The 144,179-nt window shown below is 45.3% G+C and overlaps 1 protein-coding gene and 2 pseudogenes across 1 annotated transcript; all 3 read left to right on the top strand.

The window, feature by feature from the left end:
* The first annotated feature begins 202 nt into the window (after window positions 1–202).
* On the top strand, window positions 203–41,184 carry LOC133381636 (zinc finger protein 208-like; annotated as a pseudogene).
* A 15,376-nt stretch (window positions 41,185–56,560) lies between these two features.
* Window positions 56,561–61,283, top strand: LOC133381608 (zinc finger protein 91-like; the record flags this gene model as incomplete). The annotated part of the gene is made up of 4 exons (XM_061620949.1): window positions 56,561–56,799; window positions 58,934–60,106; window positions 60,356–60,691; window positions 60,860–61,283. Coding segments are annotated over 4 exons (2,172 nt in total), but the record flags the coding sequence as incomplete, so codon positions are not given.
* Window positions 61,284–80,148: 18,865 nt separating this feature from the next.
* LOC133381561 (zinc finger protein 208-like) lies at window positions 80,149–111,011 on the top strand (annotated as a pseudogene).
* The last annotated feature ends 33,168 nt before the right edge of the window (window positions 111,012–144,179 follow it).

Below are 144,179 nucleotides of genomic sequence, written 5' to 3' on the forward strand. Positions count from 1 at the left end.
CCTTTTTAAAAACGTGCATGGCATTTTTATTGTTATTATGGAGAAGGGTCACCGGCCAGAAAGGGGCTTCCCGCCTCCCCTCCCTCTCCGCGTGAAGCAGCCGAGGAGCTTCAGCCACTTTGCTCTTGAAGGGTTAACAAACGACAAGAGAGCTGAAGGAAAGAGCGCAAAGGAGGGACTTCCTTTTCCTGCCCCGCCTCTCTGCGAGAAATACAGGCTGGAAGCGCCGGAGGAGCCCCTCTTCGTGCTCAGCGATGATGGCGAGTGGGGTTGCGCGGGGGGAGCCTCGAAAGGAAGGTATGCAATGGGGCCGGAGGGGAGGATGGAAGGGGCGAGGACCCCCTTAAGCGCCCCCTCCCCGCAGACCCTCCCGATCGGAGGCTGCAGCTCTGCCCCGTCCTCTCTGCCTCTCCCCTGAGCTGGGCTGGCTGAGTTGGGGCCGGATCGAAGCATCCCTCGGGAACGTCACGCGGCTGAAGTTGGTTCCCAGTTCCTTATTTGCTCGAAAGCTCAAAACACTAAAAAAGAAGAAAAGTTGACAGCTACAGCAACTTCAAGCCAAAGTTAACAGGTCTGAACCCCAAAATATATGTTGGGGTGCCCAGTATGATATGTCGCTGTGATTGGGGGACTCTCCCCGTCCAGAATAACAATATATTTATGCAATCAGAATCACCAGGCTTCTGATATTATCATAAATACATAATGATGTCATAAAATCATAAAAAATAAGTAACTGGGGTGCCCACCCCAAATCTGCTCTGGACCAGGACAAATCATACCTCCCAGGAAAGGGGAGGGTGTCTTCTCTAACATACCAGTGTATATAAAAAAATAAGGAACTGGGTGTCCACAAGAAAAACCATTCCAGGCAGGATGCAGTGGCATCTCCCAGAGGACACTATCCACTTTGCTCAAGTGATTGATTTTTCATAGCCCACAGCAGATTTTGGAGTGGTCACCACAAATTACATATTTCCCCCTATTTCCTCTTCATTATTTTAGCTGGGAACGACTTGCATCTCATAGAATACACCCTCCCTTTTCCTGGGGTGTATGATTTGTCAAATGTCCACACAGCCATGAAGCTCCCTGGGTGACCTTGGGCCAGTCGCTGCCTTTCAGCCTCAGAGGAAGGCAATGGGAAACCACCTCTGAATACCATTTACCATGAAAACCCTATTCATGGGGTCGCCATAAGTCGGAATCGACTTCAAGGCAGTCCATTTGCATTTCATTAGAACTATAAGTGGGCAGTTTTATTTCCCAGCTGTGGGTAATCAGAGGCCCACCCTAACACCACCTTACCAGTAGAAGCCAGGCTCCATCAAGGTCGTAAAGTCTGGGAAGTTTTAGGGAGGATGTTTCATTTGGCCAGTGATTGATGGGCCCTTTTTTCATGAAGAAATTTCCCAATTCGTTAATTGGATCCGGCCTGTTGCTGGGGAGTTTGCCATAAATATGGCGCTCAAACCTTAGCTTTCGTTCCTCTCCTGGGTCCCATCATGCCTCTCTGACGTTGCCTGCTGAGGTTCCATTTTGCATCAACTCTCCTGCCTGTTCCTCTCTCTGCAACTGTCTACCTGGGTGTCAGTATAGACTAGGCTAGATAGCTTTCTTCTTTTCTGTTGTGACTGAACTCCCTATGTTTTACCTTGCCCCTTTTGGGTGCTGATATTAAGGAACTATTTTGCTGCTGTAACTGCGCACCTTTTTTATTCTTTAATACAGTTATTTCTATTTACCAGTGTGTGTTCATTCAGGAGAGGGTTGGGTCTGAACTGGTACCTTAGCCACTGACCACAACTGCTGTGTGAATTGGGTATTTTGCCTAAAGGCCCCCCTCCATCACACAAAGTATGATAACCTCAGTTTCATCATTTTAGCTTCTAGTGATAGTTCTGGGTTTAATTTGTTCTATCACCCGGTTATTTGTCTTTTTCACTATCCGTGGATCCCGCAAAGCTATCCTCCAGCACCACATTTCAAATGAGTTGATTTTACTTTTCACTGTCCAACTTTCACATCCATACGTAGAGATAGAGAATACCATGGTGTGAAAGATCTTAACTTTGGTATTCTGTGATACATCTTTGCATTTGAGGATCTTTTCTCAAAGCTACACTCCCCAGTTCAAGACTTCTTCTGATTATTATCTCTAGTTTGGTTAATGATTGTGCCAAGGTATTGATAATCCTTGACAAGTTTAGTGTCCTCGTTACCAACTTTGAAGTTAAATAAATCTTATATTGTCATTACTTTAGTCTTCTTGACGTTCATCTGTAGTCCTGCTTTTGTGCTTTCCTCTTTAACTTTCATCAGCATTCGTTTCAAATCATTGCTGGTTTCTGCTAGTAGTATGGTATCGTCTGTATATTTTCAATTATTGATATTTCTCCCTCCAATTTTCACACCTCCTTCATCTTGGTCCAAGGCCCACTTTCCGCATAAATTCTGCATATAGATTAAAGAAATATGGTGATAAAATACACTCCTGTCTCACACCCTTTCCGACGAGGAACCAATTGGTTCCTCCATATTCTGTCCTTGCAATAGCCTCTCGTTCAGAGTATAGGTTGTGCATGAGGACAATTGGATGCTGTGGCTGTTGACCATTGAACCGCACTGTCACTGAGTCTGTTTTCCATCAAGTCTGCAAAACTGTAACTAGGGGGAGTTATGTCTTTGCCCAGTCTGGGAACGGACTGCCAAGGCTGTTGCTATGGTAACCATCGCGATAGACTGGGAAAAGTTCTAGCAGCTCTCTGTGTTAAGCTGTGTCTTCTGCATCATGCCTCTGAACTGAGAGGCTGTCTTAACTTTGCTTTTGGAGAGAGAAGAAGGGGGGTTGAAACTCTACATGTATTTACTCTTAAGCCTTTGGCCATAATGTCTTAATAAAGACTCTTAACATGATCTAATGCTCTGAAGAAGTTTCTTGCTCAACTTAACTCCAACGTAATGTGTGCTGTTTCACGCAACAACGCACACACGTCAACAGTGGCACCCCCATTTGTTTTAAAACATTCCATCGTTTTTCATAATCTACACAGTCAAAGCCTTTGCTATAGTCTATAAAGCACAGTGTGATTACCTTCTGAAATTCCTTGCTCCGTTCCATTATCCAGCGTATGTTTGCAATACGATCTGTGGTACCTCTTCCCTTTCTAAAACCAGCTTGGACATCTGGCACTTCTCGCTCCATACATGATGAGAGCCTTTGTTATAGAATCTTGAGCATTACTTTACTTGGGATATTAAGGCAATCATTCGATAACTACTGCATTCTCTGGGATCCCCTTTCTTTGCAGTTGGGATGTATATTGAACGCTTCCAGTCTGTGGACTATTTTTTTCCCCATATTTGTTGACAAAGTTTTGTCAAACTTTGGACAGATTCAGTCTCAGTAGCTTGTAGGAACTCTATTGGTATGCCATCTATTCCTGGTGATTTCTTTCTTCTAAGTATTTTAAGAGCAGCGTTCACCTCACATTCTAAAATTTCTGGTTTTCATCATAGGGTTCCTCCATGAATGAATCTGTCATCCTTGCATCTCTTTTACAGTGTTCTTCATTGTATTGCTTCCTTTTATTTTATCTCAGTCAGTCAGTGTGTTCCCCTGTTGCGTATTCAACATCCCTACTTTTGGTCTAAATTTCCCTTTAATTTCTTCCTGACGGCTGCATAAGATCTCTCAATTTGCTCTTCTTCTGTGTTTGCTCTTGGAGCCTAGACTTAGGTGATGGTTATGTTGATAGGTTTCCCATTAAATCTCCCTGATATCACTCACTCAGACTTTGCATTATAGCTCCTAATGGCTTCTCCTACGTCACTTCCCACTATTAAAGCAACCCGGTTTCTTTTTAATTTATCATTTCCTGCTTAAAATATTTTTTACTTGTCTGAAAATGTCCCATTCCCATCCATTTTATTTCATTCCACTTCACTTTATTTCACAACCAATTATTGTAATGTTGATGCGTTCAATTTCTTGCTTGATAATTTCTAACTTTCCCTGGTTCATGCTTCTTACATTCCATGTTCCTATTATGTACATCGTGCAACTCTGGATACTCCTTTCACATCTGTGCGCATCAGCCTCTGGGCTTCCTTTTGGCTTTGACCCAGCTGCATCATTAGTCACAGCACTACTCGTACTTGTCCGTTGTTCTTCCCCAGTAGCTTGCAGAGTGCCAGCTGTCCTGGGTGTCTCATCTTCCAGCACTATCTCATGTTGCATGCAACAGAGGACTAACATTTTGGCTGGGAGGGAGGGGACGTGAGCTGCCCTCTGGGCAGTGCAAAGGGCCATTTCCCTTTTTGACAGGATCCATTCTAGGTTTGTAAATTCCAGCAGTGCATAAGTACTGGGCTGTCCACCTTAAATGGAGGGACAAGAGAGCAGATTTTTGCTACAATTGTCTCTCTCTGCATCTCTTTTCACAACCTGTTACCAAGCACCTATTGCTAAACTAACTCCATACAAGGCCTCAAGCTTTGGCATTTAAACTCTGATATCAATAGAGGTCCCAGAAATACATTTTCAAAGTACAAATCATAATATATTCACAGGATTTCTTCACAGCGTTTTCTCACCTTTCCTTGTCATTCCATCAGGATACATCTGGGGGGCCAAGGCTGAGGGAGAACCATCTGAAGTATCACTGGAAAATGCTGAGGAGCAGGTGCAGAAGCAGAAACTGAAGAGTCAAGATGGAGCAAAGAGACAAGAGGGGAGACAAACTCACACAGGAGACAAATCTTATAAATGCTTGGAGTGTGGAAAGAGCTTCAGTCGGAGTAGCCACCTTACTTCGCATCAAAGAACTCACACAGGGGAGAAACCTTATCAATGCTTGGAGTGTGGAAAGAGCTTTAGTCAGAGTAGCTCCCTTACTTTGCATGAAAGAACTCACACAGGAGACAAACCTTATCAATGCTTGGAGTGTGGAAAGAGCTTTAGTCAGAGTAGCTCCCTTACTTCGCATCAAAGAACTCACACAGGGGAGAAACCTTATCAATGCTTTGAGTGTGGAAATACCTTCAGTCGGAGTAGCAACCTTACTTTGCATCGCAGAACTCATACAGGGGAGAAATCTTATGAATGCTTGGAGTGTGGAAAGAGCTTTAGTCAGAGTAGCACCCTTATTTCGCATCAAAGAACTCACTCAGGAGACAAACCTTATAAATGTTTGGAGTGTGGAAAGAGCTTCAGTCAGAGTAGCACCCTTATTTCGCATCAAAGAACTCACTCAGGAGACAAACCTTATAAATGCTTGGAGTGTGGAAAGAGCTTCAGTCAGAGTAGCACCCTTATTTCGCATCAAAGAACTCACTCAGGAGACAAACCTTATAAATGCTTGGAGTGTGGAAAGAGCTTCAGTCAGAGTAGCACCCTTATTTCGCATCAAAGAATTCACTCAGGAGACAAACCTTATAAATGTTTGGAGTGTGGAAAGAGCTTCAGGTGGCATAGCCACCTTTCTTTGCATCACAGAACTCATACAGGGGAGAGACATTATAAATGCTTGGAGTGTGGAAAGAGCTACAGGTGGAGTACCAACCTTTCTTTGCATCAAAGAACTCATATGGGGGAGAAACCTTATAAATGATGGCGCAAGTCCCTCTGTCCGTTGCGAGTAAACCATCCAGTGCTCTTTTGGAGAACCGTTTTCCTTTTTTGGGTTTGGGTTGCGGATAGGGTCTTTATAGCCTTAGAGGCCACAGGAAGAGCTTTTTGATCTCATTTGCAAGACTTTCCACTACAGATTGAAGCCTCAATACTCCAGAACCTAGAGCGGCCGTGCCAACCAAGGGCAGGAAAGACCACCCTATTACTGAGCCTATCATTAAAGGTCTGCAGTTTTCTGTGTCTCATTGTGCACAAAGGGGAGCAGATTTTGATTTCTCTCTTTTTTCTCTGATTGGTGAGCCTGACTTATTCCTGATTCTTCCAACTGGGAGTACCTGAGTGACTCTGACAGCTGGTATAATGCAGGCAACATAGCAGGAGCCAATCCAATATTTTGGTAATACTTTATAGGCTTCATGTCCAGAACAATAATGTTCTAATAGAGCTTCCCATGGGCCTTTGTGGAAGGGGGAAGACCATGTTTTCCATGGTTGAAATTACTACCTTTGGTAGTAGGGGCTCGTTATTCCCCGCCAAGGGACACCACCACCTGGATCATGAGGGTTGGTATTCCCGTTCCGAAAACACGCTCCCCAGTTGTTCAGGTATGTACAGTCCCATGCCTGATGACCACCAGAATTGGTAAAGGCAGAACAATGCATCGTGTTATCAATAGAATAGTTACAGGAAGCATGAAAATCATGATAATGTCGGCAGAAAGTGGGATTCTGGGTGTGGTTTTTTCTCCAGTCCCCTTCAAGGGTGAAATGATGTTTGCATTTACTTGCACCAATCTCTATGCCTTTCTTTCCTTTGGTCTGGTTTCCCAAAAGACAGAACTCATCCAATTTTGGCAGGACATACTAAACCCCATGTTGTTGGGCCATAGATGCTATGTCCCAGGTAGAATTTGCGCTTTACCATTTCCATTCCAAAGGCATAAAATTGGAATTGCTTTTTAATATGTTGTTAAACCTTTTGAAAAATGTTTTTAATCTTAGATTTTTTTCAAAGCTTTTTTAAGAAACATTTTTAAAGATGTTTTGCTTTAGTGTATTTTAGGGTCTGTTTTATGATGTTTTAGAGTTTTTGGTGCTTTTGTTTGCTGCCCTGGGCTCCTGCTGGGAGGAAGGGTGGGATATAAATCAAATAAATGAATATTTAAATAAAAATGGGGTCCCGTCAGTGATGTTCTCTTCAGTCAAAGGGATTGGTACAAGGGGAATGCCTCCCTCCCCATGGACAGTGAGTAGGGAGCCAGGACACGTGCCCTCCCACATCCCCCACCTACCTGTCTCCTGTCTTTTACCATTGCCCTTAACGAAGATGGCGGCCATGGTGGGGAAAACCACGGCCGCCATCTTTGTTAAGGGCAATGGTAAAAGATAGGAGACTGGTAGGGAGGTTGGGGGCACAGATCGTGGAAGGAGAGCAGAGGGGCAGCTGAGGGCCCCACTGTAACTCCAGGGGCCCTTGGGTCAGTGCCTCACCTGGCCGCCCTTTAGAACTAGCCCTGTAGGGAGCATGTCCAACAGTTACTCACATTATAGATGGAAGCAATTCTGCGATGTTCCCTCCAACTAGTATTGGGGATAACTCTATTTTTCCTTACCATGATGGAACTTCCTTAAAGGGTGGGGTTATTTACTTCTTCCTCCTCCTTTGTTCGGGGATATTGATGCCTTTTGCATATTCTCTATAAACCTTTAGCAGAGGGAACAGGCAGATGTTCCTTCCAGGAGCATCCTCAATAATGACTGAAAATGGACTGAGACTACAGATTATTTTCTATCTAAGCTAGAGCCTATGTTTTCTTAAACATATGAAGGTCATGAGTAAATACCCTTTATTCTTTTTACCTAAGAAAATTGTCTCTGTGACTTATTTGATTAACTAGTGTGCATGGGAGGAAGGTATGGGACTGGATCGTATTAAGAGTGCTATTCCGTGCGTTGTGGACACAGTGAGCGAGCCAGAGGCGGCCAGTGGTGCACTGGTGGTGTGGGATCAGTTCCAGCTTCTTCCTTCTGATGAAGTGGACAAGGTGCTTTCAACCTTAAAGCCAACCACTTGCTTACTCGACCCTTGCGCATCGTGGCTCATTATGAGCTGCAAGGATAGACTGGGCAAGGGGATAAGGCGGTGGTAAATACGTCCCTGGAAGAGGGAGTAATGCCATCAGCGCTCAAGGAGGCAGTAATAAAACCAATTCTAAAGAAGCCCTCCTTGGATCCCCAAGATCTGAACAACTTTCGCCCAGTCTCAAATTTGCCGTTCTTAGGCAAGGCGGTTGAGCGGGTGGTGGCAAAGCAGTTGCAAGCGCACTTGGAGGAAGCGGATTATCTGGATCCATTTCAATCGGGCTTCAGGCCTGGACATGGGACTGAAACGGCCTTGGTCGCCTTGGTAGATGATATGAGGAGGGCGTGGGATAGGGGCGAATGCACCTTCCTTGTCCTCCTTGATCTCTCAGCGGCTTTTGATACCGTTGACCACGTTATCCTCCTGGACCGCCTGAAGAGGTTAGGCATGGGGGGCACTGTATTGCAGTGGTTCCATTCCTTCCTCTCTGGTCGGTACCAAAGAGTGGCATTGGAGGATGAGGTTTTCGATCCTTGGCTTCTCACTTGTGGGGTGCCGCAGGGTTCCATCCTCTCCCCGATGCTGTTCAACATCTATATAGAGCCGCTGGGGGCAATCATCAGGAGATTTGGGCTGCAATGTCATCAGTATGCGGATGACACGCAGCTCTATCTCTCATTTAAATCTTCACTGAGGTTGGCTGTAGGAACCCTGTCCAAGTGCCTGGAGTCGGTGAGTGGCTGGATGGGAAGGAATAAGCTGAAGCTGAACCCTGACAAAACTGAGGTACTGTTTGTGGGAGACAAGGGAAGGCTGGGGGATGTTGACCTGGTGCTCAATGGGGTACAATTGCCCCTGAAAGACCAGGTCCACAGCCTGGGGGTCATTCTTGACTCCCAGCTGTCCATGGAGGCCCAAGTCTTGGCTGTGAGCCAGGCGGCACTGTATCAACTCCATCTGATATGGAGGCTGCGCCCTTACCTTCCCAACCATCTGCTCCCACCGGTGCTACATGCCCTGGTCACCTCTCGCCTAGACTACTGTAATGCGCTCTACATGGGGTTACCCTTGAAAACGGTCTTGAAGCTGCAACTGGTACAGAATGCGGCGGCTCGTCTGATTAAAGGTTTCCACCGGCAAGATCACATCACTCCTGTGCTGAAGGAATTGCACTGGCTACCGGTTGCTTTCCGGGCCCAATTCAAGGTGTTGGTTTTGACCTTTAAAACCCTGTACGGTTTTAGCCCAGTCTATCTGAAGGAGCACCTCCAGCATTGTCAGGGATGCCGCTCAACAAGATCAGCCTCAGAAGACCTTCTCTCGATCCTACCAATTAAAACAGCTAAACTGGTGAGGACTAGAGAAAGGGCCTTTTCAATAGTGGCCCCCACCCTGTGGAATTCTCTCCCAAATGATATCTGCCATGCCTCTTCTATGATGAGCTTCCGCCGGGCCCTGAAGACCTGGCTCTTCAGGCAGGCTTTTGGGATGGGTTAGGTTTTTATTGTTAGGTTTTTAAATTTTAACATTTAATGTATTGTTTTTATCTTGTACGTCGCCCAGAGTGGCTGGACAACCAGCCAGATGGTCGAGTAATAAATTTAATAAATAAATAAAATAAATGCTTGGAGTGTGGAAAGAGCTTCAGGTGGAGTAGCCACCTTTCTTTGCATCACAGAACTCATACAGGGGAGAAATCTTGTAAATGCTTGAAGTGTGGAAAGAGCTTCAGTCACAGTAGCACCCTTACTTCGCATCAAAGAACTCACACAGGAGACAAACCTTATCAATGCTTGGAGTAGAAGGGACCTAGTGTCATCGATTATATCATTGGAATGCCTACCATCATCCCCTTCATCCAAAGAATGACCTTAGAGGACAGGATAGAAAGTGATCACTTCCCGTTAAAACTTCAACTTTATACGCAAAACTTCCGCTCCACCGTAAAAGCAGACCTCCATATGCCTGGACATCTACAGGGGATTAGACGTCTTAAATGGTCCCAGGAAATAGGTACTAATTTGGATCAGATGTTGCAGTCGGATAAATTTCTCCATCTCCGTTCTATGGCAGCCGAATCCCCCAGGCACATTTTCCAGATCTACCAGGACATAATCAGTGAAATCAGACCTATTGTCACCTCAAATTTAGTTAGTAAAACTCCATGTAGACCCCGATCTTGGTATGATTGTGAATGCAGAGCCAAGAAAAGGGAACTTCGCCATCTATCTAGAGTGCCAGCCTGTACTGGCTCCATATCTCTTTTCCAATGTTGTCGGAGAGAATATAAATCTCTAATTGGGGGGGGGAAGGGCCTTTCATGCCGACAACTGGAAAGCCCTGGCCCTTGCACTGAGTGAAAGGAATGAGCCTAAATTTTGGGATTTGATTCAAGCTGGACTTACATGTTTCAATTACTGGGTAGCTCTACCAATTCCGTCTGAAACATGGGTTTCTCACTTTTCCAGCATCTTTGGAGGCAATATAAGTTCTCTGTAGCTCCAGGGAATATCTCCACCCTGCCATCTTGGCCACCTGTCACCAACTCCGAAATTTTGGATTTAATTTCCCAGCTCCACCCTGGCAAGGCCCCAGGTGAGGATATGATTCCCCCTGAGGTATTCTTATCAGACACCAACTGGTGGGCACCAGTATTGGCATCTTTATTTACCTATATTAATGTGACTGGTGTTATTCCCTCAGGTTGGCGCTCCAGCTTAGTTGTTCCTATATTCAAGAAGGGAGAGGCCTCGGACCCGAGGAATTACAGAGCTATCAGCCTTCTCGATGTCACCTCTAAATTATATGGATGATATTTATTAAATAAGCTCCTCGTCTGGGAAACTAATAATTCCATCTTTCATGAGGAGCAAGTGGGATTCAGGAAAGGCAAGACCACCATCGATCAGGCATTTGTTTTGCAGCATGTAATTTTAAGTCCATCAGGGGCCCCAAACAAATCCCTGTATGTAGCTTTCGTAGACCTCACTTCTGCATTCGACCTTATAGATAGGGAGCTATTATGACAAAAAATGCCCCAGACCAATATTGATAAGAGACTGCTTCATCTTATTCGGTCTCTCCACCAAGCCAATTCCTTGCAAGTGCATCTGTGCCTGCAGGGTACTCTCTCTCGAGCGATTCAGATCAAAAGAGGAGTGAAGCAGGGTTGCATTTTGGCCCCTTTTTTATTTAATTTTTTCATAAATGACATTGTTCCTGCAATGACCTCTCCCTCTTTCCCCCCCCTTCCATCAGCAACCGTAAAATCTCCCTCCTGCTCTATGCTGATGATCTGGCTTTGTTATCTCTAAATAAAATCGGCCTTAAAAGAATGTTAACCCGGCTTGGCACTTATTGTTCAGAGCACCATTTGACCATTAATTACACCAAAACTAAGATTAGTTAGTTAGGTGGATAGCCACTTCAGGTATGCTTGGAGTTGGATTCCTGCATTGAGCAGGGGGTTGGACTCAATGGCCTTATAGGCCCCTTCCAATTCTACGATTCTATGATTCTATGATAATGACCTTTGGTAAGAAGAGGACAATTGCAAACTGGGTCCTCAATGTTCACCCCCTCGAACAGGTTCACCTATTTAAATATCTGGGCATTTGTTTCACTGAGAACCTTTCCTGGAAGTCCCACCTAAGGTCAAGTAAATTTGTTGGTGCCAGATCCTCAGCACAACTCAGGAGGTTTTTTTTACGTCAGAGGGGGCCAACTGGTCAGCCCAATGATTAAGGTCTTCGTTGCAAAAATTTTAGCCTCCATATTATATGGAGCGGAACTCTGGGAGGAACTTGTAAAGCGGGAGATAGAAATCTTGCAAAACAAGTTCCTGAGACAGACCTTAGGGCTACCTGCAGGAACCCCTGCTGTGCATCTCAGAGCGGAGCTCGGCCTACCCTCACTGGCAGCCAGAATAGATTTGGCTTTCTTCGGATACTGGCGCAGATTATATAGGACCCCCGCCTCTTCCCTTAGCAAACAGTGCTGGGAGGAGCAATTGAAAGACAGGGGATGGGCCTCTCACTACCAAAAAATGCTGGAGCGGTACAATCTCCCCTTGGGGGAGTTGTTGACTCTTAGTCAACGTGCCCTTAGGGGTTGGGTTTTCAACCAGGATGCGGCCCGACACCAGGTGTCTATCTTAATAGCTTCCTTTTCCCCATGGTACCCCCAACTCAAACTTAATCATGTTAAGTCACAGTACCTGGAGGTCTTACCACACGCTCCATTACGTAGAGCCTTCTCGGAACTTCGATTCCAACAGATGCCTATTTAGATGGGAGATACCTAGGAATCCCACTAGAGAAACAGAGTTGTATTTTTGGATATAACTCTGTAGAAGACATCGCCCATTATTTGTTGCACTGTCCGCTGTATGACAACCCCAGACGGAAATTCCTGGCCCCTCTCATTCATCTTTCGCCAGGCAAATGCCCCCAGGAGCTGATAGTGGAGTTATTGAGCGATAATGTTAAACAGGTGACAGTCTCCGTGGCCAACTTGGCATTGGCCGTAGAAAGCCGCGCAGGATCCATATCCAAGATTTTAAAGCCTTTTAATGTTTTGTAAATGGTTTTAGCTGTGTTTATCTGATGCTGTTTTATAATTGCTGCATTTTGTGATGGCCTATGGCTTAAAGCAATAATAAATTACTACTACTTACTAAATGCTTGGAGTGTGGAAAGAGCTTCAGGGGGAGTAGCCACCTTTCTTTGCATCACAGAACTCATACAGGGGAAAAACCTTACCAATGCTTGGAGTGTGGAAAGACCTTCAGTGACAGTAGCTCCCTTACTTCACATCAAAACGGCAGATATAAATCTCCCTGCCACATTATTATGTAGCCACGAGAGTGGCTGTGTACTATAGCCAGCATGGAGTTTTCGCATTCTGCAATGTTAAATTGAAAATACCCCCATGCCATTCCGATGTTTCCCATAAGCTCATTTCAAAACAAAACTGGACAAAACTGACAGTCCTGAACTCAGAAACTCTTGCTTAACAAGCCTCTAAATTTTCATGGCGATAAACAAAGCAGTCTGAGAGAACAGAGAGTTCAAAGTCTAAAAAGAGAAAAAAAACCCAGAGCCATTTTGGACTTTTTATAATCTGTTGAAATTCATTAAAAATCAGCCATGTTCACAGAGTACCTGTAATCCTATTACTGACCTTGCCCCATACTCTGACCTTCATCTGCAGTTTAAAAGTTAAAAAAATGCCTGGCTGATTTTTAATTAATTAAAGAACGTTTGCATTGAACTGAAAGATAAAGTTGTGCATGCTCAGTAAGAACCAACTGTCAGTGTTCTAAAACCCAGACTCACAGCTGGTGGGCTTGGCTAATCGGGGCCACACCCACACCAGAACTTGATTTCACATGAGACAGTCATGGCTTTCCCCAAAGAATCCTGGGAAGTGTAGTTTGTGAATGGTCCTGAGAGGAGACTCCTATTCCACTGACAGAACTTTAGTGGCCAGACTGGTTTAATGGTCAGCCACTCTGATTGAAGGTCTGTGAGGGGAACAGGGTGTCTCCTAGCAACTCTCAGCACCCTTCACTAACTACACTTCCCAGGATTCTTTGAGAGAAGCCATGACGGTTCAAAGTGAAATAAAGGCCTGGTGTGGATGTGGCCAGGGACAGCTTTGGTTTAAATTTGGGTGGGAGGCTACAAGTGCCTGCTGTAGAATAAAAAGGTGGGGGAAATGCTGAAAAGGAATGATACTGTTCACAGTGTTTTCCTTTTGGAAAGGAAAGGGGCTTCCCCTCTGCCCAGAGCCTGGCCACCCAATCTCCTTCCCTCCCATTCCTGCCCTCTTTCTCCTCCCACAGGTCAGTTTCATCTATCCTAAGCATGATTGCACAGGAGTACATAAGAATGTAAGAAGAGCCTGCTGGATCAGGCCAGTGGCCCATCTAGTCCAGCATCCTGTTCTCACAGTGGCCAACCAGGTGCCTGGGGGAAGCCCACAAGCAGGACCCGAGTGCAGGAACACTCTCCCCTCCTGAGGCTTCTGGCAACTGGTTTTCAGAAGCATGCTGCCTCTGACTAGGGTGGCAGAGCACAGCCACACGGCCAGTAGCCATTGATAGCCCTGTTCTCCATGAATTTGTCCAATCTTATTTTAAAGCCATCCAAGCTGGTGGCCATTAGTGTATCGTGTGGGAGCAAATTCCATAGTTTAACTATGCGCAGAGTAAAGAAGTACTTCCTTTTGTCTGTCCTGAATCTTCCAACATTCAGCTTCTTTGAATGTCCACGAGTTCTCATACTGTGAGAGAGGGAGAAAAACTTTTCTCTATCCCCTTTTCAATACCACTCCACTGTAAATCCCACTTAACTCAAAGAGCATGCATATGATCACACCTGCCTCCTCCTCCCCTCCCCCTCCTGCCTGCTCCCATCCCCTTCCTTCCCCTTCCTCCTCCCCTACCCCTGCCCTTCCTCCTCCTCCCCTCCCCATCCCCTGTAGTCAGTTTCACCTACACTAAGCATGATTGCAGGGGAGGAAATCCGGTAAGCATACAAATGATCAATCCATTCTCAGGAAACTTGCACAGGATCCCATTTCTTACCTCCTAGATTAAAACAGAGAGATTCACTAATAGGTAAAAAATCCTTGCGGTTTAAGAACATACCTATAGCCCACAGATATTTCTATCAACCTTTATAAAGCAGGGAAATTGGGCAGCTATAGTGAATGTACCAGTTGAGCAGGAGACCTGACCCCCTCTCTGAGATACTGTAGCGCCCTATAAATTTGTAAAAATTTAAACACAATTTGGGTTGGTCTTTCACAGTCCACTCCACTTCCTGTGCAGCTTGGAAGAATTTGGTAACGTGTGCCTCTCAGCATATGGTGAGTGGTGGCCTATTAGTGAATACTGTCTACAGTTCTGGTTGCCTGTCTGCAAAAATAGCATTCTAGAGGTGGAAGAGGTAGAGAAATGGGCAATCAAAATGCTCAAGTGTTGCAACATTTGGGGATTTTTGCTGTAGAAAAAAGCTAAGAGGAGACATGATAGAAATGCATGATCGCACCAGACCTTTAAAGCACATTCAACACAAATGTAAACCACATGGCTTCCCCCAACGAATCCTGGATGATGCCTGCCTCTGAGCATATGATAAGGGCTACTTCATTCTGGCCCTCAGGACATGTCAGAGTCATCGGTGGCCCGCTGTGATGAGTTTGCTGGACACTTCCAAAATAATATCTCATGCATCCGTCGGGACTTAGACTCCCAGTTTATAGCAGTTGATCCAAATGAGGTGTCTGGAGCACAGTCTTGTCATGTTTTATTGGATGAGTTTCAGTTCGTTCAGCTCGAGGACGTGGACAAGGTGCTTGGACAGGTATGTGCAACCACTTCGATACTGGATCCTTGCCCCTCTTGGCTAATAAAAACTAGCAGGGATGGAACAGCTAGTTGGGCCAGGGAGGTGATAAACGCCTCTTTACGAGAGGGAGTGGTCCCTGGCCCTCTGAAAGAGGTGGCAGTGAGACCACTTCTGAAAAAACCTTCCTTGGACCCAGATAATTTCAACAGCTACAGACCAGTAGCGCATGTTCCATTCCTGGGGAAGATCTTGGAACGAGTGGTTGCTGGCCAGCTCCAGGCACTGTTGGATGAAACCGATTATCTAGATCCATTTCAATCGAGTTTCAGGCCTGGTTTTGGCACTGAGACAGCCTTGGTCGCCCTGTATGATGACCTATGTCGGAAGAGAGACAGAGGGAGTGTAACTCTGTTGATTCTCCTTGATCTTTCAGCGGCTTTTGATACCATCGACCATGGTATCCTTCTGGAGAGGCTCGCGGAGTTGGGAGTTGGTGGTACTGCCTGGCAGTGGTTCCTCTCCTACTTGGCGGGTCGTCTCCAGAAGGTAGTGCTTGGGGAACATTGTTCGACACCGTGGGTTCTCCAATGTGGAGTCCCGCAGGGGTCGGTCTTGTCTCCAATGCTTTTCAACATCTACATGAAACCGTTGGGTGCGGTCATCAGGAGTTTCGGAGTGCGTGGTCATCAGTATGCTGATGACACGCAACTCTACTTCTCCTTTTCATCCTCCTCAGGTGAGGCTGTTGATGTGCTGAACCGTTGCCTGGCCTCGATAATGGACTGGATGAGAGCTAACAAACTGAGACTCAATCCAGACAAGACTGAGATGCTGTTGGTGAGGGATTTCTCTGATCAGATGGTGGATATATACCCTGTCCTGGATGGGGTTACACTCCCCCTAAAGGAGCGGGTTCGTAGTTTGGGAGTTCTTTTAGATCCTTCCTTGTCACTGGAGGCTCAAGTAGCCTCGGTGGCACGGAATGTGTTCTACCATCTTCGGTTGGTAGCCCAGCTATGTCCCTATCTGAGCAGGGAGGACCTTACATCAGTGGTACATGCTCTGGTAACCTCGCGACTGGACTACTGCAATGCGCTCTACGTAGGGCTGCCTTTGAAGACAGTTCGGAAGCTACAGCTAGTGCAAAATGCGGCCGCCAGATTGATAACAAGGACTAAGCGGTCCGAACACATAACACCTGTTCTGGCCCGCTTGGACTGGCTTCCAATTTGCTTCCGGGCCAAATTCAAAGTGCTGGTTTTGACCTATAAAGCCATATACGGTGCGGGACCACAATACCTGTTGGAACGCCTCTCCCAATATGGACCCGCCCGTACACTGCGTTCTTCATCGAAGGCCCTCTTCCGAGCTCCAACCCACAGGGAGGCTCGGAGGGTGGTAACAAGAACTAGGGCCTTCTCTGTGGTGGCCCCCGGACTGTGGAACAGTCTGTCCGATGAGGTGCACCTGGTGCCGATGCTGCTGTCCTTTCGGCGCCAGGTTAAAACCTTCCTCTTTTCCAGGGCTTTTAATCTAACTTAATTCTGTTTTAAAATGTATTGTAATTGTTTTTAGATCTCCCATTCTCTGTACTTTGCTGTATGTTTTATTGGATTTTATTGTATTTTGTATTGATTTGCTGTTCACCGCCCAGAGAGCTATGCTAGTCGGGCGGTATAAAAAATTAATAAATAATAAAATAATAATAAATAATAATAAGTGGTGGCAACACCTACCATCTCCAAAGATGGAGAACTATTTTTGTATGTTTGTTGGTGTTCTTCTTACTTTATTATTATTATTTATTAAATTTATTAGTCGCCCATTTGGCTGGCTGTCCAGCCACTCTGGGCGACGTACAAGATAAAAAACAATACATTAAAATGTTAAAATTTAACACCATAAAAGTAAAAACCTAACCCATCCCAAAAGCCTGCCTGAAGAGCCAGGTCTTCAAGGCCCGGCGGAAGCTCATCATAGAAGGGGCATGGCGGAGATCATTTGGGAGAGAGTTCCACAGGGTGGGGGCCACTATTGGAAAAGCCCTCTCTCTAGTCCTCACCAGTTTAGCTGTTTTAACCGGTGGGATCGAGAGAAGGTCTTCTGAGGCTGATCTTGTTGAGCAGCATCCCTGACGATGCTGGAGGCGCTCCTTCAGATAGACTGGGCTAAAACCGTATAGGGTTTTAAAGGTCAAAACCAACACCTTGAATTGGGCCCGGTAAACAACCGGTAGCCAGTGCAACTCCTTCAGCACTGGAGTGATGTGATCTTGCCGGCGGCTGCCTTTAATCAGATGAGCCGCCGCATTCTGTACCAGTTGCAGCTTCCAGACCGTTTTCAAGGGTAACCCCATGTAGAGCGCATTACAGTAGTCTAGGCGAGAGGTCACTAGGGCATGTACCACCGGTGGGAGCAGATGGTTGGGAAGGTAAGGGTGCAGCCTCCGTATCAGATGGAGTTGATACAGTGCCGCCCGGCTCACACCGAGACTTGGGCCTCCATGGACAGCTGGGAGTCAAGAATGACCCCCAGGCTGTGGACCTGGTCTTTCAGGGGCAATTGTACCCCATTGAGCACCAGGTCAACATCCCCCAGCCTTCTCTTGTCTCCCACAAGCAGAACCTTGGTTTTGTCAGGGTTCAACTTCAGCTTATTCCTTCCCATCGAGCCACTCACTGACTCCAGGCACTTGGACAGGGTTTCTACAGCCAACCTCGGTGAAGATTTAAATGAGAGATAGAGCTGCCTATCATCCGCATACTGATGACATTGCAGCCCAAATCTCCTGATGATTGCCCCCAGCGGCTTTATATAGATGTTGAACAGCATCGGGGAGAGGATGGAACCCTGTGGCACACCACAAGTGAGAGGCCAAGGATCCGAAACCTCATCCTCCAATGCCACTTTCTGGTACCTACCAGAGAGGAAGGAATGGAACCACTGCAATACAGTGCCCCCATGCCTAACCTCTTCAGGTGGTCCAGGAGGATAGCATGGTCAACGGTATCGAAAGCCCCTGACAGATCAAGGAGGACAAGGAAGGTGCATTCGCCCCTATCCCACGCCCTCCTCATATCATCTACCAAGGCGACCAAGACTGTTTCAGTCCCATGTCCAGGCCTGAAGCCCGATTGAAATGGATCCAGATAATCCGCTTCCTCCAAGTGCACTTGCAACTGCTTTGCCACCACCCGCTCAACCGCCTTGCCTAAGAATGGCAAATTTGAGACTGGGCGAAAGTTGTTCAGATCTTGGGGATCCAAGGAGGGCTTCTTTAAGATTGGTTTGATTACTGCCTCCTTGAGGGCTGATGGCATTACTCCCTCTTCGAGAGATGTATTTACCACCATCTTGATCCCCTCACCCAGTCTATCTTTGCAGCTCATAATGAGCCATGATGGGCAAGGATCGAGTAAGCAAGTGGTTGGCTTTAAGGTTGAAAGCACCTTGTCCACTTCATCAGATGGAAGAAGCTGGAACCGATACCATACCACCAGGGTACCACTGGTCACCTCTGGCTCGCTCACTGTGTCCACAGCGCATGGAATAGCACTCTTAATACGATCGATTTTCTCCGCAAAGTGTTTAGCAAACTCGTCACAGGAGGCCTTAACATGTTCCATTGGTTCCGGAGCAACTGGACCAACCAGACTCTGGACCACTTGGAACAGTCTCCTGGGACAGCACTCTGCAGATGCAATAGAGGCAGTATAAAAATCTTTTTTTGCTGCCCTTATTGCCACATGATAGGCTGTCGCAGCCGCTCTAACATGTGTCCGATCATCATCAGAGCGAGATTTCCGCCACCGGCGCTCTAGCCTTCTCACCTCCCGCCTCAGAATTCGCAACCGTGGGGTGAACCACGGTGCCGTCTGAGCTCTATTCAGGGGGAGAGGGCATTTCGGAGCCACCCGGTCTAATGCCCCAGCGATTGCGGCATTCCACCCCTCCACCAGGGTCTTAGCCGAGTGGCTGTATGCATGCTCCATAGAGTCCCCAAGTGCATTCAGGAATCCATCAGGATCCATAAGATGCCTGGGGCGGACCATCTTAATAGGTCCTCCACCCCCACGGAGGGTTTGTGGCACCAAAAAGTCCACCCTCACCAAGTAGTGGTCTGACCATGACAAGGGGGTGATGGATGTACCCCCAATTTTCAGATCACTCCCCTCCTCTCCCGAGACAAATACAAGGTTGAGTGCATGACCGGCTACATGGGTGGGCCCCATTGTAATAAGGTGCAACTCCCAGGAAGCCATGGTTTCCATGAAGTCCCGAGGCGCCCCAGTAAGGATGGCCTCTGAATGTACATTGAAGTCCCCCAATACCAGCAGGTTTGGGGACTGTACACGCACAGCCGAGACCACCTCCAGCACCTCGGCCAGGGAGTCCGTCGTGCAGCGGGGTGGGCGGTACACGAGCAGAATCCCTAGACTGCCCTTTGGGCCCAACCTCCAGTACATGCAGTCTGCCACTTTGGTCTCACAGAGAGGAGGTCTGGTGAGAACCAGGGACCTTCTGTAAATAACCGCCACTCCCCCTCCCCGACTACCGACCCTCGGCAGCTGTGCATACAAGAACCCAGCCGGACACATGGCCGCGAGGATAGGAGCAGCAGCCTCATCCAGCCAGGTTTCCGTAATACATGCCAGGTCCGCGCCCTCATCCAATATCATATCATGGATGAGGGATGTTTTTTGGGCAACAGACCTGGCATTGCACAGCAGCAATCGAAGGCCAGAGTGTGAAGCATCCCCCAGCTGTCTGTTGGCTCTGGACAGGCCCGGAACGGGACAGATATTATGCATGTCTCCCTAGTTCCTCTTATCTGACGTGACCTGCCCCTAGCTTTCCACCAGCATCTGCCACCCAGCCTCGATATACATTGGCCTCCCACCCTTCCCCCATCACTCCCGTGATTGACACATGCCCCGATGTAGGCTTCCACCACTCAGGCAGGCACCCAACCTTAAAACAACCCCCCCCAAAAAGAAAACCCACAACCAACATACACCAAAAAAAAAAAACCCAGGCCACCTCAGCCATCCGGCTTATGTATCCCTCCAAAGAGAGACAGGTGGTGGAAATCAGTCACAGCCGGCTGGGTACCTGAGGCCTGGTCCTGCAAGATGCACGTCTGCCAGGCAGAAGTCCCACAGGGAAGGGTGGTGGAGGTGGTGATCCAACAGCAGCAGGAGCAGCAGCAGCAGCAGGCTCTCCTTCCCTTGGCGGCAATGTTCTCCTCTTCCTGCAGGCACTGGGTATTTTCTGTGTTACTACCTTTTCTACAGAGAATCTAACCTAGAAAATTATCTCTCACTATTCATCCTAGAAATCTGTGTCAACTTTATTTTTAATAATTTCAAAGCCTCTTTATTGGTCAATGTCATATGATGGGGAAGACAGCTTTTGGGTTTCAAACTGGAGATTATGTTCTATTTCTATTTTGGGTGTGGATGAAAAAGAAAAACCACGATTCCCAAAAATAGTTGTGAGGACTTTATTTGCTTAGCTGTCGCCAAGGCGAGGATGTCAGGTTCCCACCTGTGGCTACCGCCTTGACCGTCCCACCTCAGGGTCCTGCTCTCAAAATGGTTCTCTCACCGGCTCTAGCAAAGCTCTCTCAAGATCCCACTGCTAGGAAGCCCTGTGATGTCTCTGCTTATATTGTAAACATGGTCAGTGCTGGTTTTGTAGAAGACATATGGTAAGTGGAGTGAAAGAGGAGGGGGGAGTACATGAGCAGTAGAATGCTGGATGATTGGCTGATCGTTTGAATGGCTGGGAGTATAAATGGAAGAATGACAGTTGAGGTGGTGAATTGAGGTGGTGAATTGTGAGGTGGATGTTGGAGAGAGGTGTTGTTGAGAGTGAGTCGAAGTTCTCAGGCAGTAAGAAGTCAAGTACATAACAGAATATAGATGAAACCATAAGCTTATCAACAAAATAATTAAGTAATCTTGTTATTTCTAATTCTTAATAAATATTTCTTGGTTAAATAAAAGCCTGATTCCTTCAGCTGGGATACACATACCAGGGGGAGTAGCAAAATAACCAAGGCTGAACAGTTTGTATCGAATGGAGGCAGCAGCAGATCGGAGGAAAGTGTATCCAGTCCCACAGAGAAACCCAGGGCTGTATGCTTCAGTGCAAGAGGCTGCAGGGGGGGGGTTGGGAATTACCTATACCCATAGACACAAGGCATAGAGATAGCCAGGCAGAGAATAGTCACAGTCTAAAGGTTATAAGAGATACAGAGTGTTGGGTAGTAAGGCCTAGCAGTGGGATTTGTTGAAATCTGTGCTAGAGCTGTATAGGGTAAGAAGAAAACCTGACGTTCCTGTCTTCTGGTAGCCACAAGTGAGAGCTTCACAGGTGGTGCTGGGGAAGGACATCACAAGCACCACCAGACCTTCCTGTTTAACAATATTGCCTTGAACTGTGCCTTAGTCTCCTCCTGGCTTATTGCTACTTTGTGTCTGGGTGCACTTGCAGGCCACACCCCCCCTGTATCTTTGTGCCTATAAAGAATACAGCCCTGGGTTGCTCTGGATACTTGATGATGCACTATCTCTTCACCGCTGCCACCATTGATACTGTTCCCAACCTTGGTATATGCCCTGCCCACCCTTATGGTCTGTGAAAGCCCCAGCCAAGGATCAGGCTTTTGGTAAACTAAGAAATATCTATTTATATATCCAGGGAATAACAAGATTACTTAAAGAGTGTGGTTTCATACGTTGCGTTACTATTTATGTTTCTAGCCGTCAATAACCTGCCTCACTACACGTCTAATTCAAACCAACCCACAAAAGCCACCCAAAACCAACCAACTCCAACCCACTAATCATCAAACAACTGAACTCCCACCAACAGAACTCTCTCTCAACTGTCATTCTCTCATTTATACCTTCTGACACTGAAACGCTCAGCCAATCATAACACAACATTCTCCAGCATTCCAGCCTGTGTACTCCCCCCTCTCACGCAGTCTACTTACTATGTATACTCTAATAAACCCGCACTTACCATATTTACAGTATTTTAAATACAGGGGCATCACAAGGACACCATATGACAGCCAAAGAGCAATAAAAATGGAGCACTCTCCTCTCAGAGCAGGTTGATTGGTACTTATAACAAAAAAACTTCTTCCAAGCAGGCATCATGTGATATCATGAGGGGAAAGTTTTGCAGGTGGCTCTATGCGCAAGTTCTGCAACAACAGCTAATAACATGTCTTCCAGCCAACCTTAGCAACCACCCCTTACACGCACATTAACAACAGTTATGGAGAGTTTCAGACCCCAACAACCTTCTTTTAGCTGAATCCTAGACTGTTCCACGTCTCTTCACCTGCTATCTTGGTGGCCTGTCACTTTTTCCTTTGCAGAGACAGAGAGGTTTTTGCTTTTCCAAAAATGGGTGAGCACACAAGAAGGATGCTGAGGCCAGGGTGGTGCAGAAACCAAAATGGCCTCTCAGTTGTCCAGTTTTTCCCCATCATATCCCTGTCCCTGGCTGTTTCTAGCTGCCAAATACAATATTCACTTAATGACATTTCCTGCATTACTTTATCTACTTCCTGTAGATCCTCCCCTTCTGTCATTGTTACCTCCATGTGCATAATTCAAACATCAGTTTTCTTGATGGGCTTAGTAGTTTTTGTCACACAGCGTCTAATACAACACAACACCAACTGGACTATTACATGTATGAGCACAAGAAAACATAATCCCATTATAACATATTTTAGCAGAATTTTTATTAGGCCTCCTAGCCATCCGCCTGGATTCGGTAGCCATCCCCACCAATCAAACTCGCTACTCCAGTCAACATAAGCTACTTCTGCTATTTGTTCAGCATGATATATAATGGAGTTGGCATGGGATTCATTCTCTCCAGCTGAACTGTTTATGTGAACATTCGCTCCCAGTGATGGCGCAAGTCCCTCCATCCATAGTGAGCAAACAGTCCAGCCCCATCCTCTTGGAGAACTGTTTTCCTTATTTGGGTTTGGGTTGCCGGTAGGGTCTTTATAGCCTTAGAGGCCACAGGAAAAGCTTCAGGAAGAGCCAGCTCCATGAGCTAGAGGGAGCCCCAGCTGACAAAGCGTCAAGGCCCCAGCTGACAAAGTGTCAAGGCGAGTTAAGCAGCAGAGCAAAAAGAGGGTAAGTAGCTCCCATTTATTCCACTATTTTATTGAATTAAAACAGCTCAGAACAATAAGTAATAAGGGCAGCCTAAGGTCACCCTGAGCTAGGAGCCAGATCCTGAAAGAATCTATATCTTAGGAGACAGATCCTAGGAGAAGGAAGCTAATTTTCAACACCACCCTAGCAGGAAAGCTTCAGGGGACACTGTAAACAAGGCTAAATTCCAGCGGGAGAGAAGGGGAAAAAGGAAACTCCACCAATACATGCAGGGAGAGAGTCAGCTCAGTTCTTGCTAAAAAGGGCAGCTTTAGCCTTCCTTAAACACAACCACAAGCTCTGTTTCCCTAGGTTAAAGAAAGGTCAGGCTGTTCTAGGTGGGAAAGCAACAAACAAAAAAGACTTGTCTGGAAGTCACAGCCCCTTGCTTAGATTAAAAGCAGCCAAAAGCTTAACCAGCCCCACCCCTTGCTAAGGAAGGAAGCTCAAGGCCCCAGCTGACAAAGCGTCAAGGCGAGTTAAGCAGCAGAGCGAGTTTGGCAGCAGGGCGAGGAGGCAAGGGCCCCCCACTCTGCCCATCTGTTCCCTGACCTCAACTAAACCGCAGTTTCCAACCCATTGACGGTAATAAACCTTAAACAACATTATGCAGGTAAGAAGCCAGCAGGGGTGTGGGGTCTTTCCTGTGTTTTGCACCGCCTGCAGCATGTACGACTATCTGCCTGTTGGACAGAAGTCGTGGGTGTGCTCTCGGTGCAATGAGCTCCTGGCTCTCCGGGAACGACTTCATTTCCTTGAGGCCAAGGTGACTGACCTGGAAAAGCTGAGAGAGGCAGAGAGGTATGTGGAGGAGGCCTTCAGTGACGTTATAGCTGTGTCCCACTCCAAGGATGATAGCTCTTCTGCTATCATGGAGAACGACGGTCTCAGGGAAGGAGAGCATCCAGCTGAGGAAGAGGGAAACGATCCCTTAGAAGGGACCCATTCCTTGGGGGATGAGCAGCTGTCCTCTTGTGCTGAGGATATATCTCCAGGGGGTGGAGGGATCCTTGCAGTGGGTGATTCGATCATTAGGAACATAGACAGTGGGGTGTGTGATGGGCATGTAGACCGCAAGGTGTTTTGCCTGCCTGGTGCGAAGGTTGAGTATATCGCCCGTCGTTTAGATAGTTTGGTAGACAGTGCTGGGGAGGAGTCAGTGGTCGTGGTGCACGTTGGCACCAACAACATGGGGAAATGTAGCCGTGAGGTCCTAGAAGCAAAATTTAGGTTGCTAGGTAGGATGCTGAAAGCCAGGACCTCCAAGGAGGCTTACTCTGAAATGCTAACGGTTCCACGCGCAGTACCAGCCAGACAGGCACAGCTTAGCAGTCTCAATGCGTGGATGAGACGATGGTGTCGGGTGGAAGGGTTTGGATTTGTTAGGTACTGGGGAACATTTTGGGACAAGCCGGGCCTGTACAAAAGGGATGGGCTCCACTTGAACCAGAATGGAACCAGACTGCTGGCACTTAAAATTAAAAAGGTGACAGAGCAGCTTTTAAACTGACTGAGGGGGGAAACCCGACAGGAGCTGAGGAAGGTCCGGTTCGGAATAAACCTCCCCCCTGGGATAAAGACCAAAGAAATGATGAAATTGTAAAAGGGGTAGGCCTAGAAGTAGGCATTGTGAGAGCAGGGGCACAGGATATAAATTCAGAAGGGCAAAATTACCACAGGCCAAACCACAAGTGCCAAAGACATTTGAAGAGAGACACTGCTTACAAGTGCCTGTACGCTAATGCTAGGAGCCTCCGAACCAAGATGGGAGAACTGGAGTGCTTGGTCTTAGAGGACAGCATTGATATAGTGAGCATAACGGAGACCTGGTGGAATGGAGGAAACCAGTGGGATACGGTTATCCCTGGATATAAACTATATCGGAAGGACAGGAAAGGACGTATTGGTGGCGGAGTCGCTCTATACGTGAAAGAAGGCATTGAATCCAGCAAGCTGGAAACCCCAAAAGAGGCGGACTCCTCCACAGAATCTTTGTGGGTGGTGATACCATGCCCCAGGAGGGATTTAATTCTGGGAACGATCTATCGTCCCCCTGAACAAAATGCTCAGGGAGACCTTGAGATGAGATATGAAATTGAGGAAGCATCCAAACTAGGAAATGTGGTAGTAATGGGTGACTTCAACTACCCGGACATAGACTGGCCGCATATGTGTTCCAGTCATGACAAAGAAGCAAAGTTTCTAGATATTCTAAATGACTATTCCCTAGACCAGTTGGTCATGGAACCGACCAGAGGGATGGCAACCCTGGACTTAATCCTCAGTGGGGAACGGGACCTGGTGTGAGATGTAAGTGTTGTTGAACCGATTGGGATCAGTGACCACAGTGCTATTAAATTAAACATACATGTAAATGGCCAATTGCCAAGAAAATCCAACACGGTCACATTTGAATTCAAGAGAGGAAACTTCACAAAAATGAGGGGATTGGTAAAAAGAAAGCTGAAAAACAAAGTCCAGAGGGTCACATCACTCGAAAATGCTTGGAAGTTGTTTAAAAACACTATGTTAGAAGCTCAACTGGAGTGCATACCGCAGATCAGAAAAGGTACCGCCAGGGCCAAGAAGATGCCAGCATGGTTAACGAGCAAAGTCAAGGAAGCTCTTAGAGGCAAAAAGTCTTCCTTCAGAAAATGGAAGTCTTGTCCGAATGAAGAAAATAAAAAAGGACACAAACTCTGGCAAAAGAAATGCAAGAAGACAATAAGGGATGCTAAAAAAGAATTTGAGGAGCACATTGCTAAGAGCATAAAAACCAACAACAAAAAATTCTATCAATACTTTCAAAGCAGGAGACCATCAAGGGAGGCGATGACCCTTGGATGATAAGGGAGTCAAAGGCATACTAAAGAACGATAAGGAGATTGCAGAGAAGCTAAACGAATTATTTGCATCTGTCTTCACAGTGGAAGATAAAGGGCAGATCCCTGAACCTGAACTAACATTTGCAGGAAGGGATTCCGAGGAACTGAGACAAATAGTGGTAACGAGAAAGGAAGTTCTAGGCTTAATGGACAATATAAAAACTGACCAATCACCGGGCCCGGATGGCATCCACCTGAGAGTTCTCAAAGAACTCAAATGTGAAATTGCTGATCTGCTAACTAAAATATGTAACTTGTCCCTCGGGTCCTCCTCCGTGCCTGAGGACTGGAAAGTGGCAAATGTAACGCCAATCTTCAAAAAGGGATCCAGAGGGGATCCCGGAAATTACAGGCCAGTTAGCTTAACTTCTGTCCCTGGGAAACTGGTAGAAAGTATTATTAAAGCTAGATTAACTAAGCACATAGAAGAACAAGCCTTGCTGAAGCAGAGCCAGCATGGCTTCTGCAAGGGAAAGTCCTGTCTCAGTAACCTACTAGAATTCTTTGAGAGTGTCAACAAGCATATAGATAGAGGTGACCAAGTGGACATAGTGTACTTAGACTTTCAAAAAGCGTTTGACAAGGTACCTCACCAAAGACTTCTGAGAAAGCTAAGCAGTCATGGAATAAGAGGTCCTCTTGTGGATAAGACATTGGTTAAGAAGCAGAAAGCAGAGAGTAGGAATAAACGGACAGTTCTCCCAATGGAGGGCTGTAGAAAGTGGAGTCCCTCAAAGATCGGTATTGGGACCTGTACTTTTCAACTTGTTCATTAATGACCTAGAATTAGGAGTGAGCAGTGAAGTGGCCAAGTTTGCTGACGACACTAAATTGTTCAGGTTTGTTAAAACAAAAAGATTGCGAAGAGCTCCAAAAAGACCTCTCCAAACAGTGAGTGGGCGCAAAAATGGCAAATGCAATTCAATATAAAGAAGTGTAAAATTATGCATATTGGAGCAAAAAATCTGAATTTCACATATACGCTCATGGGGTCTGAACTGGCGGTGACCGACCAGGAGAGAGACCTCGGGGTTGTAATGGACAGCACGATGAAAATGTCAACCCAGTGTGCGGCAGCTGTGAAAAAGGCAAATTCCATGCTAGCGATAATTAGGAAAGGTATTGAAAATAAAACAGCTGATATCATAATACCATTGTATAAATCTATGGTGCGGCCGCATTTGGAATACTGTGTACAGTTGTGGTTGCCTCATCTCCAAAAGGATATTATAGAGTTGGAAAAGGTTCAGAAGAGGGCAACCAGAATGATCAAGGGGATGGAGCGACTCCCTTACGAGGAAAGGTTGCAGCATTTGGGGCTTTTTAGTTTAGAGAAAAGGCGGGTCAGAGGAGACATGATAGAAGTGTATAAAATTATGCATGGCATTGAGAAAGTGGATAGAGAAAAGTTCTTCTCCCTCTCTTATATACAAGAACTCGGGGACATTCAAAGAAGCTGAATGTTGGAAGATTCAGGAGAGACAAAAGGAAGTACTTCTTTACTCAGCGCATAGTTAAACTATGGAATTTGCTCCCACAAGATGCAGTAATGGCCACCAGCTTGGATGGCTTTAAAAGAAGATTAGACAAATTCATGGAGGACAGGGCTATCAATGGATACTAGCCATGATGGCTGTGCTCTGCCACCCTGGTCAGACGCAGCATGGTTCTGAAAACCAGTTGCTGGAAGCCTCAGGAGGGGAGAGTGTTCTTGCAGTCGAGTCCTGCTTGCGGGCTTCCCACAGGCACCTGGTTGGCCACTGTGAGAACAGGATGCTGGACTAGATGGGCCACTGGACTGATCCAGAAGGCTCTTCTTATGTTCTTATGTTCTTTGATCTCATCTGCAAGACTTTCCACTACAAATTGAAGCCTCAGTACTCCAGAACCTAAGGCGGCCGTGCCAGCCAAGGGCAGGAAAGACCACCCTATACTGAGCCTATCATTAAAGGCCTGCAGTTTTCTATGTCCCATTGTGCACAATGGGGAGCAGGTTTGATTTCTCTCTTTTTTCTCTGATTGGTGAGCCTCTCTTGTTCCTGATTCTTCCAACTGGGAGTACCTGAGTGACTCTGACAGCTGGTATAAGGCAGGCAACATAGCAGGAGCCAATCCAATATTTTGGTAATACTTTATAGGCTTCATGTCCAGAACAATAATGTGCTCCTAGAGCTTCCCATGGGTCTTTGTGGAAGGGGGAAGACCATGTTTTCCATGGTTGAAATTACTACCTTTGGTAGTAGGGGCTCGTTATTCCCCGCCAAGGGACACCACCACCTGGATCATGAGGGTTGTTAGTCTTGTTCCGAAAACACGCTCCCCAGTTGTTCAGGTATTTACAGTCCCATGCCTGATGACCACCATAATTGGTAAAGGCAGAACAATGCATCGTGTTATCAATAGAATAGTTAAAGGAAGCATGAAAATCATGATCATGTCGGCAGAAAGTGGGGTTCTGGGTGTGGTTTTTTCTCCAGTCCCCTTCAAGGGTGAAATGATGTTTGCATTTACTTGCACCAATCTCTATGCCTTTCTTTCCTTTGGTCTGGTTTCCCAAAAAACAGAACTCATCCAATTTTGGCAGGACATACTAAACCCCATGTTGTTGGGCCACAGGTGCTATGTCCCAGGTAGAATTTGCGCTTTACCATTTCCATTCCAAAGGCATAAAATTGGAATTGCTCTTTAATATGTTGTTAAACCTTTTGAAAAATGTTTTTAATCTTAGATTTTTTTCAAAGCTTTTTTAAGAAACATTTTTAAAGATGTTTTGTTTTAGTGTATTTTAGGGTCTGTTTTATGATGTTTTAGAGTTTTTGGTGGTTTTGTTTGCTGCCCTGGGCTCCTGCTGGGAGGAAGGGCGGGATATAAATCAAATAAATGAATATTTAAATAAAAATGGGGTCCCGTCAGTGATGTTCTCTTCAGTCAAAGGGATTGCTACAAGGGGAACACCTCCCTTCCCATGGACAGGTAGTAGGGAGCCAGGACACGTCCCGCTCCACATCCCCCACCTACCTGTCTCCTGTCTTTTACCATTGCCCTTAACGAAGATGGTTGCCATGGTGGGGAAAACCATGGCCACCATCTTTGCTAAGGGACATGGTAAAAGGCAGGAGACAGGTGGGGGGGTTGGGGGCACAGATCGTGGAAGGAGAGCGGAGTGGCGGCTGAGGGCCCCCCTGTAGCTCCAGGGGCCCTTTGGCCAGTGCCCCACCTGGCTACCGTTTTGAACCGGCGCTGTAGGGAGAATGTCCAACAGTTACTCACATTATAGATGGAAGCAATTCTGCAAGATGTTCCCTCTAACTAGTATTGGGGATATCTCTATGTTTGTTTACCATGATGGAACTTCCTTAAAGGGTGGGGTTATTTACTTCTTCCTCCTCCTTTGTTCGGGGATATTGATGCCTTTTGCATATTCTCCATTAACCTCTAGCAGAGGGAACAGGCAGACCTTCCTTCCAGGAGCATCCTCACCAATGACTGAAAATGGACTGAGACTACAGCTTATTTTCTATCTAAGCTAGAGCCTATGTTTTCTTAAACAAATGAAGGCCATGAGCAAATACTCTTTATTCTTTTTACCTAAGAAGATTGTCTCTGTGACTTATTTGATTAACTAGTGTGCATGGGAGGAAGGTATGGGACTGGATCATATTAAGACTGCTATTCCGTGCGTTGTGGACACAGTGAGAGAGCCAGAGGCGGCCAGTGGTGCACTGGTGGTGTGGGATTGGTTCCAGCTTCTTCCTTCTGATGAAGTGGAGAAGGTGCTTTCAACCTTAAAGCCAACCACTTGCTTACTCGGCCCTTGCCAGTCGTGGCTCATTATGAGCTGCAAGGATAGACTGGGCGAGGGGATCAAGGGGGTGGTAAATATGTCCCTGGAAGAGGGAGTTATGCCATCAGCCCTCAAGGAGGCAGTAATAAAACCAATTCTAAAGAAGCCCTCCTTGGATCCCCAAGATCTGAACAAGTTTCACCAGTCTCAAATTTGCCGTTCTTGGGCAAGGCGGTTGAGCGGGTGGTGGTGAAGCAGTTGCAGGTGCATTTGGGGGAAGCAGATTATCTGGATCCATTTCAATCAGGCTTCAGGCCTGGATATGGGACTGAAACGGTCTTGGTCGCCTTGGTAGATGATATGAGGAGGGCGCTGGATAGGGGCGAATGCACCTTCCTTGTCCTCCTTGGTCTCTCAGCGGCTTTTGATACCGTTGACCACGTTATCCTCCTGGACCGCCTGAAGAGGTTAGGCATGGGGGCACTGTATTGCAGTGGTTCCATTCCTTCCTCTCTGGTAGGTACCAGAGAGTGGCATTGGGGGATGAGGTTTCGGACCTTTGGTTGCTCACCTGTGGGGTGCCACTGGGCTCCATCCTCTCCCCGATGCTGTTGAACATGGTTCTGAAAACCAGTTGCCGGAAGCCTCAGGAGGGGAGAGTGTTCTTGCACTCGGGTCCTGCTTGCGGGCTTCCCCAGGCACCTGGTTGGCCACGGTGAGAACAGAATGCTGGACTAGATGGGCCACTGGCCTGATCCAGCAGGCTCTTCTTATGTTCTTATAACATCCAGTCCTTACAGCATGACTACGTTCTCTGTTGTTCCCGCCGGGGGATTCAAAGCGCACAATTTGTAGAAGAGATCTGCAAAACAGGCTAACCTAAGCTGTTCCCTCGAAGCCCCTTTTTAAAAACGTGCATGGCATTTTTATTTTTATTATGGAGAAGGGTCACCGGCCAGAAAGGGGCTTCCCGCCTCCCCTCCCTCTCCGCGTGAAGCAGCCGAGGAGCTTCAGGCACTTTGCTCTTGAAGGGTTAACAAACGACAAGAGAGCTGAAGGAAAGAGCGCAAAGGAGGGACTTCCTTTTCCTGCCCCGCCTCTCTGCGAGAAATACAGGCTGGAAGCGCCGGAGGAGCCCCTCTTCGTGCTCAGCGATGATGGCGAGTGGGGTTGCGCGGGGGGAGCCTCGAAAGGAAGGTATGCAATGGGGCCGGAGGGGAGGATGGAAGGGGCGAGGACCCCCTTAAGCGCCCCCTCCCCGCAGACCCTCCCGATCGGAGGCTGCAGCTCTGCCCCGTCCTCTCTGCCTCTCCCCTGAGCTGGGCTGGCTGAGTTGGGGCCGGATCGAAGCATCCCTCGGGAACGTCACGCGGCTGAAGTTGGTTCCCAGTTCCTTATTTGCTTGAAAGCTCAAAACACTAAAAAAGAAGAAAAGTTGACAGCTACAGCAACTTCAAGCCAAAGTTAACAGGTCTGAACCCCAAAATATATGTTGGGGTGCCCAGTATGATATGTTGCTGTGATTGGGGGACTCTCCCCGTCCAGAATAACAATATATTTATGCAATCAGAATTACCAGGCTTCTGATATTATCATAAATACATAATGATGTCATAAAATCATAAAAAATAAGTAACTGGGGTGCCCACCCCAAATCTGCTCTGGACCAGGACAAATCATACCTCCCAGGAAAGGGGAGGGTGTTTTCTCTAACATACCAGTGTATATAAAAAAATAAGGAACTGGGTGTCCACAAGAAAAACCATTCCAGGCAGGATGCAGTGGCATCTCCCAGAGGACACTATCTGCTTTGCTCAAGTGATTGATTTTTCATAGCCCACAGCAGATTTTGCAGTGGTCACCACAAATTACATATTTCCCCCTATTTCCTCTTCATTATTTTAGCTGGGAACGACTTGCATCTCATAGAATACACCCTCCCTTTTCCTGGGGTGTATGATTTGTCAAATGTCCACACAGCCATGAAGCTCCCTGGGTGACCTTGGGCCAGTCGCTGCCTTTCAGCCTCAGATGAAGGCAATGGGAAACCACCTCTGAATACCATTTACCATGAAAACCCTGTTCATGGGGTCGCCATAAGTCGGAATCGACTTCAAGGCAGTCCATTTGCATTTCATTAGAGCTATGAGTGGGCAGTTTTATTTCCCAGCTGTGGGTGATCAGAGGCCCACCCTAACACCACCTTGTCAGTAGAAGCCAGGCAAGGTCATAAAGTCTGGGAAGTTTTAGGGAGGATGTTTCATTTGGCCAGTGACTGATGGCCCTTTTTTTCATGAAGAAATTTCCCAATTCGTTAATTGGGTCCGGCCTGTTGCTGGGGAGTTTGCTATAAGTATGGCGCTCAAACTTTAGCTTTCGTTCCTCTCCTGGGTCCCATCATGCCTGTCTGACGTTGCCTGCTGAGGTTCCATTTTGCATCAACTCTCCTGCCTGTTCCTCTCTCTGAGGAAAGGGGGGGGGCTGCACAACTGTCTACCTGGATGTAAGTATAGACTAGGCTAGATAGCTTTCTTCTTTTCTGTTGTGACTGAACTCCCTATGTTTTACCTTGCCCCTTTTGGGTGCTGATATTAAGGAACTATCTTGCTTCTGTAACTTCGCACCTCTTTTATTCTTTAATACAGTTATTTCTATTTACCAGTGTGTGTTCATTCAGGAGAGGGTTGGCTCTGAACTGGTACCTTGGCCACTGACTGCAACTGCTGTGTGAATTGGGTATTTTGCCTAAAGCCCCCCTCCATCACACAAAGTATGATAACCTCAGTTTCATCATTTAAGCTTCTAGTGATAGTTCTGGGTTTAATTTGTTCTAACACCCAGTTATTTGTCTTTTTCGCTATCCATGGTTCCCGCAAAGCTATCCTCCAGCACCACATTTCAAATGAGTTGATTTTACTTTTCACTGTCCAACTTTCAAATCCATACATAGAGATAGAGAATACCATGGTGTGAAAGATCTTAACTTTGGTGTTCTATGATACATCTTTGCATTTGAGGATCTTTTCTCAAAGCTACACTAAACAGTTCAAGACTTCTTCTGATTATTATCTCTAGTTTGGTTAATGACTGTGCCAAGGTATTGATAATCCTTGACAAGTTCAGTGTCTTCGTTGCCAACTTTGAAGTTACATAAATCTTATATTGTCATTAGTCTTCTTTACATTCAGCTGTAATCCTGGTTTTGTGCTTTCCTCTTTAACTTTCATCAGCATTCGTTTCAAATCATTGCTGGTTTCTGCTAGTGGTATCGTATCGTCTGTATATTTTCAATTATTGATATTTCTCCCTCCAATTTTCACACCTCCTTCATCTTGGTCCAACTCCACTTTCCGCATAAATTCTTCATATAGATTAAAGAAATATGGTGATAAAATACACTCCTGTCTCACACCCTTTCCGACGAGGAACCAATCGGTTTCTCCATATTCTCTCCTTGCAATAGCCTCTTGTTCAGAGTATAGGTTGTGCATGAGGACAATCGGATGCTGTGGCACCCCCATTTGTTTTAAAACATTCCATCCTTTTTCATAATCTACACAGACAAAGCCTTTGCTATAATCTATAAAGCACAGTGTGATTACCTTCTGAAATTCCTTGCTCCGTTCCATTATCCAGCTTATGTTTGCAATACGATCTGTGGTACCTCTTCCCTTTCTAAAACCAGCCTGGACATCTGGCACTTCTCGCTCCATATATGGTGAGAGCCTTTGTTGTAGAATCTTGAGCATTACTTTACTTGCATGGGATATTAAGGCAATCCTTCGATAACTACTGCATTCTCTGGGATCCCCTTTCTTTGCAGTTGGGATGTATATTGAACGCTTCCAGTCTGTGGACTATTGTTTTGTTTTCCATATTTGTTGACAAAGTTTTGTCAAACTTTGGACAGATTCAGTCTCAGTAGCTTGTAGGAACTCTGTTGGTATGCCATCTATTCCTGGTGATTTGTTTCTTCCAAGTATTTTAAGAGCAGCGTTCACCTCACATTCTAAAATTTCTGGTTTTCATCATAGGGTTCCTACATGAATGAATCTGTCATCCTTGCATCTCTTTTACAGTGTTCTTCAATGTATTGCTTCCTTTTATTTTATCTCAGTCAGTCAGTGTGTTCCCCTGTTGCGTATTCAACATCCCTACTTTTGGTCTAAATTTCCCTTTAATTTCTTCTTGACATCTGCATAAGATCTCTCAATTTGCTCTTCTTCTGTGTTTGCTCTTGGAGCATAGACTTAGGTGATGGTTATGTTGATAGGTTTCCCATTAAATCTCACTGATATCACTCACTCAGACTTCGCATTACAGCTCCTAATGGCTTCTCCTACATCACTTCTCACTATTAAAGCAACCCGGTTTCTTTTTAATTTATCATTTCCTGCTTAAAATATTTTGTACTTGTCTAAAAATGTCCCATTCCCATCCATTTTATTTCACTCACGCCAACTATTGTAATGTTGATGCGTTCAATTTCTTGCTTGATAATTTCTCACTTGGAGGAAGCAGATTATTTAGTTCCATTCCAATCGGACTTCAGGACTGGTCATGGAACTGAAACAGCCTTGGTCGCTCTGGTGGATAATTTGATGAGGGCGTTGGATAGGGGAGAACACTCATTCCTCATCCTCCTAGATCTCTCAGCAGCTTTTGATACCGTCGACCACGGTATCCTCCTGGGCCGCCTGGAGGGAATGGGCATTGGAGGCACTGTTCTACGGTGGTTCCGTTCCTATCTCTCTGACAGGCACCAATGGGTGGCATTGGGAGAGGAGTTTTCAGACCCTTGGCCTCTTAATTGTGGTGTGCCACAGGGTTCTATCCTCTCTCCCATGCTATTTAACATCTATGTAAAGCCGCTGGGGGCCATCATCAGGAGATTTGGGCTGCAGTGCCACCAATATGCGGATGACACTCAGTTCTATCTCTCATTTAAGTCCTCACCGGAGTTGGCTGTGGATACTATTTCCAAGAGCCTGTAGTCCGTAAGTGAATGGATGGGAGGAAACAGGCTGAAACTGAACCCCAACAAGACCGAGGTACTGCTTGTGGGAGACAAGAGAAGATTAGGAGATATTGACCTGGTGTTGAATGGGGTAAGATTGCCCCTAAAGGACCAGGTTCGCAGCCTCGGGGTCATTCTTGACTCCTAGCTGTCCATGGAGGCTCAGGTGTCAGCAGTGAGCCGGGCAGCTTGGTATCAATTACATCTGATACAGAGGCTGCGACCCTATCTTCCGGTCCATCTGCTCCCACGGGTAGTGCATGCCCTGGTCTCCTCTCGCTTAGACTACTGTAATGCGCTCTACGTTGGGCTACCCTTGAAGACGGTTCGGAAATTACAACTGGTACAGAATGCGGCGGCATGGCTGATTAAGTACGGTCGCCGCCGGGATCATATCACTCCAGTGCTAGAAGACCTACACTGGCTACCAGTTGTCTACCGAGTCCAATTCAAGGTGTTGGTGTTAACCTTTAAAGCCCTATATGGTTTCGGCCCAGTTTATCTAAAGGAGCGCCTCCAGCATCACCAAATATGCCGCCTGACGAGATCAGACTCACAAGACCTTCTCTCGGTCCCACCAGTGAAAACAGCTAGGCTGGTGCAGACCAGAGAGAGGGCATTCTCGATTGTGGCCCCCACCCTCTGGAACTCTCTCCCATGTGACCTTCACCATGCCCCCTCCCTGGTAGGTTTTCGCCAAGGATTAAAAACGTGGCTGTTTCAGCGGGCATACAGGATTCCTAGGTAATTTTAGTTTATAACGTACAGATGTGGGTGGGTTGATTATTTGAAGATTGATGTGGGAATTGTATTTATATGTTGTATCTTATTTTAATCTATGTACGCCGCCTAGAGTGGCGGTTCATTTGGCCAGATAGGCGGCCTAAAAATAAAATTTTATTATTATTATTATTATTATTACTATTACTTTCCCTAGTTCATGCTTCTCACATCCCATGTTCCTATTATGTACATGGTGCAACTCTGGATTCTCCTTTCACATCTGTGTGCATCAGCCTCTGGGCTTCCTTTTGGCTTTGACCCAGCTGTGTCATTAGTCACAGCACTACTCGTACTTGTCCGTTGTTCTTCCCTAGTAGCTTGCAGAGTTCCCTCTGTCCTGGGGGGGGTCTCGTCTTCCAGCACTATCTCATGTTGCATGCAACAGATGACTAACATTTTGTCAGGGAGGGAGGGGACGTGAGCTGCCCTCTGGGCAGTGCAAAGGGCCATTTTTCTCTCAGACAGGATCCATTCCAGGTTTGTAAATTCCAGCAGTGCATAAGTACTGGGCTGTCCACCTTAAATGGAGGGACAAGAGAGCAGATTTTTGCTACAATTCTCTCTCTCTGCATCTCTTTTCACAACCTGTTACCAAGCACCTACTGCTAAACTAACTCCGTACAAGGCCTTGAGCTTTGGCAGTTAAACTCTGATATCAACAGAGGTCCCAGAAAAACATTTTCAAAGTACAAATCATAATATATTCACAGGATTTCTCCACAGCGTTTTCTCACCTTTCCTTTTCATTCCATCAGGATACATCTGGGGGGCCAAGGCTGAGGGAGAACCATCTGAAGTATCACTGGAAAAAGCTGAGGAGCAAGTGCAGGAGCAGAAACTGAGGAGTCAAGATGGAGCAAAGAAACAAGAGGAGAGACAAACTCACACAGGAGACAAACCTTATAAATGCTTGGAGTGTGGAAAGAGCTTCAGTCGGAGTAGCACCCTTACTTTGCATCACAGAACTCATACAGGGGAGAAACCTTATAAATGCTTGGAATGTGGAAAGAGCTTCAGTCAGAGTGGCCACCTTACTTCGCATCAAAGAACTCACACAGGAGAGAAACCTTATAAATGCTTTGAGTGTGGAAAGAGCTTCAGGTGGAGTAGCCACCTTTCTTTGCATCACAGAACTCATAGAGGGGATAAACCTTATAAATGCTTGGAGTGTGGAAAGAGCTTCAGTCGGAGTAGCCACCTTTCTTTGCATCACAGAACTCATACAGGGGAGAAACCTTATAAATGCTTGGAGTGTGGAAAGAGCTTTAGTCGAAGTAGCACCCTTACTTTGCATCACAGAACTCACACAGGAGACAAACCTTATAAATGCTTGGAGTGTGGAAAGAGCTTCAGTCAGAGTAGCAGCCTTTCTTTGCATCAAAGAACTCACACAGGGGACAAATCTTATAAATGCTTGGAGTGTGGAAAGAACTTTAGTCAGAGTAGCAGCCTTACTTCGCATCAAAGAACTCACACGGGACAAACCTTATAAATGCTTGGAGTGTGGAAAGAGCTTCAGTCGGAGTAGCCACCTTTCTGTGCATCACAGAACTCATACAGGGGAGAAACCTTATAAATGCTTGGAGTGTGGAAAGAACTTTAGTCAGAGTAGCCACCTTTCTTTGCATCACACAACTCATAGAGGGGATAAACCTTATAAATGCTTGGAGTGTGGAAAGAGCTTCAGTCGGAGTAGCCACCTTTCTTTGCATCACAGAACTCATACAGGGGAGAAACCTTATAAATGCTTGGAGTGTGGAAAGAGCTTTAGTCGAAGTAGCACCCTTACTTTGCATCACAGAACTCACACAGGAGACAAACCTTATAAATGCTTGGAGTGTGGAAAGAGCTTCAGTCAGAGTAGCAGCCTTTCTTTGCATCAAAGAACTCACACAGGGGACAAATCTTATAAATGCTTGGAGTGTGGAAAGAACTTTAGTCAGAGTAGCAGCCTTACTTCGCATCAAAGAACTCACACAGGGGACAAATCTTATAAATGCTTGGAGTGTGGAAAGAACTTTAGTCAGAGTAGCAGCCTTACTTCGCATCAAAGAACTCACACAGGGGACAAACCTTATAAATGCTTGGAGTGTGGAAAGAACTTTAGGCAGAGTAGCATCCTTACTTCGCATCAAAGAGCTCACACAGGAGACAAACCTTATAAGTGCTTGGAGTGTGGAAAGACCTTCAGTCGGAGTAGCCACCTTTCTGTGCATCACAGAACTCATACAGGGGAGAAACCTTATAAATGCTTGGAGTGTGAAAAGACCTTCAGTGACAGTAGCTACCTTACTTCACATCAAAGAACTCACACAGGAGACAAACCTTATAAATGCTTGGAGTGTGGAAAGAGCTTCAGGTGGAGTAGCCACCTTTCTTTACATCAGAGAACTCATACAGGGGAGAAACCTTATAAATGCTTGGAGTGTGGAAAGAGCTTCAGTCGGAGTAGCAGCCTTTCTTTGCATCACAGAACTCATATAGGGGAGAAACCTTATAAATGCTTTGAGTGTGGAAAGAGCTTCAGGTTGAGTAGCCACCTTTCTTCGCATCACAGAACTCACACAGGAGACAAACCTTATAAATGCTTGGAGTGTGGAAAGACCTTCAGTCAGAGTAGCAACCTTACTTTGCATCATAGAACTCATACAGGGGAGAGACCTTATAAATGCTTGGAATGTGGAAAGACCTTCAGTGACAGTAGCTCTCTTAGTATGCATCAAAGAACTCACACAGGAGACAAACCTTATAAATGCTTGGAATGTGGAAAGACCTTCAGGTGGAGTAGCACCCTTACAGTACATCAAAGAAAACATACAGGAGACAAACCTTAAAATGCTTGCAATGTGGAAAAGCGCATTAGGTGGAATAGCAACCTTACTTTGCATCACAGAAATCACACAGGGGACAAATCTTATAAATGCTTCAAGTGTGGAAAGAGCTTTATGCAGAGTTCAACTCTTTCTGTGCGTCAAGGGATCCATACAAGGAAGGAAGGCTACGAACAGGATTTTCTGGGCTCAGTACTCTATGCAGATTGGACCCTCTGCTGCACTCCTCAAAAAAAACAATTTTGCATAAAATGTCAAATGCAAATTTGTAGCCTCTTTGGCAGATGTGAGTGGAGTACCAAAAATAATCCAATGGTAACACTCAAATAACACCTGGTATAGCACAGTGGGGAGGAGAGCCTGCTGGGAGTCCAGAGTCTGTGAGTTCAAAACCCCGCTCATGTCTCCTGGGTGTCAAGATCACACCACAGTGAGTGGCTCAGGGGTTACGTGCCCTGCCACCTGTGCAGCCGTGGGCAAGCTGCAGAGTCTCATGGAGCCCAGTTGCCCCCCAGCTGGCAGTTGCGGACAAGGAATGGGCTGGCTTGTGCGGCCATGGTAAGCTGAGCAGGCCCTAGTCATGTGGGGAGGACTAGCCTCAGAGGGAGGCAATGGTAACCCCCCTTTGAATACTGCTTATCCTGAAAACCCTATTCATAGAGTAGCGATCAGTTGGGATATACTTGAAGGCAGTCCACTTCCATTTCAACACTCAAATAATAAGATAATCCAACAGTATATCAACAGGTGAAGCTTTCCCCAAAATTCTATACTATAAAAAGGCAGATATTAATCTGCCTGCCATGTTATTATGTAGCCCCGAGAGTGGCTGTATACTATAGCCAGCATGGAGGTTTCGCATTCCGCAATGTTAAATTGAAAATACCCCCATGCCATTCTGATGCTTCCCATAAGCTCATTTCAAAACAAAACCAGACAAAACTTATAGTCCTGAACTCAGAAACGCTTGCTTAACAAGCCTCTAAATTTTCATGGTGATAAACAAAACAGTTTAAGAGAATAGAGAGTTCAAAGTCTAAAAAGAGAGAAAAAAACCCCAGAGCTATTGTGGACTTTTTTCTCTGAGAGTTATAATCTGTTGAAATTCATTAAAAATCAGCCATGTTCACAGAGTACCTGTAATCCTAATACTGACCTTACCCCATACTCTGACCTTCATCTTCTGCAGTTTAAAAGTTAAAAATTGCCTGGTTGATTTTTAATTAATTTAAGAAATTTTGCCTTGAACTCAGTGATAATGTCGTGCACGCTCAGTAAGAACCAACTGTCAGAATTCTAAAACCTAGACTCACAGCTGGTGGGCTTGGCTAATCAGGGGGCCACACCAACACCAGAACTTGATTTCACGTGAGAAAGTCATGGCTTTCCCCAAAGAATCCTGAGAAGTGTAGTTTGTGAAGGGTGCTGAGAGGAGACTCCTATTTCACTGACAGCTTTAGTGGCCAGACTGGTTTAACAGTCAGCCACTCTGATTGAAGGTCTATGAGGGGAACAGGGTGTCTCCTAGCAACTCTCTGCACCCTTCACTAACTACACTTCCCAGGATTCTTTGAGAGAAGCCATGACGGTTCAAAGTGAAATAAAGCCCGGGTGTGGGTGTGGCCAGGGACGGCTTTGGTTTAAATTTGGGTGGGAGGCTACAAGTGCCTGCTGTAGAATAAAAAGGTGGGGGAAATGCTGAAAAGCAATGATGCTGTTCACAGTGTTTTCCTTTTGGAAAGGAAAAGGACTTCCCTTCTGCCCAGAGCCCGACCACCCAATCTCCTTCCCTCCCATTCCTGCCCTCTTTTTCCTGCTCCCCCAGGTCAGTTTCACCTATCCTAAGCATGATTGCACAGGAGTACATAAGAACATGAGGGGAGAGAGACTCATTTGCCATCAGGGGAGGCTGCTTCCACCTGCCAAGCCCCACCCTCCAGCCTTCAAAAGGGAGCTGCCTCAGGAGAAGGACTATGAGGGGAGAGAGACTCTGTTGCCATCGCGGGAGGCTGTTTCCACCTGCCTTGCCCCACCCTCCAGCCTTCAAAAGGGAGCTGCCTCAGGAGAAGGACTATGAGGGGAGAGAGACTCTGTTGCCATCACGGGAGGCTGTTTCCACCTGCCTTGCCCCACCTTCCAGCATTCAAAAGGGAGCTGCCTCAGGAGGAGGACTATGAGGGGAGAGAGACTCTGTTGCCATCACGGGAGGCTGTTTCCACCTGCCTTGCCCCACCTTCCAGCCTTCAAAAGGGAGTTGCCTCAGGAGAAGGACTATCAGGGGAGAGAGACTCTGTTGCCATCAGGGGAGGCTGCTTCCACCTTGCCCCACCTTCCAGCCTTCAAACGCAGCATCTTTAAGAGGACTTTCTGATCTTTGGGTTGGGTTGTGTGATAGCTTCTACGTTGTTGTTTAGTTTTATTGCTTGTTTTTTGATGTTTATATACTTTTATGTTTAATGTTTATATGCCTTTATTTTGTACGTCGCTCAGAGTGGCTGGGTTTCCAGCCAGATGGGCGACTAATAAATCAAATAAAAAATAATAATGAAAAACATAAGAACGTAAGAAGAGCCTGCTGGATCAGGCCAGTGGCCCATCTAGTCCAGCATCCTGTACTCACAGTGGCCAACCAGGTGCCTGGGGGAAGCCCACAAGCAGGACCCGAGTGCAAGAACACTCACCTCCTGAGGCTTCCGGCAACTGGTTTTCAGAAACATGCTGCCTCTGACTAGGGTGGCAGAGCACAGCCATCACGGCTAGTAGCCATTGATAGCCCTGTCCTCCATGAATTTGTCTAATCTTCTTTTAAACCCATCCCAGCTGGTGGCTTGTTGGAGCAAATTACACAGTTTAACTATGCGCAGAGTAGAGAATTACTTCCTTTTGTCTGTCCTGAATCTTCCAACGTTCAGCTTCTTTGAATGTCCACGAGTTCTCATACTGTGAGAGAGGGAGACAAACTTTTCTGTATCCCCTTTCCAATACCACCCCACTGTAAATCCCACTTAACTCAAAAAGCATGCAAATGATCACGCCTGCCTCCTCCTCCCCTCCCCCTCCTGCCTGCTCCCATCCCCTTCCTTCCCCTTCCTCCTCCCCTACCCCTGCCCTTCCTCCTCCTCCCCTCCCCATCCCCTGTAGTCAGTTTCACCTACACTAAGCATGATTGCAGGGGAGGAAATCCAGTAAGCATACAAATGATCAATCCATTCTCAGGAAACTTGCACAGGATCCCATTTCTTATCTCCTGGATTAAAACACAGAGAAATTCACTAACAGGCAAAAAATCCTTGCGGTTTAAGAACATACCTATAGCTCACATCTTTCTATCAAACTTTATAAAGCAGGGAAATTGGGCAGCTATAGTGAATGCACCAGTTGAGTAGGAGACCTGACCTCCTCTCTGAGATACTGTAGCGCCCTACAAATTTGTAAAAATTTAAACACAATTTGGGTTGGTCTTTCACAGTCCACTCCACTTCCTGTGCAGCTTGGAAGAATTTGGTAACGTGTGCCTCTCAGCATATGGTGAGTGGTGGCCTATTAGTGAATACTGTCTACAGTTTTGTTTACCTGACTGCAAAAATAGCATTCTAGAGGTGGAAGAGGTAGAGAAATGGGCAACCAAAATGCTCAAGTGTCGCAACATTTGGGGATTTTTGCTGTAGAAAAAAAGCTAAGAGGAGACATGATAGAAATGCATGATCGCACCAGACCTTTAAAGCACATTCAACACAAATGTAAGCCACATGGCTTCCCCCAACGAATCCTGGATGATGTCTGCCTCTGAGCATATGATAAGTGGTGGCAACACCTACCATCTGCAAAGATGGAGAACTATTTTTGTATGTTTGTTGGTGTTCTTCTTACTTTGCTTCTTTTCTCTGTTACTACCTTTTCTACAGAGAATCTAACCTAGAAAATTATCTCTCACTATTCATCCTAGAAATCTGTGTCAGATTTATTTTTAATAATTTCAAAGCCTTTTTATTGGTCAATGTCATATGATGGTGAAGACAGCTTTTGGGTCTCAAACTGGAGATTATGTTCTATTTCTATTTTGGGTGTGTGGTTGAAAAAGAAAAACCACGATTCCCAAAAATAGTTGTGAGGACTTTATTTGCTTAGCTGTCGCCAAGGCGAGGATGTCAGGTTCCCACCTGTGGCTACCGCCTTGACCGTCCCACCTCAGGCTCCTGCTCTCAAAATGGTTCTCTCACCGGCTCTAGCAAAGCTCTCTCAAGATCCCACTGCTAGGCAGCACCACCAGACCTTCCTGTTTAACAATATTGCCTTGAGACTGTGCCGTAGTCTCCTGGCTTATTGCTACTTTGTGTCTGGGTGCACTTGCAGGCCACACCCCCCCTGTATCTTTGTGCCTATAAAGAATACAGCCCTGGGTTGCTCTGGATACCTGATGATCTCTTCACCGCTGCCACCATTGATACTGTTTCTCCACCTTGATATATGGCCTGCCCACCCTTCTGGTCTGTGTAACCCAGCCAAGGGTCAGGCATTCTGGTAAACTAAGAAATATTTATTTATATATACAGGAAATAACAAGGTTACTTAGAGAGTGTGGTTTCATACGTTGCGTTACTATTTATGTTTCTAGCCGTCAATAACCTGCCTCACTACACGTCTAATTCAAACCAACCCACAAAAGCCTCCCAAAACCAACTCCAACCCACTAATCATCAACCAACTGAACTCCCACCAACAGAACTCTCTCTCATCTGTCATTCTCTCATTTATACCTTCTGACACTCAAACGCTCAGCCAATCATAACACAACATTCTCCAGCATTCCAGCCTGTGTACTTCCCCCTCTCACGTAGTCTACTTACTATGTATACTCTAATAAACCCGCACTTCCCATATTTACAGTATTATAAATACAGGGGCATCACAAGGACACCATATGACAGCCAAAGAGCAATAAAAATGGAGCACTCAGAGCACGTTGATCAGTACTTACAACTAAAAAACTTGTTCCAAGCAGGCATCACGTGATATCACGAGGGGAAACTTTTACAGGTGGCTCTATGCAACAACAGCTAATAACATGTCTTCCAGCCAACAGTAGCAACCACCCCTTACACGCACATTGACAACAGTTATGGAGAGTTTCAGACCCCGACAACCTTCTTCTCTTAGCTTAATCCCAGACTGTTCCACGTCTCTTCACCTGCTATTTTGGTGGCCTGTCACTTTTTCCTTTGCAGAGACAGAGAGGTTTTTGCTTTTCCAGAGATGGGTGAGCACCCATCAATATAATTTATGCCTTGATATAAAAAAATATTTTTTAAAAAATATATTGTGCTGTACACTCTTTCTATCTTTAAGGCCATTGAAAAAGACATTCTGTGTCGAAATGCATCTGGCTGAACCATCTTGAAAACATCCTCACTACATTAGAATTTGATTTCTCCTACTTATCTTGTTCCATATCAGAAACAATATTCATATTTATATATTGTTCTTGACATATATTTTTGTAAAAAACTTTTTATGTTTGAATTTAGATATATTCTGTTATATTGATGCATTCTTGGTTTATTTTACCTTATTATAATAAATATTTCCAGGATTTATACTGCTACATTCACCTTAATTTTTTATTTTCTATTTTTACCTTTGGTACTCGTTAAGGTCCCATCCTACTTTTTCTCTCAAAGAATCCTGCGAAGTGTAGGGTGCTGAGAGTTGCTAGGAGACTCCCTGTTCCTCTCACAGACCTTCAATCAGAGTGTCTGACGGTTAACCATTCTCTCAGGGGAATAGGAGTCTCCTTTCAGCACCCTTCACAAACTACACTTCCCAGGATTCTTTGAGGGAAGCCATGACTGTCTCAAGTGAAATCAAGTCTGGTGTGGGTGTGGCCCTCTTATTAGCCAAGCCCAGCAGCTGTGAGGCTTTTAGAACACTTGACAGTTGGTCCTTACTGAGCATGCCCCGCGTTGTCATAGGCTTCAAGCCAAATTTTCTTAAATTAATTAAAAATCAACCATGCATTTTTTTAACTTTTAAACTGCAGTAGATGGAGGTCAGAGTATGCGGCAAGGTCAGTATTAGGATTACAGGTACTCTGTGAACATGGCTGATTTTTAATGAATTTCAACAGATTATGAGAACTCTGGCGGAAAAAAGTCCAAAAGGGCTCTGAAGTTTTTCTCTCTCTTTTTAGACTTTGAACACTTGAATCTCTCTGACTGTTTTGTGTATCGCCATGAAAATTGACAGGGTTGTTAAGTAAGCGTTTCTGAGTTCAGAACTATAAGTTTTGTAAGGTTTTGTTTTGAAATGAGCTTATGGGAAGCATCAGAATGGCATGCGGGGTATTTTCCATTTAACATTGCGGAATGTGAAAAATCCATGCTGGTTATAGTATACAGCCACTCTCGTGACTGTATAATGGGGACAAGGAAACATAATCCCATTATAACATATTTTAGCAGATTTTTTATTAGGCCTCCTAGCCATCCGCCTGGATTCGGTAGCCATCCCCACCAATCAAACTCGCTACTCCAGTCAACATAAGCTACTTCTGCTATTTGCTCAGCATGATATATAATGGAGTTGGCATGGGATTCAATCTCTCCAGCTGAACTGTTGATGTGAACAGCATTCGCTCCCAATGATGGCGCAAGTCCCTCCATCCGTAGTGAGCAAACAGTCCAGCGCCATCCTCTTTAGGAGAACTGTTTTCCTTATTTGGGTTTGGGTTGCGGATAGGGTCTTTATAGCCTTAGAGGCCACAGGAAGAGCTTTTTGATCTCATTTGCAAGACTTTCCACTACAGATTGAAGCCTCAATACTCCAGAACCTACAGCGGCCGTGCCAACCAAGGGCAGGAATGACCACCCTATTACTGAGCCTATCATTAAAGGCCTGCGGTTTTCTATGTCCCATTGTGCACAATGGCAAGCAGGTTTTGAGTTCTCTTTTTTCTCTGATTGGTAAGCCTCTCTTTTTCTTGATTCTTCCAACTGGGAGTACCTGAGTGACCCTGACAGCTGGTATAAGGCAGGCAACATAGCAGGAGCCAATCCAATATTTTGGTAATACTTTATAGGCTTCATGTCCAGAACAATAATGTCCTCCTAGAGCTTCCCATGGGCCTTTGTGGAAGGGGGAAGACCATGTTTTCCATGGTTGAACTCACTACCTTTGGTAGTAGGGGCTCGTTATTCCCCGCCAAGGGACACCACCACCTGGATCATGAGGGTTGCTAGTCCCGTTCCGAAAACACGCTCCCCAGTTGTTCAGGTATTTACAGTCCCATGCCTGATGACCACCAGAATTGGTAAAGGCAGAACAATGCATCGTGTTATCAATAGAATAGTTACAAGAAACATGAAAATCATGATAATGTCGGCAGAAAGTGGGATTCTGGGTGTGGTTTTTTCTCCAGTCTCCTTCAAGGGTGAAATGATGTTTGCATTTACTTGCACCAATCTCTATGCCTTCCTTTCCTTTGGTCTGGTTTCCCAAAAAACAGAACTCATCCAATTTTGGCAGAACATACTAAACCCCATGTTGTTGGGCCACAGGTGCTATGTCCCAGGTAGAATTTGCGCTTAACCATTTCCATTCCAAAGGCATAAAATTGGAATTGGTTTTTAATATGTTCTTAAACCTTTTTAAAAATGTTTTTAATCTTAGATTTTTTTTTTAATCATTAATTTTTATTCAAATTTTCAAAGACAAAAAACAAAACAAAACAAAAACAATTAAACAATAAAATAAAATGTCGACTTCCGATTTGTCGCAGATCAGTTATAGGTCTAGAATATATAACAATCCTATCTCTAAAATTATATTATAAAATCACTTTCCTCCAGTAGTTTTCTTAATTAATCATCAAATCTCATAAACATTATTTTATTCTTTCCACAAAAAGTCAAAGAGAGGTTTCAATTCCTTGAAAGATATATCTTTCAATTTTTCTCCAAATAAACATGTCGCTTAATCCATCTAATTCAAATCTGTTAGGCCCAATAATTTCAATAGCCATTCTTCCATTATCTATATTAACTCCATCTTCCATCTTCAATAATCCTGTTAAATCCAGTAATTTCAGTAGCCATTCTTCCGTTATCAATATCCCATAATAATCTTGTTGTCATAGCCATAGTCCAAGTAAACATATCAATTAATCCATCTCGTCAAATCTGTTAAGTCCAATAATTTCCATAACCATTCTTCCATTATCAATATTAATTCCATCTTCCATCTTCAATAGTCCTGTTAACTCCAGTGGTTTCAGTATCCATTCATCCATTATCAGTATCCCATGATGATCTTGCTGTCGTAGCCATAGTCATATAACAAGAGTCCGATGGGAATTTCCCCCATCACAAATATGTCTTTGCCATCAATTCTGAATATGTTGTTGAAATATTGTTGTAAAGTCACATCTCTGCTCTGGGTGCATCTCTGCTCTGTCACATATTTGTAGTTAATTCCATAATTTTTTTCCATGTCAAGCCCCATCACATCATTCCAGTCAAGAATTCTGAATATGTTACTGAAGTATTGCTGCAAAGTCATATCTCTGTTCTTCTTTTTTACAAAATGCACTGGCTCATCTCTTAAGAGTTTCTCCACTGTCACATATCTGTAGCCAACTCCATAGATTTTTTCTATGTCAAACTCCATCACATCATTCCAGTCCAGAAAATTATCCAAGACATTGATAACTTTACCACCAAAATCTTCATTAATTTCTTCAGAGACAACGTTGAATTCCAAACAGTCAACTTTATTTCTAACATCCATAAAATCCAAATCTTTTTCAAATTTCACATTTGTTCCAATCTCCAGGGCTTGTAGCTTCCCTATCCCATCAAACTCCTCTCTCACAGAATCCACTATTTCTTTAAGCTCCTGCGTCATTTTGTTAACTTCAATTTTCATCTCCTGTCTACCCTGTCTCAGGGTTTGTTTCGTTATCTCAATCTCACCCATTATTTTCTGAAACATAATTTCTTCCATGGTCTCAATCACTTTCCTGGTTGTCATTCTTAAAACCACAGAGACAAAAATTATTTCAGCCACAATTGGGTTAATATTTCAGGCTTGCTTGTATCAGTGTAGACAATACAGCCTACCTTATCTCTATGTGTTCAGGAATACAAAACAAACTTAGTTCCCAACAGCAAAACAATTAGTGACGTCGTGAACAAGCAGATTCGTCAAAATGATATAGACCAAAAAGAATCCCCCCCCTCCTCAAAATAGAAATCCCTCTTCCGTTGATATCTTTAGAATGCACCTCCATGACAGCTTTTTGCGATAAAAACAAAGATAAGCTTTTTTGATTTCTTTCCTCCTTAATTTCGTTAGTGAAAGAGAAAAGCCAAACCTCACCTAGAAGTTCTTCACAGCTGATTCATTGACAAATCTCTTTTTTGCTGCACCAATTTAAGCCAAGTGAAAAAAGAAGATAGAAAGAAGGATACTTATCTGCCTGTTAGAGTCCGTTTTCTTTAAAGAAAAGATAAACGTGCTGCTGTAATCAGCTAGAGCTTGATGAAAGTCCGTCCGGCATTGCAGTTTGAACTTTCTCTCATAAATAAATGAAATCCAGTCCTCCCCACAAAAACAGGCTTTGGGGTTGATCTCTACGTTTCTCCCTGCCCGGGAGAAAATCTTTATCAGTCAAAAAGAGCGTTGTGACTGATTTTAGAGCTGAAAAAGCTTCTTCTGAGACGAGAGCTCGGCTCAGAGGCAGCACAGGCAAAGCAACCCTTCCCGGAAGTCAATCTTAGATTTTTTTGAAAGCTTTTTTAAGAAACATTTTTAAAGATGTTTTGTTTTAGTGTATTTTAGGGTCTGTTTTATGATGTTTTAGAGTTTTTGGTGCTTTTGTTTGCTGCCCTGGGCTCCTGCTGGGAGGAAGGGTGGGATATAAATCAAATAGATAAATATTTAAATAAAAATGGGGTCCCGTCAGTGATGTTCTCTTCAGTCAAAGGGATTGGTACAAGCGGAATGCCTCCCTCCCCATGGACAGGGAGTAGGGAGCCAGGACACGAGCCGCTCCACATCCCCCACCTACCTGTCTCCTGTCTTTTACCATTGCCCTTAATGAAGATGGCAGCCATGGTGGGGAAAACCATGGCCACCATCTTTGTTAAGGGCCATGGTAAAAGACAGGAGACAGGTAGGGAGGTTGGGGGCACAGATCGTGGAAGGAGAGCGGGGGCAGCTGAGGGCCCCCCTGTAACTCCAGGGGCCCTTGGGCCAGTGCCCCACCTGGCCGCCCTTTAGAACTGGCCCTGTAGGGAGCATGTCCAACAGTTACTCACATTATAGATGGAAGCAATTCTGCGAGATGTTCCCTCCAACTAGTATTGGGGATATCTCTATGTTTGTTTACCATGATGGAACTTTCTTAAATTTACTTCTTCCTCCTCCTTTGTTCGGGGATATTGATGCCTTTTGCATATTCTCTATAAACCTCTAGCAGAGGGAACAGGCAGATGTTCCTTCCAGGAGCATCCTCACTAATGACTGAAAATGGACTGAGACTACAGATTATTTTCTATCTAAGCTAGAGCCTATGTTTTCTTAAACATATGAAGGTCATGAGTAAATACTCTTTATTCTTTTTACCTAAGAAGATTATCTCTGTGACTTATTTGATTAACTAGTGTGCATGCGAGGAAGGTATGGGACTGGATCGTATTAAGAGTGCTATTCCGTGCGTTGTGGACACAGTGAGCAAGCCAGAGGCGGCCAGTGGTGCTCTGGTGGTGTGGGATGAGTTCCAGCTTCTTCCTTCTGATGAAGTGGAGAAGGTGCTTTCAACCTTAAAGCCAACCACTTGCTTACTCGACCCTTGCCCATCGTGGCTCATTATGAGATGCAAGGATAGACTGGGCGAGGGGATCAAGGCAGTGGTAAATACGTCCCTGGAAGAGGGAGTTATGCCATCAGTCCTCAAAGAGGCAGTAATAAAACCAATTCTGAAGAAGCCCTCCTTGGATCCCCAAGATCTGAACAACTTTTGCCCGGTCTCAAATTTGCCGTTCTTGGGGAAGGCGGTTGAGCGGGTGGTGGAGAAGCAGTTGCAAGCGAATTTGGAGGAAGCGGATTATCTGGATCCATTTCAATGAGGCTTCAGGCCTGGACATGGACTGAAACGGTCTTGGTCGCCTTGGTAGATGATATGAGGAGGGAGCTGGATAGGGGCGAATGCACCATCCTTGTTCTGCTTGATCTCTCAGCGGCGTTTGATACCGTTGACCACGGTATCCTTTTGGACCGCCTGGAGAGGTTAGGCATAGGGGGCACTGTATTGCAGTGGTTCTGTTCCTTCCTCTCTGGTAGGTACCAGAGAGTGGCATTGGGGGATGAGGTTTCGGATGCTTGGCCGCTCATCTGTGGGGTGCCACAGGGCTCCATCCTGTCCCCGATGCTGTTCAACATTTATATAAAGCCGCTGGGGGCTATCATCAGGAGATTTGGGCTGCAGTGTCACCAGTATGCAGATGACATGCAGCTCTATCTCTCATTTAAATCTTCACCGAGGTTGGCTGTAGAAACCCTATCCAAGTGCCTGGAGTCGGTGAGTGGCTGGATGGGAAGGGATAAGCTGAAGCTGAACCCTGACAAAACCAAGGTACTGCTCGTGGGAGACAAGGGAAGGCTGGGGGATGTTGACCTGGTGCTCAATGGGGTACAATTGCCCCTGAAAGACCAGTTCCGCAGCCTGGGGGTCATTCTTGACTCCCAGCTGTCCATGAAGGGTCAGGTCTCGGCTGTGAGCTGGGCAGCGCTGTATCAACTCCATTTGATACGGAGGCTGCGCCCCTACCTTCCCAACCATCTGCTCCCATCGGTGGTACATGCCCTGGTCTCTTCTCACCTAGACTACTGTAATGCGCTCTATGTGGGCTTTTGGGGTGAGCTAGATTTTATTATCTTTGTTTCCAGATTTTTAATGTTTATTGTATCTCTATGCTTATTTTGTACATCGCCCAGAGTGGCTGGATAGCCAGCCAGATGGGCGACTAAGAAATTCAATATATAAAGAAATAAATTAAATGGTCTGGAAGCTGCAACTGGTACAGAATGCAGCAGCTCTCCTGATTAAAGGCAGCTGCCGGCGAGATGACATCACTCCAGTGCTGAAGGAGTTGCACTGGTTACCAGTTGTTTTCTGGGCCCAGTTCAAGGTGTTGGTTCTGACCTTTAAAACCCTACACAGCTTCAGCCCAGTCTATCTGAAGGAGTGCCTCCGACATCATCAGGGATGCCGCTCAACAAGATCAGCCTCAAAAGGCCTTCTCTCTATCCCACCAGTTAAAACAGCTAGACTGGTGAGGACTAGGGAGAGGGCTTTTTCAGTTGTGGCCCCCACTCTGTGGAATTCCCCCCCATATGACCTCAGCCATGCCCCCTCTATGATGAGCTTCTGCTGGGTCTTGAAGACCTGGATCGTCAGGCAGGCCTTTGGGGTGGGTTAGGATTTATTATGATTGTTTGAGACTTTTAATGTTTTAATGTATTGGCATGTTTTTATTGTGTATGTTGCCCAGAGTGGCTGAACAACCAGCCAGATGGGCGACTAACAAATTTAATAAATAAATAAACAAACAAACAAACAAACAAATAAATAAAAGTGTATTATAGCCTGGAATGGGTATCGGAACTTGGTTGACGTGGAAGTTTTATGTTTTATTGCATGCATCCCATGTAGTCATGTGGGACTGGTGAATTTTGGAGGTCTGGCTCATTGGGAAGTCACTGTTACAGGCTGTTTTACGTCAAAGCGTATTACAGCCTGGAACGGGTATCAGAATGTGGTTTGCATGGAAGTTTTGCGTCTTATTGCATGACTCCCATGTAGTCATGTGGGACTGGTGAATTTTGGAGGTCTGGCTCATTGGGAAGTCACCGTTCTGGGCTGTTTTACGTAAAAGCGTATTATAGCCCAGAACGGGTATCAGAATGTGGTTTGCGTGGAATTTTTCTGCCTTATTGCATGACTCCTATGTTGTAATGTGAGACTGGTGAATTTCGAGGGTCTGGCTCGCTGGGAAGTCGCCGTTCCGGTCTGTGTCATTCCATTCCTGAGGGCATTTTGGCTGTTAAAGGGTCAATAAAAATCCTATTGGAATGGTTTTTGTTCCTAAATGTTGTTCTCAAGTGTCTCTAACACATCTCAGTGTTTTTGGCATCCAATTCTTTTATAAAGGGCCAATTCCGGCCTGTTCCGTTCCGGTTTTTACACCGTCCCTTTCCCTGTGAGGCGGAGAGGCAGTGACTGTCCCATGGTCACCCAGTGGGCTTCATGGCTGGATGGGGATTTGAAACCCTGGTCTCCCAGGTAGGAGATTTTTCTTGGCCTGGATTCTGGAATGGGGAGGAAGGCAGACAAAGCGTCACTAGGAGGACTAGTAGCCCTTGGATCCAAAGTGGTGAGATGAGGGAGGACCATAACATGGCATTAAGTGCGGACTGGGGTGGGGGAGAGAGAGAGAGAAACCAGACCTCAGAGTGGGAGGGGCAACTGGAAATACGAAATGCTCTTTACTTGGATCAGGATTTGTGTTACCTGCAGTAAAAATACATAATGTGACACACACATACAAACACACAGACACACACAGAGTGCTCCTTCCTCTTCAACCGGGACAACACACAGAGGGATTATAGATCTCTCTCTCTTCAGTCATTTCCCCCACAATATCTCTGTAGTTTGCATCCACTCCCATTTTGTGTTGGAAGTGGGGCAAGAGCAACCCCTGTTTTGTTCTTTTGCTTGTGCTCCAGAAGGGAGATAGAAGGAGGGTCCTCCAGGTGGATAGGCTTGTTTACCTTTACCTGGGATGCTCTGACTGACTTCCTTCCCTCGTTAGACTGATAGGTATGCCTTTCTATCTACTATGTTTTTCTATAAATAATGTAGCTTAAAGTCTTCCGTGATCTCAATGCAGGGTAAAAGCCTGCTACTTGGGTAAACGCACACACTGGCACACACACATCTCAGACCGTTGACATTCTTTGCTAATATTTATCCAAATTTACACAACATTTTAAAAAGTTCTCTGTCTCTGCAAGTTCTGGTTCCATTATTATATTAGCCAAGAGGTAACGCTTTAGACAATCCACTAGTGAGGGCAAATGAATTTCATCATTTATTTTGTCATCAGACCTCCTCCCTCCCTCTCTCCTGGATTTTGGCTCTGGCATGTCCCTGTTAAGAGGGAGTATTTAGGGGGCTCAGAAGGTCTCGCGTCCCTCTCCTGGGGACCTCATCCTTGGGGCAGGCTCCTTCCTTGGGGCAACCCCACTGACTAGAGGAGGGACTCCAGCTGCCCTCCTTCCAAACCAATTCTCCCTCTTTCTCTCCCCCCATCCCATATCGCTCCCTCAGTGGAGGACACAGAGGTGGAGCTGAACTTCTATTTATTTATCTCCAAAAACAAACAGTCTTCCCAAGGAGCTCTCAGAGGGAAAGAGGGGTCCGTCTCTTAACAACCAGCACCCCTCACAAACTACGGCTCCCAGGATTCTCAGGAAAGCCATGGATGTTGTTGAAAGGGGCGTGATCCGGGTTGAAATGTGTAGTGCACGCTGCTTCAGAAAGTGGTGGTCTCCCCTTCCTGTAGAGGCTTTTAAGCAGAGGCTGGATACTCCCCTCACCCACCCCCAGGAATGGATTCACCACTGCAACTCAGGAGGAATAAAAGGGACCCTCCTCCTCTGCCCTTCAGAGCAGTCTGGGGGCCATGTTAGTCCATTGCAGCAACAGGGATTCCTGTGGCCCTTGAAAACAGAGCTGGGGAACCCTTTTTTCAGGCCAGGGGTCGTATTCCGTTGGGGCCAGATCGAAGCATCCCTCGGGAACATCACGCGGCTGAAGTTGGTTCCCAGTACCTTATTTGCTTGAAAGTTCCAAACACTAAAAAGAAGCAACTACAGCAACTTCAAGCCAAAATTAACAGGTCTGAACCCCAAAATATATGTTGGGGTACCCTGTATGATATATTGCTGCGATTGGGGGACTCTCCCCATTCAGAATAACAATATATTTATGCAATCAGAATCACCAGGCTTCTGATATTATCATAAATACATAATGATGTCATAAAATCATAAAAAATAAGTAACTGGGGTGCCCACCCCAAATCTGCTCTGGACCAGAACAAATCATACCTCCCAGGAAAGGGGAGGGTGTCTTCTCTAACATACCAGTGTATATAAAAAAATAAGGAACTGGGTGTCCACAAGAAAAACCATTCCAGGCAGGATGCAGTGGCATCTCCCAGAGGACACTATCCACTTTGCTCAAGTGATTGATTTTTCATAGGCCACAGCAGATTTTGGAGTGGTCACCACAAATTACATATTTCCCCCTATTTACTCTTCATTATTTTAGCTGGGAACGACTTGCATCTCATAGAATACACCCTCCCTTTTCCTGGGGTGTATGATTTGTCAAATGTCCACACAGCCATGAAGCTCCCTGGGTGACCTTGGGCCAGTCGCTGCCTTTCAGCCTCAGAGGAAGGCAATGGGAAACTACCTCTGAATACCATTTACCATGAAAACCCTGTTCATGGGGTCGCCATTAGTCGGAATCGACTTCAAGGCAGTCCGTTTGCATTTCATTAGAGCTATGAGTGGGCAGTTTTATTTCCCAGCTGTGGGTAATCAGAGGCCCACCCTAACACCACCTTACCAGTAGAAGCCGGGCTCCATCAAGGTCGTCGTAAAGTCTGGGAAGTTTTAGGGAGGATGTTTCATTTGGCCAGTCATTGATGGCCCCTTTTTTCATGAAGAAATTTCCCAATTCGTTAATTGGATCCGGCCTGTTGCTGGGGAGTTTGCCATAAGTATGGCGCTCAAACCTTAGCTTTCGTTCCTCTCCTGGGTCCCATCATGCCTATTTGACATTGCCTGCTGAGGTTCCATTTTGCATCAACTCTCCTGCCTGTTCCTCTCTCTGAGGAAAGGGGGGGGCTGCACAATTGTCTGCCTGGATGTAAGTATAGACTGGGCTAGATAGCTTTCTTCTTTTCTGTTGTGACTGAACTCCCTATGTTTTACCTTACCCCTTTTGGGTGCTGATATTAAGGAACTATTTTGCTGCTGTAACTGCGCACCTCTTTTATTCTTTAATACAATTATTTCTAGCCTCATGTTCAGAGTATAGGTTGTGCATGAGGACAATTGGATGCTGTGGCACCCCCATTTGTTTTAAAACCTTCCATCGGTTTTCATAATCTACACAGTCAAAGCCTTTGCTGTAATCTATAAAGCACAGTGTGATTTCCTTCTGAAATTCCTTGCTCCGTTCCATTATCCAACTTATGTTTGCAATACCATCTGTGGTACCTCTTCCCTTTCTAAAACCAGCCTGGACATCTGTCACTTCTCGCTCCATATATGGTAAGAGCCTTTGTTGTAGAATCTTGAGCATTACTTTACTTGCATGGGATATTAAGGCAATCATTCGATAACTACTGCATTCTCTGGGATCCCCTTTCTTTGCAGTTGGGATGTATATTGAACGCTTCCAGTCTGTGGACTATTGTTTTCTTTTCCATATTTGTTGACAAAGTTTTGTCAAACTTTGGACAGATTCAGTCTCAGTAGCTTGTAGGAACTCTATTGGTATGCCATCTATTCCTGGTGATTTGTTTCTTCCAAGTATTTTAAGAGCAGCGTTCACCTCACATTCTAAAATTTCTGGTTTTTCATCATAGGGTTCCTCAATGAATGAATCTGTCATCCTTGCATCTCTTTTACAGTGTTCTTCAATGTATTGCTTCCTTTTTTTTATCTCAGTCAGTCAGTGTGTTCCCCTGTTGCGTATTCAACATCCCTACTTTTGGTCTAAATTTCCCTTTAATTTCTTCCTGACATCTGCATAAAATTTCTCAATTTGCTCTTCTTCTGTGTTTGCTCTTGGAGCATAGACTTAGGTGATGGTTATGTTGATAGGTTCCCATTAAATCTCATGGGTATCACTCACTCACACTTTGCATTATAGCTCCTAATGGCTTCTCCAATGTCACTTCCCACTATTAAAGCAACCCGGTTTCTTTATAATTTATCATTTCCTGCATAAAATATTTTGTACTCGTCTGAAAATGTCCCATTCCCATCCATTTTTTTCACTCATGCCAACTATTGTAATGTTGATGCGTTCCATTTCTTGCTTGAAAATGTCTAACTTTCCCTGGTTCATGCTTCTCACATTCCATCTTACTACTGTGTGCATCGTGCAACTCTGGACTCTCCTTGCACATCTGTGCGCATCAGCCTCTGGGCTTCCTATTGGCTTTGACCCAGCTGTGTCATTAGTCACAGCACTACTCATACTTGTCCATTGTTCTTCCCCAGTAGCTTGCAGAGTGCCATCTGTCCTGGGGGAGGTGTCATCTTCCAACACTATCTCATGTTGCATGCAACAGAGGACTAACATTTTGTCAGGGAGGGAGGGGATGCGAGCTGGCCTCTGGGCAGTGCAAAGGGCCATTTTCCTCTCAGACAGGATCCATTCTAGGTTTGTAAATTCCAGCAGTGCATAAGTACTGGGCTGTCCACCTTAAATGGAGGGACAAGAGAGCAGAGTTTTGCTACAATTGTCTCTCTCTGCGTCCCTTTTCACAACCTGTTACCAAGCACCTACTGCTAAACTAACTCCATACAAGGCCTCGAGCTTTGGCAGTTAAACTCTGATATCAACAGAGCTTCCCAAAATACATTTTCAAAGTACAAATCATAATATATTCACAGGATTTCTCCACAGCGTTTTCTCACCTTTCCTTTTCATTCCATCAGGATACATCTGGGGGGCCAAGGCTGAGGGAGAACCATCTGAAGTATCACTGCAAAAAGCTGAGGAGCAAGTGCAGGAACAGAAACTGAGGAGTCAAGATGGAGCAAAGAAACAAGAGGAGAGAGAAACTCACAAAGGAGACAAATCTTATAAATGCTTGGAGTGTGGAAAGAGCTTCAGGTGGAGTAGCCACCTTTCTTTGCATCACAGAACTCATACAGGGGAGAAACCTTATAAATGCTTGGAGTGTGGAAAGAGCTTTAGTCGGAGTAGCACCCTTACTTTGCATCACAGAACTCACACTGGAGACAAACCTTATAAACGTTTAGAATGTGGAAAGAGCTTCAGTCGGAGTGGCAACCTTACTTCGCATCAAAGATCTCACAGAGGAGACAAACCTTATAAATGCTTGGAGTGCGGAAAGAGCTTCAGGTGGAGTAGCCACCTTTCTGTGCATCACAGAACTCATACAGGGGAGAAACCTTATAAATGCTTGGAGTGTGGAAAGACCTTTAGTTTTTTTTTATATATATAATAATTTTTATTCAAATTTTCATAAAACATAGGGAAAAAAATCATAAAACATTCAAAGACAAAAAACAAAACAAAACAAAAATGATTAAACAAAAAAATAAAATAAAATGTTGACTTCCCATTTGTCACATATCAAATCAGTTATAGGTCTACAATATATAACAATCCTGTCTCTTAAATCATATTGTAAAATCACTTTCCTCCAGTAGTTATCTTAATTAATCATCAAATCTCATAAACATTACTTTATTCTTTCCAAAAAAAGTCAAAGAGAGGTTTCAATTCTTTAAGAAATATATCTATCAATTTTTCTCCAAATAAACATGTCAATTAATCCATCTCGTTAATAATTATAATAATCTTATTGTCATAACCATAGTCCAAATAAACATTTCGATTAATCCATCTCATCAGAATCTGTTAGGTCCAATAATTTCAATAGCCATTATTCCATTATCCCTATTAGTTCCATCTTCCATCTTCAATAGTGCTGTTAAGTCCAGTAATTTCAGTGTCCAATCTTCCATTATCAGTATTCCATAATAATCTTGCTGTTGTAGCCATAGTCATATAATAAGAGTCTGATGGGAATTTCCTCTATCCCAAATATTTTCTTGCCATCCATTCTGAATAAGTTGCTGAAATACTGTTGTAAAGTCATATCTGTGTTCTTCTTTTTTACAAAATGCACTGGCTCATCTCTTAAGAGTTGTTCCATTGTCACATGGCTGCAGTTAATTCCATAGATTTTCTTTATATCAAGCTCCATCACATCATTCCAGTCCAGAAGATTATCCAAGCCATTGATAACTTTATCTCTAATATCTTCATTAATTTCTTCAGAGATAACGTTAAATTCCAAACAGTAGATTTTATTTCTAAAATCCATAAACTCCAGATCTTTTTCCAATTCCACATTTGTTCCAATCTCCAGGGCTTGTATCTTCCCTTTATTTTTTCTTTTCTCATCTCTGATCTCATTCTCCTCTCTCACAGGGTCCCCTATTTCTTTAAGCTCCTGCGTCATTTTGCTCAGTTCAATTTTCAGCTCCTTACTACCCTGTCGCAGGGTTTGTTTCGTTATCTCAATCTCATCCATTATTTTCTGAAACATAATTACTTCCAGATTCTCAGCCACTTTCTTGATTGCCATTTTTAAAACCACGAAAACAAAGCAAAACAAAAATAAAGAAGAACCACTTCTTATTTCAGCAACAATTGGGTTAATATTCCAGGCTTGATGACATCACAGTATAAACAGAGCAACCTGCCTTATCTCTCTTGTGCAAGAATGCAAAACAAATTTAGTTCCCAGCATCAAAACAGTTAGTGGCGTCGTGAAGAAGCAGATTCGTCAAAATAAAATAGACCAAAAAGAGAATAGTCCCAGACAATATAATATTCCTCGGAATAGAAATCAGGAATAGAAATCCCTCTTCTGTCTATTATCTTTAGAATGCACTTCCAGGACAGCTTTTTGCGACAGAAACAGAGATAAGCTGTTAATTTCGTGAATAACAGAGAAGAGCTATATCTCACCCAGAAGTTGTCCAAAGCCGATCAATCTGACAAATCTCCTTTTGCTGCAACAATTTAAACCAAGTAAAAAAAATAATAGAAAGAAGGGTGCTTGCCTGTTAGTCCGTTCTCTCTTTGAAGAAAAGATAAACGTATCGCTTCAGCAGATAGAGCTTGTTAGAAAGTCCATCCGGCATTGTTGGCTGGACCTTATCTCATAAATTAATGAAATCCAGTCCTCCCAACAAAAACAGGCTTTGAGGTTGATCTCTACGTTTCTCCCTGCCCGGGAGAAATTTCATCAGTCAAAAAAAAAAATGTTCTGACTGATTTATATCTGAATAAGCTTCTTTTGAGGCGGGAGCCCGTCCCAAAAGCAGGCACAAGCGAAGTCACCCTTCCCGGAAGTCGAGTGTGGAAAGACCTTTAGTGACAGTAGCTCCCTATCTTTACATCACAGAACTCATACAGGGGAGAAACTTAATAAATGCTTGGAGTGTGGAAAGAGCTTTAGTCGGAGTAGCACCCTTACTTTGCATCACAGAACTCACACAGGAGAAAAACCTTATAAATGCTTGGAATGTGGGAAGAGCTTCAGTCGGAGTGGCCGCCTTACTTCGCATCAAAGAACTCACACAGGAGACAAACCTTATAAATGCTTGGAGTGTGGAAAGAGCTTCAGGTGGAGTTGCCACCTTTCTTTGCATCACAGAACTCACACAAGAGACAAACCTTATAAATGCTTGGAGTGTGGAAAGAGCTTCAGTCACAGTAGCACCCTTACTTCGCATCAAAGAACTCACACAGGAGACAAACCTTATAAATGCTTGGAGTGTGAAAAGAGCTTCAGGTGGAGTAGCCACCTTTCTTTGCATCACAGAACTCATACAGGGGAGAAACCTTATAAATGCTTGGAGTGTGCAAAGAGCTTCAGTCGGAGTAGCCACCTTTCTTTGCATCAGAGAACTCATACAGGGGAGAAACATAAATGCTTGGAGTGTGGAAAGAGCTTTAGTCGGAGTAGCACCCTTACTTTGCATCACAGAACTCACACAGGAGAAAAACCTTATAAATGCTTGGAATGTGGAAAGAGCTTCAGTCGGAGTGGCACCCTTACTTCGCATCACAGAACTCACACAGGAGAAAAACCTTATAAATGCTTGGAATGTGGAAAGAGCTTCAGTCGGAGTGGCCACCTTACTTCGCATCAAAGAACTCACACAGGAGACAAACCTTATAAATGCTTGGAGTGTGGAAAGAGCTTCAGGTGGAGTAGCCACCTTTCTTTGCATCACAGAACTCACACAAGAGACAAACCTTATAAATGCTTGGAGTGTGGAAAGAGCTTCAGTCACAGTAGCACCCTTACTTCGCATCAAAGAACTCACACAGGAGACAAACCTTATAAATGCTTGGAGTGTGGAAAGAGCTTCAGTCGGAGTAGCACCCTTACTTCGCATCAAAGAACTCACACAGGAGACAAACCTTATAAATGCTTGGAGTGTGGAAAGAGCTTCAGGTGGAGTTGCCACCTTTCTTTGCATCACAGAACTCACACAAGAGACAAACCTTATAAATGCTTGGAGTGTGGAAAGAGCTTCAGTCACAGTAGCACCCTTACTTCGCATCAAAGAACTCACACAGGAGACAAACCTTATAAATGCTTGGAGTGTGGAAAGAGCTTCAGGTGGAGTAGCCACCTTTCTTTGCATCACAGAACTCATACAGGGGAGAAACCTTATAAATGCTTGGAGTGTGCAAAGAGCTTCAGTCGGAGTAGCCACCTTTCTTTGCATCAGAGAACTCATACAGGGGAGAAACATAAATGCTTGGAGTGTGGAAAGACCTTTAGTGACAGTAGCTCCCTTTCTTTACATCACAGAACTCATACAGGGGAGAAACTTAATAAATGCTTGGAGTGTGGAAAGAGCTTTAGTCGGAGTAGCACCCTTACTTTGCATCACAGAACTCACACAGGAGAAAAACCTTATAAATGCTTGGAATGTGGAAAGAGCTTCAGTCGGAGTGGCCACCTTACTTCGCATCAAAGAACTCACACAGGAGACAAACCTTATAAATGCTTGGAGTGTGGAAAGAGCTTCAGGTGGAGTAGCCACCTTTCTTTGCATCACAGAACTCACACAAGAGACAAACCTTATAAATGCTTGGAGTGTGGAAAGAGCTTCAGTCACAGTAGCACCCTTACTTCGCATCAAAGAACTCACACAGGAGACAAACCTTATAAATGCTTGGAGTGTGGAAAGAGCTTCAGGTGGAGTAGCCACCTTTCTTTGCATCACAGAACTCAGACAGGGGAGAAACCTTATAAATGCTTGGAGTGTGGAAAGAGCTTCAGTCGGAGTAGCCACCTTTCTTTGCATCGGAGAACTCATACAGGGGAGAAACCTTATAAATGCTTGGAGTATGGAAAGAGCTTCAGGTGGAGTAGCCACCTTTCTTTGCATCACAGAACTCATACAGGGGAGAAACCTTATAAATGCTTGGAGTGTGGAAAGAGCTTCAGTCGGAATAGCAGCCTTTCTTTGCATCACAGAACTCACACAGGAGACAAACCTTATCAATGTTTGGAATGTGGAAAGAGCTTCAGTCACAGTAGCACCCTTACTTCGCATCAAAGAACTCATACAGGAGACAAACCTTATAAATGTTTGGAGTGTGGAATGAGCTTCAGGTGGAGTAGGAACCTTACTTTGCATCAAAGAACTCATACAGGAGACAAACCTTATAAATGCTTGGAGTGTGGAATGAGCTTCAGGTGGAGTAGGAACCTTACTTCGCATCAAAGAACTCATACAGGAGACAAACCTTATAAATGCTTGGAGTGTGGAAAGAGCTTCAGTCGGAGTAGCACCCTTACTTCGCATCAAAGAACACACAGGAGACAAACCTTATAAATGCTTGGAGTAGAAGGGAGCTAGTGTCATCGATTATATCATTGGAATGCCTACCATCATCCCCTTCATCCAAAGAATGATCTTAGAGGACAGGATAGAAAGTGATCACTTCCTGTTAAAACTTAAACTTTATACGCAAAACTTCCGCTCCACCGTAAAAGCAGACCTCCATATGCCTGGACATCTACAGGGGATTAGACGCCTTAAATGGTCCCAGGAAATAGGTACTAATTTGGATCGGATGTTGCAGTCGGATAAATTTCTCCATCTCCGTTCTATGGCAGCCGAATCCCCCGGGCACATTTTCCAGATCTACCAGGACATAATCAGTGAAATCAGACCTCTTGTCACCTCAAATTTAGTTAGTAAAACTCCATGTAGACCCCGATCTTGGTATGATTGTGAATGCAGATCCAAGAAAAGGGAACTTCGCCATCTATCTAGAGTGCCAGCCTGTACTGGCTCCATGTCTCTTTTCCAATGTTGTCGGAGAGAATATAAATCTCTAATGGGGGGGGGAAGGGCCTTTCATGCCGACAACTGGAAAGCCCTGGCCCTTGCACTGAGTGAAAGGAATGAGCCTAAATTTTGGGATTTGATTTCCCAGCTCTGCCCTGCCAAGGCCCCAGGTGAGGATATGATATTGGCATCTTTATTTACCTATATTAATGTGACTAGCGTTATTCCCTCAGGTTGGCGCTCCAGCTTAGTTGTCCCTATATTCAAGAAGGGAGAGGCCTCGGACCCGAGGAATTTAGACCTATCAGCCTTCTGGATGTCACCTCTAAATTATACGGATGATATTTATTAAATAAGCTCCTCGCCTGGGAAACTAATAATTCCATCTTTCATGAGGAGCAAGTGGGATTCAGGAAAGGCAGGAGCACCATCGTCAGGCATTTGTTTTGCAGCATGTAATTTGCAAATCCATCAGGGCCCAAACAAATCCCTGTATGTAGCTTTCGTAGACTTCACTTCTGCGTTCGACCTTATAGATAGGGAGCTATTATGGCAAAAAATGGCCCAGACCAATATTGATAAGAGACTGCTTCATCTTATTCGGTCTCTCCACCAAGCCAATTCCTTGCAGGTGCGTCTGGGCCTGCAGGGTACTCTCTCTCGAGCGATTCAGATCAAAAGAGGAGTGAAGCAGGGTTGCATTTTGGCCCCTTTTTTATTTAATTTTTTCATAAATGACATTGTTCCTGCAATGACCTCTCCCTCTTTCCCCCCCCTTCCATCGGCAACCGCAAGATCTCCCTCCTGCTCTATGCTGATGATCTGGCTTTGTTATCTCTAAATAAAATCGGCCTTAAAAGAATGTTAACCCGGCTTGGCACTTATTGTTCAGAGCACCATTTGACCATTAATTACACCAAAACTAAGATTAGTTAGTTAGGTGGACAGCCCCCTCAGGTATGCTTCAAGTTGGATTCCTGCATTGAGCAGGGGGTTGGACTCGATGGCCTTATAGGCCCCTTCCAATTCTACGATTCTATGATTCTATGATTATGACCTTTGGTAAGAAGAGGACAATTGCAAACTGGGTCCTTAATGGTCACCCCTTCGAACAGGTTCGCCTATTTAAATACCTGGGCATTTGTTTCACTGAGAACCTTTCCTGGAAGTCCCACCTAAGGTCAATTAAATTTGTTGGTGCCAGATCCTCAGCGCAACTCAGGAGGGTTTTTTTACGTCAGAGGGGGCCAACTGGTCAGCCCAATGATTAAGGTCTTTGTTGCAAAAATTTTAGCCTCCATATTATATGGAGCGGAACTCTGGGGGGAACTTGTAAAGGGGGAGATAGAAATCCTGCAAAACAAGTTCCTGAGACAGACCATAGGGCTACCTGCAGGAACCCCTGCTGCACATCTCAGAGCGGAGCTCGGCCTACCCTCACTGGCAGCCAGAATAGATTTGGCTTTCTTCGGATACTGGCGCAGATTATATAGGACCCCCGCCTCTTCCCTTAGCAAACAGTGCTGGGAGGAGCAATTGAAAGACAGGGGATAGGCCTCTCACTACCAAAAAATGCTGGAGCGGTACAATCTCCCCTTGGGGAAGTTTTTGACTCTTAGTCCACGTGCCCTTAGGGGTTGGATTTTCAACCAGGATGCGGCCCGACACCAGGTGTCTATCTTAATAGCTTCCTTTTCCCCATGGTACCCCCAACTCAAACTTAATCATGTTAAGTCACAGTACCTGGAGGTCTTACCACACGCTCCATTACGTAGAGCCTTCTCGGAACTTCGATTCCAACAGATGCCTATTTAGATGGGAGATACCTAGGAATCCCACTAGAGAAACAGAGTTGTATTTTTGGATATAACTCTGTAGAAGACATCGCCCATTATTTGTTGCACTGTCCGCTGTATGACAACCCCAGACGGAAATTCCTGGCCCCTCTCATTCATCTTTCGCCAGGCAAATGCCCCCAGGAGCTGATAGTGGAGTTACTGAGCGATAATGTTAAACAGGTGACAGTCTCCGTGGCCAAATTGGCATTGGCTGCTTGGAAGCTGCGTATGATCCATATCCAAGATTTTAAAGCCTTTTAATGTTTTGTAAATGGTTTTAGCTGTGTTTATCTGTTGATGTTTTATAATTGCTGCATTTTGTGATGGCCTATGGCTTAAAGCAATAATAAATTACTACTACTTACTAAATGCTTGGAGTGTGGAAAGAGCTTCAGGGGGAATAGCCACCTTTCTTTGCATCACAGAACTCACACAGGAGACAAACCTTATGAATGCTTGGAGTGTGGAAAGACCTTCAGTGACAGTAGCTCCCTTACTTCACATCAAAATGGCAGATATTAATCTGCCTGCCACGTTATTATGTAGCCACGAGAGTGGCTGTGTACTATAGCCAGCATGGAGGTTTCGCATTCCGCAATGTTAAATTGAAAATACCCCCATGCCATTCCAATGTTTCCCATAAGCTCATTTCAAAACAAAACCAGACAAAACTTATAGTCCTGAACTCAGAAACGCTTGCTTAACAAGCCTCTAAATTTTCATGGCGATAAACCGAGCAGTCTGAGAGAACAGAGAGTTCAAAGTCTAAAAAGAGAAAAAAATCCAAGAGCCATTTTGGACTTTTTATAATCTGTTGAAATTCATTAAAAATCAGCCATGTTCACAGAGTACCTGTAATCTGACCTTGCCCCATACTCTGACCGTCATCTTCTGCAGTTTAAAAGTTAAAAAAATGCCTGGCTGATTTTTAATTAATTAAAGAAAGTTTGCATTGGACTGAAAGATAAAGTTGTGCATGCTCAGTAAGTTCTAAAACCCAGACTCACAGCTGGTGGGCTTGGCTAATTGGGGCCACACCCACACCAGAACTTGATTTCACGTGAGACAGTCATGGCTTTCCCCAAAGAATCCTGGGAAGTGTAGTTTTGAATGGTCCTGAGAGGAGACTCCTATTCCACTGACAGAACTTTAGTGGCCAGATTGGTTTAATGGTCAGCCACTCTGATTGTAGGTCTGTGAGGAGAACAGGGCGTCTCCTAGCAACTCTCAGCACCCTTCAATAACTACACTTCCCAGGATTCTTTGAGAGAAGCCATGACGGTTCAAAGTGAAATAAAGGCCTGGTGTGGATGTGGCCAGGGACAGCTTTGGTTTAAATTTGGGTGGGAGGCTATAAGTGCCTGCTGTAGAATAAAAAGGTGGGGGAAATGCTGAAAAGCCATGATACTGTTCACAGAGCTTTCCTTTTGGAAAGGAAAGGGGCTTCCCCTCTGCCCAGAGCCCGGCCACCCAATCTCCTTCCCTCCCATTCCTGCCCTCTTTCTCCTCCCACAGGTCATTTTCACCTATCCTAAGCATGATTGCACAGGAGTACATAAGCATGTAAGAAGAGCCTGCTGGATCAGGCCAGTGGCCCATCTAGTCCAGCATCCTGTTCTCACAGTGGCCAACCAGGTGCCTGGGGGAAGCCCACAAGCAGGACCCGAGTGCAAGAACACTCTCCCCTCCTGAGTCTTCTGGCAACTGGTTTTCAGAAGCATGCTGCCTCTGACTAGGGTGGCAGAGCACAGCCATCATGGCCAGTAGCCATTGATAGCCCTGTCCTCCATGAATTTGTCCAATCTTATTTTAAAGCCATCCAAGCTGGTGGCCATTACTGCATCGTGTGGGAGCAAATTCCATAGTTTAACTATGTGCAGAGTAAAGAAGTACTTCCTTTTGTCTGTCCTGAATCTTCCAACATTCAGCTTCTTTGAATGTCCATGAGTTCTGGTATTGTGAGAGAGGGAAAAAAACTTTTCTCTATCCCCTTTTCAATGCCATCCCACTGTATATCCCACTGAACTCAAAAAGCATGCAAATGATCACACCTGCCTCCTCCTCCCCTCCCCCTCCTGCCTGCTCCCATCCCCTTCCTTCCCCTTCCTCCTCTCCTACCCCTGCCCTTCCTCCTCCTCCCCTCCCCATCCCCTGTAGTCAGTTTCACCTACACTAAGCATGATTGCAGGGGAGGAAATCCGGTAAGCATACAAATGATCAATCCATTCTCAGGAAACTTGCACAGGATCCCATTTCTTACCTCCTGGATTAAAACAGAGAGATTCACTAATAGGTAAAAAATCCTTGCGGTTTAAGAACATACCTATAGCCCACAGATATTTCTATCAAACTTTATAAAGCAGGGAAATTGGGCAGCTATAGTGAATGTACCAGTTGAGCAGGAGACCTGACCCCTCTCTGAGATACTGTAGCGCCCTACAAATTTGTAAAAATTTAAACACAATTTGGGTTGGTCTTTCACAGTCCACTCCACTTCCTGTGCAGCTTGGAAGAATTTGGTAATGTGTGCCTCTCAGCATATGGTGAGTGGTGGCCTATTAGTGAATACTGAAAGTGTATCCAGTCCCACAGAGAAACCCAGGGCTGTATGCTTCAGTGCAAGAGGCTGCAGGGGGGGGGTTGGGAATTACCTATACCCATAGACACAAGGCATTGAGATAGCCAGGCAGAGAATAGTCACAGTCTAAAGGTTATAAGAGATACAGAGTGTTGGGTAGTAAGGCCTAGCAGTGGGATTTGTTGAAATCTGTGCTAGAGCTGTATAGGGTAAGAAGAAAACCTGACGTTCCTGTCTTCTGGTAGCCACAAGTGAGAGCTTCACAGGTGGTGCTGGGGAAGGACATCACAAGCACCACCAGACCTTCCTGTTTAACAATATTGCCTTGAACTGTGCCTTAGTCTCCTCCTGGCTTATTGCTACTTTGTGTCTGGGTGCACTTGCAGGCCACAACCCCCCTGTATCTTTGTGCCTATAAAGAATACAGCCCTGGGTCGCTCTGGATACCTGATGATGTTACACTATCCCTTCACCGCTGCCACCATTGATACTGTTTCTCCACCTTGATATATGCCCTGCCCACCCTTCTGGTCTGTGTAACCCAGCCAAGGGTCAGGCGTTCTGGTAAACTAAGAAATATCTATTTATATATCCAGGGAATAACAAGATTACTTAAAGAGTGTGGTTTCATACGTTGCGTTACTATTTATGTTTCTAGCCGTCAATAACCTGCCTCACTACACGTCTAATTCAAACCAACCCACAAAAGCCTCCCAAAACCAACCAACTCCACCCCACTAATCATCAAACAACTGAACTCCCACCAACAGAACTCTCTCTCAACTGTCATTCTCTCATTTATACCTTCTGACATTCAAACGCTCAGCCAATTATAACACAACATTCTCCAGCATTCCAGCCTGTGTACTCCCCCCTCTCACTCAGTCTACTTACTATGTATACTCTAATAAACCCGCACTTACCATATTTACAGTATTATAAATACAGGGGCATCACAAGGACACCATATGACAGCCAAAGAGCAATAAAAATGGAGCACTCTCAGAGCAGGTTGATTGGTACTTATAACAAAAAGAACTTGTTCCAAGCAGGCATCATGTGATATCATGAGGGAAAACTTTTACAGGTGGCTCTATGCATCAACAGCTAATAACATGTCTTCCAGCCAACCTTAGCAACCACCCCTTACACGCACATTAACAACAGTTATGGAGAGTTTCAGACCCCAACAACCTTCTTCTTTTAGCTGAATCCCAGACTGTTCCACGTCTCTTCACCTGCTATCTTGGTGGCCTGTCACTTTTTCCTTTACAGAGACAGAGAGGTTTTTGCTTTTCCAGAGATGGGTGAGCACCTAAGAAGGATGCTGAGGCCAGGGTGGTGCAGAAACCAAAATGGCCTCTCAGTTGTCCAGTTTTTCCCCATCATATCCCTGTCCCTGGCTGTTTCTAGCTGCCAAATACAATATTCACTTAATGACATTTCCTGCATTACTTTATCTACTGCCTGTAGATCCTCCCCTTCTGTCATTGTTACCTCCATGTGCATAATTCAAACATCAGTTTTCTTGATGGGCTTAGTAGTCTTTGTCACACAGCATCTAATACAACATAACACCAACTGGACTATTACATATATGAGCACAAGAAAACATAATCTCATTATAACATATTTTAGCAGATTTTTTATTAGGCCTCCTAGCCATCCACCTGGATTCGGTAGCCATCCCCACCAATCAAACTCGCTACTCCAGTCAACATAAGCTACTTCTGCTATTTCCTCAGCATGATATATAATGGAGGCATGGGATTCAATCTCTCCAGCTGAACTGTTTATGTGAACAGCATTTGCTCCCAATGATGGCGCAAGTTCTCCATCCGTAGTGAGCAAATAGTCCAGCCCCATCCTCATGGAGAACCATTTTCCTTATTTGGGTTTGGGTTGCCAGTAGGGTCTTTATAGCCTTAGAGGCCACAGGAAGAGCTTCAGGAAGAGCCAGCTCCACGAGCTAGAGGAAGCCCCAGCTGACGAGGCATCAAGGCCCCAGCTGACAAAGCATCAAAGCGAGTTAAGCAGCAGAGCGAAAAGAGGGTAATTAGCTCCCATTTATTCCATTGTTTAATTGAATTAAAACAGCTCAGAGCAATAAGTAATAAGGGCAGCCTAAGGTCACCCTGAACTAGGAGCCAAATCCTGAAAGAACCTATATCTTAGGAGACAGATCCTAGGAGAAGGAAGCCTATAGAAAGCTAATTTTCAACACCACCCTAGCAGGAAAGCTTCAGGGGACACTGTAAACAAGGCTAAATTCCACTCGGAGAGAAGGGGAAAAAGGAAACTCCGCCCATACATGCAGGGAGAGAGTCAGCTCAGTCCTTGCTAAAAAGGGCAGTTTTAGCCTTCCTGAAACACAACCACAAGCTCTGTTTCCCTAGGTTAAAGAAAGGTCAGGCTGTTCTAGGTGGGAAAGCAACAAACAAAAAAGACTTGCCTGGAAGTCACAGCCCCTTGCTTAGATTAAAAGCAGCCAAAAGCTTAAACAGACCTGCCCCTTGCTAAGGAAGGAAGCTCAAGGCCCTAGCTGACAAAGCGTCAAGGTGAGTTAAGCAGCAGAGCGAGTTCGGCAGCAGGGCGAGGAGGCAAGGGCTCCCCACTCTGCCCATCTGTTCCCTGACCTCAACTAAACCGGAGTTTCCAACCCATTGACGTAATAAACCTTAAACAAAATTATGCAGGTAAGAAGCCAGCAGGGGTGTGGGGTCTTTCCAATGTTTTGCACCGCCTGCAGCATGTACGACTATCTGCCTGTTGGACAGAAGTCGTGGGTGTGCTCTCGGTGCAATGAGCTCCTGGCTCTCCGGGAACGACTTCATTTCCTTGAGGCCAAGGTGGCTGACCTGGAAAAGCTGAGAGAGGCAGAGAGGTGTGTGGAGGAGGCCTTCAGTGACGTATAGCTTTGTCCCACTCCAAGGATGATAGCTCTTCTGCTATCATGGAGAATGACGGTCTCAGGGAAGGAGAGCATCCAGCTGAGGAAGAGGGAAACGATCCCTTAGAAGGGACCCATTCCTTGGGTGATGAGCAGCTATCCTCTTGTACCGAGGATATATCTCCAGGGGGTGGAGGGATCCTTGTAGTGGGTGATTCGATGATTAGGAACATAGACAGTAGACCGCAAGGTGTTTTGCCTGCCTGGTGCGAAGGTTGCAGATATCGCCCATCCTTTAGATAGTTTGGTAGACAGTGCTGGAGAGGAGTCAGTGGTCGTGGTGCACGTTGGCACCAACAACATGGGGAAATGTAGCTGTGAGTTCCTGGAAGCAAAATTTAGGTTGCTAGGTAGGATGCTGAAAGCCAGGACCTCCAAGGAGGCTTTCTCTGAAATGCTACCGGTTCCACGCGCAGTACCAGCCAGACAGGCCCAGCTTTGCAGTCTCAATGCGTGGATGAGACGATGGTGTTGGGTGGAAGGGTTTGGATTTGTTAGGTACTGGGGGACATTTTGGGACAAGCCGGGCCTGTACAAAAGGGACGGACTCCACTTGAACCGGAATGGAACCAGACTGCTGGCACTTAAAATTAAAAAGGTGACAGAGCAGCTTTTAAACTGACTGAGGGGGGAAACCCGACAGGAGCTGAGGAAGTTCCGGTTCGGAATAAACCTCCCCCCTGGGATAAAGACCAAAGAAATGATGAAATTGTAAAAGGGGTAGGCCTAGAAGTAGGCATTGTGAGAGCAGGGGCACAGGATATAAATTCAGAAGGGCAAAATTACCACAGGCCTAACCACAAGTGCCAAAGACACTTGAAGAGAGACACTGCTTACAAGTGCCTGTACGCTAATGCTAGGAGCCTCCGAACCAAGATGGGAGAACTGGAGTGCTTGGTCTTAGAGGACAGCATTGATATAGTGAGCATAACGGAGACCTGGTGGAATGGAGGAAACCAGTAGGATACGGTTATCCCTGGATATAAACTATATCGGAAGGACAGGGAAGGACGTATTGGTGGCAGAGTCGCTCTATACGTGAAAGAAGGCATTGAATCCAGCAAGCTGGAAACCCCAAAAGAGGCGGACTCCTCCACAGAATCATTGTGGGTGGTGATACCATGCCCCAGGAGGGATTTAATTCTGGGAACGACCTATCGTCCCCCTGATCAAAATGCTCAGGGAGACCTTGAGATGAGATATGAAATTGAGGAAGCATCCAAACTAGGAAATGTGGTAGTAATGGGTGACTTCAACTACCCGGACATAGACTGGCTGCATATGTGTTCCAGTCATGACAAAGAAGCAAAATTTCTAGATATTCTAAATGACTATTCCCTAGACCAGTTGGTCATGGAACCGACCAGAGGGACGGCAACCCTGGACTTAATCCTCAGTGGGGACCGGGACCTGGTGCGAGATGTAAGTGTTGTTGAACCGATTGGGAGCAGTGACCATAGTGCTATTAAATTAAACATACATGAATATGGCCAATTGCCAAGAAAATCCAACACGGTCACTTTTGACTTCAAGAGAGGAAACTTCACAAAAATGAGGGGATTGGTGCAAAGAAAGCTGAAAAACAAAGTCCAGAGGGTCACATCACTCGAAAATGCTTGGAAGTTGTTTAAAAACACTATATTAGAAGCTCAACTGGAGTGCATACCGCAGATCAGAAAAGGTACCGCCAGGGCCAAGAAGATGCCAGCATGGTGAACGAGCAAAGTCAAGGAAGCTCTTAGAGGCAAAAAGTCTTCCTTCATAAAATGGAAGTCTTGTCCGAATGAAGAAAATAAAAAAGAACACAAACTCTGGCAAAAGAAATGCAAGAAGACAATAAGGGATGCTAAAAAAGAATTTGAGGAGCACATTGCTAAGAACATAAAAACCAACAACAAAAATTTCTATCAATACATTCAAAGCAGGAGACCATCTAGGGAGGCGATGGGACCCTTGGATGATAAGGGAGTCAAAGGCATACTATAGAACAATGAGGAGATTGCAGAGAAGCTAAATGAATTCTTTGCATCTGTCTTCACAGTGGAAGATATAGGGCAGATCCCTGAACCTGAACTAACATTTGCAGGAAGGGATTCCGAGGAACTGAGACAAATAGTGGTAACGAGAGAAGAAGTTCTACGCTTAATGGACAATATAAAAACTGACCAATCACCAGGCCCGGATGGCATCCACCCGAGAGTTCTCAAAGAACTCAAATGTGAAATTGCTGATCTGCTAATTAAAATATGTAACTAGTCCCTCGTGTCCTCCTCCGTGCCTGAGGACTGGAAAGTGGCATATGTAATGCCAATCTTCAAAAAGGGATCCAGAGGGGATCCCGGAAATTACAGGCCAGTTAGCTTAACTTCTGTCCCTGGGAAACTGGTAGAAAGTATGATTAAAGCTAGATTAACTAAGCACATAGAAGAACAAGCCTTGCTGAAGCAGAGCCAGCATGGCTTCTGCAAGGGAAAGTCCTGTCTTAGTAACCTACTAGAATTCTTTGAGAGTGTCAACAAGCATATAGATAGAGGTGATCCAGTGGACATAGTGTACTTAGACTTTCAAAAAGCGTTTGACAAGGTACCTCACCAAAGACTTCTGAGGAAGCTTAGCAGTCATGGAATAAGAGGAGAGGTCCTCTTGTGGATAAGAAATTGGTTAAGAAGCAGAAAGCAGAGAGTAGGAACAAACGGACAGTTCTCCCAATGGAGGGCTGTAGAAAGTGGAGTCCCTCAAGGATCGGTATTGGGACCTGTACTTTTCAACTTGTTCATTAATGACCTAGAATTAGGAGTGAGCAGTGAAGTGGCCAAGTTTGCTGACGACACTAAATTGTTCACGGTTGTTAAAACAAAAAGGGATTGTGAAGAGCTCCAAAAAGATCTCTCCAAACTGAGTGAATGGGCGGGAAAATGGCAAATGCAATTCAATATAAACAAATATAAAATTATGCATATTGGAGCAAAAAATCAGAATTTCACATATACGCTCATGGGGTCTGAAGTGGCGGTGACCGACCAAGAGAGAGACCTTGGGATTGTAATGGACAGCACAATGAAAATGTCGACCCAGTGTGCGGCAGCTGTGAAAAAGGCAAATTCCATGCTAGCTATAATTAGGAAAGGTATTGAAGATAAAACAGCCGATATCATAATGCCGTTGTATAAATCTATGGTGCGGCCGCATTTGGAATACTGTGTACAGTTCTGGTCGCCTCATCTCAAAAAGGATATTATAGGGTTGGAAAAGGTTCAGAAGAGGGCAACCAGAATGATCAAGGGGATGGAGCGACTCCCTTACGAGGAAAGGTTGCAGCATTTGGGGCTTTTTAGTTTAGAGAAAAGGCGGGCCAGAGGAGACATGATAGAAGTGTATAAAATTATGCATGGTATTGAGAAAGTGGATAGAGAAAAGTTCTTCTCCCTCTCTCATAACACAGGAACTCGGGGACATTCAAAGAAGCTGAATGTTGGAAGATTCAGGACAGACAAAAGGAAGTACTTCTTTACTCAGCGCATAGTTAAACTATGGAATTTGCTCCCACAAGATGCAGTAATGGCCACCAGCTTGGATGGCTTTAAAAGAAGATTAGACAAATTCATGGAGGACAGTGTTCTTGCACTCAGGTCCTGCTTGCGGGCTTCCCCCAGGCACCTGGTTGGCCACTGTGAGAACAGTATGCTGGACTTCATGGGACACTTGCCTGATCCAGCAGGCTCTTCTTATGTTCTTATGACAGGGCTATCAATGGCTACTAGCCGTGATGGCTGTGCTCTGCCACCCTAGTCAGAGGCAGCATGCTTCTGAAAACCAGTTGCTGGAAGCCTCAGGAGGGGAGAGTGTTCTTGCACTCAGGTCCTGCTTGCAGGCTTCCCCCAGGCGCCTGGTTGGCCACTGTGAGAACAGGATGCTGGACTAGATGGGCCACTGGCCTGATACAGCAGGCTCTTCTTATGTTCTTATGTTCTTTGATCTCATTTGCAAGACTTTCCACTACAGATTGAAGCCTCAATACTCCAGAACCTAAGGCGGCCGTGCCAACCAAGGGCAGGAAAGACTACCCTGTTACTGAGCCTATCAGTAAAGGCCTGCGGTTTTCTATGTCCCATTGTGCACAATGGGGAGCAGGTTTGATTTCTCTCTTTTTTCTCTGATTGGTGAGCCTCTCTTGTTCCTGATTCTTCCTACTGGGAGTACCTGAGTGACCCTGACAGCTGGTATAAGGCAGGCAACATAGCAGGAGCCAATCCAATATTTTGGTAATACTTTATAGGCTTCATGTCCAGAACAATAATGTGCTACTAGAGCTTCCCATGGGCCTTTGTGGAAGGGGGAAGACCATGTTTTCCATGGTTGAAATTACTACCTTTCGTAGTAGGGGCTCGTTATTCCCCGCCAAGGGACACCACCACCTGGATCATGAGGGTTGCTAGTCCCGTTCCGGAAACACGCTCCCCAGTTGTTCAGGTATTTACAGTCCCATGCCTGATGACCACCAGAATTGGTAAAGGCAGAACAATGCATCCTGTTATCAATAGAATAGTTATAGGAAACATGAAAATCATGATAATGTCAGCAGAAAGTGGGATTCTGGGTGTGGTTTTTTCTCCAGTCCCCTTCAAGGGTGAAATGATGTTTGCATTTACTTGCACCAATCTCTATGCCTTTCTTTCCTTTGGTCTGGTTTCCCAAAAAACAGAACTCATCCAATTTTGGCAGGACATACTAAACCCCATGTTGTTGGGCCACAGGTGCTATGTCCCAGGTAGAATTTGCGCTTTACCATTTCCATTCCAAAGGCATAAAATTGGAATTGCTCTTTAATATGTTGTTAAACCTTTTGAAAAATGTTTTTAATATTAGATTTTTTTCAAAGCTTTTTTAAGAAACATTTTTAAAGATGTTTTGCTTTAGTGTATTTTACGGTCTGTTTTATGATGTTTTAGAATTTTTGGTCTTTTGTTTGCTGCCCTGGGCTCCTGCTGGGAGGAAAGGTGGGATATAAACCAAATAAATGAATATTTAAATAAAAATGGGGTCCTGTCAGTGATGTTCTCTTCAGTCAAAGGGATTGGTACAAGCGGAATGCCTCCCTCCCCATGGACAGGGAGTAGGGAGCCAGGACACGTCCCCCCCACATCCCCCACCTACCTGTCTCCTGTCTTTTACCATTGCCCTTAACGAAGATGGCGGCCATGGTGGGGAAAACCACGGCCACCATCTTTGTTAAGGGCAATGGTAAAAGACAGGAGACAGGTAGGGGGGGTTGGGGGCACAGATCGTGGAAGGAGAGTGCAGGGGTGGCTGAGGGCCCCCCTGTAGCTCCAGGGGCCCTTCGGCCAGTGCCCCACCTGGCCACCCTTTTGAACCGGTGCTGTAGGGAGCATGTCCAACAGTTACTCACATTATAGATGGAAGCAATTCTGCAAGATGTTCCCTCTAACTAGTATTGGGGATATCTCTATGTTTGTTTACCATGATGGAACTTCCTTAAAGGGTGGGGTTATTTACTTCTTCCTCCTCCTTTGTTCGGGGATATTGATCCTTTTTGCATATTCTCCATTAACCTCTAGCAGAGGGAACAGGCAGACGTTCCTTCCAGGAGCATCCTCACCAATGACTGAAAATGGAATGAGACTACAGCTTATTTTCTATCTAAGCTAGAGCCTATGTTTTCTTAAACATATGAAGGTCATGAGCAAATACTCTTTATTCTTTTTACCTAAGAAGATTGTCTCTGTGGCTTATTTGATTAACTAGTGTGCATGGGAGGCAGATATGGGACTGGATCGTATTAAGAGTGCTATTCTGTGCGTTGTGGACACAGTGAGCTAGCCAGAGGTGGCCAGTGGTGCTCTGGTGGGGTGGGATCGGTTCTAGCTTCTTCCTTCTGATGAAGTGGACAAGGTGCTTTCAACCTTAAAGCTAACCACTTGCTTACTCGACCCTTGCCCGTCGTGGCTCATTATGAGCTGCAAGGATAGACTGGGTGAGGGGATCAAGGCGGTGGTAAATATGTCCCTGGAAGAGGGAGTTATGCCATCAGCCCTCAAGAAGGCAGTAATAAAACCAATTCTAAAGAAGCCCTCCTTGGATCCCCAAGATCTGAACAACTTTCGCCCAGTCTCAAATTTGCCATTCTTGGGCAAGTTGGTTGAGCGGGTGGTCGTGAAGCAGTTGCAGCTGCGTTTGAAGGAAGAACATTATCTGGATCCATTTCAATCAGGCTTCAGGCCTGGACATGGGACTGAAACGGCCTTGGTTGCCTTGGTAGGTGATATGAGGAGGGTGCTGGATAGGGGCGAATGCACCTTCCTTGTCCTCCTTGATCTCTCAGCGCCTTTTGATACTGTTAATCACAGTATCTTTCTGGACCGCCTGAAGAGGTTAGGCATAGGGGGCACTGTATTGCAGTGGTTCCGTTCCTTCCTCTGTGGTAGGTACCAGAGAGTGGCATTGGGGGATGAGGTTTCGGATGCTTGGCCGCTCACCTGTGGGGTGCCACAGGGCTCCATCCTCTCCCCAATGCTGTTCAACATTTATATAAAGCTGCTGGGGGCTATCATCAGGAGATTTGGGCTGCATTGTCACCAGTATGCAGAAGATACGCAACTCTATCTCTCATTTAAATCTTCACCGAGGTTGGCTGTAGAAACCCTATCCAAGTGCCTGGAGTCGGTGAGTGGCTGGATGGGAAGGGATAAGCTGAAGCTGAACCCTGACAAAACCAAGGTACTGCTCGTGGGAAACAAGGGAAGGCTGGGGGATGTTGACCTGGTGCTCAATGGGGTACAATTGCCCCTGAAAGACCAGGTCCGCAGCCTGGGGGTCATTCTTGACTCCCAGCTGTCCATGAAGGCTCAGGTCTCGGCTGTGAGCTGGGCAGCGCTGTATCAACTCCATCTGATACGGAGGCTGCACCCCAACCTTCGTACGTCGTCCAGAGTGGCTGGATAGCCAGCAAGATGGCCGACTAAGAAATTAAATAAATAAATAATAAAATTGTCCGGATCCTGCAACTGGTACAGAATGTGGCGGCTCTCCTGATTAAAGGCAGCCGCCGGCAAGATGACATCACTCCATTGCTGAAGGAGTTGCACTGGTTACCAGTTGTTTTCTGGGCCCAATTCAAGGTGTTGGTTCTGACCTTTAAAACCCTACACAGTTTCAGCCCAGTCTATCTGAAGGAGTGCCTCCGACATCATCAGCGATGCCGCTCAACAAGATCAGCCTCAAAAGGCCTTCTCTCTATCCCACCAGTTAAAACAGCTAGACTGGTGAGGACTAGGGAGAGGGCTTTTTCAGTTGTGGCCCCCACTCTGTGGAATTCCCTCCGAAATGATCTCTGCCATGCCCCCTCTATGATGAGCTTCCGCCGGGCCTTGAAGACCTGTCTCGTCAGGCAGGCCTTTGGGGTGGGTTAGGATTTATTATTATTGTTTGAGACTTTTAATGTATTGGCATATTTTTATTGTGTATGTCATGCAGAATGGCTGGACAACCAGCCAGATGGGCGACTAATAAATTTAATAAATTAATAAACAAATAAATAAATAAATAAATAAAAGTGTGTTATAGCCTGGAATGGGTATCGGAACTTGGTTGGCGTGGAGGTTTTATATTTTATTTCATGCATCCCATGTAGTCATGTGGGACTGGTGAATTTCAGAGGTCTGGCTCATTGGGAAGTCACTGTTCCAGGCTGTTTTACGTCAAAGCGTATTATAGCCCGGAACGGGTATCAGAATGTGGTTTGCATGGAAGTTTTGTGTATTATTGCATGACTCCCATGTAGTCATGTGGGCCTGGTGAAGTTTGGTGGTCTGGCTCATTGGGAAGTCACTGTTCCAGGCTATTTTATGTCAAAGCGTATTATAGCCCGGAACGGGTATCAGAATGTGGTTTGCATGGAAGTTTTGTGTATTATTGCATGACTCCCATGTAGTCATGTGGGCCTGGTGAAGTTTGGAGGTCTGGCTCATTGGGAAGTCACTGTTCTGGGCTGTTTCATTTTGTTCTAGAGGGCATTTTGGCTGTTAAAGGGTTAATAAAATTCTATCGGAATGGTTTTTGTTCCTAAATGTTGTTCTCAAGTATCTCTAACACATCCCAGTGTTTTTGGCATCCAATTCTTTTGTAAAGGGCCCATTCTGGCCTGTTCCCTTCCGTTCTGGCCTGTTCAGTTCCATTCTGGCTTTTACACCGTCTCCCTCCCTCTGAGGCGGAGAGGCAGTGACCGTCCCACGGTCACCCAGTGGGCTTCACGGCTGGGTGGGGATTTGAACCCTGGTCTCCCAGGTAGGAGATTTTCTTGGCCTGGATTCTGGAATGGGCAGGAAGGCAGACAAAGCGTCACTAGGAGGACTAGTAGCCCTTGGCTCCAAAGTGGTGAGATGAGGGAGGACCATAACATGGCATTAAGCGCGGACTGGGGTGGGGGAGAGAGAGAGAGAAACCAGACCTCAGAGTGGGAGGGGCAACTGGAAATACGAAATGCTCTTTACTTGGATCAGGATTTGTGTTACCTGCAGTAAAAATACATAATGTGACACACACATACAAACACACAGACACACACAGAGTGCTCCTTCCTCTTCAACCGGGACAAGACACAGAGGGATTATAGATGCAGATCTCTCTCTCTTCAGTCATTTCCCCCACAATATGTCCGTAGTTTGCATCCACTCCCATTTTGTGTTGGAAGTGGGGCAAGAGCAACCCCTGTTTTGTTCTTTTGCTTGTGCTCCAGAAGGGGATAGAACGAGGGTCCTCAAGGTGGATAGGCTTGTTTACATTTACCTGGGATGCTCTGACTGACTTCCTTCCCTCGTTAGACTGATAGGTATGCCTTTCTATCTACTGTGTTTTTCTATAAATAATGTAGCTTAAAGTATTCCGTGATCTCAATGCAGGGGAAAAGCCTGCTACTTGGGTAATCGCACACACTGGCACACACGCATCTCAGACCGTTGACATTCTATGCTAATATTTATCCAAATTTGCACAACATTTTAAAAAGTTCTCTGTCTCTGCAAGTTCTGGTTCCATTATTATATTAGCCAAGAGGTAACGCTTTAGACAATCCACTAGCGAGGGCAAATGAGTTTCATCATTTATTTTGTCATCACACCTCCTCCCTCCCTCCCTGCCTCCCTCCCTCCTGGATTTTGGCCCTGGCATGTCCCTGTTAAGAGGGAGTGTTTAGGGGGCTCAGAAGGTCCCGCGTCCCTCTCCTGGGGACCTCATCCTTGGGGCAGGCTCCTCCCTTGGGGCAACCCCACTGACTAGAGGGGGGACCCCAGCTGCCCTCCTTCCAAGCCAATTCTCCCTCTTTCTCTCCCCCCATCCCATATCGCTCCCTCAGTGGAGGACACAGAGATGGAGCTGAACTTCTATTTATTTATCTCCAAAAACAAACAGTCTTCCCAAGGAGCTCTGGGAGGGGAAGAGGGGTCGGTCTCTTAACAACCAGCACCCCTCACAAACTACGGCTCCCAGGATTCTCAGGGAAGCCATGGATGTTGTTGAAAGGGGCGTGATCTGGGTTGAAATGTGTAGTGCAGGCTGCTTCACAAAGTGGTGGTCCCCCCTTCCTGTGGAGGCTTTTAAGCAGAGGCTGGATACTCCCACCCCCAGGGACGGATTCACTACCCCAACTCAGGAGGAATAAAAGGGACCCTCCTCCTCTGCCCTTCAGAGCAGTCTGGGGGCCATATTAGTCCATTGCAACAACAGGGATTCCTGTGGCCCTTGAAAGCAGGGCTAGGGAAACTTTTTTTCAGCCCAAGGGCCGTATTTCCTTCCGGGCAGCCATTTGGGGCCACATGACACTGGTGGGCAGAGTAGCAAGTGCAAATTTAAGGTTTGCCTCCTAGCAAAAGCTCTCAAGGAGGGGGCAAAGTAAGGCCAGTAATGGGAAGAGAGTTCCAAGGGCCAGACAGAAAGGTCTGGAGAGCCACATTTGACCCCCCTGTGCCAGATGTTCCCCATCCCTGGGTTGAAGGCTAACATCACAGCAGGAAAAATGGCAAATGCAATTCAATATAAACAAGTGTAAAATTATGCATATTGGAGCAAAAAATCTGAATTTCACATATACACTCACGGGGTCTGAACTGGTGGTGACTGACCAGGAGAGAGACCTCAGGGTTGTAGTGGACAGCACGATGAAAATGTCGACCTATTGTGCGGCAGCTGTGAAAAAGGCAAATTCCTTTCTAGCGATAATTAGGAAAGGTATTGAAAATAAAACAGCCAATATCATAATGCCGTTGTATAAATCTATGGTGTGGCCGCATTTGGAATACTGTGTACAGTTCTGGTTGCCTCATCTCAAAAAGGATATTATAGAGTTGGAAAAGGTTCAGAGGAGGGCAACCAGAATGATCAAGATGCATTAATGGCCACCAGCTTGGATCGCTTTAAAAGAAGATTAGACAAATTCATGGAGGACAGGGCTATCAATTGCTACTAGCCATGATGGCTGTGCTCTGCCACCCTAGTCAGAGGCAGCATGCTTCTGAAAACCAGCTGCCGGAAGCCTCAGGAGGGGAGAGTGTTCTTGCACTCGGGTCCTGCTTGCGGGCTTCCCCAGGAACCTGGTTGGCCACGGTGAGAACAGGATGCTGGACTCGATGGGCCACTGGCCTGATCCAGCAGTCCTGATCCATCCAGTCCTTACAGCATGACTACGTTCTCTGTTGTTCCCGACTGGGGGATTCAAAGTGCACAATATGTAGAAGAGATGTGCAAAACAGGCTAACCTAAGCTCTTCCCTCGAAGCCCCTTTTTAAAAACGTGCATGGCATTTTTATTGTTATTATGGAGAAGGGTCACCGGCCAGAAAGGGGCTTCCCGCCTCCCCTCCCTCTCCGCGTGAAGCAGCCGAGGAGCTTCAGCCACTTTGCTCTTGAAGGGTTAACAAACGACAAGAGAGCTGAAGGAAAGAGCGCAAAGGAGGGACTTCCTTTTCCTGCCCCGCCTCTCTGCGAGAAATACAGGCTGGAAGCGCCGGAGGAGCCCCTCTTCGTGCTCAGCGATGATGGCGAGTGGGGTTGCGCGGGGGGAGCCTCGAAAGGAAGGTATGCAATGGGGCCGGAGGGGAGGATGGAAGGGGCGAGGACCCCCTTAAGCGCCCCCTCCCCGCAGACCCTCCCGATCGGAGGCTGCAGCTCTGCCCCGTCCTCTCTGCCTCTCCCCTGAGCTGGGCTGGCTGAGTTGGGGCCGGATCGAAGCATCCCTCGGGAACGTCACGCGGCTGAAGTTGGTTCCCAGTTCCTTATTTGCTTGAAAGCTCAAAACACTAAAAAAGAAGAAAAGTTGACAGCTACAGCAACTTCAAGCCAAAGTTAACAGGTCTGAACCCCAAAATATATGTTGGGGTGCCCAGTATGATATGTCGCTGCGATTGGGGGACTCTCCCCGTCCAGAATAACAATATATTTATGCAATCAGAATCACCAGGCTTCTGATATTATCATAAATACATAATGATGTCATAAAATCATAAAAAATAAGTAACTGGGGTGCCCACCCCAAATCTGCTCTGGACCAGGACAAATCATACCTCCCAGGAAAGGGGAGGGTGTCTTCTCTAACATACCAGTGTATATAAAAAATAAGGAACTGGGTGTCCACAAGAAAAACCATTCCAGGCAGGATGCAGTGGCATCTCCCAAAGGACACTATCCACTTTGCTCAAGTGATTGATTTTTCATAGCCCACAGCAGATTTTGGAGTGGTCACCACAAATTACATATTTCCCCCTATTTCCTCTTCATTATTTTAGCTGGGAACGACTTGCATCTCATAGAATACACCCTCCCTTTTCCTGGGGTGTATGATTTGTCAAATGTCCACACAGCCATGAAGCTCCCTGGGTGACCTTGGGCCAGTCGCTGCCTTTCAGCCTCAGAGGAAGGCAATGGGAAACTACCTCTGAATACCATTTACCATGAAAACCCTATTCATGGGGTCGCCTTAAGTCGGAATCGACTTCAAGGCAGTCCGTTTGCATTTCATTAGAGCTATGAGTGGGCAGTTTTATTTCCCAGCTGTGGGTAATCAGAGGCCCACCCTAACACCACCTTACCAGTAGAAGCCAGGCTCCATCAAGGTCGTAAAGTCTGGGAAGTTTTAGGGAGGATGTTTCTTTTGGCCAGTGATTGATGGGCCCTTTTTGCATGAAGAAATTTCCCAATTCATTAATTGGATCCGGCCTGTTGCTGGGGAGTTTGCCATAAGTATGGCGCTCAAACCTTAGCTTTCCTTCCTCTCCTGGGTCCCATCATGCCTATCTGACGTTGCCTGCTGAGGTTCCATTTTGCATCAACTCTCCTGCCTTTTCCTTTCTCTGCAACTGTCTACCTGGGTGTAAGTATAGACTAGGCTAGATAGCTTTCTTCTTTTCTGTTGTGACTGAACTCCCTATGTTTTACCTTGCCCCTTTTGGGTGCTGATATTAAGGAACTATCTTGCTTCTGTAACTGCGCACCTCTTTTATTCTTTAATACAGTTATTTCTATTTACCAGTGTGTGTTCATTCAGGAGAGGGTTGGCTCTGAACCGGTACCTTGGCCACTGGCCACAACTGCTGTGTGAATTGGGTATTTTGCCTAAAGGCCCCCCTCCATCACACAAAGTATGATAACCTCAGTTTCATCATTTATGCTTCTAGTGATAGTTTTGGGTTTAATTTGTTCTAACACCCAGTTTTTTGTCTTTTTCGCTATCCATGGATCTCGCAGAGCTATCCTCCAGCACCACATTTCAAATGAGTTGATTTTACTTTTCACTGTCCAACTTTCACATCCATACGTAGAGATAGAGAATACCATGGTGTGAAAGATCTTAACTTTGGTATTCTGTGATGCATCTTTGCATTTGAGGATTTTTTCTCATAACTACACTCCCCAGTTCAAGACTTCTTCTGATTATTATCTCTAGTTTGGTTAATGATTGTGCCAAGGTATTGATAATCCTTGACAAGTTCAATGTCCTCATTGCCAACTTTCAAGTTACATAAATCTTATATTGTCATTAGTCTTCTTGACATTCAGCTGTAATCCTGGTTTTGTGCTTTCCTCCTTAACTTTCATCAGCATTTGTTTCAAATCATTGCTGGTTTCTGCTAGTAGTATGGTATCGTCTGTATATTTTCAATTATTGATATTTCTCCTTCCAATTTTCACACCTCCTTCATCTTGGTCCAACCCCACTTTCCGCATAAATTCTGCATATAGATTAAAGAAATATGGTGATAAAATACACTCCTGTCTCACACCCTTTCCGACGAGGAACCAATCGGTTCCTCCATATTCTCTCCTTGCAATAGCCTCATGTTCAGAGTATAGGTTGTGCATGAGGACAATTGGATGCTGTGGCACTCCAATTTGTTTTAAAACATTCCATCCTTTTTCATAATCTACACAGTCAAAGCCTTTGCTATAATCTATAAAGCACAGTGTGATTTCCTTCTGAAATTCCTTGCTCCGTTCCATTATCCAATTTATGTTTGCAATCCGATCTGTGGTAACTCTTCCCTTTCTAAGACCAGCCTGGACATCTGTCACTTCTCGCTCCATATATGGTAAGAGCCTTTGTTGTAGAATCTTGAGCATTACTTTACTTGCATGGGATATTAAGGCAATCCTTCGATAACTACTGCATTCTCTGGGATCCCCTTTCTTTCCAGTTGGGATGTATATTGAACGCTTCCAGTCTGTGGACTATTGTTTTCTTTTCCATATTTGTTGACAAAGTTTTGTCAAAATCTGGACAGATTCAGTCTCAGTAGCTTGTAGTAACTCTATTGGCATGCCATCTATTCCTGGAGATTTGTTTCTTCCAAGTATTCTAAGAGCAGCATTCACCTCACATTCTCAAATTTCTGATTTTTCATCATAGGGTTCCTCCATGAATGAATCTGTCATCCTTGCATTTCTTTTACAGTGTTCTTCAATGTATTGCTTCCTTTTATTTTATCTCAGTCAGTCAGTGTGTTCCCCTGTTGCATATTCAAGATCCCTACTTTTGGTCTAAATTTCCCTTTAATTTCTTCCTGATGGCTGCATAAGATCTCTCAGTTTGCTCTTCTTCTGTGTTTGCTCTTGCAGCATAGACTTAGGTGATGGTTATGTTGATAGGTTTCCCATTAAATCTCATGGATATCACTCACTCAGACTTTGCATTATAGCTCCTAATGGCTTCTCCAACATCACTTCCCACTATTAAAGCAACCCGGTTTCTTTTTAATTTATCATTTCCTGCATAAAATATTTTGTACTTGTCTGAAAATGTCCCATTCCCATCCATTTTATTTCACTCATGGTAACTATTGTAATGTTGATGCGTTCCATTTTTTGCTTGAAAATTTCTAACTTTCCCTGGTTCATGCTTCTCACATTCTATCTTACTACTGTGTGCATCGTGCAACTCTGGACTCTCCTTGCACATCTGTGCGCATCAGCCTCTGGGCTTCCTTTTGGCTTTGACCCAGCTGTGTCATTAGTCACAGCACTACTCGTACTTGTCTGTTGTTCTTCCCCAGTAGCTTGCAGAGTGCCATCTGTCCTGGGGGGGGGGGTCTCATCTTCCAGCACTATCTCATGTTGCATGCAACAGAGGACTAACATTTTGTCAGGGAGGGAGGGGATGCGAGCTGGCCTCTGGGCAGTGCAAAGGGCCATTTTCCTCTCAGACAGGATCCATTCTAGGTTTGTAAATTCCAGCAGTGCATAAGTACTGGGCTGTCCACCTTAAATGGAGGGGCAAGAGAGCAGATTTTTGCTACAATTGTCTCTCTCTCTGCGTTTCTTTTCACAACCTGTTACCAAGCACCTACTGCTAAACTAACTGCATACAAGGCCTCGAGCTTTGGCAGTTGAACTCTGATATCAACAGAGCTTCCCAAAATACATTTTCAAAGTACAAATCATAATATATTCACAGGATTTCTCCACAGCATTTTCTCACCTTTCCTTTTCATTCCATCAGGATACATCTGGGGGGCCAAGGCTGAGGGAGAACCAACTGAAGTATCACTGGAAAAAGCTGAGGAGCAGGTGCAGGAGCAGAATCTGAGGAGTCAAGATGGAGCAAAGAAACAAGAGGAGAGAGAAACTCACACAGGAGACAAATCTTATAAATGCTTGGAGTGTGGAAAGATGTTCAGGTGGAGTAGCCATCTTTCTGCCCATCACAGAACTCATACAGGGGAGAAACCTTATAAATGCTTGGAGTGTGGCAAGACCTTCAGTCGGAGTAGCCACCTTTTTTTGCATCACAGAACTCATACAGGGGAGAAACCTTATAAATGCTTGGAGTGTGGAAAGAGCTTTAGTCGGAGTAGCACCCTTACTTTGCATCAAAGAACTCACACAGGAGACAAACCTTATAACTGCTTGGAATGTGGAAAGAGCTTCAGTCGGAGTGGCCACCTTACTTCGCATCAAAGAACTCACACAGGAGACAAACCTTATAAATGCTTGGAGTGTGGAAAGAGCTTCAGGTGGGGTAGCCACCTTTCTTTTCATCACAGAACTCATACAGCGGAGAAACCTTATAAGTGCTTGGAGTGTGGAAAGACCTTTAGTCGGAGTAGCCACCTTTCTTTGCATCACAGAACTCATACAGGGGAGAAACCTTATAAATGCTTGAAGTGTGGAAAGAGCTTTAGTCATAGTAGCACCCTTACTTCACATCACAGAACTCACACAGGAGACAAACCTTATAAATGCTTGGAGTGTGGAAAGAGCTTCAATGACAGTAGCTCCCTTTCTTTGCATCACAGAACTCACACAGGAGACAAACCTTATCAATGCTTTGAGTGTGGAAAGACCTTCAGTCGGAGTAGCCACCTTTGTTTGCATCACAGAACTCATACAGGGGAGAAACCTTATAAATGCTTGGAGTGTGGAAAGAGCTTTAGTCAGAGTAGCAGCCTTACTTCGCATCAAAGAACTCACACAGGAGACAAACCTTATAAATGCTTGGAGTGTGGAAAGAGCTTCAGTGACAGTAGCTCCCTTTCTTTGCATCAAAGAACTCACACAGGAGACAAACCTTATCAATGCTTTGAGTGTGGAAAGACCTTCAGTCGGAGTAGCCACCTTTGTTTGCATCACAGAACTCATACAGGGGAGAAACCTTATAAATGCTTGGAGTGTGGAAAGAGCTTTAGTCAGAGTAGCTCCCTTACTTCGCATCAAAGAACTCACACAGGAGACAAACCTTATCAATGCTTGGAGTGTGGAAAGAGCTTCAGTCACAGTAGCTCCCTTTCTTTGCATCAAAGAACTCACACAGGAGACAAACATTATCAATGCTTTGAGTGTGGAAAGACCTTCAGTCGGAGTAGCCACCTTTCTTTGCATCACAGAACTCATACAGGGGAGAAACCTTATAAATGCTTGGAGTGTGGAAAGAGCTTTAGTCGGAGTAGCACCCTTACTTCGCATCAAAGAACTCACACAGGAGACAAACCTTATCAATGCTTGGAGTAGAAGGGAGCTAGTGTAATTGATTATATCACTGGAACGCCTAACATCATCCCCTTCATCCAAAGAATTACCTTAGAGGACAGGATAGAAAGTGATCACTTCCCGTTAAAACTTAAACTTTATACACAAAACTTCTGCTCCACTGTAAAAGCAGACCTCCGTATGCCTGGACATCTACAGGGGATTAGACGTCTTAAATGGTCCCAGGAAATAGGTACTAATTTGGATCGGATGTTGCAGTCGGATAAATTTCTCCATCTCCGTTCTATGGCAGCCGAATCCCCCGGGCACATTTTCCAGATCTACCAGGACATAATCAGTGAAATCAGACCTCTTGTCACCTCAAATTTAGTTAGTAAAACTCCATGTAGACCCCGATCTTGGTATGATTGTGAATGCAGAGCCAAGAAAAGGGAACTTCGCCATCTATCTAGAGTGCCAGCCTGTACTGGCTCCATATCTCTTTTCCAATGTTGTCGGAGAGAATATAAATCTCTAATGGGGGGGGGAAGGGCCTTTCATGCCGACAACTGGAAAGCCCTGGCCCTTGCACTGAGTGAAAGGAATGAGCCTAAATTTTGGGATTTGATTTCCCAGCTCTGCCCTGCCAAGGCCCCAGGTGAGGATATGATATTGGCATCTTTATTTACCTATATTAATGTGACTGGCGTTATTCCCTCAGGTTGGCGCTCCAGCTTAGTTGTCCCTATATTCAAGAAGGGAGAGGCCTCGGACCCGAGGAATTACAGACCTATCAGCCTTCTGGATGTCACCTCTAAATTATACGGATGATATTTATTAAATAAGCTCCTCGCCTGGGAAACTAATAATTCCATCTTTCATGAGGAGCAAGTGGGATTCAGGAAAGGCAGGAGCACCATCGATCAGGCATTTGTTTTGCAGCATGTAGTTTGCAAATCCATCAGGGCCCAAACAAATCCCTGTATGTAGCTTTCGTAGACCTCGCTTCTGCGTTCGACCTTATAGATAGGGAGCTATTATGGCAAAAAATGGCCCAGACCAATATTGATAAGAGACTGCTTCATCTTATTTGGTCTCTCCACCAAGCCAATTCCTTGCAGGTGCGTCTGGGCCTGCAGGGTACTCTCTCTCGAGCGATTCAGATCAAAAGAGGAATGAAGCAGGGTTGCATTTTGGCCCCTTTTTTATTTAATTTTTTTCATAAATGACATTGCTCCTGCAATGACCTCTCCCTCTTCCCCCCCTTCCATCGGCAACCGCAAGATCTCCCTCCTGCTCTAATAATAATAATAATAAATTTTATTTCTAGGCCGCCTATCTGGGCATTTGTTTCACTGAGAACCTTTCCTGACCTAAGGTCAATTAAATTTGTTGGTGCCAGATCCTCAGGACAACTCAGGAGGTTTTTTTTACGTCAGAGGGAGCGAACTAGTCAGCCCAATGATTAAGGTCTTCGTTGTAAAAATTTTAGCCTCCATATTATATGGAGCAGAACTCTGGGGGGAACTTGTAAAGTGGGAGATAGAAATCCTGCAAAACAAGTTCCTGAGACAGACCTTAGGGCTACCTGCAGGAACCCCTGCTGCGCATCTCAGAGCGGAGCTCGGCCTACCCTCACTGGCAGCCAGAATAGATTTGGCTTTCTTCGGATACTGGCGCAGATTATATAGGACCCCCGCCTCTTCCCTTAGCAAACAGTGCTGGGAGGAGCAATTGAAAGACAGGGGATGGGCCTCTCACTACCAAAAAATGCTGGAGCGGTACAATCTCCCCTTGGGGGAGTTTTTGACGCTTAGTCCACGTGAAATTCAGTAACAGGCAAAAAATCCTTGCGGTTTAAGAACATACCTATAGCCCACAGATCTTTTTATCAAACTTTATAAAGCAGGGAAATTGGGCAGCTATAGTGAATGTACCAGTTGAGTAGGAGACCTGACCCCTCTCTGAGATACTGTAGCGCCCTACAAATTTGTAAAAATTTAAACACGATTTGGGTTGGTCTTTCACAGTCCACTCCACTTCCTGTGCAGCTTGGAAGAATTTGGTAACGTGTGCCTCTGAGCATATGGTGAGTGGTGGCCTATTAGTGAATACGGTCTACAGTTTTGTTTACCTGACTGCAAAAATAGCATTCTAGAGGTGGAAGAGGTAGAGAAATGGGCAATCAAAATGCTCAAGTGTTGCAACATTTGGGGATTTTTGCTGTAGAAAAAAGCTAAGAGGAGATATGATAGAAATGCATGATCGCACCAGACCTTTAAAGCACATTCAACACAAATGTAAGCCACATGGCTTCCCCCAACGAATCCTGGATGATGTCTGCCTCTGAGCATATGATAAGTGGTGGCAACACCTACCATCTGCAAAGATGGAGAACTATTTTTGTATGTTTGTTGGTGTTCTTCTTACTTTGCTTCTTTTCTCTGTTACTACCTTTTCTACAGAGAATCTAACCTAGAAAATTATCTCTCTCTCACTATTCATCCTAGAAATCTGTGTCAAATTTATTTTTAATCATTTCATTTATTGGTCAATGTCATATGATGGTGAAGAGAGCTTTTGGGTTTCAAAATGGAGATTATGTTCTATTTCTATTTTGGGTGTGTGGTTGAAAAAGAAAAACCACGATTCCCAAAAATAGTTGTGAGGACTTTATTTGCTTAGCTGTCGCCAAGGCGAGGATGTCAGGTTCCCACCTGTGGCTACCGCCTTGACCGTCCCACCTCAGGGTCCTGCTCTCAAAATGGTTCTCTCACCGGCTCTAGCAAAGCTCTCTCGAGATCCCACTGCTAGGAAGCCCTGTGATGTCTCTGCTTATATTGTAAACATGGTCAGTGCTGGTTATGTAGAAGACATATGGTAAGTGGAGTGAAAGAGGAGGGGGAGTACATGAGCAGTAGAATGCTGGATGATTGGCTGAGCGTTTGAATGGCTGGGAGTATAAATGGAAGAATGACAGTTGAGGTGGTGAATTGAGGTGGTGAATTGTGAGGTGGATGTTGGAGAGAGGTGTTGTTGAGAGTGAGTCGAAGTTCTCAGGCAGTAAGAAGTCAAGTACATAACAGAATATAGATGAAACCATAAGCTTATCAACAAAATAATTAAGTAATCTTGTTATTTCTAATTCTTAATAAATATTTCTTGGTTAAATAAAAGCCTGATTCCTTCAGCTGGGATACACATACCAGGGGGAGTAACAAAATAACCAAGGCTGAACAGTTTGTATCAAATGGAGGCAGCAGCAGATCGGAGGAAAGTGTATCCAGTCCCACAGAGAAACCCAGGGCTGTATGCTTCAGTGCAAGAGGCTGCAGGGGGGGGGTTGGGAATTACCTATACCCATAGACACAAGGCATTGAGATAGCCAGGCAGAGAATAGTCACAGTCTAAAGGTTATAAGAGATACAGAGTGTTGGGTAGTAAGGCCTAGCAGTGGGATTTGTTGAAATCTGTGCTAGAGCTGTATAGGGTAAGAAGAAAACCTGACGTTCCTGTCTTCTGGTAGCCACAAGTGAGAGCTTCACAGGTGGTGCTGGGGAAGGACATCACAAGCACCACCAGACCTTCCTGTTTAACAATATTGCCTTGAACTGTGCCTTAGTCTCCTCCTGGCTTATTGCTACTTTGTGTCTGGGTGCACTTGCAGGCCACAACCCCCCTGTATCTTTGTGCCTATAAAGAATACAGCCCTTGGTCGCTCTGGATACCTGATGATGTTACACTATCTCTTCACCGCTGCCACCATTGATACTGTTTCTCCACCTTGATATATGCCCTGCCCACCCTTCTGGTCTGTGTAACCCAGCCAAGGGTCAGGCGTTCTGGTAAACTAAGAAATATCTATTTATATATCCAGGGAATAACAAGATTACTTAAAGAGTGTGGTTTCATATGTTGCGTTACTATTTATGTTTCTAGCCGTCAATAACCTGCCTCACTACACGTCTAATTCAAACCAACCCACAAAAGCCACCCAAAACCAACCAACTCCAACCCACTAATCATCAAACAACTGAACTCCCACCAACAGAACTCTCTCTCAACTGTCATTCTCTCATTTATACCTTCTGACATTCAAACGCTCAGCCAATCATAACACAACATTCTCCAGCATTCCAGCCTGTGTACTCCCCCCTCTCACTCAGTCTACTTACTATGTATACTCTAATAAACCCGCACTTACCATATTTACAGTATTATAAATACAGGGGCATCACAAGGACACCATATGACAGCCAAAGAGCAATAAAAATGGAGCACTCTCAGAGCAGGTTGATTGGTACTTATAACAAAAAGAACTTGTTCCAAGCAGGCATCATGTGATATCATGAGGGAAAACTTTTACAGGTGGCTCTATGCATCAACAGCTAATAACATGTCTTCCAGCCAACCTTAGCAACCACCCCTTACAAGCACATTAACAACAGTTATGGAGAGTTTCAGACCCCAACAACCTTCTTTTAGCTGAATCCCAGACTGTTCCACGTCTCTTCACCTGCTATCTTGGTGGCCTGTCACTTTTTCCTTTGCAGAGACAGAGAGGTTTTTGCTTTTCCAAAAATGGGTGAGCACCCAAGAAGGATGCTGAGGCCAGGGTGGTGCAGAAACCAAAATGGCCTCTCAGTCGTCCAGTTTTTCCCCATCATATCCCTGTCCCTGGCTGTTTCTAGCTGCCAAATACAATATTCAATTAATGACATTTCCTGCATTACTTTATCTACTTCCTGTAGATCCTCCCCTTCTGTCATTGTTACCTCCATGTGCATAATTCAAACATCAGTTTTCTTGATGGGCTTAGTAGTTTTTGTCACACAGCGTCTAATACAACACAACACCAACTGGACTATTACATGTATGAGCACAAGAAAACATAATCCCATTATAACATATTTTAGCAGATTTTTATTAGGCCTCCTAGCCATCCGCCTGGATTCGGTAGCCATCCCCACCAATCAAACTCGCTACTCCAGTCAACATAAGCTACTTCTGCTATTTGCTCAGCATGATATATAATGGAGTTGGCATGGGATTCAATCTCTCTAGCTGAACTGTTTATGTGAACAGCATTCACTGCCAATGATGGCGCAAGTCCCTCCGTCTGTAGTGAGCAAACAGTCCAGCCCCATCCTCTTGGAGAACTGTTTTCCTTATTTGGGTTTGGGTTGCCGGTAGGGTCTTTATAGCCTTAGAGGCCACAGGAAGAGCTTCAGGAAGAGCCAGCTCCACGAGCTAGAGGGAGCCCCAGCTGACAAAGCGTCAAGGCCCCAGCTGACAAAGCATCAAGGCGAGTTAAGCAGCAGAGCGAAAAGAGGGTAAGTAGCTCCCATTTATTCTGTTAATTAATTGAATTAAAACAGCTCAGAGCAATAAGTAATAAGGGCAGCCCAAAGTCACCCTGAGCTAGGAGCCAAATCCTGAAAGAACCTATATCTTAGGAGACAGATCCTAGGAGAAGGAAGCCTATAGAAAGCTAATTTTCAACACCACCCTAGCAGGAAAGCTTCAGGGGACACTGTAAACAAGGCTAAATTCCAGTCGGAGAGAACGGGGAAAAGGAAACTCCACCAATACATACAGGGAGAGAGTCAGCTCAGTCCTTGCCAAAAAGGGCAGCTTTAGCCTTCCTGAAACACAACCACAAGCTCTGTTTCCCTAGGTTAAAGAAAGGTCAGGCTGTTCTAGGTGGGAAAGCAACAAACAAAAAAGACTTGCCTGGAAGTCGCAGCCCCTTGCTTAGATTAAAAGCAGCCAAAAGCTTAAACAGCCCCGCCCCTTGCTAAGGAAGGAAGCTCAAGGCCCCAGCTGACAAAACGTCAAGGCAAGTTAAGCAGCAGGGCGAGGAGGCAAGGGCCCCCCACTCTGCCCATCTGTTCCCTGACCTCAACTAAAGTGCAGTTTCCAACCCATTGACGTAATAAACCTTAAGCAAAATTATGCAGGTAAGAAGCCAGCAGGGGTGTGGGGTCCTTCCAGTGTTTTGCACCGCCTGCAGCATGTACGACTATCTGCCTGTTGGACAGAAGTCGTGGGTGTGCTCTCGGTGCAATGTGCTCCTGGCTCTCCGGGAACGACTTCATTTCCTTGAGGCCAAGGTGACTGACCTGGAAAAGCTGAGAGAGGCAGAGAGGTATGTGGAGGAGGCCTTCAGGGACGTTATAGCTGTGTCCCACTCCAAGGATGATAGCTCTTCTGCTATCATGGAGAACGACGGTCTCAGGGAAGGAGAGCATCCAGCTGAGGAAGAGGGAAACAATCCCTTAGAAGGGACCCATTCCTTGGGGGATGAGCAGCTGTCCTCTTGTGCTGAGGATATATCTCCACGGGGTGGAGGGATCCTTGCAGTGGGTGATTCGATCATTAGGAACATAGACAGTGGGGTGTGTGATGGGCATGTAGACCGCAAGGTGTTTTGCCTGCCTGGTGCGAAGGTTGCGGATATCGCCCGTCGTTTAGATAGTTTGGTAGACAGTGCTGGGGAGGAGTCAGTGGTCGTGGTGCACGTTGGCACCAACAACATGGGGAAATGTAGCCGTGAGGTCCTGGAAGCAAAATTTAGGTTGCTAGGTAGGATGCTGAAAGCCAGGACCTCCAAGGAGGCTTTCTCTGAAATGCTAACGGTTCCACGCGCAGTACCAGCCAGACAGGCACAGCTTAGCAGTCTCAATGCGTGGATGAGACGATGGTGTCGGGTGGAAGGGTTTGGATTTGTTAGGTACTGGGGAACATTTTGGGACAAGCCGGGCCTGTACAAAAGGGATGGGCTCCACTTGAACCAGAATGGAACCAGACTGCTGGCACTTAAAATTAAAAAGGTAGCAGAGCAGCTTTTAAACTGACTGAGGGGGGAAACCCGACAGGAGCTGAGGAAGGTCCGGTTTGGAATAAACCTCCCCCCTGGGATAAAGACCAAAGAAATGATGAAATTGTAAAAGGGGTAGGCCTAGAAGTAGGCATTGTGAGAGCAGGGGCACAGGATATAAATTCAGAAGGGCAAAATTACCACAGGCCAAACCACAAGTGCCAAAGACATTTGAAGAGAGACACTGCTTACAAGTGCCTGTACGCTAATGCTAGGAGCCTCCGAACCAAGATGGGAGAACTGGAGTGCTTGGTCTTAGAGGACAGCATTGATATAGTGAGCATAACGGAGACCTGGTGGAATGGAGGAAACCAGTGGGATACGGTTATCCCTGGATATAAACTATATTGGAAGGACAGGGAAGGACGTATTGGTGGCGGAGTCGCTCTATACGTGAAAGAAGGCATTGAATCCAGCAAGCTGGAAACCCCAAAAGAGGCGGACTCCTCCACAGAATCTTTGTGGGTGGTGATACCATGCCCCAGGAGGGATTTAATTCTGGGAACGATCTATCGTCCCCCTGATCAAAATGCTCAGGGAGACCTTGAGATGAGATATGAAATTGAGGAAGCATCCAAACTAGGAAATGTGGTAGTAATGGGTGACTTCAACTACCCGGACATAGACTGGCCGCATATGTGTTCCAGTCATGACAAAGAAGCAAAATTTCTAGATATTCTAAATGACTATTCCCTAGACCAGTTGGTCATGGAACCAACCAGAGGGATGGCAACCCTGGACTTAATCCTCAGTGGGGACCGAGACCTGGTGCGAGTTGTAAGTGTTGTTGAACCGATTGGGAGCAGTGACCACAGTGCTATTAAATTAAACATACATGTAAATGGCCAATTGCCAAGAAAATCCAACACGGTCACATTTGACTTCAAGGGAGGAAACTTCACAAAAATGAGGGGATTGGTAAAAAGAAAGCTGAAAAACAAAGCCCAGAGGGTCATATCATTCGAAAATGCTTGGAAGTTGTTTAAAAACACTATATTAGAAGCTCAACTGGAGTGCATACCGCAGATCAGAAAAGGTACTGCCAGGGCCAAGAAGATGCCAGCATGGTTAACGAGCAAAGTCAAGGAAGCTCTTAGAGGCAAAAAGTCTTCCTTCAGAAAATGGAAGTCTTGTCCGAATGAAGAAAATAAAAAAGGACACAAACTCTGGCAAAAGAAATGCAAGAAGACAATAAGGGATGCTAAAAAGAATTTGAGGAGCACATTGCTAAGAGCATAAAAACCACCAACAAAAAATTCTATCAATACATTCAAAGCAGGAGACCATCTAGGGAGGCGATTGGACCCTTGGATGATAAGGGAGTCAAAGGCATACTAAAGAACGATAAGGAGATTGCAGAGAAGCTAAATGAATTCTTTGCATCTGTCTTCACAGTGGAAGATAAAGGGCAGATCCCTGAACCTGAACTAACATTTGCAGGAAGGGATTCCGAGGAACTGAGACAAATAGTGGTAACGAGAAAGGAAGTTCTAGGCTTAATGGACAATATAAAAACTGACCAATCACCAGGCCCGGATGGCATCCACCTGAGAGTTCTCAAAGAACTCAAATGTGAAATTGCTGATCTGCTAACTAAAATATGTAACTTGTCCCTTGGGTCCTCCTCCGTGCCTGAGGACTGGAAAGTGGCAAATGTAATGCCAATCTTCAAAATGGGATCCAGAGGGGATCCCGGAAATTACAGGCCAGTTAGCTTAACTTCTGTCCCTGGGAAACTGGTAGAAAGTATTATTAAAGCTCGATTAACTAAGCACATAGAAGAACAAGCCTTGCTGAAGCAAAGCCAGCATGGCTTCTGCAAGGGAAAGTCCTGTCTCAGTAACCTACTAGAATTCTTTGAGAGTGTCAACAAGCATATAGATAGAGGTGATCCAGTGGACATAGTGTACTTAGACTTTCAAAAAGCGTTTGACAAGGTACCTCACCAAAGGCTTCTGAGGAAGCTTAGCAGTCATGGAATAAGAGGAGAGGTCCTCTTGTGCATAAGGTATTGGTTAAGAAGCAGAAAGCAGAGAGTAGGAATAAACGGACAGTTCTCCCAATGGAGGGCTGTAGAAAGTGGAGTCCCTCAAAGATCGGTATTGGGACCTGTACTTTTCAACTTGTTCATTAATGACCTAGAATTAGGAGTGAGCAGTGAAGTGGCCAAGTTTGCTGACGACACTAAATTGTTCAGGGTTGTTAAAACAAAAAGGGATTGTGAAGAGCTCCAAAAAGATCTCTCCAAACTGAGTGAATGGGCGGGAAAATGGCAAATGCAATTCAATATAAACAAGTGTAAAATTATGCATATTGGAGCAAAAAATCTGAATTTCACATATACGCTCATGGGGTCTGAACTGGCGGTGACCGACCAGGAGAGAGACCTCGGGGTTGTAATGGACAGCACGATGAAAATGTCGACCCAGTGTGCGGCAGCTGTGAAGAAGGCAAATTCCATGCTAGAGATAATTAGGAAAGGTATTGAAAATAAAACAGCTGATATCATAATGACATTGTATAAATCTATGGTGCGGCCACATTTGGAATACTGTGTACAGTTCTGGTCGCCTCATCTCAAAAAGGACATTATAGAGTTGGAAAAGGTTCAGAAGAGGGCAACCAGAATGATCAAGGGGATGGAGCGACTCCCTTACGAGGAAAGGTTGCAGCATTTGGGGCTTTTTAGTTTAGAGAAAAGGCGGGTCAGAGGAGACATGATAGAAGTGTATAAAATTATGCATGGCATTGAGACAGTGGATAGATAAAAGTTTTTCTCCCTCTCTCATAATACAAGAACTCGTGGACATTCAAAGAAGCTGAATGTTGGAAGATTCAGGACAGACAAAAGGAAGTACTTCTTTACTTAGCGCATAGTTAAACTATGGAAATTGCTCCCACAAGATGCAGTAATGGCCACCAGCTTGGATGGCTTTAAAAGAAGATTAGACAAATTCATGGAGGACAGTGTTCCTGCACTCAGGTCCTACTTGCGGGCTTCCCCCAGGCACCTGGTTGGCCACTGTGAGAACGGTATGCTGGACTTCATGGGACACTTGCCTGATCCAGCAGGCTCTTCTTATGTTCTTATGTTCTTATGACAGGGCTATCAATGGCTACTAGCCGTGATGGCTGTGCTCTGCCACCCTAGTCAGAGGCAGCATGCTTCTGAAAATCAGTTGCTGGAAGCCTCAGGAGGGGAGAGTGTTCTTGCACTCAGTTCCTGCTTGCAGGCTTCCCCCAGGCGCCTGGTTGGCCACTGTGAGAACAGGATGCTGGACTAGATGGGCCACTGGCCTGATACAGCAGGCTCTTCTTATGTTCTTATGTTCTTTGATCTCATTTGCAAGACTTTCCACTACAGATTGAAGCCTCAATACTCCAGAACCTAAGGCAGCCGTGCCAGCCAAGGGCAGGAAAGACCACCCTATTACTGAGCCTATCATTAAAGGCCTGCGGTTTTCTATGTCCCATTGTGCACAATGGGGAGCAGGTTTGATATCTCTCTTTTTTCTCTGATTGGTGAGCCTCTTTTGTTCCTGATTCTTCCTACTGGGAGTACCTGAGTGACCCTGACAGCTGGTATAAGGCAGGCGCCAATTAGCAGGAGCCAATCCAATATTTTGGTAATACTTTATAGGCTTCATGTCCAGAACAATAATGTGCTACTAGAGCTTCCCATGGGCCTTTGTGGAAGGGGGAAGACCATGTTTTCCATGGTTGAAATTACTACCTTTGGTAGTAGGGGCTCGTTATTCCCCGCCAAGGGACACCACCACCTGGATCATGAGGGTTGCTAGTCCCGTTCCGGAAACACGCTCCCCAGTTGTTCAGGTATTTACAGTCCCATGCCTGATGACCACCAGAATTGGTAAAGGCAGAACAATGCATCCTGTTATCAATAGAATAGTTATAGGAAGCATGAAAATCATGATAATGTCAGCAGAAAGTGGGATTCTGGGTGTGGTTTTTTCTCCAGTCCCCTTCAAGGGTGAAATGATGTTTGCATTTACTTGCACCAATCTCTATGCCTTTCTTTCCTTTGGTCTGGTTTCCCAAAAAACAGAACTCATCCAATTTTGGCAGGACATACTAAACCCCATGTTGTTGGGCCACAGGTGCTATGTCCCAGGTAGAATTTGCGCTTTACCATTTCCATTCCAAAGGCATAAAATTGGAATTGCTCTTTAATATGTTGTTAAACCTTTTGAAAAATGTTTTTAATCTTAGATTTTTTTCAAAGCTTTTTTAAGAAACATTCTTAAAGATGTTTTGCTTTAGTGTATTTTAGGGTCTGTTTTATGATGTTTTAGAATTTTTTGTGCTTTTGTTTGCTGCCCTGGGCTCCTGCTGGGAGGAAGGGTGGGATATAAATCAAATAAATGAATATTTAAATAAAAATGGGGTCCTGTCAGTGATGTTCTCTTCAGTCAAAGGGATTGGTACAAGCGGAATGCCTCCCTCCCCATGGACAGGGAGTAGGGAGCCAGGACACGTCCCCGCTACATCCCCCACCTACCTGTCTCCTGTCTTTTACCATTGCCCTTAACGAAGATGGCGGCCATGGTGGGGAAAACCACGGCCACCATCTTTGCTAAGGGCAATGGTAAAAGACAGGAGACAGGTAGGGGGGGTTCGGGGCACAGATCAAGGAAGGAGAGCGGAGTGGCGGCTGAGGGCCCCCCTGTAGCTCCAGTTACTCACATTATAGATGGAAGCAATTCTGCAAGATGTTCCCTCTAACTAGTATTGGGGATATCTCTATGTTTGTTTACCATGATGGAACTTCCTTAAAGGGTGGGGTTATTTACTTCTTCCTCCTCCTTTGTTCGGGGATATTGATCCTTTTTGCATATTCTCCATTAACCTCTAGCAGAGGGAACAGGCAGACGTTCCTTCCAGGAGCATCCTCACCAATGACTGAAAATGGACTGAGACTACAGCTTATTTTCTATCTAAGCTAGAGCCTATGTTTTCTTAAACATATGAAGGTCATGAGCAAATACTCTTTATTCTTTTTACCTAAGAAGATTGTCTCTGTGGCTTTTTTGATTAACTAGTGTGCATGGGAGGCAGATATGGGACTGGATCGTATTAAGAGTGCTATTCCGTGCGTTGTGGACACAGTGAGCTAGCCAGAGGTGGCCAGTGGTGCTCTGGTGGGGTGGGATCGGTTCTAGCTTCTTCCTTCTGATGAAGTGGACAAGGTGCTTTCAACCTTAAAGCTAACCACTTGCTTACTCGACCCTTGCCCGTCGTGGCTCATTATGAGCTGCAAGGATAGACTGGGGGAGGGGATCAAGGCGGTGGTAAATATGTCCCTGGAAGAGGGAGTTATGCCATCAGCCCTCAAGGAGGCAGTAATAAAACCAATTCTAAAGAAGACCTCCTTGGATCCCCAAGATCTGAACAACTTTCACCCAGTCTCAAATTTGCCATTCTTGGGCAAGTTGGTTGAGCGGGTGGTCGTGAAGCAGTTGCAGCTGCGTTTGAAGGAAGAACATTATCTGGATCCATTTCAATCAGGCTTCAGGCCTGGACATGGGACTGAAACGGCCTTGGTTGCCTTGGTAGGTGATATGAGGAGGGTGCTGGATAGGGTCGAATGCATCTTCCTTGTCCTCCTTGATCTCTCAGCGCCTTTTGATACCGTTAATCACAGTATCTTTCTGGACCGCCTGAAGAGGTTAGGCATAGGGGGCACTGTATTGCAGTGGTTCCGTTCCTTCCTCTGTGGTAGGTACCAGAGAGTGGCATTGGGGGATGAGGTTTCGGATGCTTGGCCGCTCACCTGTGGGGTGCCACAGGGCTCCATCCTAACCCCAATGCTGTTCAACATTTATATAAAGCTGCTGGGGGCTATCATCAGGAGATTTGGGCTGCAGTGTCACCAGTAGGTGGATGACACACAGCTCTATCTCTCATTTAAATCTTCACCGAGGTTGGCTGTAGAAACCCTATCCAAGTGCCTGGAGTCGGTGAGTGGCTGGATGGGAAGGGATAAGCTGAAGCTGAACCCTGACAAAACCAAGGTACTGCTCGTGGGAAACAAGGGAAGGCTGGGGGATGTTGACCTGGTGCTCAATGGGGTACAATTGCACCTGAAAGACCAGTTCCGCAGCCTGGGGGTCATTCTTGACTCCCAGCTGTCCATGAAGGGTCAGGTCTCGGCTGTGAGCTGGGCAGCGCTGTATCAACTCCATCTGATACGGAGGCTGCACCCCAACCTTCGTACGTTGTCCAGAGTGGCTGGATAGCCAGCCAGATGGGCGACTAAGAAATTAAATAAATAAATAAATAAAATTGTCCGGAAGCTGCAACTGGTACAGAATGCAGCGGCTCTCCTGATTAAAGGCAGCCGCCGGCAAGATGACATCACTCCAGTGCTGAAGGAGTTGCACTGGTTACCAGTTGTTTTCCGGGCCCAATTCAAGGTGTTGGTTCTGACCTTTAAAACCCTACACAGTTTCAGCCCAGTCTATCTGAAGGAGTGCCTCCGACATTATCAGGAATGCCGCTCAACAAGATCAGCCTCAAAAGGCCTTCTCTCTATCCCACCAGTTAAAACAGCTAGACTGGTGAGGACTAGGGAGAGGGCTTTTTCAGTTGTGGCCCCCACTCTGTGGAATTCCCTCCGAAATGATCTCTGCCATGCCCCCTCTATGATGAGCTTCCGCCGGGCCTTGAAGACCTGTCTCGTCAGGCAGGCCTTTGGGGTGGGTTAGGATTTATTATGATTGTTTGAGACTTTTAATGTTTTAATGTATTGGCATGTTTTTATTGTGTATGTTGCCCAGAGTGGCTGAACAACCAGCCAGATGGGCGACTAACAAATTTAATAAATAAATAAATAAACAAACAAATAAATAAATAAAAGTGTATTATAGCCTGGAATGGGTATCGGAACTTGGTTTGTGTGGAGGTTTTATATTTTATTTCATGCATCCCATGTAGTCATGTGGGACTGGTGAATTTCGGATGTCTGGCTTATTGGGAAGTCACTGTTCTGGGCTGTTTCATTTTGTTCTAGAGGGCATTTTGGCTGTTAAAGGGTCAATAAAAATCCTATTGGAATGGTTTTTGTTCCTAAATGTTGTTCTCAAGTGTCTCTAACACATCCCAGTGTTTTTGGCATCCAATTCTTTTATAAAGGGCCCATTCCGGCCTGTTCCGTTCCGTTCTGGCCTGTTTAGTTCCGTTCCGGCTTTTACACCGTCTCCCTCCCTCTGAGGCAGAAATGCAGTGACTGTCCCAAGGTCACCCAGTGGGCTTCACGGCTGGGTGGGGATTTGAACCCTGGTCTCCCAGGTAGGAGATTTTTCTTGGCCTGGATTCTGGAATGGGGAGGAAGGCAGACAAAGCGTCACTAGGAGGACTAGTAGCCCTTGGCTTCAAAGTGGTGAGATGAGGGAGGACCATAACATGGCATTAAGTGCGGACTGGGGTGGGGAAGAGAGAGAGAGAAACCAGACCTCAGAGTGGGAGGGGCAACTGGAAATACGAAATGCTCTTTACTTGGATCAGGATTTGTGTTACCTGCAGTAAAAATACATAATGTGACACAGAGAGAGAGAGAGAGTGCTCCTTCCTCCACAGCCGGGACAAGATACAGAGGGATTATAGATCTCTCTCTCTTCAGTCATTTCCCCCACAATATGTCCGTAGTTTGCATCCATTCCCGTTTTGTGTTGGAAGTGGGGCAAGAGCAACCCCTGTTTTGTTCTTTTGTTTGTGCTCCAGAAGGGAGATAGAGCAAGGGTCCTCCAGATGGATAGGCTTGTTTACCTTTTCCTGGGATGCTCTGACTGACGTCCTTCCCTCGTTAGACTGATAGGTATGCCTTTCTATCTACTATGTTTTTCTATAAATAATGTAGCTTAAAGTCTTCCGTGATCTCAATGCAGGGGAAAAGCCTGCTACTTTGGTAAACGCACACACTGGTACACACACATCTCAGACCGTTGACATTCTTTGCTAATATTTATCCAAATTTACACAACATTTTAAAAAGTTCTCTGTCTCTGCAAGTTCTGGTTCCATTATTATATTAGCCAAGAGGTAGCGCTTTAGACAATCCACTAGTGAGGGCAAATGAATTTCATCATTTATTTTGTCATCAGACCTCCTCCCTCCCTCCCTCCCTCCCTCCCTCCTGGATTTTGGCCCTGGCATGTCCCTGTTAAGAGGGAGTATTTAGGGGGCTCAGAAGGTCCCGCATCCCTCTCCTGGGGACCTCATCCTTGGGGCAGGCTCCTCCCTTGGGGCAACCCCACTGACTAGAGGGGGGACCCCAGCTGCCCTCCTTCTAAGCCAATTCTCCCTCTTTCTCTCCCCCCATCCCATATCACTCCCTCAGTGGTGGAGCTGGACTTCTATTTATTTATCTCCAAAAACAAACAGTCTTCCCAAGGAGCTCTGGGAGGGGAAGAGGGGTCCGTCTCTTAATAACCAGCACCCCTCAGAAACTATGGCTCCAAGGATTCTCAGGGAAAACAGGAATGTTGTTGAAAGGGGCGTGATCCGGGTTGAAATGTGTAGCGCAGGCTGCTTCAGAAAGTGGTGGTCCCCCCTTCCTGTAGAGGCTTTTAAGCAGAGGCTGGATACTTCCCCCACCCACCCCCAGGGACAGATTCACTACCCCAACTCAGGAGGAATAAAAGGGACCCTCCTCCTCTGACCTTCAGAGCAGTCTGGGGGCCATATTAGTCCATTGCAACAACAGGGATTCCTGTGGCCCTTGAAAGCAGGGCCAGGGAAACATTTTTTCAGCAAGGGCTGTATTCCCTTCCGGGCAGCCATTTGGGGCTACATGACTCTAGTGGGCAGAGGAGCAAGTGCAAATTTAAGGTTTGCCTCCTAGCAAAAGCTCTCAAGGAGGGGGCAAAGTAAGGCCAGTAATGGGAAGAGAGTTCCAAGGGCCAGAGAGAAAGGTCTGGAGGGCCACATTTGACCCCCCCCCCCGTGCCAGATGTTCCCCATCCCTGGGTTGAAGGCTAACATCACAGCAGGAAAAATGGCAAATTCAATTCAATATAAACAAGAGTAAAATTATGCATATTGGAGCAAAAAATTTGAATTTCACATATACGCTCATGGGGTCTGAACTGGCAGTGACCGACCAGGAGAGAGACCTCGGGGTTGTAATGGACAGCACGATGAAAATGTCAACCAATGTGTGCGGTAGCTGTGAAAAAGGCAAACTCCTTGCTAGCAATAATTAGGAAAGGTATTGAAAATAAAACAGCCAATATCATAATGCCGTTGTATAAATCTATGGTGTGGCCGCATTTGGAATACTGTGTACAGTTCTGGTCGCCTCATCTCAAAAAGTATATTATAGAGTTGGAAAAGGTTCAGAGGAGGGCAACCAGAATGATCAAGGGGATGGAGCGACTCTCTTACGAGGAAAGGTTGCAGCATTTGGGGCTTTTTAGTTTAGAGAAAAAGCGGGTCAGAGGAGTCATGATAAAAATGTATAAAATTATGCATGGCATTGAGACAGTGGATAGAGAAAAGTTTTTCTCCCTCTCTCATAATACTAGAACTCGTGGACATTCAAAGAAGCTGAATGTCGGAAGATTCAGGACAGAGAATTGGAAGTACTTCTTTACTCAGCGCATAGTTAAACTATGGAATTTGCTCCCACAAGATGCAGTAATGGCCACCAGCTTGGATGGCTTTAAAAGATTAGACAAATTCATGGAGGACAGGGCTATCAATGGCTACCGGCCATGATGGCTGTGCTCTGCCACCCTAGTCAGAGGCAGCATGCTTCTGAAAACCAGTTGCTGGAAGCCTCAGGAGGGGAGAGTGTTCTTGCACTCGGGTCCTGCTTGCGGGCTTTCCCCAGGCGCCTGGTTGGCCACGGTGAGAACAGGATGCTGGACTCGATGGGCCACTGGCCTGATCCAGCAGTCCTGATCCATCCAGTCCTTACAGCATGACTACGTTCTCTGTTGTTCCCGACTGGGGGATTCAAAGTGCACAATATGTAGAAGAGATGTGCAAAACAGGCTAACCTAAGCTGTTCCCTCGAAGCCCCGTTTTAAAAACGTGCATGGCATTTTTATTGTTATTATGGAGAAGGGTCTCCGGCCAGAAAGGGGCTTCCCGCCTCCCCTCCCTCTCCGCGTGAAGCAGCCGAGGAGCTTCAGCCACTTTGCTCTTGAAGGGTTAGCAAACGACAAGAGAGCTGAAGGAAAGAGCGCAAAGGAGGGACTTCCTTTTCCTGCCCCGCCTCTCTGCGAGAAATACAGGCTGGAAGCGCCGGAGGAGCCCCTCTTCATGCTCAGCGATGATGGCGAGTGGGGTTGCGCGGGGGGAGCCTCGAAAGGACGGTATGCAATGGGGCCGGAGGGGAGGATGGAAGGGGCGAGGACCCCCTTAAGCGCCCCCTCCCCGCAGACCCTCCCGATCGGAGGCTGCAGCTCTGCCCCGTCCTCTCTGCCTCTCCCCTGAGCTGGGCTGGCTGAGTTGGGGCCGGATCGAAGCATCCCTCGGGAACATCACGCGGCTGAAGTTGGTTCCCAGTTCCTTATTTGCTTGAAAGCTCAAAACACTAAAAAAGAAGAAAAGTTGACAGCTACAGCAACTTCAAGCCAGAGTTAACAGGTCTGAACCCCAAAATATATGTTGGGGTACCCAGTATGATATGTTGCTGTGATTGGGGGACTCTCCCCGTCCAGAATAACAATATATTTATGCAATCAGAATCACCAGGCTTCTGATATTATCATAAATACATAATGATGTCATAAAATCATAAAAAATAAGTAACTGGGGTGCCCACCCCAAATCTGCTCTGGACCAGGACAAATCATACCTCCCAGGAAAGGGGAGGGTGTCTTCTCTAACATACCAGTGTATATAAAAAAATAAGGAACTGGGTGTCCACAAGAAAAACCATTCCAGGCAGGATGCAGTGGCATCTCCCAGAGGACACTATCTGCTTTGCTCAAGTGATTGATTTTTCATAGCCCACAGCAGATTTTGGAGTGGTCACCACAAATTACATATTTCCCCCTATTTACTCTTCATTATTTTAGCTGGGAACGACTTGCATCTCATAGAATACACCCTCCCTTTTCCTGGGGTGTATGATTTGTCAAATGTCCACACAGCCATGAAGCTCCCTGGGTGACCTTGGGCCAGTCGCTGCCTTTCAGCCTCAGAGGAAGGCAATGGGAAACCACCTCTGAATACCATTTACCATGAAAACCCTGTTCATGGGGTCGCCATTAGTCGGAATCGACTTCAAGGCAGTCCATTTGCATTTCATTAGAGCTATGAGTGGGCAGTTTTATTTCCCAGCTGTGGGTAATCAGAGGCCCACCCTAACACCACCTTACCAGTAGAAGCCAGGCTCCATCAAGGTCGTAAAGTCTGGGAAGTTTTAGGGAGGATGTTTCTTTTGGCCAGTGATTGATGGGCCCTTTTTGCATGAAGAAATTTCCCAATTCATTAATTGGATCCGGCCTGTTGCTGGGGAGTTTGCCATAAGTATGGCGCCCAAACCTTAGCTTTCGTTCCTCTCCTGGGTCCCATCATGCCTATCTGACGTTGCCTGCTGAGGTTCCATTTTGCATCAATTCTCCTGCCTGTTCCTTTCTCTGCAACTGTCTACCTGGGTGTAAGTATAGACTAGGCTAGATAGCTTTCTTCTTTTCTGTTGTGACTGAACTCCCTATGTTTTACCTTGCCCCTTTTGGGTGCTGATATTAAGGAACTATCTTGCTTCTGTAACTGCGCACCTCTTTTATTCTTTAATACAGTTATTTCTATTTACCAGTGTGTGTTCATTCAGGAGAGGGTTGGCTCTGAACCGGTACCTTAGCCACTGGCCACAACTGCTGTGTGAATTGGGTATTTTGCCTAAAGGCCCCCCTCCATCACACAAAGTATGATAACCTCAGTTTCATCATTTATGCTTCTAGTGATAGTTCTGGGTTTAATTTGTTCTAACACCCAGTTATTTGTCTTTTTCGCTATCCATGGATCCCGCAAAGCTATCCTCCAGCACCACATTTCAAATGAGTTGATTTTACTTTTCACTGTCCAACTTTCACATCCATACGTAGAGATAGAGAATACCATGGTGTGAAAGATCTTAACTTTGGTATTCTGTGATACATCTTTGCATTTGAGGATTTTTTCTCATAGCTACACTCCCCAGTTCAAGACTTCTTCTGATTATTATCTCTAGTTTGGTTAATGATTGTGCCAAGGTATTGATAATCCTTAACAAATTCAATGTCCTCGTTGCCAACTTTGTAATTACATAAATCTTATATTGTCATTACTTTAGTCTTCTTGATGTTCAGCTGTAGTCCTGGTTTTGTGCTTTCCTCCTTAACTTTCATCAGCATTTGTTTCAAATCATTGCTGGTTTCTGCTAGTAGTATGGTATCGTCTGTATATTTTCAATTATTGATATTTCTCCCTCCAATTTTCACACCTCCTTCATCTTGGTCCAACCCCACTTTCCATATATGTTCTGCATGTAGATTAAACAAATATGGTGATAAAATACACTCCTGTCTCACACCCTTTCCGGTGAGGAACCAATCGGTTTCTCCATATTTTGTCCTTGCAGTAGCCTCTTGTTCAGAGTATAGGTTGTGCATGAGGACAATTGGATGCTGTGGCACCCCCATTTGTTTTAAAACCTTCCATCGTTTTTCATAATCTACACAGTCAAAGCCTTTGCTGTAATCTATAAAGCACAGTGTGATTTCCTTCTGAAATTCCTTGCTCCATTCCATTATCCAATTTATGTTTGCAATACGATCTGTGGTACCTCTTCCCTTTCTAAAACCAGCTTGGACATCTGTCACTTCCCGCTCCATATATGGTAAGAGCCTTTGTTGTAGAATCTTGAGCATTACTTTACTTGCATGGGATATTAAGGCAATCCTTCGATAACTACTGCATTCTCTGGGATCCCCTTTCTTTGCAGTTGGGATGTGTATTGAACACTTCCAGTCTGTGGACTATTGTTTTCTTTTCCATATTTGTTGACAAAGCTTTGTCAAAATCTGGACAGATTCAGTCTCAGTAGCTTGTAGGAACTCTACTGGTATGCCATCTATTCCTGGTGTTTTCTTTCTTCCAAGTATTTGAAGAGCAGCGTTCACCTCACATTCTAAAATTTCTGGTTTTCATCATAGGTTTCCTCCATGAATGAATCTGTCATCCTTGCATCTCTTTTACAGTGTTCTTCAATGTATTGCTTCCTTTTATTTTATCTCAGTCAGTCAGTGTGTTCCCCTGTTGCGTATTCAACATCCCTACTTTTGGTCTAAATTTCCCTTTAATTTCTTCCTGACATCTGCATAAGATCTCTCAATTTGCTCTTCTTCTGTGTTTGCTCTTGGAGCATAGACTTAGGTGATGGTTATGTTGATAGGTTTCCCATTAAATCTCATGGGTATCACTCACTCACACTTTGCATTATAGCTCCTAATGGCTTCTCCAATGTCACTTCCCACTATTAAAGCAACCCGGTTTCTTTATAATTTATCATTTCCTGCATAAAATATTTTGTACTCGTCTGAAAATGTCCCATTCCCATCCATTTTATTTCACTCACGCCAACTATTGTAATGTTGATGCGTTCAATTTCTTGCTTGATAATTTCTCACTTGGAGGAAGCAGATTATTTAGATCCATTCCAATCGGACTTCAGGACTGGTCATGGAACTGAAACAGCCTTGGTCGCTCTGGTGGATAATTTGATGAGGGCGCTGGATAGGGGAGAACACTCATTCCTCGTCCTCCTAGATCTCTCAGCAGCTTTTGATACCGTCGACCACGGTATCCTCCTGGGCCGCCTGGAGGGAATGGGAATTGGAGGCACTGTTCTACGGTGGTTCCGTTCCTATCTCTCTGACAGGCACCAATGTGTGGCATTGGGAGAGGAGTTTTCAGACCCTTGGCCTCTTAATTGTGGTGTGCCACAGGGTTCTATCCTCTCTCCCATGCTATTTAACATCTATGTAAAGCCGCTGGGGGCCATCATCAGGAGATTTGGGCTGCAGTGCCACCAATATGTGGATGACACTCAGCTCTATCTCTCATTTAAGTCCTCACCGGAGTTGGCTGTGGATACTATTTCCAAGTGCCTGTAGTCCGTAAGTGAATGGATGGGAGGAAACAGGCTGAAACTGAACCCCAACAAGACCGAGGTACTGCTTGTGGGAGACAAGAGAAGATTAGGAGATATTGACCTGGTGTTGAATGGGGTAAGATTGCCCCTAAAGGACCAGGTTCGCAGCCTCGGGGTCATTCTTGACTCCTAGCTGTCCATGGAGGCTCAGGTGTCAGCAGTGAGCCGGGCAGCTTGGTATCAATTACGTCTGATACAGAGGCTGCGACCCTATCTTCCGGTCCATCTGCTCCCATGGGTAGTGCATGCCCTGGTCTCCTCTCGCTTAGACTACTGTAATGCGCTCTACGTTGGGCTACCCTTGAAGACGGTTTGGAAATTACAACTGGTACAGAATGCGGCGGCATGGCTGATTAAGTATGGCCGCCGCCGGGATCATATCACTCCAGTGCTAGAAGACCTACACTGGCTACCAGTTGTCTACCGAGTCCAATTCAAGGTGTTGGTGTTAACCTTTAAAGCCCTATATGGTTTCGGCCCAGTTTATCTAAAGGAGCGCCTCCAGCATCACCAAATATGCCGCCTGACGAGATCAGACTCACAAGACCTTCTCTCGGTCCCATCAATGAAAACAGCTAGGCTGGTGCGGACCAGAGAGAGGGCATTCTCGATTGTGGCCCCCACCCTCTGGAACTCTCTCCCATGTGACCTTCACCATGCCCCCTCCCTGGTAGGTTTTCGCCAAGGATTAAAAACGTGGCTGTTTCAGCGGGCATACAGGATTCCTAGGTAATTTTAGTTTATAACGTACAGATGTGGGTGGGTTGATTATTTGAAGATTGATGTGGGAATTGTATTTATATGTTGTATCTTATTTTAATCTATGTACGCCGCCTAGAGTGGCCGTTCATTCGGCCAGATAGGCGGCCTAAAAATAAAATTTTATTATTATTATTATTATTATTATTATTACTACTACTGCTACTATTACTTTCCCTGGTTCATGCTTCTCACATTCCATGTTCCTATTATGTACATTGTGCAACTCTGGATTCTCCTTTCACATCTGTGTGCATCAGCCTCTGGGCTTCCTTTTGGCTTTGACCCAGCTGTGTCATTAGTCACAGCACTACTCGTACTTGTCCGTTGTTCTTCCCCAGTACCTTGCAGAGTGCCATCTGTCCTGGGGGAGGTGTCATCTTCCAACACTATCTCATGTTGCATGCAACAGAGGACTAACATTTTGTCAGGGAGGGAGGGGACGTGAGCTGCCCTCTGGGCAGTGCAAAGGGCCATTTTTCTCTCAGACAGGATCCATTCCAGGTTTGTAAATTCCAGCAGTGCATAAGTACTGGGCTGTCCACCTTAAATGGAGGGACAAGAGAGCAGAGTTTTGCTACAATTCTCTCTCTCTGCATCTCTTTTCACAACCTGTTACCAAGCACCTACTGCTAAACTAACTCCGTACAAGGCCTTGAGCTTTGGCAGTTAAACTCTGATATCAACAGAGGTCCCAGAAAAACATTTTCAAAGTACAAATCATAATATATTCACAGGATTTCTCCACAGCATTTTCTCACCTTTCCTTTTCATTCCATCAGGATACATCTGGGGGGCCAAGGCTGAGGGAGAACCATCTGAAGTATCACTGGAAAAAGCTGAGGAGCAAGTGCAGGAGCAGAAACTGAGGAGTCAAGATGGAGCAAAGAAACAAGAGGAGAGACAAACTCACACAGGAGACAAACCTTATAAATGCTTTGAGTGTGGAAAGACCTTCAGTCGGAGTAGCACCCTTACTTTGCATCACAGAACTCATACAGGGGAGAAACCTTATAAATGCTTGGAATGTGGAAAGAGCTTCAGTCAGAGTGGCCACCTTACTTCGCATCAAAGAACTCACACACGAGACAAACCTTATAAATGCTTTGAGTGTGGCAAGACCTTCAGTCGGAGTAGCACCCTTACTTTGCATCACAGAACTCATACAAGGGAGAAACCTTATAAATGCTTGGAATGTGGAAAGAGCTTCAGTCAGAGTGGCCACCTTACTTCGCATCAAAGAACTCACACAGGAGACAAACCTTATAAATGCTTGGAGTGTGGAAAGAGCTTCAGGTGGAGTAGCCACCTTTCTTTGCATCACAGAACTCATACAAGGGAGAAACCTTATAAATGCTTGGAATGTGGAAAGAGCTTCAGTCAGAGTGGCCACCTTACTTCGCATCAAAGAACTCACACAGGAGACAAACCTTATAAATGCTTGGAGTGTGGAAAGAGCTTCAGGTGGAGTAGCCACCTTTCTTTGCATCACAGAACTCATAGAGGGGATAAACCTTATAAATGCTTGGAGTGTGGAAAGAGCTTCAGTCGGAGTAGCCACCTTTCTTTGCATCACAGAACTCATACAGGGGAGAAACCTTATAAATGCTTGGAGTGTGGAAAGAGCTTTAGTCGGAGTAGCACCCTTACTTTGCATCACAGAACTCACACAGGAGACAAACCTTATAAATGCTTGGAGTGTGGAAAGAACTTTAGTCAGAGTAGCAGCCTTACTTCGCATCAAAGAACTCACACAGGGGACAAACCTTATAAATGCTTTGAGTGTGGAAAGAGCTTCAGTCGGAGTAGCCACCTTTCTGTGCATCACAGAACTCATACAGGGGAGAAACCTTATAAATGCTTGGAGTGTGAAAAGACCTTCAGTGACAGTAGCTCCCTTAGTTCACATCAAAGAACTCACACAGGAGACAAACCTTATAAATGCTTGGAGTGTGGAAAGAACTTTAGTCAGAGTAGCAGCCTTACTTCGCATCAAAGAACTCACACAGGGGACAAATCTTATAAATGCTTGGAGTGTGGAAAGAACTTTAGTCAGAGTAGCAGCCTTACTTCGCATGAAAGAACTCACACAGGAGACAAACCTTATAAATGCTTGGAGTGTGGAAAGAGCTTCAGTCAGAGTAGCAGCCTTTCTTTTCATCACAGAACTCATACAGGGGAGAAACCTTATAAATGCTTGGAGTGTGAAAAGACCTTCAGTGACAGTAGCTCCCTTACTTCACATCAAAGAACTCACACAGGAGACAAACCTTATAAATGCTTGGAGTGTGGAAAGAACTTTAGTCAGAGTAGCAGCCTTACTTCGCATCAAAGAACTCACACAGGGGACAAATCTTATAAATGCTTGGAGTGTGGAAAGAACTTTAGTCAGAGTAGCAGCCTTACTTCGCATCAAAGAACTCACACAGGGGACAAACCTTATAAATGCTTGGAGTGTGGAAAGAACTTTAGTCAGAGTAGCATCCTTACTTCGCATCAAAGAACTCACACAGGGGACAAACCTTATAAATGCTTGGAGTGTGGAAAGACCTTCAGTCGGAGTAGCCACCTTTCTGTGCATCACAGAACACATACAGGGGAGAAACCTTATAAATGCTTGGAGTGTGAAAAGGCCTTCAGTGACAGTAGCTACCTTACTTCACATCAAAGAACTCACACAGGAGACAAACCTTATAAATGCTTGGAGTGTGGAAAGAGCTTCAGGTGGAGTAGCCACCTTTCTTCGCATCACAGAACTCACACAGGGGACAAACCTTATAAATGCTTGGAGTGTGGAAAGAGCTTCAGGTGGAGTAGCCACCTTTCTTTGCATCAGAGAACTCATACAGGGGAGAAACCTTATAAATGCTTCGAGTGTGGAAAGAGCTTCAGTCGGAGTAGCAGCCTTTCTTTGCATCACAGAACTCATATAGGGGAGAAACCTTATAAATGCTTTGAGTGTTGAAAGAGCTTCAGGTTGAGTAGCCACCTTTCTTCGCATCACAGAACTCACACAGGAGACAAACCTTATAAATGCTTGGAGTGTGGAAAGACCTTCAGTCGGAGTAGCAACCTTACTTTGCATCATAGAACTCATACAGGGGAGAGACCTTATAAATGCTTGGAGTGTGGAAAGACCTTCAGTGACAGTAGCTCTCTTAGTTTGCATCAAAGAACTCACACAGGAGACAAACCTTATAAATGCTTGGAATGTGGAAAGACCTTCAGGTGGAGTAGCACCCTTACAGTCCATCAAAGAAAACATACAGGAGACAAACCTTAAAATGCTTGCAATGTGGAAAAGCGCATTAGGTGGAATAGCAACCTTACTTTGCATCACAGAAATCACACAGGGGACAAACCTTATAAATGCTTCAAGTGTGGAAAGAGCTTTATGCAGAGTTCAACTCTTTCTGTGCGTCAAGGGATCCATACAAGGAAGGAAGGCTACGAACAGGATTTTCTGGGCTCAGTACTCTATGCAGATTGGACCCTCTGCTGCACTCCTCAAAAAAAACAATTTTGCATAAAATGTCAAATGCAAATTTGTAGCCTCTTTGGCAGATGTGAGTGGAGTACCAAAAATAATCCAATGGTAACACTCAAATAACACCTGGTGTAGCACAGTGGGGAGGAGAGCCTGCTGGGAGTCCAGAGTCTGTGAGTTGAAAACCCCGCTCATGTCTCCTGGGTGTCAAGATCACACCACAGTGAATGGCTCAGGGGTTACGTGCCCTGCCACCTGTGCAGCCGTGGGCAAGCTGCAGAGTCTCATGGAGCCCAGTTGCCCCCCAGCTGGCAGTTGCGGACAAGGAATGGGCTGGCTTGTGCGGCCATGGCAAGCTGAGCAGGCCCTAGTCATCTGGGGAGGACTAGCCTCAGAGGGAGGCAATGGTAACCCGCCTTTGAATACTGCTTATCCTGAAAACCCTATTCATAGAGTAGCGATCAGTTGGGATATACTTGAAGGCAGTCCACTTCCATTTCAACACTCAAATAATAAGATAATCCAACAGAATATCAACAGGTGAAGCTTTCCCCAAAATTCTATACTATAAAAAGGCAGATATTAATCTGCCTGCCACGTTATTATGTAGCCCCGAGAGTGGCTGTATACTATAGCCAGCATGGAGGTTTCGCATTCCGCAATGTTAAATTGAAAATACCCCCATGCCATTCTGATGCTTCCCATAAACTCATTTCAAAACAAAACCAGACAAAACTTATAGTCCTGAACTCAGAAACGCTTGCTTAACAAGCCTCTAAATTTTCATGGTGATAAACAAAACAGTTTAAGAGAATAGAGAGTTCAAAGTCTAAAAAGAGAGAAAAAAACCCCAGAGCTATTGTGGACTTTTTTCTCTGAGAGTTATAATCTGTTGAAATTCATTAAAAATCAGCCATGTTCACAGAGTACCTGTAATCCTAATAATGACCTTGCCCCATACTCTGACCTTCATCTTCTGCAGTTTAAAAGTTAAAAATTGCCTGGTTGATTTTTAATTAATTTAAGAAATTTTGCCTTGAACTCAGTGATAATGTCGTGCACGCTCAGTAAGAACCAACTGTCAGAATTCTAAAACCTAGACTCACAGCTGGTGGGCTTGGCTAATCAGGGGGCCACACCAACACCAGAACTTGATTTCACGTGAGAAAGTCATGGTTTTCCCCAAAGAATCCTGAGAAGTGTAGTTTGTGAAGGGTGCTGAGAGGAGACTCCTATTTCACTGACAGCTTTAGTGGCCAGACTGGTTTAACAGTCAGCCACTCTGATTGAAGGTCTATGAGGGGAACAGGGTGTCTCCTAGCAACTCTCTGCACCCTTCACTAACTACACTTCCCAGGATTCTTTGAGAGAAACCATGATGGTTCAAAGTGAAATAAAGCCCGGGTGTGGGTGTGGCCAGGGACGGCTTCGGTTTAAATTTGGGTGGGAGGCTACAAGTGCCTGCTGTAGAATAAAAAGGTGGGGGAAATGCTGAAAAGCAATGATGCTGTTCACAGTGTTTTCCTTTTGGAAAGGAAAAGGACTTCCCTTCTGCCCAGAGCCCGACCACCCAATCTCCTTCCCTCCCATTCCTGCCCTCTTTTTCCTGCTCCCCCAGGTCAGTTTCACCTATCCTAAGCATGATTGCACAGGAGTACATAAGAACATGAGGGGAGAGAGACTCATTTGCCATCAGGGGAGGCTGCTTCCACCTGCCAAGCCCCACCCTTCAGCCTTCAAAAGGGAGCTGCCTCAGGAGAAGGACTGTGAGGGGAGAGAGACTCTGTTGCCATCAGGGGAGGCTGCTTCCACCTGCCTTGCCCCACCCTCCAGCCTTCAAAAGGGAGCTACCTCAGGAGAAGGACTATGAGGGGGAGAGAGACTCTGTTGCCATCAGGGGAGGCTGCTTCCACCTGCCAAGCCCCACGCTCCAGCCTTCAAAAGGGAGCTACCTCAGGAGAAGGACTATGAGGGGGAGAGACTCTGTTTCCATCAGGGGAGGCTGTTTCCACCTGCCTTGCCCCACCCTCCAGCCTTCAAAAGGGAGCTGCCTCAGGAGAAGGACTATGAGGAGAGAGAGAGACTCTGTTTCCATCAGGGGAGACTGCTTCCACCTGCCTTGCCCCATCCTCCAGCCTTCAAAAGGGAGCTACCTCAGGAGAAGGACTATGAGGGGAGAGAGACTCTGTTACCATCAGGGGAGGCTGTTTCCACCTGCCTTGCCCCACCCTCCAGCCTTCAAAATGGAGCTACCTCAGGAGAAGGACTATGAGGGGAGAGAGACTCTGTTGCCATCAGGGGAGGCTGTTTCCACCTGCCTTGCCCCACCCTCCAGCCTTCAAAAGGGAGCTGCCTCAGGAGAAGGACTATGAGGGGGAGAGACTCTGTTGCCATCAGGGGAGGCTGTTTCCACCTGCCTTGCCCCACCCTCCAGCCTTCAAAAGGGAGCTGCCTCAGGAGAAGGACTATGAGGGGAGAGAGAGACTCTGTTGCCATCAGGGGAGGCTGCTTCCACCTGCCAAGCCCCACGCTCCAGCCTTCAAAAGGGAGCTACCTCAGGAGAAGGACTATGAGGGGGAAAGACTCTGTTTCCATCAGGGGAGGCTGTTTCCACCTGCCTTGCCCCACCCTCCAGCCTTCAAAAGGGAGCTGCCTCAGGAGAAGGACTATGAGGAGAGAGAGAGACTCTGTTTCCATCAGGGGAGGCTGCTTCCACTTGCCTTGCCCCATCCTCCAGCCTTCAAAAGGGAGCTACCTCAGGAGAAGGACTATGAAGGGAGAGAGACTTTGTTACCATCAGGGGAGGCTGTTTCCACCTGCCTTGCCCCACCCTCCAGCCTTCAAAAGGGAGCTACCTCAGGAGAAGGACTATGAGGGGAGAGAGACTCTGTTGCCATCAGGGGAGGCTGTTTCCACCTGCCTTGCCCCACCCTCCAGCCTTCAAAAGGGAGCTACCTCAGGAGAAGGACTATGAGGGGGAGAGAGACTCTGTTGCCATCAGGGGAGGCTGTTTCCACCTGCCTTGCCCCCCCCTCCAGCCTTCAAAAGGGAGCTACCTCAGGAGAAGGAGTATGAGGGGAGAGAGACTCTGTTGCCATCAGGGGAGGCTGTTTCCACCTGCCTTGCCCCACCCTCCAGCCTTCAAAAGGGAGCTGCCTCAGGAGAAGGACTATGAGGGGAGAGAGACTCTGTTGCCATCAGGGGAGGCTGCTTCCACCTGCCAAGCCCCACGCTCCAGCCTTCAAAAGGGAGCTACCTCAGGAGAAGGACTATGAGGGGGAGAGACTCTGTTTCCATCAGGGGAGGCTGTTTCCACCTGCCTTGCCCCACCCTCCAGCCTTCAAAAGGGAGCTACCTCAGGAGAAGGAGTATGAGGGGAGAGAGACTCTGTTGCCATCAGGGGAGGCTGTTTCCACCTGCCTTGCCCCACCCTCCAGCCTCCAAAAGGGAGCTGCCTCAGGAGAAGGACTATGAGGAGAGAGAGAGACTCTGTTTCCATCAGGGGAGGCTGTTTCCACCTGCCTTGCCCCACCCTCCAGCCTTCAAAAGGGAGCTACCTCAGGAGAAGGACTATGAGGGGAGAGAGACACTGTTGCCATCAGGGGAGGCTGCTTCCACCTGCCTTGCCCCACCCTCCAGCCTTCAAAAGGGAGCTACCTCAGGAGAAGGACTATGAGGGGAGAGAGACTCTGTTACCATCAGGGGAGGCTGTTTCCACCTGCCTTGCCCCACGCTCCAGCCTTCAAAAGGGAGCTACCTCAGGAGAAGGACTATGAGGGGGAGAGACTCTGTTGCCATCAGGGGAGGCTGTTTCCACCTGCCTTGCCCCACCCTCCAGCCTTCAAAAGGGAGCTGCCTCAGGAGAAGGACTATGAGGAGAGAGAGACTCTGTTGCCATCAGGGGAGGCTGCTTCCACCTGCCTTGCCCCACCCTCCAGCCTTCAAAAGGGAGCTACCTCAGGAGAAGGACTATGAGGGGAGAGAGACTCTGTTACCATCAGGGGAGGCTGTTTCCACCTGCCTTGCCCCACCCTCCAGCCTTCAAAAGGGAGCTGCCTCAGGAGAAGGACTATGAGGAGAGAGAGAGACTCTGTTTCCATCAGGGGAGGCTGCTTCCACCTGCCTTGCCCCACCCTCCAGCCTTCAAAAGGGAGCTACCTCAGGAGAAGGACTATGAGGGGAGAGAGACACTGTTGCCATCAGTTGAGGCTGCTTCCACCTGCCTTGCCCCACCCTCCAGCCTTCAAAAGGGAGCTGCCTCAGGAGAAGGACTATGAGGGGAGAGAGACACTGTTGCCATCAGGGGGGGCTGTTTCCACCTGCCTTGCCCCACCCTCCATCCTTCAAAATGGAGCTGCCTCAGGAGAAGGACTATGAGGAGAGAGAGACTCTGTTGCCATCACAGGAGGCTGTTTCCACCTGCCTTGCCCCACCCTCCAGCCTTCAAAATGGAGCTGCCTCAGGAGAAGGACTATGAGGAGAGAGAGACTCTGTTGCCATCAGGGGAGGCTGCTTCCACCTGCCTTGCCCCACCCTCCAGCCTTCAAACGCAGCATCTTTAAGAGGACTTTCTGATCTTTGGGTTGGGCTGTGTGATAGCTTCTACTTTGTTGTTTAGTTTTATTGCTTGTTTTTTGATGTTTATATACTTTTATGTTTGATGTTTATATGCCTTTATTTTGTACGTCGCTCAGAGTGGCTGGGTTTCCAGCCAGATGGGCGACTAATAAATCAAATAAAAAATAATAATGAAAAACATAAGAACGTAAGAAGAGCCTGCTGGATCAGGCCAGTGGCCCATCTAGTCCAGCATCCTGTACTCACAGTGGCCAACCAGGTGCCTGGGGGAAGCCCACAAGGAAGACCCGAGTGCAAGAACACTCACCTCCCGAGGCTTCCGGCAACTGGTTTTCAGAAGCATGCTGCCTCTGACTAGGGTGGCAGAGCACAGCCATCACGGCTAGTAGCCATTGATAGCCCTGTCCTCCATGAATTTGTCTAATCTTCTTTTAAAGCCATCCCAGCTGGTGGCTTGTTGGAGCAAATTACACAGTTTAACTATGTGCAGAGTAAAGAAGTACTTCCTTTTGTCTGTCCTGAATCTTCCAACGTTCAGCTTCTTTGAATGTCCACGAGTTCTCATACTGTGAGAGAGGGAGAAAAACTTTTCTCTATCCCCTTTTCAATACCACCCCACTGTAAATCCCACTTAACTCAAAAAGCATGCAAATGATCACGCCTGCCTCCTCCTCCCCTCCCCCTCCTGCCTGCTCCCATCCTTTCTTCCCCTTCCTCCTCCCCTACCCCTGCCCTTCCTCCTCCTCCCCTCCCCATCCCCTGTAGTCAGTTTCACCTACACTAAGCATGATTGCAGGGGAGGAAATCCAGTAAGCATACAAATGATCAATCCATTCTCAGGAAACTTGCACAGGATCCCATTTCTTATCTCCTGGATTAAAACACAGAGAAATTCACTAACAGGCAAAAAACCTTGCGGTTTAAGAACATACCTATAGCCCACAGATCTTTCTATCAAACTTTATAAAGCAGGGAAATTGGGCAGCTATAGTGAATGTACCAGTTGAGCAGGAGACCTGACCTCCTCTCTGTGATACTGTAGCGCCCTACAAATTTGTAAAAATTTAAACACAATTTGGGTTGGTCTTTCACAGTCCACTCCACTTCCTGTGCAGCTTGGAAGAATTTGGTAACGTGTGCCTCTGAGCATATGGTGAGTGGTGGCCTATTAGTGAATACTGTCTACAGTTCTGGGTGCCTGAACTGCAAAAATAGCATTCTAGAGGTGGAAGAGGTAGAGAAATGGGCAACCAAAATGCTCAAGTGTCGCAACATTTGGGGATTTTTGCTGTAGAAAAAAGCTAAGAGGAGATATGATAGAAATGCATGATCGCACCAGACCTTTAAAGCACATTCAACACAAATGTAAGCCACATGGCTTCCCCTAACGAATCCTGGATGATGTCTGCCTCTGAGCATATGATAAGTGGTGGCAACACCTACCATCTGCAAAGATGGAGAACTATTTTTGTATGTTTGTTGGTGTTCTTCTTACTTTGCTTCTTTTCTCTGTTACTACCTTTTCTACAGAGAATCTAACCTAGAAAATTATCTCTCACTATTCATCCTAGAAATCTGTGTCAAATTTATTTTTAATAATTTCCAAGCCTTTTTATTGGTCAATGTCATATGATGGTGAAGAGAGCTTTTGGGTTTCAAACTGGAGATTATGTTCTATTTCTATTTTGGGTGTGGATGAAAAAGAAAAACCACGATTCCCAAAAATAGTTGTGAGGACTTTATTTGCTTAGCTGTCACCAAGGCGAGGATGTCAGGTTCCCACCTGTGGCTACCGCCTTGACCGTCCCACCTCAGGGTCCTGCTCTCAAAATGGTTCTCTCACCGGCTCTAGCAAAGATCTCTCAAGATCCCACTGCTAGGCAGCACCACCAGACCTTCCTGTTTAACAATATTGCCTTGAGACTGTGCCGTAGTCTCCTGGCTTATTGCTACTTTGTGTCTGGGTGCACTTGCAGGCCACACCCCCCCTGTATCTTTGTGCCTATAAAGAATACAGCCCTGGGTTGCTCTGGATACCTGATGATCTCTTCACCGCTGCCACCATTGATACTGTTTCTCCACCTTGATATATGGCCTGCCCACCCTTCTGGTCTGTGTAACCCAGCCAAGGGTCAGGCATTCTGGTAAACTAAGAAATATTTATTTATATATACAGGAAATAACAAGGTTACTTACAGAGTGTGGTTTCATACGTTGCGTTACTATTTATGTTTCTAGCCGTCAATAACCTGCCTCACTACACGTCTAATTCAAACCAACCCACAAAAGCCTCCCAAAACCAACTCCAACCCACTAATCATCAACCAACTGAACTCCCACCAACAGAACTCTCTCTCATCTGTCATTCTCTCATTTATACCTTCTGACACTCAAACGCTCAGCCAATCATAACACAACATTCTCCAGCATTCCAGCCTGTGTACTTCCCCCTCTCACGCAGTCTACTTACTATGTATACTCTAATAAACCCGCACTTCCCATATTTACAGTATTATAAATACAGGGGCATCACAAGGACACCATATGACAGCCAAAGAGCAATAAAAATGGAGCACTCAGAGCACGTTGATCAGTACTTACAACTAAAAAACTTGTTCCAAGCAGGCATCACGTGATATCACGAGGGGAAACTTTTACAGGTGGCTCTATGCAACAACAGCTAATAACATGTCTTCCAGCCAACAGTAGCAACCACCCCTTACACGCACATTGACAACAGTTATGGAGAGTTTCAGACCCCGACCACCTTCTTCTCTTAGCTTAATCCCAGACTGTTCCACGTCTCTTCACCTGCTATTTTGGTGGCCTGTCACTTTTTCCTTTGCAGAGACAGAGAGGTTTTTGCTTTTCCAGAGATGGGTGAGCACCCATCAATATAATTTATGCCTTGATATAAAAAAATATTTTTTAAAAAATATATTGTGCTGTACACTCTTTCTATCTTTAAGGCCATTGAAAAAGACATTCTGTGTCGAAATGCATCTGGCTGAACCATCTTGAAAACATCCTCACTACATTAGAATTTGATTTCTCCTACTTATCTTGTTCCATATCAGAAACAATATTCATATTTATATATTGTTCTTGACATATATTTTTGTAAAAAACTTTTTATGTTTGAATTTAGATATATTCTGTTATATTGATGCATTCTTGGTTTATTTTACCTTATTATAATAAATATTTCCAGGATTTATACTGCTACATTCACCTTAATTTTTTATTTTCTATTTTTACCTTTGGTACTCGTTAAGGTCCCATCCTACTTTTTCTCTCAAAGAATCCTGCGAAGTGTAGGGTGCTGAGAGTTGCTAGGAGACTCCCTGTTCCTCTCACAGACCTTCAATCAGAGTGTCTGACGGTTAACCATTCTCTCAGGGGAATAGGAGTCTCCTTTCAGCACCCTTCACAAACTACACTTCCCAGGATTCTTTGAGGGAAGCCATGACTGTCTCAAGTGAAATCAAGTCTGGTGTGGGTGTGGCCCTCTTATTAGCCAAGCCCAGCAGCTGTGAGGCTTTTAGAACACTTGACAGTTGGTCCTTACTGAGCATGCCCCGCGTTGTCATAGGCTTCAAGCCAAATTTTCTTAAATTAATTAAAAATCAACCATGCATTTTTTTAACTTTTAAACTGCAGTAGATGGAGGTCAGAGTATGCGGCAAGGTCAGTATTAGGATTACAGGTACTCTGTGAACATGGCTGATTTTTAATGAATTTCAACAGATTATGAGAACTCTGGCGGAAAAAAGTCCAAAAGGGCTCTGAAGTTTTTCTCTCTCTTTTTAGACTTTGAACACTTGAATCTCTCTGACTGTTTTGTGTATCGCCATGAAAATTGACAGGGTTGTTAAGTAAGCGTTTCTGAGTTCAGAACTATAAGTTTTGTAAGGTTTTGTTTTGAAATGAGCTTATGGGAAGCATCAGAATGGCATGCGGGGTATTTTCCATTTAACATTGCGGAATGTGAAAAATCCATGCTGGTTATAGTATACAGCCACTCTCGTGACTGTATAATGGGGACAAGGAAACATAATCCCATTATAACATATTTTAGCAGATTTTTTATTAGGCCTCCTAGCCATCCGCCTGGATTCGGTAGCCATCCCCACCAATCAAACTCGCTACTCCAGTCAACATAAGCTACTTCTGCTATTTGCTCAGCATGATATATAATGGAGTTGGCATGGGATTCAATCTCTCCAGCTGAACTGTTGATGTGAACAGCATTCGCTCCCAATGATGGCGCAAGTCCCTCCATCCGTAGTGAGCAAACAGTCCAGCGCCATCCTCTTTAGGAGAACTGTTTTCCTTATTTGGGTTTGGGTTGCGGATAGGGTCTTTATAGCCTTAGAGGCCACAGGAAGAGCTTTTTGATCTCATTTGCAAGACTTTCCACTACAGATTGAAGCCTCAATACTCCAGAACCTACAGCGGCCGTGCCAACCAAGGGCAGGAATGACCACCCTATTACTGAGCCTATCATTAAAGGCCTGCGGTTTTCTATGTCCCATTGTGCACAATGGCAAGCAGGTTTTGAGTTCTCTTTTTTCTCTGATTGGTAAGCCTCTCTTTTTCTTGATTCTTCCAACTGGGAGTACCTGAGTGACCCTGACAGCTGGTATAAGGCAGGCAACATAGCAGGAGCCAATCCAATATTTTGGTAATACTTTATAGGCTTCATGTCCAGAACAATAATGTCCTCCTAGAGCTTCCCATGGGCCTTTGTGGAAGGGGGAAGACCATGTTTTCCATGGTTGAACTCACTACCTTTGGTAGTAGGGGCTCGTTATTCCCCGCCAAGGGACACCACCACCTGGATCATGAGGGTTGCTAGTCCCGTTCCGAAAACACGCTCCCCAGTTGTTCAGGTATTTACAGTCCCATGCCTGATGACCACCAGAATTGGTAAAGGCAGAACAATGCATCGTGTTATCAATAGAATAGTTACAAGAAACATGAAAATCATGATAATGTCGGCAGAAAGTGGGATTCTGGGTGTGGTTTTTTCTCCAGTCTCCTTCAAGGGTGAAATGATGTTTGCATTTACTTGCACCAATCTCTATGCCTTCCTTTCCTTTGGTCTGGTTTCCCAAAAAACAGAACTCATCCAATTTTGGCAGAACATACTAAACCCCATGTTGTTGGGCCACAGGTGCTATGTCCCAGGTAGAATTTGCGCTTAACCATTTCCATTCCAAAGGCATAAAATTGGAATTGGTTTTTAATATGTTCTTAAACCTTTTTAAAAATGTTTTTAATCTTAGATTTTTTTTTTAATCATTAATTTTTATTCAAATTTTCAAAGACAAAAAACAAAACAAAACAAAAACAATTAAACAATAAAATAAAATGTCGACTTCCGATTTGTCGCAGATCAGTTATAGGTCTAGAATATATAACAATCCTATCTCTAAAATTATATTATAAAATCACTTTCCTCCAGTAGTTTTCTTAATTAATCATCAAATCTCATAAACATTATTTTATTCTTTCCACAAAAAGTCAAAGAGAGGTTTCAATTCCTTGAAAGATATATCTTTCAATTTTTCTCCAAATAAACATGTCGCTTAATCCATCTAATTCAAATCTGTTAGGCCCAATAATTTCAATAGCCATTCTTCCATTATCTATATTAACTCCATCTTCCATCTTCAATAATCCTGTTAAATCCAGTAATTTCAGTAGCCATTCTTCCGTTATCAATATCCCATAATAATCTTGTTGTCATAGCCATAGTCCAAGTAAACATATCAATTAATCCATCTCGTCAAATCTGTTAAGTCCAATAATTTCCATAACCATTCTTCCATTATCAATATTAATTCCATCTTCCATCTTCAATAGTCCTGTTAACTCCAGTGGTTTCAGTATCCATTCATCCATTATCAGTATCCCATGATGATCTTGCTGTCGTAGCCATAGTCATATAACAAGAGTCCGATGGGAATTTCCCCCATCACAAATATGTCTTTGCCATCAATTCTGAATATGTTGTTGAAATATTGTTGTAAAGTCACATCTCTGCTCTGGGTGCATCTCTGCTCTGTCACATATTTGTAGTTAATTCCATAATTTTTTTCCATGTCAAGCCCCATCACATCATTCCAGTCAAGAATTCTGAATATGTTACTGAAGTATTGCTGCAAAGTCATATCTCTGTTCTTCTTTTTTACAAAATGCACTGGCTCATCTCTTAAGAGTTTCTCCACTGTCACATATCTGTAGCCAACTCCATAGATTTTTTTTATGTCAAACTCCATCACATCATTCCAGTCCAGAAAATTATCCAAGACATTGATAACTTTACCACCAAAATCTTCATTAATTTCTTCAGAGACAACGTTGAATTCCAAACAGTCAACTTTATTTCTAACATCCATAAAATCCAAATCTTTTTCAAATTTCACATTTGTTCCAATCTCCAGGGCTTGTAGCTTCCCTATCCCATCAAACTCCTCTCTCACAGAATCCACTATTTCTTTAAGCTCCTGCGTCATTTTGTTAACTTCAATTTTCATCTCCTGTCTACCCTGTCTCAGGGTTTGTTTCGTTATCTCAATCTCACCCATTATTTTCTGAAACATAATTTCTTCCATGGTCTCAATCACTTTCCTGGTTGTCATTCTTAAAACCACAGAGACAAAAATTATTTCAGCCACAATTGGGTTAATATTTCAGGCTTGCTTGTATCAGTGTAGACAATACAGCCTACCTTATATCTATGTGTTCAGGAATACAAAACAAACTTAGTTCCCAACAGCAAAACAATTAGTGACGTCGTGAACAAGCAGATTCGTCAAAATGAAATAGACCAAAAAGAATCCCCCCCCTCCTCAAAATAGAAATCCCTCTTCCGTTGATATCTTTAGAATGCACCTCCAGGACAGCTTTTTGCGATAAAAACAAAGATAAGCTTTTTTGATTTCTTTCCTCCTTAATTTCGTTAGTGAAAGAGAAAAGCCAAACCTCACCTAGAAGTTCTTCACAGCTGATTCATTGACAAATCTCTTTTTTGCTGCACCAATTTAAGCCAAGTGAAAAAAGAAGATAGAAAGAAGGATACTTATCTGCCTGTTAGAGTCCGTTTTCTTTAAAGAAAAGATAAACGTGCTGCTGTAATCAGCTAGAGCTTGATGAAAGTCCGTCCGGCATTGCAGTTTGAACTTTCTCTCATAAATAAATGAAATCCAGTCCTCCCCACAAAAACAGGCTTTGGGGTTGATCTCTACGTTTCTCCCTGCCCGGGAGAAAATCTTTATCAGTCAAAAAGAGCGTTGTGACTGATTTTAGAGCTGAAAAAGCTTCTTCTGAGACGAGAGCTCGGCTCAGAGGCAGCACAGGCAAAGCAACCCTTCCCGGAAGTCAATCTTAGATTTTTTTGAAAGCTTTTTTAAGAAACATTTTTAAAGATGTTTTGTTTTAGTGTATTTTAGGGTCTGTTTTATGATGTTTTAGAGTTTTTGGTGCTTTTGTTTGCTGCCCTGGGCTCCTGCTGGGAGGAAGGGTGGGATATAAATCAAATAAATAAATATTTAAATAAAAATGGGGTCCCGTCAGTGATGTTCTCTTCAGTCAAAGGGATTGGTACAAGCGGAATGCCTCCCTCCCCATGGACAGGGAGTAGGGAGCCAGGACACGAGCCGCTCCACATCCCCCACCTACCTGTCTCCTGTCTTTTACCATTGCCCTTAATGAAGATGGCAGCCATGGTGGGGAAAACCATGGCCACCATCTTTGTTAAGGGCCATGGTAAAAGACAGGAGACAGGTAGGGAGGTTGGGGGCACAGATCGTGGAAGGAGAGCGGGGGCAGCTGAGGGCCCCCCTGTAACTCCAGGGGCCCTTGGGCCAGTGCCCCACCTGGCCGCCCTTTAGAACTGGCCCTGTAGGGAGCATGTCCAACAGTTACTCACATTATAGATGGAAGCAATTCTGCGAGATGTTCCCTCCAACTAGTATTGGGGATATCTCTATGTTTGTTTACCATGATGGAACTTTCTTAAATTTACTTCTTCCTCCTCCTTTGTTCGGGGATATTGATGCCTTTTGCATATTCTCTATAAACCTCTAGCAGAGGGAACAGGCAGATGTTCCTTCCAGGAGCATCCTCACTAATGACTGAAAATGGACTGAGACTACAGATTATTTTCTATCTAAGCTAGAGCCTATGTTTTCTTAAACATATGAAGGTCATGAGTAAATACTCTTTATTCTTTTTACCTAAGAAGATTATCTCTGTGACTTATTTGATTAACTAGTGTGCATGCGAGGAAGGTATGGGACTGGATCGTATTAAGAGTGCTATTCCGTGCGTTGTGGACACAGTGAGCAAGCCAGAGGCGGCCAGTGGTGCTCTGGTGGTGTGGGATGAGTTCCAGCTTCTTCCTTCTGATGAAGCGGACAAGGTGCTTTCAACCTTAAAGCCAACCACTTGCTTACTCGACCCTTGCCCATCGTGGCTCATTATGAGCTGCAAGGATAGACTGGGCGAGGGGATCAAGGCAGTGGTAAATACGTCCCTGGAAGAGGGAGTTATGCCATCAGCCCTCAAAGAGGCAGTAATAAAACCAATTCTGAAGAAGCCCTCCTTGGATCCCCAAGATCTGAACAACTTTTGCCCGGTCTCAAATTTGCCGTTCTTGGGGAAGGCGGTTGAGCGGGTGGTGGAGAAGCAGTTGCAAGCGAATTTGGAGGAAGCGGATTATCTGGATCCATTTCAATGAGGCTTCAGGCCTGGACATGGACTGAAACGGTCTTGGTCGCCTTGGTAGATGATATGAGGAGGGAGCTGGATAGGGGCGAATGCACCATCCTTGTTCTGCTTGATCTCTCAGCGGCGTTTGATACCGTTGACCACGGTATCCTTTTGGACCGCCTGGAGAGGCTAGGCATAGGGGGCACTGTATTGCACTAGTTCCGTTCCTTCCTTTGTGGTAGGTACCAGAGAGTGGCATTGGGGAATGAGGTTTTGGATCCTTGGCTGCTCATCTGGGGGTGCCACAGGGCTCCATCCTCTCCCCGATGCTGTTCAACATCTATATAAAGCCGCTGGGTGCTATCATCAGGAGATTTGGGCTGCAGTGTCACCAGTAGGTGGATGACACACAGCTCTATCTCTCATTTAAATCTTCACCGAGGTTGGCTGTAGAAACCCTATCCAAGTGCCTGGAGTCGGTGAGTGGCTGGATGGGAAGGGATAAGCTGAAGCTGAACCCTGACAAAACCAAGGTACTGCTCGTGGGAGACAAGGGAAGGCTGGGGGATGTTGACCTGGTGCTCAATGGGGTACAATTGCCCCTGAAAGACCAGTTCCGCAGCCTGGGGGTCATTCTTGACTCCCAGCTGTCCATGAAGGGTCAGGTCTCGGCTGTGAGCTGGGCAGCGCTGTATCAACTCCATTTGATACGGAGGCTGCGCCCCTACCTTCCCAACCATCTGCTCCCATCGGTGGTACATGCCCTGGTCTCCTCTCACCTAGACTACTGTAATGCGCTCTATGTGGGCTTTTGGGGTGAGCTAGATTTTATTATCTTTGTTTCCAGATTTTTAATGTTTATTGTATCTCTATGCTTATTTTGTACATCGCCCAGAGTGGCTGGATAGCCAGCCAGATGGGCGACTAAGAAATTCAATATATAAAGAAATAAATTAAATGGTCTGGAAGCTGCAACTGGTACAGAATGCAGCAGCTCTCCTGATTAAAGGCAGCTGCCGGCGAGATGACATCACTCCAGTGCTGAAGGAGTTGCACTGGTTACCAGTTGTTTTCTGGGCCCAGTTCAAGGTGTTGGTTCTGACCTTTAAAACCCTACACAGCTTCAGCCCAGTCTATCTGAAGGAGTGCCTCCGACATCATCAGGGATGCCGCTCAACAAGATCAGCCTCAAAAGGCCTTCTCTCTATCCCACCAGTTAAAACAGCTAGACTGGTGAGGACTAGGGAGAGGGCTTTTTCAGTTGTGGCCCCCACTCTGTGGAATTCCCCCCCATATGACCTCAGCCATGCCCCCTCTATGATGAGCTTCTGCTGGGTCTTGAAGACCTGGATCGTCAGGCAGGCCTTTGGGGTGGGTTAGGATTTATTATGATTGTTTGAGACTTTTAATGTTTTAATGTATTGGCATGTTTTTATTGTGTATGTTGCCCAGAGTGGCTGAACAACCAGCCAGATGGGCGACTAACAAATTTAATAAATAAATAAACAAACAAACAAACAAATAAATAAATAAAAGTGTATTATAGCCTGGAATGGGTATCGGAACTTGGTTGACGTGGAAGTTTTATGTTTTATTGCATGCATCCCATGTAGTCATGTGGGACTGGTGAATTTTGGAGGTCTGGCTCATTGGGAAGTCACTGTTCCAGGCTGTTTTACGTCAAAGCGTATTAAAGCCTGGAACGGGTATCAGAATGTGGTTTGCATGGAAGTTTTGCGTCTTATTGCATGACTCCCATGTAGTCATGTGGGACTGGTGAATTTTGGAGGTCTGGCTCATTGGGAAGTCACCGTTCTGGGCTGTTTTACGTAAAAGCGTATTATAGCCCAGAACGGGTATCAGAATGTGGTTTGCGTGGAATTTTTCTGCCTTATTGCATGACTCCTATGTTGTAATGTGAGACTGGTGAATTTCGAGGGTCTGGCTCGCTGGGAAGTCGCCGTTCCGGTCTGTGTCATTCCATTCCTGAGGGCATTTTGGCTGTTAAAGGGTCAATAAAAATCCTATTGGAATGGTTTTTGTTCCTAAATGTTGTTCTCAAGTGTCTCTAACACATCTCAGTGTTTTTGGCATCCAATTCTTTTATAAAGGGCCAATTCCGGCCTGTTCCGTTCCGGTTTTTACACCGTCCCTTTCCCTGTGAGGCGGAGAGGCAGTGACTGTCCCATGGTCACCCAGTGGGCTTCATGGCTGGATGGGGATTTGAAACCCTGGTCTCCCAGGTAGGAGATTTTTCTTGGCCTGGATTCTGGAATGGGGAGGAAGGCAGACAAAGCGTCACTAGGAGGACTAGTAGCCCTTGGATCCAAAGTGGTGAGATGAGGGAGGACCATAACATGGCATTAAGTGCGGACTGGGGTGGGGGAGAGAGAGAGAGAAACCAGACCTCAGAGTGGGAGGGGCAACTGGAAATACGAAATGCTCTTTACTTGGATCAGGATTTGTGTTACCTGCAGTAAAAATACATAATGTGACACACACATACAAACACACAGACACACACAGAGTGCTCCTTCCTCTTCAACCGGGACAACACACAGAGGGATTATAGATCTCTCTCTCTTCAGTCATTTCCCCCACAATATCTCTGTAGTTTGCATCCACTCCCATTTTGTGTTGGAAGTGGGGCAAGAGCAACCCCTGTTTTGTTCTTTTGCTTGTGCTCCAGAAGGGAGATAGAAGGAGGGTCCTCCAGATGGATAGGCTTGTTTACCTTTACCTGGGATGCTCTGACTGACTTCCTTCCCTCGTTAGACTGATAGGTATGCCTTTCTATCTACTATGTTTTTCTATAAATAATGTAGCTTAAAGTCTTCCGTGATCTCAATGCAGGGTAAAAGCCTGCTACTTGGGTAAACGCACACACTGGCACACACACATCTCAGACCGTTGACATTCTTTGCTAATATTTATCCAAATTTGCACAACATTTTAAAAAGTTCTCTGTCTCTGCAAGTTCTGGTTCCATTATTATATTAGCCAAGAGGTAACGCTTTAGACAATCCACTAGTGAGGGCAAATGAATTTCATCATTTATTTTGTCATCAGACCTCCTCCCTCCCTCTCTCCTGGATTTTGGCTCTGGCATGTCCCTGTTAAGAGGGAGTATTTAGGGGCTCAGAAGGTCTCGCGTCCCTCTCCTGGGGACCTCATCCTTGGGGCAGGCTCCTTCCTTGGGGCAACCCCACTGACTAGAGGAGGGACTCCAGCTGCCCTCCTTCCAAACCAATTCTCCCTCTTTCTCTCCCCCCATCCCATATTGCTCCCTCAGTGGAGGACACAGAGGTGGAGCTGAACTTCTATTTATTTATCTCCAAAAACAAACAGTCTTCCCAAGGAGCTCTCAGAGGGAAAGAGGGGTCCGTCTCTTAACAACCAGCACCCCTCACAAACTACGGCTCCCAGGATTCTCAGGAAAGCCATGGATGTTGTTGAAAGGGGCGTGATCCGGGTTGAAATGTGTAGTGCACGCTGCTTCAGAAAGTGGTGGTCTCCCCTTCCTGTAGAGGCTTTTAAGCAGAGGCTGGATACTCCCCTCACCCACCCCCAGGAATGGATTCACCACTGCAACTCAGGAGGAATAAAAGGGACCCTCCTCCTCTGCCCTTCAGAGCAGTCTGGGGGCCATGTTAGTCCATTGCAGCAACAGGGATTCCTGTGGCCCTTGAAAACAGAGCTGGGGAACCCTTTTTTCAGGCCAGGGGTCGTATTCCGTTGGGGCCAGATCGAAGCATCCCTCGGGAACATCACGCGGCTGAAGTTGGTTCCCAGTACCTTATTTGCTTGAAAGTTCCAAACACTAAAAAGAAGCAACTACAGCAACTTCAAGCCAAAATTAACAGGTCTGAACCCCAAAATATATGTTGGGGTACCCTGTATGATATATTGCTGCGATTGGGGGACTCTCCCCATCCAGAATAACAATATATTTATGCAATCAGAATCACCAGGCTTCTGATATTATCATAAATACATAATGATGTCATAAAATCATAAAAAATAAGTAACTGGGGTGCCCACCCCAAATCTGCTCTGGACCAGAACAAATCATACCTCCCAGGAAAGGGGAGGGTGTCTTCTCTAACATACCAGTGTATATAAAAAAATAAGGAACTGGGTGTCCACAAGAAAAACCATTCCAGGCAGGATGCAGTGGCATCTCCCAGAGGACACTATCCACTTTGCTCAAGTGATTGATTTTTCATAGGCCACAGCAGATTTTGGAGTGGTCACCACAAATTACATATTTCCCCCTATTTACTCTTCATTATTTTAGCTGGGAACGACTTGCATCTCATAGAATACACCCTCCCTTTTCCTGGGGTGTATGATTTGTCAAATGTCCACACAGCCATGAAGCTCCCTGGGTGACCTTGGGCCAGTCGCTGCCTTTCAGCCTCAGAGGAAGGCAATGGGAAACTACCTCTGAATACCATTTACCATGAAAACCCTATTCATGGGGTCGCCATAAATCGGAATCGACTTCAAGGCAGTCCGTTTGCATTTCATTAGAGCTATGAGTGGGCAGTTTTATTTCCCAGCTGTGGGTAATCAGAGGCCCACCCTAACACCACCTTACCAGTAGAAGCCGGGCTCCATCAAGGTCGTCGTAAAGTCTGGGAAGTTTTAGGGAGGATGTTTCATTTGGCCAGTCATTGATGGCCCCTTTTTTCATGAAGAAATTTCCCAATTCGTTAATTGGATCCGGCCTGTTGCTGGGGAGTTTGCCATAAGTATGGCGCTCAAACCTTAGCTTTCGTTCCTCTCCTGGGTCCCATCATGCCTATTTGACATTGCCTGCTGAGGTTCCATTTTGCATCAACTCTCCTGCCTGTTCCTCTCTCTGAGGAAAGGGGGGGGCTGCACAATTGTCTGCCTGGATGTAAGTATAGACTGGGCTAGATAGCTTTCTTCTTTTCTGTTGTGACTGAACTCCCTATGTTTTACCTTACCCCTTTTGGGTGCTGATATTAAGGAACTATTTTGCTGCTGTAACTGCGCACCTCTTTTATTCTTTAATACAATTATTTCTAGCCTCATGTTCAGAGTATAGGTTGTGCATGAGGACAATTGGATGCTGTGGCACCCCCATTTGTTTTAAAACCTTCCATCGGTTTTCATAATCTACACAGTCAAAGCCTTTGCTGTAATCTATAAAGCACAGTGTGATTTCCTTCTGAAATTCCTTGCTCCGTTCCATTATCCAACTTATGTTTGCAATACCATCTGTGGTACCTCTTCCCTTTCTAAAACCAGCCTGGACATCTGTCACTTCTCGCTCCATATATGGTAAGAGCCTTTGTTGTAGAATCTTGAGCATTACTTTACTTGCATGGGATATTAAGGCAATCATTCGATAACTACTGCATTCTCTGGGATCCCCTTTCTTTGCAGTTGGGATGTATATTGAACGCTTCCAGTCTGTGGACTATTGTTTTCTTTTCCATATTTGTTGACAAAGTTTTGTCAAACTTTGGACAGATTCAGTCTCAGTAGCTTGTAGGAACTCTATTGGTATGCCATCTATTCCTGGTGATTTGTTTCTTCCAAGTATTTTAAGAGCAGCGTTCACCTCACATTCTAAAATTTCTGGTTTTTCATCATAGGGTTCCTCAATGAATGAATCTGTCATCCTTGCATCTCTTTTACAGTGTTCTTCAATGTATTGCTTCCTTTTTTTTATCTCAGTCAGTCAGTGTGTTCCCCTGTTGCGTATTCAACATCCCTACTTTTGGTCTAAATTTCCCTTTAATTTCTTCCTGACATCTGCATAAAATTTCTCAATTTGCTCTTCTTCTGTGTTTGCTCTTGGAGCATAGACTTAGGTGATGGTTATGTTGATAGGTTTCCCATTAAATCTCATGGGTATCACTCACTCACACTTTGCATTATAGCTCCTAATGGCTTCTCCAATGTCACTTCCCACTATTAAAGCAACCCGGTTTCTTTATAATTTATCATTTCCTGCATAAAATATTTTGTACTCGTCTGAAAATGTCCCATTCCCATCCATTTTTTTCACTCATGCCAACTATTGTAATGTTGATGCGTTCCATTTCTTGCTTGAAAATGTCTAACTTTCCCTGGTTCATGCTTCTCACATTCCATCTTACTACTGTGTGCATCGTGCAACTCTGGACTCTCCTTGCACATCTGTGCGCATCAGCCTCTGGGCTTCCTATTGGCTTTGACCCAGCTGTGTCATTAGTCACAGCACTACTCATACTTGTCCATTGTTCTTCCCCAGTAGCTTGCAGAGTGCCATCTGTCCTGGGGGAGGTGTCATCTTCCAACACTATCTCATGTTGCATGCAACAGAGGACTAACATTTTGTCAGGGAGGGAGGGGATGCGAGCTGGCCTCTGGGCAGTGCAAAGGGCCATTTTCCTCTCAGACAGGATCCATTCTAGGTTTGTAAATTCCAGCAGTGCATAAGTACTGGGCTGTCCACCTTAAATGGAGGGACAAGAGAGCAGAGTTTTGCTACAATTGTCTCTCTCTGCGTCCCTTTTCACAACCTGTTACCAAGCACCTACTGCTAAACTAACTCCATACAAGGCATCGAGCTTTGGCAGTTAAACTCTGATATCAACAGAGCTTCCCAAAATACATTTTCAAAGTACAAATCATAATATATTCACAGGATTTCTCCACAGCGTTTTCTCACCTTTCCTTTTCATTCCATCAGGATACATCTGGGGGGCCAAGGCTGAGGGAGAACCATCTGAAGTATCACTGCAAAAAGCTGAGGAGCAAGTGCAGGAACAGAAACTGAGGAGTCAAGATGGAGCAAAGAAACAAGAGGAGAGAGAAACTCACAAAGGAGACAAATCTTATAAATGCTTGGAGTGTGGAAAAAGCTTCAGGTGGAGTAGCCACCTTTCTTTGCATCACAGAACTCATACAGGGGAGAAACCTTATAAATGCTTGGAGTGTGGAAAGAGCTTTAGTCGGAGTAGCACCCTTACTTTGCATCACAGAACTCACACTGGAGACAAACCTTATAAACGTTTAGAATGTGGAAAGAGCTTCAGTCGGAGTGGCAACCTTACTTCGCATCAAAGATCTCACAGAGGAGACAAACCTTATAAATGCTTGGAGTGCGGAAAGAGCTTCAGGTGGAGTAGCCACCTTTCTGTGCATCACAGAACTCATACAGGGGAGAAACCTTATAAATGCTTGGAGTGTGGAAAGACCTTTAGTTTTTTTTTTTTTTTTATAATAATTTTTATTCAAATTTTCATAAAACATAGAAAACAAAATCATAAAACATTCAAAGACAAAAAACAAAACAAAACAAAAATGATTAAACAAAAAAAAAATAAAATGTTGACTTCCCATTTGTCACATATCAAATCAGTTATAGGTCTACAATATATAACAATCCTGTCTCTTAAATCATATTATAAAATCACTTTCCTCCAGTAGTTATCTTAATTAATCATCAAATCTCATAAACATTACTTTATTCTTTCCACAAAAAGTCAGAGAGGTTTCAATTCTTTAAGAAATATATCTATCAATTTTTCTCCAAATAAACATGTCAATTAATCCATCTCGTTAATAATTATAATAATCTTATTGTCATAACCATAGTCCAAATAAACATTTCGATTAATCCATCTCATCAGAATCTGTTAGGTCCAATAATTTCAATAGCCATTATTCCATTATCCCTATTAGTTCCATCTTCCATCTTCAATAGTCCTGTTAAGTCCAGTAATTTCAGTGTCCAATCTTCCATTATCAGTATTCCATAATAATCTTGCTGTTGTAGCCATAGTCATATAATAAGAGTCTGATGGGAATTTCCTCTATCCCAAATATTTTCTTGCCATCCATTCTGAATAAGTTGCTGAAATACTGTTGTAAAGTCATATCTGTGTTCTTCTTTTTTACAAAATGCACTGGCTCATCTCTTAAGAGTTGTTCCATTGTCACATGGCTGCAGTTAATTCCATAGATTTTCTCTATATCAAGCTCCATCACATCATTCCAGTCCAGAAGATTATCCAAGCCATTGATAACTTTATCTCTAATATCTTCATTAATTTCTTCAGAGATAACGTTAAATTCCAAACAGTAGATTTTATTTCTAAAATCCATAAACTCCAGATCTTTTTCCAATTCCACATTTGTTCCAATCTCCAGGGCTTGTATCTTCCCTTTATTTTTTCTTTTCTCATCTCTGATCTCATTCTCCTCTCTCACAGGGTCCCCTATTTCTTTAAGCTCCTGCGTCATTTTGCTCAGTTCAATTTTCAGCTCCTTACTACCCTGTCGCAGGGTTTGTTTCGTTATCTCAATCTCATCCATTATTTTCTGAAACATAATTACTTCCAGATTCTCAGCCACTTTCTTGATTGCCATTTTTAAAACCACGAAAACAAAGCAAAACAAAAATAAAGAAGAACCACTTCTTATTTCAGCAACAATTGGGTTAATATTCCAGGCTTGATGACATCACAGTATAAACAGAGCAACCTGCCTTATCTCTCTTGTGCAAGAATGCAAAACAAATTTAGTTCCCAGCATCAAAACAGTTAGTGGCGTCGTGAAGAAGCAGATTCGTCAAAATAAAATAGACCAAAAAGAGAATAGTCCCAGACAATATAATATTCCTCGGAATAGAAATCAGGAATAGAAATCCCTCTTCTGTCTATTATCTTTAGAATGCACTTCCAGGACAGCTTTTTGCGACAGAAACAGAGATAAGCTGTTAATTTCGTGAATAACAGAGAAGAGCTATATCTCACCCAGAAGTTGTCCAAAGCCGATCAATCTGACAAATCTCCTTTTGCTGCAACAATTTAAACCAAGTAAAAAAAATAATAGAAAGAAGGGTGCTTGCCTGTTAGTCCGTTCTCTCTTTGAAGAAAAGATAAACGTATCGCTTAAGCAGATAGAGCTTGTTAGAAAGTCCATCCGGCATTGTTGGCTGGACCTTATCTCATAAATTAATGAAATCCAGCCCTCCCAACAAAAACAGGCTTTGAGGTTGATCTCTACGTTTCTCCCTGCCCGGGAGAAATTTCATCAGTCAAAAAAAAAAATGTTCTGACTGATTTATATCTGAATAAGCTTCTTTTGAGGCGGGAGCCCGTCCCAAAAGCAGGCACAAGCGAAGTCACCCTTCCCGGAAGTCGAGTGTGGAAAGACCTTTAGTGACAGTAGCTCCCTATCTTTACATCACAGAACTCATACAGGGGAGAAACTTAATAAATGCTTGGAGTGTGGAAAGAGCTTTAGTCGGAGTAGCACCCTTACTTTGCATCACAGAACTCACACAGGAGAAAAACCTTATAAATGCTTGGAATGTGGGAAGAGCTTCAGTCGGAGTGGCCGCCTTACTTCGCATCAAAGAACTCACACAGGAGACAAACCTTATAAATGCTTGGAGTGTGGAAAGAGCTTCAGGTGGAGTAGCCACCTTTCTTTGCATCACAGAACTCACACAAGAGACAAACCTTATAAATGCTTGGAGTGTGGAAAGAGCTTCAGTCACAGTAGCACCCTTACTTCGCATCAAAGAACTCACACAGGAGACAAACCTTATAAATGCTTGGAGTGTGGAAAGAGCTTCAGGTGGAGTAGCCACCTTTCTTTGCATCACAGAACTCATACAGGGGAGAAACCTTATAAATGCTTGGAGTGTGCAAAGAGCTTCAGTCGGAGTAGCCACCTTTCTTTGCATCAGAGAACTCATACAGGGGAGAAACCTTATAAATGCTTGGAGTGTGGAAAGACCTTTAGTGACAGTAGCTCCCTTTCTTTACATCACAGAACTCATACAGGGGAGAAACTTAATAAATGCTTGGAGTGTGGAAAGAGCTTTAGTCGGAGTAGCACCCTTACTTTGCATCACAGAACTCACACAGGAGAAAAACCTTATAAATGCTTGGAATGTGGAAAGAGCTTCAGTCGGAGTGGCCACCTTACTTCGCATCAAAGAACTCACACAGGAGACAAACCTTATAAATGCTTGGAGTGTGGAAAGAGCTTCAGGTGGAGTAGCCACCTTTCTTTGCATCACAGAACTCACACAAGAGACAAACCTTATAAATGCTTGGAGTGTGGAAAGAGCTTCAGTCACAGTAGCACCCTTACTTCGCATCAAAGAACTCACACAGGAGACAAACCTTATAAATGCTTGGAGTGTGGAAAGAGCTTCAGGTGGAGTAGCCACCTTTCTTTGCATCACAGAACTCATACAGGGGAGAAACCTTATAAATGCTTGGAGTGTGGAAAGAGCTTCAGTCGGAGTAGCCACCTTTCTTTGCATCACAGAACTCATACAGGGGAGAAACCTTATAAATGCTTGGAGTGTGGAAAGAGCTTCAGTCGGAATAGCAGCCTTTCTTTGCATCACAGAACTCATACAGGGGAGAAACCTTATCAATGTTTGGAATGTGGAAAGAGCTTCAGTCACAGTAGCACCCTTACTTCGCATCAAAGAACTCATACAGGAGACAAACCTTATAAATGTTTGGAGTGTGGAATGAGCTTCAGGTGGAGTAGGAACCTTACTTCGCATCAAAGAACTCATACAGGAGACAAACCTTATAAATGCTTGGAGTGTGGAAAGAGCTTCAGTCGGAGTAGCACCCTTACTTCGCATCAAAGAACACACAGGAGACAAACCTTATAAATGCTTGGAGTAGAAGGGAGCTAGTGTCATCGATTATATCATTGGAATGCCTACCATCATCCCCTTCATCCAAAGAATGATCTTAGAGGACAGGATAGAAAGTGATCACTTCCTGTTAAAACTTAAACTTTATACGCAAAACTTCCGCTCCACCGTAAAAGCAGACCTCCATATGCCTGGACATCTACAGGGGATTAGACGCCTTAAATGGTCCCAGGAAATAGGTACTAATTTGGATTGGATGTTGCAGTCGGATAAATTTCTCCATCTCCGTTCTATGGCAGCCGAATCCCCCGGGCACATTTTCCAGATCTACCAGGACATAATCAGTGAAATCAGACCTCTTGTCACCTCAAATTTAGTTAGTAAAACTCCATGTAGACCCCGATCTTGGTATGATTGTGAATGCAGATCCAAGAAAAGGGAACTTCGCCATCTATCTAGAGTGCCAGCCTGTACTGGCTCCATATCTCTTTTCCAATGTTGTCGGAGAGAATATAAATCTCTAATGGGAGGGGGAAGGGCCTTTCATGCCGACAACTGGAAAGCCCTGGCCCTTGCACTGAGTGAAAGAAATGAGCCTAAATTTTGGGATTTGATTTCCCAGCTCTGCCCTGCCAAGGCCCCAGGTGAGGATATGATATTGGCATCTTTATTTACCTATATTAATGTGACTGGCGTTATTCCCTCAGGTTGGCGCTCCAGCTTAGTTGTCCCTATATTCAAGAAGGGAGAGGCCTCGGACCCGAGGAATTACAGACCTATCAGCCTTCTGGATGTCACCTCTAAATTATACGGACGATATTTATTAAATAAGCTCCTCGCCTGGGAAACTAATAATTCCATCTTTCATGAGGAGCAAGTGGGATTCAGGAAAGGCAGGAGCACCATCGATCAGGCATTTGTTTTGCAGCATGTAGTTTGCAAATCCATCAGGGCCCAAACAAATCCCTGTATGTAGCTTTCGTAGACCTCGCTTCTGCGTTCGACCTTATAGATAGGGAGCTATTATGGCAAAAAATGGCCCAGACCAATATTGATAAGAGACTGCTTCATCTTATTCGGTCTCTCCACCAAGCCAATTCCTTGCAGGTGCGTCTGGGCCTGCAGGGTACTCTCTCTCGAGCGATTCAGATCAAAAGAGGAGTGAAGCAGGGTTGCATTTTGGCCCCTTTTTTTATTTAATTTTTTCATAAATGACATTGTTCCTGCAATGACCTCTCCCTCTTTCCCCCCCCCTTCCATCGGCAACCGTAAAATCTCCCTCCTGCTCTATGCTGATGATCTGGCTTTGTTATCTCTAAATAAAATCGGCCTTAAAAGAATGTTAACCCGGCTTGGCACTTATTGTTCAGAGCACCATTTGACCATTAATTACACCAAAACTAAGATTAGTTAGTTAGGTGGACAGCCCCCTCAGGTATGCTTCAAGTTGGATTCCTGCATTGAGCAGGGGGTTGGACTCGATGGCCTTATAGGCCCCTTCCAATTCTACGATTCTATGATTCTATGATTATGACCTTTGGTAAGAAGAGGACAATTGCAAACTGGGTCCTTAATGGTCACCCCTTCGAACAGGTTCGCCTATTTAAATACCTGGGCATTTGTTTCACTGAGAACCTTTCCTGGAAGTCCCACCTAAGGTCAATTAAATTTGTTGGTGCCAGATCCTCAGCGCAACTCAGGAGGGTTTTTTTACGTCAGAGGGGGCCAACTGGTCAGCCCAATGATTAAGGTCTTTGTTGCAAAAATTTTAGCCTCCATATTATATGGAGCGGAACTCTGGGGGGAACTTGTAAAGGGGGAGATAGAAATCCTGCAAAACAAGTTCCTGAGACAGACCATAGGGCTACCTGCAGGAACCCCTGCTGCGCATCTCAGAGCGGAGCTCGGCCTACCCTCACTGGCAGCCAGAATAGATTTGGCTTTCTTCGGATACTGGCGCAGATTATATAGGACCCCCGCCTCTTCCCTTAGCAAACAGTGCTGGGAGGAGCAATTGAAAGACAGGGGATAGGCCTCTCACTACCAAAAAATGCTGGAGCGGTACAATCTCCCCTTGGGGGAGTTTTTGACTCTTAGTCCACGTGCCCTTAGGGGTTGGATTTTCAACCAGGATGCGGCCCGACACCAGGTGTCTATCTTAATAGCTTCCTTTTCCCCATGGTACCCCCAACTCAAACTTAATCGTGTTAAGTCACAGTACCTGGAGGTCTTACCACACGCTCCATTACGTAGAGCCTTCTCGGAACTTCGATTCCAACAGATGCCTATTTAGATGGGAGATACCTAGGAATCCCACTAGAGAAACAGAGTTGTATTTTTGGATATAACTCTGTAGAAGACATCGCCCATTATTTGTTGCACTGTCCGCTGTACGACAACCCCAGACGGAAATTCCTGGCCCCTCTCATTCATCTTTCGCCAGGCAAATGCCCCCAGGAGCTGGTAGTGGAGTTACTGAGCGATAATGTTAAACAGGTGACAGTCTCCGTGGCCAACTTGGCATTGGCTGCTTGCAAGCTGCGTATGATCCATATCCAAGATTTTAAAGCCTTTTAATGTTTTGTAAATGGTTTTAGCTGTGTTTATCTGATGCTGTTTTATAATTGCTGCATTTTGCGATGGCCTATGGCTTAAAGCAATAATAAATTACTACTACTTACTAAATGCTTGGAGTGTGGCAAGAGCTTCAGGGGGAGTAGCCACCTTTCTTTGCATCACAGAACTCATACAGGGGGAAAACCTTACCAATGCTTGGAGTGTGGAAAGACCTTCAGTGACAGTAGCTCCCTTACTTCACATCAAAATGGCAGTTATTAATCTCCCTGCCACATTATTATGTAGCCCCGAGAGTGGCTGTGTACTATAGCCAGCATGGAGTTTTCGCATTCTGCAATGTTAAATTGAAAATACCCCCATGCCATTCCGATGTTTCCTTAACCTCATTTCAAAACAAAACGTGACAAAACTTACAGTCCTGAACTCAGAAACGCTTGCTTAACAAGCCTCTCAATTTTCATGGCAATAAACAAAGCAGTCTGAGAGAACAGAGAGTTCAAAGTCTAAAAAGAGAAAAAAATCCAAGAGCCATTTTGGACTTTTTATAATCTGTTCAAATTCATTAAATATCAGCCATGTTCACAGAGTACCTGTAATCCTATCACTGACCTTGCCCCATACTCTGACCGTCATCATCTGCAGTTTGAAAGTTAAAAAAATGCCTGGCTGATTTTTAATTAATTAAAGAAAGTTTGCATTGGACTGAAAGATAAAGTTGTGCATGCTCAGTAAGTTCTAAAACCCAGACTCACAGCTGGTGGGCTTGGCTAATCGGGGCCACACCCACACCAGAACTTGATTTCACGTGAGACAGTCATGGCTTTCCCCAAAAAATCCTGGGAAGTGTAGTTTGTGAATGGTCCTGAGAGGAGACTCCTATTCCACTGACAGAACTTTAGTGGCCAGATTGGTTTAATGGTCAGCCACTCTGATTGTAGGTCTGTGAGGAGAACAGGGCGTCTCCTAGCAACTCTCAGCACCCTTCAATAACTACACTTCCCAGGATTCTTTGAGAGAAGCCATGACGGTTCAAAGTGAAATAAAGGCCTGGTGTGGATGTGGCCAGGGACAGCTTTGGTTTAAATTTGGGTGGGAGGCTACAAGTGCCTGCTGTAGAATAAAAAGGTGGGGGAAATGCTGAAAAGCCATGATACTGTTCACAGAGCTTTCCTTTTGGAAAGGAAAGGGGCTTCCCCTCTCCCCAGAGCCCGGCCACCCAATCTCCTTCCCTCCCATTCCTGCCCTCTTTCTCCTCCCACAGGTCAGTTTCACCTATCCTAAGCATGATTGCGCAGGAGTACATAAGAATGTAAGAAGGGCCTGCTGGATCAGGCCAGTGGCCCATCGAGTCCAGCATCCTGTTCTCACAGTGGCCAACCAGGTGCCTGGGGGAAGCCCGCAAGCAGGACCCGAGTGCAAGAATACTCTCTCCTCCTGAGGCTTCCGGCAACTGGTTTTCAGAAGCATGCTGCCTCTGACTAGGGTGGCAGAGCACAGCCATCATGGCCAGTAGCCATTGATAGCCCTGTCCTCCATGAATTTGTCCAATCTTATTTTAAAGCCATCCAAGCTGGTGGCCATTAGTGCATCTTGTGGGAGCAAATTCCATAGTTTAACTATGCGCAAAGAAGTACTTCCTTTTGTCTGTCCTGAATCTTCCAACATTCAGCTTCTTTGAATGTCCACGAGTTCTGGTATTGTGAGAGAGGGAGAAAAACTTTTCTCTATCCCCTTTTCAATGCCATCCCACTGTATATCCCACTGAACTCAAAAAGCACGCAAATGATCACACCTGCCTCCTCTTCCCCTCCCCCTCCTGCCTGCTCCCATCCCCTTCCTTCCCCTTCCTCCTCCCCTACCCCTGCCCTTCCTCCTCCTCCCCTCCCCATCCCCTGCAGTCAGTTTCACCTACACTAAGCATGATTGCAGGGGAGGAAATCCAGTAAGCATACAAATGATCAATCCATTCTCAGGAAACTTGCACAGGATCCCATTTCTTACCTCCTGGATTAAAACAGAGAGAGATTCACTAACAGGCAAAAAATCCTTGCGGTTTAATAACATACCTATAGCCCACAGATCTTTCTATCAAACTTTATAAAGCAGGGAAATTGGGCAGCTATAGTGAATGCACCAGTTGAGCAGGAGACCTGACCTCCTCTCTGAGATATTGTAGCGCCCTACAAATTTGTAAAAATTTAAACACAATTTGGGTTGGTCTTTCACAGTCCACTCCACTTCCTGTGCAGCTTGGAAGAATTTGGTAACGTGTGCCTCTGAGCATATGGTGAGTGGTGGCCTATAAGTGAATACGGTCTACAGTTTTGTTTACCTGACTGCAAAAATAGCATTCTAGAGGTGGAAGAGGTAGAGAAATGGGCAACCAAAATGCTCAAGTGTCGCAACATTTGGGGATTTTTGCTGTAGAAAAAAGCTAAGAGGAGACATGATAGAAATGCATGATCGCACCAGATCTTTAAAGCACATTCAACACAAATGTAAGCCACATCTACACCTAAAGGCATCCATGCAACCTAGAACCCCAATTGCACAGGGTTCCAGGTTGCGTGGACCCTTTTTTGCACACAGTTGTATGCATGAAGGCAGCATCACTACAGATGTTTGTACTACATGTACAGACACTAGGGGGTGAGGCTGCTTGGTGTGCCATTATTCCCCACTCCCAGGTAGAGCAACACAGGAGCTGTATTGACATATTGGCTGCAATGACTCGCCCAAGATCATCCAGTGAGCTTCATAGCTGTGTGGAGACAGACTTCGTTCACTGCTGGATGGGGATTCGAAACCCTGGTCTCCCAGGTAGGAGATTTTTCTTGGCCTGGATTCTGGAATGGGGAGGAAGGCAGACAAAGCGTCACTAGGAGGACTAGTAGCCCTTGGCTCCAAAGTGGTGAGATGAGGGAGGACCATAACACGGCATAAAGTGCAGACTGGGGTGGGGGGAGAGGGAGAGAGACCAGACCTCAGAGTGGGAGGGGCAACTGGAAATACAAAATGCTCTTTACTTGGATCAGGATTTGTGTTACCTGCAGTAAAAATACATAATGTGACACACACACACAGAGTGCTTCTTCCTCCACAGCCGGGACAAGACACAGAGGGATTATAGATCTCTCTCTCTTCAGTCATTTCCCCCACAATATGTCCGTAGTTTGCATCCACTCCCATTTTGTGTTGGAAGTGGGGCAAGAGCAACCCCTGTTTTGTTCTTTTGCTTGTGCTCCAGAAGGGAGATAGAGCAAGGGTCCTCCAGATGGATAGGCTTATTTACCTTTACCTACTATCTACTATGTATTTATATAAATAATGTAGCTTAAAGTCTTCCAAGATCTCAATGCAGGGGAAAAGCCTGCTACTGGGGTAAAGGCACACACTGGCACACACGCATCTCAAACCATTGACATTCTTTGCTAATATTTATACAAATTTAAACAACATTTTAAAAAGTTCTCTGTCTCTGCAAGTTCTGGTTCCATTATTATATTAGCCAACAGGTAACGCTTTAGACAATCCACTAGTGAGGGCAAATGAATTTCATCATTTATTTTGTCATCAGATCTCCTCCCTCCCTCCCTCCCTCCTGGATTTCGGCCCTGGTATGTCCCTGTTAAGAGGGAGTGTTTAGGGGGCTCAGAAGGTCCCTCTCCTGGGGACCTCATCCTTGGGGCAGCCTCCTTCCTTGGGGCAACCCCACTGACTAGAGGGGGGACCCCAGCTGCCCTCCTTCCAAGCCAATTCTCCCTCTTTCTCTCCCCCCATCCCATATCGCTTCCTCAGTGGAGGACACAGAGGTGGAGCTGGACTTCTATTTATTTATCTCCAAAAACAAACAGTCTTCCCAAGGAGCTCTCAGAGAAGAGGGGTCGGTCTCTTAACAACCAGCACCCCTCACAAACTACGGCTCCCAGGATTCTCAGGGAAGCCATGGATGTTGTTGAAAGGGGCGTGATCCGGGTTGAAATGTGTAGCGCAGGGTGCTTCAGAAAGTGGTGGTCTCCCCTTCCTGTAGAGGCTTTTAAGCAGAGGCTGGATACTCCCCCCACCCACCCCCAGGAATGGATTCACCACCCCAACTCAGGAGGAATAAAAGGGACCCTCCTCCTCTGCCCTTCAGAGCAGTCTGGGGCCATATTAGTTCATTGCAGCAACAGGGATTCCTGTGGCCCTTGAAAACAGAGCTGGGGAACCCTTCTTTCAGGCCGGGGGCCGTATTCCCTTCCGGGCAGCCATTCAGGGCCACACGACACTGGTGGGCAGAGCAGCAAGTGCAAATTAAGGGTTTGTTTTCTAGCAAAAGCTCTCAAGGAGGGGGCAAAGTTCCAAGGGCCAGATAGAAAGGAGTGGAGGGCCACATTTAACCCCCCCGTGCCAGATGTTCCCCATCCTGGGTTGAAGGCTAACATCCAGTCCTTACAGCATGACTACGTTCTCTGTTGTTCCCGCCTGGGGGATTCAAAGCGCACAATTTGTAGAAGAGATCTGCAAAACAGGCTAACCTAAGCTGTTCCCTCGAAGCCCCTTTTTAAAAACGTGCATGGCATTTTTATTGTTATTATGGAGAAGGGTCACCGGCCAGAAAGGGGCTTCCCGCCTCCCCTCCCTCTCCGCGTGAAGCAGCCGAGGAGCTTCAGCCACTTTGCTCTTGAAGGGTTAACAAACGACAAGAGAGCTGAAGGAAAGAGCGCAAAGGAGGGACTTCCTTTTCCTGCCCCGCCTCTCTGCGAGAAATACAGGCTGGAAGCGCCGGAGGAGCCCCTCTTCGTGCTCAGCGATGATGGCGAGTGGGGTTGCGCGGGGGGAGCCTCGAAAGGAAGGTATGCAATGGGGCCGGAGGGGAGGATGGAAGGGGCGAGGACCCCCTTAAGCGCCCCCTCCCCGCAGACCCTCCCGATCGGAGGCTGCAGCTCTGCCCCGTCCTCTCTGCCTCTCTCCTGAGCTGGGCTGGCTGAGTTGGGGCCGGATCGAAGCATCCCTCGGGAACGTCACGCGGCTGAAGTTGGTTCCCAGTTCCTTATTTGCTTGAAAGCTCAAAACACTAAAAAAGAAGACAAGTTGACAGCTACAGCAACTTCAAGCCAAAGTTAACAGGTCTGAACCCCAAAATATATGTTGGGGTGCCCAGTATGATATATTGCTGCGATTGGGGGACTCTCCCCATCCAGAATAACAATATATTTATGCAATCAGAATCACCAGGCTTCTGATATTATCATAAATACATAATGATGTCATAAAATCATAAAAAATAAGTAACTGGGGTGCCCACCCCAAATCTGCTCTGGACCAGGACAAATCATACCTCCCAGGAAAGGGGAGGGTGTCTTCTCTAACATACCAGTGTATATAAAAAAATAAGGAACTGGGTGTCCACAAGAAAAACCATTCCAGGCAGGATGCAGTGGCATCTCCCGAAGGACACTATCCACTTTGCTCAAGTGATTGATTTTTCATAGCCCACAGCAGATTTTGGAGTGGTCACCACAAATTACATATTTCCCCCTATTTACTCTTCATTATTTTAGCTGGGAACGACTTGCATGCACCCTCCCTTTTCCTGGGGTGTATGATTTGTCAAATGTCCACGCAGCCATGAAGCTCCCTGGGTGACTTTGGGCCAGTCGCTTCCTTTCAGCCTCAGAGGAAGGCAATGGGAAACCCCCTGTGAATACCATTTACCATGAAAACCCTATTCATGGGGTCGCCATAAGTTGGAATCGACTTCAAGGCAGACCGTTTGCATTTCATTAGAGCTATGAGTGGGCAGTTTTATTTCCCAGCTGTGGGTGATCAGAGGCCCACCCTAACACCACCTTACCAGTAGAAGATGGGCTCCATCAAGGTCGTAAAGTCTGGGAAGTTTTATGGAGGATGTTTCATTTGGCCAGTGATTGATGGCCCCTTTTTTCATGAAGAAATTTCCCAATTCGTTAATTGGATCCGGCCTGTTGCTGGGGAGTTTGCCATAAGTATGGCGCTCAAACCTCAGCTTTCCTTCCTCTCCTGGGTCCCATCATGCCTATCTGACGTTGCCTGCTGAGGTTCCATTTTGCATCAACTCTCCTGCCTGTTCCTCTCTCTGAGGAAAGGGGGGGGGTGCACAACTGTCTACCTGGATGTAAGTATAGAGTAGGCTAGATAGCTTTCTTCTTTTCTGTTGTGACTGGACTCCCTATGTTTTACCTTGCCCCTTTTGGGTGCTGATATTAAGGAACTATTTTGCTGCTGTAACTGCGCACCTCTTTTATTTAATACAGTTATTTCTATTTACCAGTGTGTGTTCATTTAGGAGAGGGTTGGCTCTGAACCAACATCAAACTTCAAATGAGTTGATTTTATTCTTCACTGTCCAACTTTCACATCCATACGTAGAGATAGAGAATACCATGGTGTGAAAGATCTTAACTTTGGTATTCTGTGATACATCTTTGCATTTGAGGATCTTTTAATAATAATAATAATAATAAAATTTTATTTATGAGTCGCCTATCTTGCCGAATTAAGGGCCACTTTAGGCGAAGTACATTAACACAGTAAAATACAATATAAAACCAATACAAACCACACTCAATAATTAAACTAACCACCTCTCTTGCAGTTCATCAACAGCATTAAAACTAACCCACCCCAGAGATCCTGTAGGCCTGCCTGAACAGCCAGGTCTTCAAGACTCGGCGGAAACCTATCAGGGAGGGGGCATGGCGAAGGTCGAAAGGAAGGGA

Source organism: Rhineura floridana, chromosome 3 (assembly GCF_030035675.1).
Source record: "Rhineura floridana isolate rRhiFlo1 chromosome 3, rRhiFlo1.hap2, whole genome shotgun sequence".
NCBI classification, from domain to species: Eukaryota; Metazoa; Chordata; class Lepidosauria; order Squamata; family Rhineuridae; genus Rhineura; species Rhineura floridana.